Here is a 144179-nt window from a genome sequence, read left to right as displayed (position 1 = left end):
TTATAAAATACACAAAATGGAATATACTCATTAAAAGAAATGACATTTTTGTACCACTATCCAAAAAGCAATCGTAATTCAATTAATTTTTAATAACATTTAGTTTAATTTTTTTGGAAGATTTAAAAAACAACTCACTTTCTAAGTGAAGAGCATTGAAATGTACTAGCAGACGATAATTTTGGGAAAATCTTATAGTGTTGTAGGTGGAATCATACAACAAAAGTGAGTTATTTTTTTAAATTTGATTTTCAGTATTGTTTAACCACATCAATAGGTTACACTGAGGAACAAAATTATTTTTCCACAAGGAAAAGAATATATAATCTAATAATAATACTTTTCCATGCTAATTTTCTGACTTTTTCAAGAACTCAAAAATTGCTTCCTTGATTTTAGCGTCACTAACAAAGAAATTTTTCTTTTAAATAATGAAATTCAGCACCATTTTTATCCATTGACTTGGAGTAGAGGTAAAAGAATCATTTTTGAGTTAACTAGTGGGGGATATCCGGACATTTATTTGCTAGACATCCAGATTTCATTGCTTCATGCTTTGGCCATTCCTTCCTGATATAATAATTTGTCTTGTCTCTACTATCCCATTCGCACAAAAAGCAATAAAATTTAGCAATAAAACACATTATTGGACTCAACAGAATTTTCATAATGTCAAATGTTTCTTTCATGTTAGTTACATAAGCTAATAGCACATAAGGAAATCTGTTGCCATTTCACAAAAGAACAGCCTTTAACTAATTTCTGAAAAATCTATGAACAATCTCCATTCTGTAGAGTTATGTTTATGATGAAGTGTATCCATGACAGCACAAAAAAAGTATGATTCTTCGTGAAAGAAACACACTTTCATAACTGAAGTTATAAATAATTTACTTCACATACGTAAGTTATAATAACTTACTACACTTTCATAAGTATGGTGAAGATTCTAACCTTTCAAAGCTGGGCTTGTTTTTTTGACACGGTTTAAATTCCAAGTAAGGATGTTTAATTTACCTTAAGTTATCAGATCAGGTTCACAAGAAGAAAATTCTGTTTCAAAAGTAGTATCATCTCCATCCTTATCTTTGTATTTCAGTGCCTACCTCACATTCCAGTTCATCTTCTAAATTTAAATGTGTTGGAGGAAACAGTGCATGTAAGTCCTCACGATGAGGCATTGGCCTATAGCAGATGTAAATTCAGGTACTGCACTGTGTGCTTTGGTTTATTTATTATTTATTCCTTTTATACAAAAATAACAGTCCAACAAATGGCCTTTTGTTTCAGGCCACACCATCAGTATGGCAAAAATCATATGCCAATTGTTGTCTGACAGACATTTCATAAAGGTTAAATGCTAGATGTGAGAGGCGCTGTCCTTATCTTGATCCCCAACTTTACAGCCAAAATACAGCTCATAACATTGTTTAACCAGTGGAGTCAAAATTTGTCATTGTTCATTAAGTGTCAAATCCCCATATACTTAACAGAAGTTATCCAGATCATTTATGCACTTCCTCAGCATATTTATTTACTCACATAATACATTTGACACAGCAACTATAAATCACAAAACAGAATAAAACCACAGTATTTGCATACTCTTTAAAACATTTAAATACTTCTGTGTTAATTGTATGACTTAGAAGATTGTTGTTCTACACTGATAAGTCAGAACCAACAGTAAATAAATTCAATGTATATTTGTACTTCACCCTCTGCTAGAAATTATTTAAAATATTCTTTTATGTACATAAATTATCCCTAAAAATATATAGAATTCTGCAAAAGCAATACATCAAAAATTTAGGACACAAAAATTGGGTGATGGAAAATTCTGACTGCGGTTGCATTAGAAACACAATAAAATGTTCATATGCCAAAAATTGTGTTTATTAATGTGATATCAGTAGAATGTAGTATAACTTTTATTTTTGTAAGTATAATCTAATTCTATCATGTATAAATAAAATATATTGTTTTTATTTGTTAATTTTTTATGGTAAAAGATTAGTTTCATAAATTATTTGTGTTCGGCATTAGGATTGATTGTTACTGAGTAAAAAAATCTTTAAACGTGTAATTAAGATGTCTCGTAAAGAATAGAAATGTATAGTTTTTGAAATTATTATTTTTTATTACTTTTGACATTTTACGTTAAATAATAGACTTTCATAAATTTCAATCTATTCTACAACCTTGACTTTAAATAGATCAATTATGGTATTTCCAAGTTTAATTAACTGAAACATTTCAATAATTCATGGATTTTGTTTAGCTTATTATTTTCATAATAAGCACTTCTTCATTAATATAAGAAAAACTTATAATATGTAAACTAAAACTTGTTTACTATAAATAAGCTATTTATTTATTTATTTATTTATTCATAATAGTTTGCTAGTTTATAATTTTATAATCTAATTTTATTTGTTATGGTGTGTCAAAACATTCATTCACCTACTTTAAATGTAAATCATGGATTTAACGATTAAATATTAAAGTTCATAGAATATTTTATTCTGTCCTCCATCCATCCAGTATGTTTTTTGATCAAGGTCTCTTAGTAGAATCTGGTCTCTTTCAGTACAATCAATACAATGTAATAGTTAATTTTTTTTATTCTGCAATTTGAAAAAATGTATATATAAAAATTATTAATTTTTAAATTATCTATATTCATATTTCTTAAATTGTATTATTATGCAGATGAACCTTTTTATTACTAAATAAATGGTATGTATACATCAGTGGCGTACACAGAATTTTGTTAAGGGGAGGATTCATTATTAAAATTGTTCACAATTAACATCGGTATTTTAAATTTTGTGTGATTTTATTATCATTATTATTATATCAAGTTTAAATATATTTATTTTACAATGTTTGTTCAAACACATTCATAAATATCCTAATAAAATCTTCTATAATGTATTTTTTTTTTCACAACCTTAGGCTACATATTTTTTTAATAACTTTTAATATCCATTTCATTTTGTATAATAAAAATGCTTGTGCCTGTGCCAAATGCCACTATTACACTTAGGCTATATAATAATCATATATTTTAGACAACGGTTTATATTTGTATACAACGGTAAGACACTTTACGTAACATATAAAATCCATGGAAGCAATCAAATATAATGAAATAAATTTAATTAAACACATCTATGGAACTGGCACTGATGAATCCACATTCTGTGAAGGAAGGAATTTGAATAAAGAATTGTCTCAATAAACAGTTGTCGAGAAGATTCAAATCAGTACTCTACTAGAGTGTATTATTGTTTTGAAAAATAATTATTTAAAAAGAGTGCTGGTAGTTAATATAGTATTTATAATGTAAGTAACCTACGGTATATTATGTTTCTACATTTGGAAATTCCAGCATTCACAATACAATGTCCAAACAATGTTTCTTTTTCATTAGTTCATTTAACACATCTTCTGCAGTTGGAGTGTAGTTTCTATGTATGTTGAGGAATACTAATCTATTCAAACTTGTATTTCTAGTAGAATTAAAGAAACATGTTTTGAGACTGCGTAATGTTGAGAAACATTTCAGTTGTACATGTGTACTCTGGGAGTACAACTAGTATTTCTAACAAAGTGAATATATCTGGCATTATGTTGGCGTTATGTTGTTAATGAAGTATTGTATTATAACAGTAGTTGTGAAGAAGTGAATGTTTTCCACCTCCATATGAATTAATATATTAATAAAAAATATTTTTTTATTTTTTGTTATTTTTCAGCCTAACATTAATTTACTATTGGACTGAATGGAATATACATTGACCATTTTTCAGATTAAATAAATAGAATACATTTTGTTTAGTTTTTTCTACTTTAAAAAATGTTTATAATGGACTAATGGTTGAATTTATATTATAAATATATATTATTATGTTAAAGCCTTTATTTTTAATGTAATTTTTAAAACTCACTACATCAGAAGAAACATCTAATTTAAATGACATTTTAGACATTTAGATATTTATCAAAATGTGAGGTCGAAATAACGATGGCATTGCAATTATTTGTGATTACTTGTGAAAGTAATACTTATTTGTGAAAGTGTTCTTTTGTACTATCATGTATTAAGAAATACTACATGTAGTAAAAAAAACAAACATGTGGCAGTTTTACAGCGGTAAACTTAATGTTCTAGCTTTGCACACTTGTTTTATAAAGCATATAGCAGCTATCCTTAATCTCAGGGATATTTATCAGTTCATCCCAGATAGAAGACCGTTCAAAAATAACCTCACATTCCTTAAAGGGTGCCATATATATTATTTTATCATGATAATATTAATGTTATTTTGCAATTGAAATTTTGAATATTTTAAAACATACCTGTATATTTCATCAACAAAAATTTGTTAATTTATCACAACTCTTTCCATAACTAATTTCTAACGATTATAACAAAAAACAGTATCATTTTTTAATAGTATATGATAAATGATTTTAAATAAGTTTTATAGTTTTAATTAATAATTTACAAATGTTTCTGAGCTTTATAGCTTTATACAATGAACAGAGTCGAGTTTAATATTTTTTTTAAATTAACTTCACAACAATGAAAAATCATTACCAGTGTTTTCAATGAGCTCAAGCATGATTATAAGTGAAAAATAATTCAGGTAATTCCATTATTGGGTGATAAGTAAAAGTAAAATTTTAACAGCAGAGAGTGCGCCTCATTTCACAGCATTACTTTCAGCTTATGCTTAGCAAATGGATTTTTCAATAATTTAATTAGTATTTTAATGCAACAACTGATTTAAGGTTTACTTATGTTAACAGTTATTTCAATTAACCATAATCTTTTTTTTTTTTTTTTTTGTTGATCATCAGTGAAACAAATTGCCTTTGTCATTATTCTTTTCATATATATATATTTTTTTATTGTATTCAGTAAATTATCAATTTATTGCAATACTCACCGATATTCAAAGACAGACAAAACAAAGTGTTGGTACACTAAGGGTATAGGTAGCTTCATCTTCAATCAAGCAAGGGAAAGAAAGAAGATTATAAACAAAACTACAAAATATTGGCTTTAAAATTTAGCTCTACAGTAAATTCATAATAAGTTTCTGTTAAATATTTCAATATTTAGCCATTTTCTCTCCATAACTAAAACAGTTTTCCAGCAGGATAACCAGTTTAATAATTTTCTTGACATTATTCATTCAGGAACCAAAAAGAATTACATAGAATTACATTTTAGAATTACAATTAAAAAGAATTACATTTTAGCTAAAGTGTTTCAAGCAATAAATATTGAAGGAAATATTGAACACAATTTTGTTGAAATTTAAAGTGGTTCTTCTCTTCTCCCAAGTAAGATTTTTACATGAGAACCTCATCATGTATTTTTCATATTTTAATAAAACAATTAATGAAACTTTTTTTGGAACTTCAATTGGTTTGTTCTGGATAATAAATATATTCTGGTACTTTGTTTCACCTGTACATATAATCATCCAAATGATATTTGTTGATTGTACACTAGACCAACCCGGTCTAGTGGCAACTACTCCACGCTGTCGACTGTCGCCTTACACCATTCTACTACGCTGGCTTTGTGATCTAGTGGTAACTTTCAGGCTATTTTTCCGCATTCATTATATTTCTTCATTTATTTATCTCCGTTACCTTTGTATTTTTCTTTAATTTTTTTTTGTCACGTATGTTTTTCTTTCTAAAAGTGTTAATTTGCTATTTGCTACTTATTTTCTCTCTACTTTTCTGGGATTTTACCACTCTCCTTTAAATGCTATCATCCTTTAATTGCAGTATCTTTCTTAATATTACTTTTTTAAATACTCACCAATTCATATTTTTCCTGTTTTTATCTTTTGATTTTGTTATTAGTACTGAATTGCATTACTGTCTACAGTCATGGTAATTGCAAAAGGTAAATATCCTTTGTCAGTGTAATTTTTATCTTTAACTTTTTTTATGTTTTTATAAAGATAATTTTTTTTTTCTTTATAAAAAAACGTTTATATATTCTTTTATATTCTTGAATGGTTTTGATAAATGGTAATTTAACATAAAATTTATAATTTCCATTTTTAGTTTTTATAATTTTCAAATGAAGTCAGTGATGTAGATTAAATAACAAAAAAAAAAAGTAACACATTATCTTAGGAAATAATTATGGAAGAACGTTTCATCGCAAAAAGTAACTGCTTCTGAGAATACAAATAGGTCTTTAATGAAAACTACTGTATGGTTTACGGATGTCAAATGTATGAAATTCATAAAGGGGGAGAGAGTAAATGATTTTAAAATTTTAACTGTTGATGTTAAATTAATGAGGCACTTAAAATTATAAAAAGAAGGAGTACTAATACGCTGCAAGGAAGTATTAGTACTCCGCAAGGAGTATTAGTACTCCTAATAAGTATAGGAGTACTAATACTTATAGTACTCCTATAAGTATTAGGAGTACTTATAGGAGTACTCCTATTAGAGTACTATACTCTAATCCAGTTGCCTGGATTGTTGTAGAAGGGTGCCGGGAAAAGGTCTAAGTGAGCATGCACTTTTGAAGCTATTACTCGTTCTAAAAGTATTGGGTCAAGTAAATTCAGTGCAATTGCTTATCGGTCTGTCAGACATTATAAAATCAAATTCGGGTGTTGTGTAGTTGTGTTTCCATTGCTAGTGTTGTGTTTTGACCGTCACACGTTTTGTATTTATGGTTAATTTTACGTACCGGTATTATTTTTTTTAATTTTTGTTTTATAATTACGCAACTTTAAGTTAGTTGTAATAAGTATGATTGAAAAAGTTTCTAATGTTCAAAAACAATTCTTAGTTCTCTGAAAGAGAATTAATTTCTCACGTCAAAGATTGTTGCAAGCAAGAGAAAAAAATTCAACAGGCTGAGGATTCCACTAATTAAAGCGACCAAACGAGCAGCAAGATACTGTAATATCACGAAAACCTGTGACTGCTATAAAAAAAGAAGAAGTTCTTGCTGGTAAATGTGAATCGCTAACAACCCCTGGGAAAAAGAAGAAGCCGTCTTCATTACCGTAACGCAGAGATAGTTTTGATCGGGAAGTTATTTGAAATACCGAAGATTTCTATGTCCGACAAAGAGGTAGTCCCGACAATCTCAAAACTTCTTCCGGTCTTAAAAGAGCGATTTAAATGGAAAAGAACCAGTATCAGGAAAATTTTAACCGAAATGGGCTTAAAGGGAAGGAAGACCTGCGCTTCGAAACTTAAGGTGTTAGTGGAAAAACAAGACATAATTCAAGTTAGAACGAAGCAAAGAAAAATATCTTTTTTCGACGAAACTTGGACTAATACAGATTTAATTTTCAAAAATGTTGGGAAAGTAAAAACGTCAGAAACACTTGAAACTACCAGTGCCTCCAACAGACTTGTCAATGTTCACATCGGGTCTTTTGAGGGGTTTGTTAAAGGTACAGAATTTATATTTCAAGCAGGTTGTGCATTTGATGATTACCACGGGCAAATTAATGCTGCAAAGTTCAAGTAGGATAAAAAGGAAAAGTAATCCCAAATTTGGAACAAGGAAGTGTTATCACTAGGGACAACAGACCGTACTATGTAAGCTAAGTACACAAAGTGCCGGTTAGGTCTTATTTAAAAGACTACTCGGGGCAAAATGGGGTTCGTTGTGATGAGAAACAGGCAAGTTGATCTATTTCAGTTTGATGAATCGACATATGTGACAAACAGTTCTTACTTCTTTTAGATGTGAATAGAATGGAATAGGGACAGATTAATCGAAGAAAATATGTTGTTTTGCAAATCGATGTTTTTTGATGTTTTTTTTATGTTTTTTTATGAAGCTACTACTAAAAACTGTAATGTAGATTGGACAAAATGACAGTATGTAGTTGGTGCAAAGGTGATAACAAGAAAGAACAGTGGATCTCTGAAAAAAATTAAAAGATCGTCTTATACCAAGGGCGGGATGGACGCACTACTTTCACAAACGTGCTCTTGCCACAATATATACCGGGAAAATCTCAAATAAATTCGTTGTCAAGCTGTAAAAATGGTTGTTAATTTTATTAAAAGTCGACCATAGGCTGTCAAAATGCGCGAAAACTAAAAATCTCTTCTTTTCCATGTAGAAGTCAGATGGTTATCGCGGGGGAAAGAGTTTAACCCGGTTATTGCAATTAATAATATTTTTCCAGGATAAAAATTTCCATTCTCAATGTTTTTACAGAAGAATATATGTTGCTGTTGGCTTACTTAGTTGATGTATTTTCGCATTTAAACGACTTGAATGATGTAAATTTACAAGTAAGTAATAAAAACATTTTATTAATGTCAGACAAAGTTCATGCTTTCATTAAGAAGCACGATATCTGGATTATTCGCCTTCAAAGTAAACATTTTGATGAAGACACTCTTATCCACCACACTTTGGATAGCATGAAAATGCATCTGCGTGAGCTAAAAATTCAGTCAGCCGAGTATTTTCCGGATGATAAAAATGATTTCTCGAAGACGGGTACTGACTCCATTTAGTGAAAACATTCTAGCAGCTGCTAAGTTACCAGTTGTAAGTCACGACCAGCTCATCGAAATGTCTGCCGATAAAACGTATCATCTGAAGATTTAGATTTTCATCCAGTTTTAGGTCGATTTTCCTGAGATAGTTGTGTTGAAAATTATTCCAACGATTAAATTATATATGTAACATAAGCATTTAAACTCGGTTCAAAGTAATTTTACTAAAATATGATTATATACACACAGCTGTGTTTGGTACAGATTCTAGAACCTATCATATCCAGATCGACGGATTGTACCAATAACAGCAATGATTAACTTGAAATCGCGTACTGTTTATAACTTCTTATTCGTAACTCTATCGTCATTATACATTCCCGTCTAGATAAGCTTATAAAAAAGCTACAGCTCTAGAAGGCAAAGTATTGTAATCGGTCCAATTTGGACGTATGCGGTTTTCACAGAATCTTGAAGCGTTATACGTCCAAATTGGACCGATTACAATACTTTGCCTTCTAGAGCTGTAGCTTTTTTATAAGCTTATCTAGACGGGAATGTATAATGACGATAGAGTTACGAATAAGAAGTTATAAACAGTACGCGATTTCAAGTTAATCATTGCTGTTATTGGTACAATCCGTCGATCTGGATATGATAGGTTCTAGAATCTGTACCAAACACAGCTGTGTGTATATAATCATATTTTAGTAAAATTACTTTGAACCGAGTTTAAATGCTTATGTTACATATATAATTTAATCGTTGGAATAATTTTCAACACAACTATCTCAGGAAAATCGACCTAAAACTGGATGAAAATCTAAATCTTCAGATGAGTCTTGAAGCGTTGACGTCTATAAAACCCAAAAAACCGGATGGAAATTTTCCGGATGTTAATGTTCGTGTATAAGTGTGTGTGTTCGATGTTGGCCTTTAAACTACCTTATATCTCTAGAACTACTGGACCGATTTTGGCCAAACTTTGTCATATTACTTCTATATATGAGGCATTGGTGCTATTAAATTCTCAACTTTGGTCAAGATCGGGGGGGTGGGTCTGTAGAGCAGTCACCCTCAGTATCTCGAGATTTCGTCTAATTAAGGTCATATTATTCTTAGGCTCGTTAACAATAAAATAAATAAATTTAAAAGTAACTAAGAAGATCTAAAATTTATTAAAGGTATCATCAATATTATAATAATATTATCAACAATACCGTTTTGAATTTAATAACAAATAATATAAAAAAAAAAAAAAAATACCTTACCTCCACTATCAGCAATTCAGAAATATTTTTAATAAGTGTCAGATATATATTTACAGGATTTTGAGAGTAATGTAGTAGATGGCATCACTCATACACGTAAAGTTTTAATATGGTCACTATATTGTTGGTGATATTCTCATTATTTAAAACCTTTTCTTTCTTTGTCTGTTTAGCCTCCGGAACCACTGTAAGGTATTTCTTCAGAGGATGAATGAGGATGATATGTATGAATGTAATAAGTGTAGTCTTGTACAGAGATCGACTATTACTGAGATGTGTGGTTAATTGAAATCCAACCACCAAAGAACATCAGTATCAGTATCCATGATCTAGTATTCAAATCCATATAAAAGATTCGTATAAGTTATATATAACCTGATAATAAATAATGAAAATGTAATAATATTAAACGGATTAAATTCATTTAATGATAATTTAAAAATAAATAATAATAGAATGTTAAATTATTCAGAAGTCAATATTAAAATAAACAAGGACAACCAAATTGAAACAGTTTACAAATACACTAATTATATCAATGAAAATATATTAATGAAACTTACAATAAAAATATATTAAACCAACATACAAACCTAATAACTACATAATAAAATATTTAAAAAACAAAACTAATAATAATAATATTAACAATTATTTAGAATTTATAAATTAAATTAATGATTGTGATATTTATACAGGAAAAACAAGTAGATTTCTTGAACATTATAGAAATTACAAAAATTAATAAATTAGGTTTATCTAATATGGCAGATCATGTAATAAACATCCTATTTCTGTTACCAAATTTAGAAATATTTTAATTAATAAAAATGACATTTAGAAATCAACTCCTCGACTGTAAAGCATATCCTGGAGCAGACATTGATGGCGACCATAATTTAGTGATAATGTAGATTGGGGCTTAAAAACCTGAAGAAATGATGTCAGATGAATTTGTGGAATTAAATACAAAGTTACACAAATCTGTGACTACATATTACTAGCAAGCATAAAAGAAACATGAGTGTACAAATAAAATCAAGTAAATTTCCAAAAGTCAACAATTTTTTTTTTAATTTAACAAAAATTAAAATTTTTTAAAAAAGCCAACAATTTACTTACTAAAATATAAACAAATGAAATATAATTTTATATATTTTATTAAAAAGGAGTCAAACAAATGAATCATTGTCATCCAAGTCATCACTACTGAAATCCCATATAGAATATTTCTAAATGCATGTAAAGGAAAATGTGATTTACAAAATTGTTCGTCAGTAAGCCAGTTAATGGTGTAAATTTTTAAATTGGATACACTAAAGGTTACCCTTTGTTATTACATCAGATGTAGAATATGAAAAAACTCATAAAAACATAATACTTAAGAAAATACAATCAAAATTAATCCATTCAACAAAGTTCTACACTGGGCAAATGAGATCTAGCTTCAAGCAATGATAAAAAGAGTTAATAATTGGCAACTACCTCACAGAAATAAATTACAAAATACTCATATATTATGAACATGTAGCATGTCTTAACCACTACACTTTTTATTAAAAATTACTAATGATTCAATGTAAAATTACATTTCTCTTCTAGAAGATCTTTTGAGGTTAAATTATGAAGCTCTTTCATCAGTAGTGTCATTGGCATCTTCATTGATGAATAATTAGTATGTACTGCATAATTATTTTAACAAGATCTGGAAGAACAAGTTCCACAGTAATTTGAAAGAAATTCATTAAAAAAGAAAAACATTAAAAAAAGGTGTTTCGATGTACAAACTACTCTATATCCTAAATATAAGGGAGAAAACTGTAAAGTAATAGCATAGTTTTTTGTAGAATTAATAAATGACTTTAAGAAAAACAATTAGCTAATAGTGAAAAAAACATTTTGATGTAAGAAAAAAAATTAGTGATAAAGTTGAATTTATTAATAGTTTTGAGCTAAAAATATTTAGTTATAGTGCAAAGCAACTGCTATGAACTTTGTTTTCATGGTAGACAACCAATCGTTAAACTGAGAAACACTAATAAAAGACATTTGTTTGCACACTGTTTCAAACTAATTTTGAGCACAAGCTGTATAAATAAAAAAACAATCACAAGAGGAGTGGTACCACAAGGCAATTTCACTTAACTATTCGTTAACATTTAAATGATAAATTTACCCTTTAACCCTTAATGATACCCCTTTATAAAATAATATAATCAGAAAAAGTATTTTCTGAAAAATTACTTTCTAAGATATGAGTAATTAACATCTAATTAGTAATTTTCATTAACTAAAAGTCAATCTTGAGATTGTCAAATACAAACTGAATAATTTTGAGCAAAAATGGAAGAATACAAAATTTTTTTTTCTAAAAATCTGTATTTAGGGATAGCGACCCTTAAGATGGGTCACTTATCCTACTTTTCTAAGTGTATTCCTTCATCACTAGAGGGTCTATTAGCACTGAAGGTTACACCACATCCAAAATGAACTACACAGAAAATGCATCGGAACTAATATACTTAACAACACCTCTAACCACACATTATCCACATTGACATTTGCAAGGCCAAATCCACATAATTTTATTATACATACTGAACACAGTATGAGTACCAAACTTGAGACAAAAAATTTTTTTCAGTATTTTTTTTTTTTTCAGTAAAATTTAAAATAAAAAACAGATGCAGTACACATTACAAAAACTCCAATTACAAAAACTCCAATGAGTAGAAATTTGCAAAAATCATCAGAAAGAAATTAAAATTTACTACACTAATTTTATAAATTTTATTAAATCGCGCATAAAATAAAAACATTAATGCAAATTAATAGTTTTACATTATATTATAACGTAATATTGTAATTTTGCAGTACTGCAATGAACATTTCACCATGTGCATGGTTTAATTTTAATGACAAAGTTTGTGTTAATTTTAATATTTTTATTTTAATGTGCAATTTTATAAAATGAATTCAATCATGAATAAGTATGTGAGATCCTGTGAAAGTACTATCATAATAAAATTATGGTAAAAAGTGTCTTATCACAGTATTATGTATTACTTGGTTTATGGTAGTACAATTTAAAATACAACCAAAATATATTTTATTTTATTTTGTTATAATGGATTTTCATCAAGCTTCATCCCATCAATTAAATTGAATTATTATTATGTTTAATAAAATAAAAAAACTTGTGATGGTCAGTCAATAATCAAAATATAAGATTTTTTTTTTTCTAAAAAAAAGGGTAATCTGCACTTGCTTTAATGCTGATCATTGTTTACAAGCTGAAAGATCACAATCATTTTAAACAAAGGATCGATGTAGAATCGCCTAACTAGTCCGTGGTGATAAGATAAGCACATGTTCTTTTTCATGTGACTGCACTGGATATAAGTCATTAACATCATTATATCATAATTCATACTCCATCAATTAATATATTTCCACCAAAGTATACTTCCATATTTCTTTGCAGAAGTTAATTTTATAATTAATTTAATACAGGCCTAAATTTATGTATTTATATAAATCAATTAAAAATCCGGTAAAACCAAAGATCAATAAAAGATCAAATAAAGCAAAGCTTTATTTGAATATTATTTTAATAATATTAAATAGTGTATTTTTAAAATTGTCTAGTGAAGATGTAAGCAATCCAGATAGCTGGACATCCAGAAAATCTGCATTTAGATAATTGGTGTATGCTATTTTCTTAAGCATGTTAGTTGTCTTCTAATACACACATAATCAGTTAATAAAACATCTGGCAGATATTAATGACTACCCACCTCTGCGCACTTACAAACAGAATGGTACATAAAATATAGAACAAAATCAAAACACTTGGTGACATTAAATACATAACATTTGAATCAGCCATCAAACTTGACATTTTTCAGGAAAGAAGGTTACTGTGCTGTTTTCAAAATAATGTAACAAGATCATACAGTATACTAACGGTAAACACACTGACAAAAACAGCAACCCAGAAGTGTGTAACTAAAATACAATGACCACTTGATACTAGCTGGTTAGACTGAATGCACACTTACCCACTGATATAAGAAACTTAATTCAAATTTTGAAAATTATGTCATAAAAATAGGACAAAAATAAAAAGACCAATTACTTTAATAGGCATAGTTTACAAATAACACTTAAAATGTAAGATATTAACCAACTTGAATAGTATAAAATACACAAACACAAAATTTGACAAGATTGAATTAAAGTACAGTAACTGCACTGAAGAATGTGTTGCTAATTGTTTGTATACATCTGTTTGATGTTTACAAAGTACCGGAACTTTGAACATGACTTTTGTAATAATTTTAAATGTTATGTTTCATTATACTTGTTTGGACAAGCTACATAAAATAAAATTATGCATAGCTCGTATTTGCCAAAAGAAAATTGGACTTATTTTTTACAGAATGAAATGAGAATTATATAGCCATATTTAAAAACTGCAAAATGCATTATCATAAATTTATATACAACAGTTCTATTTATACAATTACAGTATAGGTAAATTTGTTACCTTTAATATTTCCTTGAGATACACAAAGTATATAATAACAACATACACAAAATATATAATAATAACTTACACAAAGTATATAATAATAACTTACACAACAATGATACAAAGTATAATAACCTTATTTAATGGACGATTACCTTATTATTTAACAGAAGAATTATTGTTCAATGAAAAACATTAATATCTTAATATTCACTTACGCAGAATTGTAATCTGGACTAACGTAATAGAAAGTTTAACAGACAATTACTGTAGGATGAAAAACATTAATACTTTGCTGTTAACTTGCACAGAATGTAATCTCACAATCATGAATTTTATATTTGTCGACATGAATTCCTTTGATTTTTATGAAGCATACAATTATAAATAAGAAAAATCACAAACATAATATTTACAGAATTTTTGACATACAACTTAGATTCACGTATTATAACAACAGAATATTACAAAGATTCATACGGATTATAACATGACAGAATATTAGCAGAGTTCACACAATAAAGATTCATGAATATTAAAACATAACGTAAGATACTTCAGAATTAATTGAAACATACAATTTTTTAACAACAAAACTTAATTTTAGAGAGAACGTAACAAGAGAGTTTTTACACTGTGTAGTGTCTTATAATAAGATTGAAGTGTAATGAGAAGAACATGGTTTAAATATGTGAAAAGAAAACAATACAACAATCAATGAATGAAAACATCAGCTGAGCATATATAAATATATATATGTTGTTAATGTTGAAATGCTGTTAAATTTTAGATGAAAATAAGTTAAATATCAAGTTGAATTAAAACTACTTTATGCATTGGCGTAAACAATACTGTTCAATAAAATATTACAATTTACAATGAATCATTCATGGCTTCCACTATTTGCAATGATGTCTGAAGTACAAAAAAACAAAAAAATCTTGAATCTCACAATTGCAAAACATGTTGATAACAACCACAACTGACATTCATATGCAACTCTTCTAATCACCTCATGCAACATGAACTTTCAGCATTTAATTCCATGCCAAAAGACTACATAACAATTTTCTTTAAAAAAATACTATCTAGATTAACCATACAAATTAAAATCATCATTAGATGTTGATCAACAAAGGATGCAACTCTCCTCCTCTCCTTACACAATGGATGCAATAATGTAACAGCTGAAGCAACTAGATAGAACAGAACACACAATGAACAAATTTAAGAATAAAAAATGAAGTAAATACAAATTCATAATATTCAGTTACATTAACAACAAAAATGAAAAAAAATAAATGAAAATTCAGCAGGTTTCATTATAGCATGCAGAACCACAAAAAAGTAACAGTAAAACATTCACACAAATAATTCAGTAAATTTTATACATCTTTGGTATACAAACTAGCCTGCTCTTGCTAAAACCAAGCTCTATATAGGACATACAAAGTACTGGTTTTCATAGCAATACAAAGAACATATAAAATTATTTCACTCCACTACAGAAACTACTTTATTGAAACAACTTGCATGTGAACAACAAGAAAATCTTAAATATAAACAACAAAGGATACAATAAAAAATAATTAAATATGAACAAACATAATTTAAACATGTGCTGTTTCTATATAAATAGAAAAAAGGTGGAATTAACCATCAGATTGTATATAGATGATTTTCTGTAAAATTATTTGTCTAAAAGCATTTCCTAATATTTTATAGTTTTTAGTCTACAGGCTTTGATAAAACACTGAAAATTACAAATTGATGATGTGGGATCCCAAGAAAATATTATTGTAGGTGTAAGATATGAGATTTACGTGGTTTATTTTAATAACCTGGAATTTGTTTACATAGCTTGAATGATAATACATAAAATTACAAATAAATTACTTTATTTTTCTACATGGTTTCCATCAACAAAAATACATTTTCTCTACTGGATAGATAGCTTCCTGACACCCTCATCAAAAAAACAAAATTGCTGGCCTAACAACCAATTGTGCACATAATGTTCGACTATGGCATTGTCTTTGAATCTTTCCCCAAGTAAAGTGTCTTTCAACAAACCAAACATGTGGAAATCACAACGTGACATGTACAGTATCTGTTCCAATAAATTATTGCAAGTTTTTTGCAATTCTGAGCTGCTGTATATGGCAATAAGTTGTGGAGGAGGACATTGTGAATCAGTTGTCGGCATCTTTTTTTGCGATAAGCAGCCCTTACGTTATCTAACAACTGGCAGTTGTATGCCACATTTATCATCCTTTTTTCATGCAGGAAATCATCACCTGAGTCCCAAAACACAAATGCCAGAACTTTTCCAGCTGACAAAATTTCTTGGTCTTGATCGGAGCTCCCTCCCCACTCTTTCCCACCACTTAATACTTATTTTCTTGCTTTGTGGGATGTAGTGGAACACTCAAATTTCGTAGCAGGTCATAATGTGGTTCAAAATTGCCTCTCCTTCTTCCTCAAAGCTATTCAAAAGCCACTCACATATGTCCAAACATTTCTTTGTAGCTCAGTGAGAAGATGTGGAAGCCACCTCGCCTACACATTTTTGTTACAAAGTGCTACAACCAAGAGTTGCCCATCTCTGATGCAATTTCAGCGGCGGTCTCCTTCCACAAGATCACGAACGGCCTGAATGTTTTCATTATTGATGCTGGTCCGCGGACGACGTTCGTGACTTCGGTGGATCACGGCCACTTAGGTCAAATTTTTTGACCTAATCAAACGTTTGAGTTTGATTAGGGAATATCTCCGAACTATGCCTCGAGTCGAGTTGAAATTTTAGAGGATTTGAGATCTTCGTTGTGAGAAATCGTATTATAATTCGTTGAGCAACGGATGACGTTATCTCCTACTGAGTCAGTCTGCTCCGTCGTGAGAACGTGACAATAGCTGGCCGGTTGCTCCTTTCGATACACATCCAACTACCCGCAGCGCCCTCACATTCACTGCTCTTCCTCGGTCCTCGCGGCAAAATTCCGCCTTATATTTTAATGACCCTCGTGTCTTAAATTCAGATTTATAATCTGGTGGCTAACAAAGATCGTTGCAGATGATGGCAATGACTGAAAATTATAACTGCAAACGAGCATTTTTGTGGTTAATCTATCATTTATTTTATTTTAGCATAGCTTACTTGTATGTATTATACTCGAATCTAATGAGGAGGATGATTTGGATGAAATTATAAAAAAATTTCCTTGCCGGAAATTGTATCTGTGGCTCGCTCTAGAAGCCACCATTGCTAATTGGTCAGATAGCCAGTAATTTTTTATTTATTTAAGATGTTTCCTGACTTTTTTAAATGAGCGCTGCTAACAATGCTACTCTATAGAAGAGTATACGGAAATTTAGCTCAAATGGCTTTTATAAGAAAATGTACCATTTAACAGAAATATTAATTTTTAAATGTTCTCACACTTTATCACGATATTCTACGAATAGACAAACTATCCACCAGTGACAACCTACTTATTTTTCTACTGAAAATTATAAAATCACGAACTAATATAAAGAACTTACCTGCTTTTAGAAAAGTAAATGAAATGAAATAAATGTATATATATATATATATATATATATATGTGTGTGTATTAAATAGTTTATAGACGATACTTAAGTAATTTATTTAAATGCGGAGATAGTTTTTAAAGTGGGGTAAACTTTATGATTTTCCGATTGTAAATTAAATGTTGACTTATTTTGAAACGACTACTTAATTCTTTAGATTCAAATATTTTATGTAGATAAATTATAAACATTTTTAAATGTGCATTTCAACAAATCTAAATATAATATTATAAACTAACTATGCGTTGACCTTGCATCTTTTCGTTCAGTTGGTATTGAAGGCAATAGGGATTGCGTATTGAGGTGTTTTTGTTAGCATAATTAGGTGTTTAAATTTTTTGAATAATTATGAAACTCTGTGTTGGCTAAATAATTTTGTGCGTTGTTTTTAATTGTTTGAACTATTTTAAAATTTTCTTTTTGATTTCGGAGAATCATGTTTCAAGGCAAGTATTTATTTGAATTACTCCGTCCGTTACCTCGGAATTTGTATGGTTACAGTTTTGATGTTAAAAATAAGATTTATAGTAATTAATTGTGAAAACATGTGCTATACATGTTTAAGAAATATTTTGGTACTTTTAAGTGATTTTCTTCGTTCAGAAATATTGTATTTAGAATTTTAGGTTAGGTTTTTAAATCGTTCAAAACACGATGGGTTTTGCAATTTTCGTTGCACGATATTTCATTAACTGTTTTGAAACGTTTAAATTACTATTATAGTTAACTGTTTGTATTTTACTATTAACAGTTATCATTGTGAAAATTGATATGCGAAAGTGGTGCTCATTGCATAACATTGGCATCGTCACTACTTTTTTAACTAATGAATTTTGATGTAAGCTGTTAATATGTTATAGAAATGTATTTAAATAGTAACTTTTCCATTTATTTATAGGAATGATTAAGGAAATGAATGTAGTAAATAAATATTTTATTCAACTGATAAATAATAATAAATGATCGTCATACTAGGAATGGGGCATTGAATAAAGTAACTTATCCCAGAATTTATCTAGATTGAACAAGGAAAACAGTAAAACCTTATCAGTGCAACATCAGAAAATACATATAAACAACATTTTGTTAAAAGGCCCTTATTAATGTTTTAAAATATTACATTCCTGAAAGAATAGTAATGAAGTGAAGGAACTGAGTAAAATAATTTTTGTTGAAATATTTAGTGGAAAAAAGAAGAGACTGTAGAAGTTATTTATGGAAGTCATTTGAGCACATATTTATTTGTACACATTAATAAAGATGCAGAAAAGCAAATTCTTTTTTTATTAATTAATATATTTTTAGTTATGTTTTCCCAGTGTAAATGTTGCAATCTGTTCAACTAGTAAATAAGCAATCTCCAATGACTGAATGAGATGAGGATGATATGTATGACATGTAAATGGGGTAGTCTTGTACAGACTCAGACCAACCATTCCTTAGATGTGTAGTTAATTGAGCCCCAACCACTATAATACACCAGTATCCACAGTCTGGTATTCAAAGCCATCAGTAGAGAAATATTTGTTTTTTAGTTTTGTGCTGAGTTGCGTGGAAATAATTCTGTTGTCTGGTTTGGTAGAAGTAGTTTTTCTTTTAATAAGCTACATCTTTACTTTAAAAAATTGTATTTTTTCTATTTCTAAAAGAAGTAAAATTTTGGAATTTTATAAGTTTTTTGCTTGAATTGTTTTTTTTAAAAATAAATTAAAAATATCTTAGCTGAATGTTTAATTTTAATTATTTATTGAACATTATTTCTTACAATTAAAGTACAAAATAATATTGATTCTGAGTGATTATTTAAGTTGAGATTTGATGATAAAATATTATCCATAAAGTGTTTCATTATTGATGACCATTATTTTGTATGTATAAGAGATAATGTCATAACTGCTAGTTAAAACATTATCATAATTTGTTCAAAAATAAATAAAAGATCATTTAAAATGTTAGTGATCGGGTAAACATTAGCCAGTCTCTGTAATGCAGGTATTCATTGGCTGAATTTTTGTTGTCCCTGCTGCATTGGCACACAGAACATGCCCAATGACATGTGCATTCAAATTTATTTTTAATATCCTGGAAAAAACCAACTCATATTTAGACAACTCAAAACACAGCCATTAAATTGTGAAACTACAGTACCCAGCTTTAATAAAAAATCAAATTTAGGGCTATTATGGTTACAGATTTTAAACCTAAATGATAATAAGAAGTTATTAAAATTAAATTTTTTATGACAGGTTATATATCAGTATTAAACAAAATTGATAGGCTGATATTTATTTTAGAAAAGCATTTGATATTATCTATAATAAAATGTTTATTATTTGAAAGATGAAATGAAGCAGGTATATTAACCTGCTTAATTTCATCTTTAAATAGTAAGCAGGTTTAAAAAAATATTTATTAAATAATAAACACCTATGCTACATTATTACTGTCACAATACTACAAATTTTGATACATTTTAATCTCATTAAAGGAAACATATGATTCCATTGTTTAATCATCTGTAAATTCTGTTTATCCTTCTTTACAAAAAATGAAGAAGAAACCAAATATGAACATTAAAAATAATTAAGTGAAATTCTTATAGACAGAAGATATACAATTTCATATGAATTCTGTATCTTGCGCTACTTGTAACAAATAGTTGTACTTGTTTAATATATTTATGTATGTTGTGAATTTTTTTTTTTTTTATTTATGTATGTTTGATTTTTAAGTATAACTTAAATTTATACAGACATTAAATCAAATATTAAAAATGACTTGCTGAGTTAATTTTGACATGATTTTATGGCTTTTTTAATCCGCTGATCATCATACATCTGATTTCCCAGCAAGATTTTGCATGTTATTATTAGTTGATCCTTCAAAATATTTTCATTGTAATCTAATGTTTATATGTTGTCAAGGCAGTACAATTTATTCTAGAATAAAATATTAATATTTTGTATTTCATTTATCAGTATTCATACTAAAATTTGTTAGTACATTAATAATATATCTGTTTATTTAATTTGAAGCAGTACTTTAAAAAAATAAATTTATACATATATATATATATATATATTATATAGACATAGTATTTAAAATTAAATGAGAGCTGTACCCAAACTAGACAATGAAAGTTTTATGCAAAAAATTCTTTAAAAGGCATTAATCAGCAGTGCCATTTTGATTTAAATTAAAAAAAAAAAAAAGTCATGCTTATTATGATATAAAACTTTTCGTTCTTGATATATTTATTGCAGAAATTATGCTGAATTTTTATTTAATTAAATTCAAGTTATACATGTAGTCACAATATGATCTAAGCAGATTATATAAGTGTGAAGTGGTGTGGGTTGTAAGATGCCTACATAAATAAATATCTAGTGGCAAGAAATCCCAGAGTCCTTAGACCACAGAAAATACATGGTTATCAAAAAATTCATGTTACTCCACGGTCAAATTGGCAGTGTGGCATAATGGTGTTATAGTAAGAACCATCTTACCAAAATTTTCATTTCAATTTAAAGCAAAGGTATGCAATTTGTAATTTTTGAAGCACTTTCTGCAATTAATATTTTTAAACTAAATATATATTTTTTAAACTCTCCCTCATATATATATATATATATATATATATATATATATATATATATATATATATATATATATATATATATATATATATATATATATGACCCATCTACATCATCCATCAGTAGACCTAAGTATGAATTGTGCTGTAAAAAAAATTCTCAACTATATTCTCCTTCAAGTTTAGCATTCTTATATCAATATTTCCTCATTTTCTTATCAGATTTTTTTTAGAATAATTTCTAATACCATTCAAGCTATCAAACAAAATTTCACAGTTCTAATTGTTCATAAGATGTAAACAACATACCTGCATGTTAAAAAAATGTTCAAACCATTTTTAATTAGTTAAAAAAATTAAAAAAAGTTTTTTTTTCAAATTTAAAAATTACTTATAAGGCACTAGAAGATATCAAGAAATTGTCTATTTTTACCAGTGGTTGTACTGTGTACCAATAATCAGTAGAGTAAAAAGATTAAAATAAAAAGGTTTAATTTAAAAAAGAAAAATACAATCTTCCTATAACAAATAACTTGGTTTATAAAAAAAAAGTTTACGTATATTGATTCTAAAAATTAAAACAAAACTTTACTGATTACAGAAATATTTCATAATTTATATTTATAATTGAGAATAGTGTATGAACTTTTGATTATTTTTTTTTTATAGGAAGTGGATTTGGAGCTGCATCTACCAGAACACCTTTTGGACAGACTAGTACATTTGGCAAACCAGCAAGTTCATTCACAGCTCCAGCATTTGGTTCAACTGGTTCTTCTTTATTTGGTCAGACGACCCAACCTCAGACAAGTAGTTTATTTGGAAATACAGCTCCTGCACCTGCTTTTGGACAGCCACAGACTATGCAACCATCATTTGGTATGATTTAATATGTGTAATAATAATTTCCATCAAAAAACATAAAAGAACATAAATAAAACTAGGAAAGAATTGGATTAGTTAGTTTGTATAAAGGAAAATTTTATTATTACGTAATACAAAGTGTATTAATTGTAGTCTTTACTTTCATACAAAGAAAAACAAATTTGTTGTTCTTTATTAAAGTTACTGTAATTATAATTGTGAACTAATCTTTTTTACATAATTACTCAAAAGATCTCTTCTGTATTGCAAAGCCATTTGCTTAGATTCCTTCAGAATTTTGATAATTATTAAGTACTTTAACCAAGATCCTTGGTTCACAGATCTACTTTTATAAAAGAAATTAAAGTAGCCTGTTTTCCTGCAAGAAAATGACTGAATCTGTTTTGTGCTTTCCTTAAAGCATATACATGTATTATGTCCTCATATAATACAATACTGCAATTTGGAGTGAATCAAGAAGAGAAAAGTGCATGTTTGCACATGATCAACTTTCTGAGATTATATTTTAATTGTGAGCTCATTGTATTTGTCTCTCCTTCCATGATTGTTTTTCATAGACTGATTTTTATAAGATTTCAGATTTTCCAAGATTCTATATAAACATTTTATCATTTCTCTTCAATTATGAAATATAAACTTTGAAATTGAAAATCTATTAAATTGAAGTGAGCATGATATTTAAACATTTTCATTCTTTTATGCCATTTTTTTTAAATCCTGTTTTTTGTTTTCCCATATTGCTTCTGCATCCTTCAGTATTCTCAAAGCAAAATCATGTAACAATTTTGCTCTTATAATTGGAGAAGAGTAAGCTGATGTTTAATTTTATCATTTAGACTATCTAGGAAAGATGACTAATATTGTCAAATTATCATTTTAACTTTCTCCATATGGTCATTGAAGATGAGCAAATAGTCAATGAAGATGATTTGGTCATAAGCATCCAGAAAGAGTGACCATCAGCTTTCCTGTTGATAGAATGGTTTTCTCCTTTTTTTTGGAGCAAGTATCCTTGACTGTAACCCACTGTTTTGTTATATTTAGTTTCAGATTGTAGCGATGTATCAGTTTCAACTGTTATGAAACTAACTGTATTTATCGAGCTTTTTGGATTTAGTCTCCTGTATAGGTTTGCTATTCAGAAAATATTTATCATCAATCTCAATACTTTGTTGAGTGAAGTAGGCAACAATAGATGTATGAGTGTATCTCATTGAAACTTTGAGTGTGCTCCTAATGTGGAAAACTAAAAATGGCATCAACAATGTACTGTTAGCACCTTTCCCAACTTTGGACAGTCTTATAAAACATACCTAGCATGAGTAACAATTTTGAGACACAAAATTGTTTGTTACTTTCACAACAATTTACTGTGTAGTATGACACATCACACATAACTGTCATTAGATAAAGTGGGATCTCATACAACAGAAGTGTATATTTTTTTAAAATCCATTTAAATAAAACTAGTTATTCGCTAAAAATATGTTAAGCTGATTAATCAAATCACATTACAAGTATGTGTCTCATATACCGCTCTCTAATTGTCATGATTTTGTAAATCCAAAGATGTGTAGTTAGTTCTTAAATTAAAATCTGTAAATCTTCAACTTCAGATATTTAGTGACTGTTTGACAAATTGGATAGATGATCCAACCTATACATACAATTGTTAAAGAACATGTTATAAGACAATAAATGCTGATTTAGTTTAATAGGGAAACTTTAGTTATTATTGCTTTAAAACAATTGTTAAAAGATAATTTAACTAATTTACATGTTTATTATATACTCTAAAAAATAAAATAATTGACTAGAAAAAATGCTACACTGCTATGATAGTATTCATGGTTTTAAGGCACAATAAGAATTTAGAAAAACACATTTGAAAAGTGGATTGATTGCACTCACTGGTAAGTTGATTTTCTTAATCAACACTTACCATGTGATTCTTTTTCTATCTTCATTATTAGAATGCATATTTTTAGCTGCATATCCAGCAACTGGAACTACTAGCTTGTTTGGCAATCAACAAAATGCAGCTGGCACTGGTACTAGTGGTTTCCCTGGCCAGACTGGTACCACTAGTGTTTTTGGACAGCCACAAGCTCAAGTATCAAATGCACAAACTTCATCCATTTTTGGACAGACAACTGCCACACCAAGCACTGGTTTATTTGGCTCATCTTCTGGTAATTCATAGTATTTTGAGCTTAATTTTTTACAAATAAGCTGGTTTCTGGTTGCTTATGGAAAATAAGTTACTGCAGCTGCTACTGAAACATTGTCAACAGATGCTTCTATTTTAAATAAAATATGTTTATTGTATTTTATTCGAAAGATTCAGTATATTTCAAACTGTTTTTTAACAGAATCAAAAAGATTTTAAAAAACCTTTTTGATTGCTCACCAGAGGAAACTGTTTTAAAACAACTCTCACAGTTTGTAAAATGCATGGGTTTATATCATCAGCTAGTATTGATAATTTTATAAATATTCCTACAGCATTATTGCCGTATAATTATAACTTCTTTTTATAATAAATATAATGTTTTGTAATGAAAAATGAATTATAAACATGTTTGTACTACCTACCTAAACATGTTTAAACCTACCTTTATAGGTTATTGAAATAACTTAGTGGAAATATGGATGAAATAATTAAGATATGATGTATGAAGGAAGATTGTAATTGCACACTGATAGCACAATTTTTGTAATTGCACACTGATAGGTAGACCTAGTATGTTGAAACAAATGGAACAAACTGGTGATAAGCTTTAGAAATAAGGTTTTTGTAATACCTCACTACCATTGTTAGTTATCAAGGTACTGCAACTAGAGTAAATACATGTATATCTTTGAATACATACTTCTTCTCTGGTTGTTAACAATGAAAATTAGAGATGTTAAGGAATAATCTTAATAAGTTCTGCTTTAACTTGCAAAATTTTTACAGAAATGATTTAAATGCTTGCTGAAGCATATGCAGTGTCTTTGTATGGTTAAATTGCTTCTGTCAACAGAAGGAAATATCAAATAAATTCATGGTACAATTTGTGAAGATTGTCATTATTTGAGAAATTTCTTAGTAAATTAGATATCTGCCTAGAATCCTGTTGAATCTTTTGTTGATCAACAATGTTGAATACATTAGCTTTAATAAAGAACCGTGCGACAGTCCTGTTATGACCGAAAAGCTTATGAAAAATTAGCCGTGGTCAGGGGGCTGTGCCTCCTAGACCCTCAACACATTCGTATCCTCATGTTTGTGAGTATAGGTATTTTTTGTGAGTATAAGATTTTTTTAGCTACTACTCCACTTATCAATCTGCAACTTATGGAACCAAAAGTGCATCTCTATAGACATTTTTAAGGAGAACATTCTTCAATTTTTTTAAAAATCTGTACTCAATAGAGTTTGAGCAATAAATTTTTATGGTTTACAGCCTTAATATTGGGTGTGCAAAGGTCGTAAAAACGTCAAAAATTCGTAAAAATTGAGATTTATCATTGTTCTGAATCTCATTTTTATGTTTCATTTAAGTATACCTATGCATACTTAAATGTTTTTTTTTTTGTATACCTATGGGGTCCTTAATTTTGTGTTTCAAAGAAATCAACTCATTTTATATATATTGCACTGCTGAAATTTTACATTTCAATAAATGTAACTCACTTTATAATCATCAATTTATATATGTATATCGAAGGTAGTTCCTAACAATTTTGTTACTGCTAGTTCCAATTATTGGGATATCCATTTAACATTGCTCTAATATATTAGAAATATATTAGATTATATTATTATAAAGAATGATAGCTAGTTGCCTTTGAACCTGATTATTCTAATGTTGCTGTATTGTAGCTTATTCTGTGAACATTTTTTTTTTATTGGTACAAATGAACCATTTGAGTGAAAAATTATTTCATATTAAAGATTGAAGTTTTTTTAGAGTAATATTACAATAAAATTTAAACTTTCTATTTTTAAGTGCATTTGGCTCAACAGCTGGTGGTGGAACCACTGTTAAATTGACACCAGTAATTGGTACAGATACTATGGTAAAGAATCGTGTTACACAAACTGGAAGAACTTCGTCTTGAAGATTATGTAGCAAATCGAAAAGGCCCTCAACAGGTTATTTTACTGTTTACTTTTATTTTTATTAAACATTAGTTTTATTATACTTTGTTAGTCCTTGATTTGATAAATATTATTTGAACTACCTAAGGTGTAATGAAACTATCCTAATTCAGATGTTTCTTAATTGTACTTTTATTGAAAAATTACCTTGTATCTAAAAATATTGCTCAGCAGAATATTAAGTTTGGTACTATTCTAATACTAACAAGCCCAGAATTGCTAGGCTTGTTGTTAGTAACAGAATATTTACATATTATAGGGAAGTAAATATTTTGTAAGTAGTTTGACCAAAATATGGTTTTTCTGCAGGTTACTGACTACATTGCGCAATGGTTAACTACCTGAAAACAGAATCAGTTGTAAAAAGGAATCATATATGGCCTTGATGAGCTTTTATAAGCCCAATATTTAACTGAATCAAATTTAACAGCATTCTGCTTGATTTGACAGTTATATTCCATCTCTGTTATATGTAGACGTTTGCATAATTGGCTTAATGTAATTAAAACATTAATCTAATAGTTTTTTGAATCTAGAATGAATGAATGTTTTGAAGTCGGAAATCTGTTATAAGGATGTAATTGGCATAGTCATATTAGGATATATAGCTCTTAATTTTCTTTTTGAATAGGAGGTTAGAAATTAAGTCGTACTAAATAAATTTAAAATCTGATTTATAAGAAATGGGATTTTAGAAAATTAGAAGGAAGAAATATTTTGGACAACCTCTGAAAGAAGGATCAAAAGAAAGAATTAAATATTCTGTAAACAACTTGGATAAATTATTTTCATGGGGTATTTACTCATACTAAAAGGAAAAAATTTGAATGATGAACGAAAACATTTAAGACTACACTTAATACATTTTTCTTTTATCTGAAAAAATGTATCTCATTCCGATAACAATTAATATTTTATTTTATTTTTATATTAATTTTTTGCAACGTTAAATTATAACTGTTATAAATGTCAGAGTTTGAATTAAAATTTTTTTAGAAAACTAAGTTTTCTAACTATATACAACTATAGTAGTGAAAATTTGGATGTGATAGTAACTCATGAGGAGAGGAATGATAGTGACTACGGTTGTAAAACTAGAAAAGATGACGAAGAAAACATAACACTTATTATTACAGAACAAAATTCCATTGACGGTTTTGAAAACTTAGTTTAACAATGACACTCCTGTTGCCAATGAACGCCTACAGATTTACCTTCTAATATTTTATGGGCATCAGTACTGTCAAACGTGAAAAATATCCCGTTTACTTTCATTACTATGGTTAAATTTTACTTTTTTATTTTTATATGTAATCTGTTTGTAATTGTATGTATCTATAATTTTTATGTATTTTTGTTTTGTTTTGCGTAATTGTATTCTGTAGTTTTTCCTGCATAGTAATTATACTAAAAATAAAAGTGATTGTTTTATGTGTAAATAGGTCATAATAACAAATAAAAATGTAAACAAGCTTTGACTACTCATAATAATAATAATAAGCAGAAATACAGTAATAATAAAGAATAAGTTGTATCACCAACCAAGAACTATTGAACGACTGATACATGTTTGACCACCGGCACCTTACATACATTGTCAGTCACCAGCCCACAGATGCATCGTATTCATTTCGTTTTGTTTTAACCAAGCAAATATTTTTTTTTTTACGTAAACACTACAAGTAAATAAATTATGACAGTCAGTTTGGATTTTTTTAGGATTTCAAAATATTCAAACTGGTACTGAAAGTGTTAATTCTATAATTGCATTAAAATAAATGTTTTATTTCATCCTCACTCTTAAAATCATTTCGTTATTACATAATTTACACCAGTGCTGCTATCTATTGCAGTTTTTAAGATTTCTTATCTCAATATTCTGTACTAGGTGGTTTATTTAATAGAATCTAAATATAATTTAACAATACTGTATAATATGAATCATACAAGGATGAATTTCAGTAAAGTAATAATATATGTATATAACTTTTTTAATATTAAACCAATTCATCAACATATTGACCTGTGTTAAAATTTAATATTATATGAAATAAAAACCACCAAAACACAGTAATTAGATTAGCTAAATTCACCATATTAATTTCCAATAACTAGTTTTTGCAGTGTCCTGCATCTTATACTGGTGTTCAATTCTGTTTCTATTACATAAAACAGTCTTTTAATTGTTCCTTCATTTTATTTGAAAATTTTAAGTAATTTTATGAGCGTGTAAATAAATTTTGGTGTCCAGTACTGGAGTCTAATATTTATATTTATTAATAAAATATCACTACTGTTACAAGTCATTTTCTGTGAAACATCGTATTCTGCTATTTGCAACGTAGTCATTTCTCCACTTGTTGCTCCAAACAAGTGAAAGTTTCAACACTTAATTTTTATCAAGCTACAAACTACATACATCTATTGTCCATAATTTGAATTTAATTATTTATGTAACATATTCGTATGTTTATGACACTACATCTTTTTTTATTAAAATATTTTAAAACTGTATGTAAAAAAAAAATCCATTGGTGTAAGACAGCAATAAATGTTTACCAGTTTACAAATAGATGACTTACTGTTTGTTTGAAGAAACTGATTAAATTTTATTAGTACAGTATTTCCAAACTTCATTATCTAATGAACAGAATTATACTACATACTTTTAAATTTTAAAATAAAGATTACTATAAAGTATATAAACTATAAATATAGATAAAGTATTATTATACATAAGATGCAAAAGAAATGACATTTATTTTGACTTATGAGATCATCTTGAATAATTGTAAATGTTATTTTTCCCTCTTATGTAATACTTTATATTTGTACATCTGATTGCAATCTAGTAAAAACAAAGCCTTTTTCAAGTTTTTATTCAGTGTTTTATAAAACTTCAGGACTATTTGTGTAGTGTACAAATAGTATTCTTCAGTTGGCATTTAGTATTTCAAAAGCAAACTAACGCAGTTAATTATTTGTTTACTGCTCTTAATCAGATCTAAACATGATCTGATAAATAAATTTTTACTTAACCCAGGAAGTTCCTGTGGCTGCATGTTCTTTGTTATTGCATATAATGTAGATTTGTTTCAAAGAAAAATTGAATTACCAATGGCTATCATTTGAAATTTTTTAGAAAGAAACCCATAAGAATGGGTTATGGGATTACATGATAATAAAAAAACTAAGTGGTCCAAAAATAAGTCCAAATTGGTAAAAATCTCAGAACATATGTATTAGGTGTAAATAAAGACTGAGAAAATTAATAAACAAAGTTATAAGGAAATTATCCAAGAACGCTTTAAAATGAGTGGGATAGAGAACTAGAAGAAATTGACTTGAAATTGAAAGAGGACTGGCAAGATTTTATCAGAACTTTTGAGGTGAAATTATTCATACATTTTTTGTTAAATTTGTCATATATAAAACAGTGATACAATTAGATCGAATTAGGATGAGTTGTTAATAGGTTAAATCTTAATACAAGAAAAAAATGATTTTCCCTTTGTAATTTTACTACAGAAAAGGGAAAAGTATTTTATTTGAAGTACTTCAAATAAAATACATTTAAATAAAATAATTGATACATGCATTATTCAAGAAAGAATTGACAAAGAATTCTTTGTCAGTATAAAATAATTGTATAAAATAATACAAAGAGTATTTTATGTGTAACGAATTAAGTAACTTTTAATACAACTGTGAACCACTTTTAAGCAATGTACAGCACCTACATTTCCTAAGGTGAATACATTGAAGGTCATGAAAGGAATACAGCTTTAAAAATAGACCCACCTATATTTATCTCATATTTACTATAGGGAAAGTTGAGTGAAATGGGTTTTCATTCTTTTTCTACGTTGTGATGAATTTAGTACTCTGAATGTTAGATAGTGCTCAACCCATCAAATCTCCTTATCTGGTTATTATAAAAAATGTTTGCATAATAAATATTACAGTTAGAGAAAGAGTGTTTCAATTTAGTGTCTTGAATAATTTACATCAAATGTATTTGCTTTGCCTTTTTATTTTATATTCCTTTCTGTTGTGATTCAGTGTCCATTATGCTTTATACTTACAATAACATTTCTACTGATAAAAACAATACAGGTAATATGTTCAGCTTGAAATATTTTAATAGAGTATGTGATTTACAAATTTGAAATCATTTTGTTAAAAGTAGTAATATGGATGTCAACATTTTTTGGTTTGAAAGTTAAGGATTTGAATGCGTAATATAAACTACCTATTACAGAATATTGAGGTAAGGGCATAATCTTACCGTAATTTTATCATAAAAGCAATTTGCGGATCCCATATTCTCAGCCATAATTGAATTAAACTGAGTATTAAATAAAAATAAACTATGTTCATGGTGTAATGTTTGTTAGTGACTGTTTATAATGAAAGTTGTGTATTAATTTATTGATGCTGTTTTATAAGACTGTCTCCCTCTGATAGTTTATCAAATTTTGTTTTGGTTTATCAAGTTTTGGTTTATAAAAGTTTTGTTTTATATATTCTTTTTATTTTTGTGAAAAGTTCTACTGTCTGATTATTTTTGTTCTGTTAAATGTAGGGATTGCAAGCAACTGGTGGGTTATTTGGATCTACACCACAGCCTTCTTTGTTTGGATCTCCAACTACTACAAATCAGATATCAACTGGTACATCAGGAAGCATTTTTGAAGGTAGAAATGATCTTTTTTTTTACTATATTAACTTCTCTTATTGGTAAAATGTATAATTATCTTTGTTTCTGATGTACGTTGTGAGCTATTACCACATACTCATTTTTGTTTGCAATAAATAGAAGCACTAGTTACATATTATCTCTTAGCCCCGTAACTGCTAATACACTTCCAGCATCAATGTACTGATTCTTTTGAAATTTATTAGGATGCTAATAAAAAAATGTTTCTTTAATATATGTAGTCATAAGTAATAAGAATTACACCATTTACCACAGATAAAAATTCATTTTGATTGATAGCAATACTGAACCTACTAATTTCATACCTTTGTACTGAAAAAAAATGCATCTTTTAACACAAAATTGGGGATAATTAGTTATTAGTTTCTTGGTTTTTTAGTAGTGCAAAAGTAGTGCAAATAGAAAAAAGACCATTTAGAAAGAATATAAATTAATAAATTTTGTTGCCTTAAACAGAATTACTCACACCCTTACTATTGTGTAACAATACATGGAGAAAATTCTCTTTGGTAAGAATCATGCTAATTTAATTATGAGAAATTTTTATTTAAAAAATTAAAACTACAACTTTAACAATAAAAGTGCAGCATTTATTAAGACTACCCCAACTGTCGAAAAAAATGATGTAAACTAAAAATTACAGATACCAACAAATTTCAATCAATTCCACTCAAGGTGGCAGCGGTACCTGAGATTCCTCTTGTATAAGAAATTTAATACGACTAGTCAAGCAAGGGATACTACTATTATTTTACACAATTTTATTTGGTCTTAGGTATTAGCCCATCCACCATTAAATTGCAAACTTTTGGGTTATCACCCGATACAACCATTGTATTACTATTTATGTTTATTTATTTCATAAATATAATTAAACCAAACTTAACCTATACTCGCTAACCTAGACTAATGAACACAGTAATGATTTGAATAAATTCAGTAATTATTGCATTTTTCTCCCATCCTCCTAGGCCTAGATCCTCCTAGATGCTTAACTGCAGATTTAAGCGGCTATGGTGCCTAGGCCCTATGCGGCCCTAGGAGGTGCCTTTTCTCCAACCACTAAGGCAGAGCAACCAGGTCCAGCTATGCTGTCCCCAGCCACCCCACCCTGCAGCTGGGACTCTGTTTTTTGTGTCTTGCCTCCAATGAAGGCACCCACAAGGAGGCATGGCCACTGGGTTTCTATCTTTTATTGCTTAGGAGGTCGGGGGTCCTACTGGTTCATCACCACTACCCATCCAGGCAAGCCTGGATGAACAGATTCCATGAAGGATTGTCCTTCATTCTTCAGCACCCCACTGTTTTTTTCTCAATGTACCCATAATGATGTTTGCTATTACACCAAACTGCTTCTTATCCTTTAAAATTTTAAGTATGATAAATCATAGTGTCCCAACCATCAGTTCACGAAGACATTGCTCCTGAGTTCACCTATCACAGTAAAACACCATATGCTCAGGTGTATTATCACTTCCACAGTACAGGCATACTTCAACCCCAGCCAGTCAGAAACTGGGTGAGCCAGTAATTTAACCAATCCCTTCGTTGACTCTTGACAAGATGCTGGGTCAATTGCTGTAGGGGGACCATTTCTGCGACCACCATGATGATGGCTTTGGTGGAGACAGAATTATGTCTTTGCAACTCTTATGGCCATTCTTCTTTGAAGTCACTTCAACAGTCTCATTTTAAGGCCAACTTGAATACATAGCAGGATATGTAGTTAAAATTACTAAACTTCAGGAAATCCTGACACATTAAGGTATTGGAGAGATTTTGGATAAATAATTAAATATTAAGAAGTATAAATCCACCTTACCAACAAATTATTTTGAACTTCAAGATCTTTCAGTCCTTACATCATCGTCAGGAGATTAAAATATCGTAATAAAATAGTTAAAAAATAAAAATTTGACTGCTTAATTTTTTAACTATATTTTATTATATCTGCTAAGGTAAGGTTAGCTGGATTTATACTTTTTAATAAAATTTAATAATTTATTAATATATCAGCTGTAAATATGTTTGAGAAAGTGAACGTTAAATAACCTAGATGGTCAGAGATTACCACCAAAAGTTAGAATGTAATTCAATAGAAAATTAACATAACCATAAATATTTTTGTGGTTTACAAATGATAAAAAAACAATATTCCAGAAATACAGAATCATCATTTTCATTAAGTTAATCCTATTAATTTTTGAGTTTATTTGCGAGGGTATCTAACTATTATTATTATTTAATATTGTTTAATATTATTTCATACTGTGAAAAAAGAAATATCATGCTTTTTGACAATGTTAACACATGAAAGGGCTCATGGAGAAAATTTTCATATTAATAAACTGAATTATTATGCTAGTAAATCACTTGTAAATTTGACAACTAAATCTACTCATGTCAACAGTCTGGTAAGTATTAACAACATGGGAAAACACTAACCCTAAAACTTGTTTAGTATATCTCAAAGGCTATTAACATTTTTTTTTTTAACAGAAACAAATAACCATTTCATTTGTTTATTTTGCAGCAATGCTTCTCATGTTTTCAGCAATGCTTCACACTTTCGCGATGTTTTCTGGTGTTATGCTTAGTGATGGTCTTCCTGAATGCTCATGGTCATTGACTATCGTTCGTTCATCTTTGAATCATTTGTAACACAAAAAGTTTCACTTTTACTCATAGCATTGTCACCAAATGCTTCCACAAGCATGCGATGGGTTTCTGCATTAGTTTTTTTAACCATGAAGCAAAATTTGATGCTGGTTCTTTGCTCTTTAAATTATGCCATTTAGAACTTCACCGAAGCAGTAAAAGACCTTACTACAGAAGGGATCAACGATCATGCAAACTGATCAAACGTGGCAGAGGGTTCACGTAAACACCCTTGTCTAGAGCCAGCAGTTTCGCCTGAGGCAAAACTGAGAAAGTGTGGAGTTCAAGAAAATTGAAGGTGAGGCTAGAAAAAGCTTTTTTTAAGAATAGTAATGTTTCAAAACCTAAGTATCTGGTCACAAAGGAGGATGGTAATTTCTCGAGAGTGAATCCTTTTCTCATTGTTCGGGAGGTAACTAAATGCGCTGGAGGCCCTGTGAAAGAAATAAGAATAACCTTTACTGGACTTCATGTGGAGACTTTGAATGATCCACAGTCTCAGAAAATCCTAGGGCTCCAAAAGATAGGAGATTTTGCTGTACGCGTTGATCCCCACGGCACGCTCAACACTTCAAGTGGTGTTGTGGTCTGTCAGGATCTTCTTAACTGCACGGAGCAGAAAATTGTGGAAGAATTAGCACCGCAAGGAGTACTAGTGTCGGAGGTTGAACATGAGAAGGAATGGCGAAGTCCTACCTTCAGCCTCTCATGTACTTACTTTTAACCGGCCAACTTTGCCGGAGAAGATAAGAGCGGGCATACATCGATAAGACGTGCGAGCATTTGTCCCGCAACCAATGCGATGTTGCCAACGCTTTGGCCACATCGCTGTCAGGTGTGTGAGACCACAGATGTGCATGTGCGGTCGTGAAGTACATGAAGGAGAGCCATGTAAGGAGCCTCCTACTTGTATTAATTGCAAAGGACAGCATTCTTGTAGATCCAGGAACTGTCCTGTATATACAAAGATGAAGTAGCTGTGCAGGAAGTAAAAACCCTGCAAAAGGTCAGCTACTTTGAAGCAAAGAAGATTATAAATGCCCGCAGACCTAAAGCAACAACAACCTATGCTCAGGCTGCGGCTGCTGTTCCTGCTCCTGCTCCAGTTGCTGTTGATGAGAACGGCTACATTGGCTGGCTTAATTGAAAAGATAATTGAAAATAAAATGAAGCCTTTCAGCAGTAAAGAAGCTGTTAAGCCAAGAATAATTGTACAGCCTCCTGAAGATACATCTTCGAAAGGGAAATTTGCTCCTGTCCAAAAGAAAACGGGACGTTAATCCAGAAGTCGAACTAAGTTCGACTTGGTGAGATATTAGATGATCAGAAAAAAGTGATGGCTTCGCAGTCCATTATGGAGGCTCCCAAGCCTCCTGCAACTGAAGTGGCCTCTAAGCCTCAAAGGCCACCAAAAACCACACATGGCAGGGGGGGCGAGTGTCTTCCCCCCTTCCGCAGGCGGTGACTGTTGCTATCCCCGTGACGGGGGTCGGCCAGGTTGCCGCCTCTCAATCGGCGTTTGAAACCGGCGCCGATCCATGTCCGTCGTCGTCGGCGGCTCCTGTTGTCTCCGATTCGGAGACACGAAGCTATACGTGCGACATCATCTTTTTTTTCTCTTTTTTTCCATACTACGAACAGCTTCGTGTTAGCAGGTATGGGAAAAAAGAGAAAAAAAGGTTGGCCAAAGGGAAAACCTAGGCAATAATTTAATTTAAATTAAAATCAGCGGGTCGATAGTACAATGGAACATCAACGGATGTTTTTCAAACATCCATGAGCTCCAATGCTTGGTACATGATGTAGACCCGATTTGTATATGTCTGCAAGAAACGCATTTCAGCCGAAATGTAAATTTTAAATTAAAAGGATATGATATATTTCGGCGAGATCAACCGCCAAATGTAAGAGTTAGAGGTGGAGTAGCCATATTAACATCGACCAGAGCTACCACCGAAGCGGTTGTTCTAAATACAAACCTACACCCGGTCGCCATTAGAATGAAGCGTCCGCTTTAAATCACTGTCTGCAGCATATACCTGCCGAATTTTGATTGGAAGGAGGATGACATAGCACGATTAATTTCTGAGCTTCCCCCCACCTATTTTAATGGTGGGTGATTTTAATGTTCATAATTCTCTTTGGGGATCGGGTCGAGTAGATCCCCGTGGAAGAGAATTGGAAAGGTTCCTGATGAATTCTGAACTTATGCTTTTAAACGATAAGTCAGCAACCTTTTTCAATGCCAGAGATGGATCGACGTCCTGTATAGATCTTGCACTCATAATCGATAGCACTGAGGTACAGCTTCCATGTTTTAGACAATTTGCATGGAAGCGATCATTTCCCGGTGTAAATTGTAACTGATGTTACAAGAAAAATATATCCCATCTCTAAAAGATGGTTGTTTGAAAAGGCATATTGGACGAGCCTCACAGCTAGAACGATACTCCCTGAAACAACTGGAGTTATCGGGGACGATGTCGATGCTATAACAAATGCGATATCTGAGTTGGCATCGAGATTCATAACCTAAACGTCTGGGAAACTTACGAAACGACCCCTTCCATGGTGGAACGAAGAAATAAGTGAAGCTATTAAAAGAAAGAAAAGAGTGTATAACACCCTTAAGAAACGTCCTACCCTAGAAAATCTTATTGCCTTTAAAAAATACAGGGCGTATGCAAAATGTCTCATGATAGACTCGAAGAAACAAACGATCCTAGGAGCAATATGTTTCATCCATCGACAGAACCACTACTGCATCAGATGTTTGGATGAATGTGAAGGCTAATTTGTGGGCGTAAACATTTTGCACTCATAAGTAGCTTTCAAGATGAAGACGAAATTAAGGACACTCCAAACAATCGCAGATTTATTATCCAATCATTTTGAGAAGGCCAGCAAAACGGCTAACTACGAAGATGATTTTCGAATGAAAAAAGAAGAACTTAAAGGTCTACTAAATTTTAGAACTGAGTATAATAATTACTTATATATGTACCATGTACACAAGTCCGGAGGCTAGTCTGATGTCCGAAGCCGGAATAATGCCAGTACATTAGAGAAGAAAGATCCTTTTATTAAGATATGCAGCAAACGTATGGGCTTTTCCTGCCCATATAAATAATAAACTTTTCATAAATCATGCTATGGCTGCAGTATATGAACGTCGTCCTACCTATTCCAGACCAGCCGGAATTAGGTACCACGAATTAAGAAGAAAATACGAAATTGCTATTCCTGAGACACTAGCAATTAATACAAGAGAAATACCGCCATGGCTTTTGCCAGCGGTAAATACAAGGTTGAAGCTCTCTCAGGAAGAAATAAAATAGAAGCCAGCAGTGATCATCCAACCGTCAGTAACTATGAAGAACATATTAGAATTTATACTGACGGCTCTAAAACCGAACATGGTGTTGGATGCTCCATATATGTAAATGGAGAGGCCCACTATTGGAAACTGCCAGATATGGCCAGTGTTTATACGGCAGAACTTTCTGCCATTCAACAAGCTCTTTGCTACACAGAACACTATTGCGAAGAGAGAGTGCTAATATGTTCCGATTCTCTAAGTACACTTGTTGCAATTTGGAACAAAAACATTAAGGATGTCCTAATTTCAAACATCCTGTCCATTTTACACGTTTTAAAGCAATGAGGACAGCGATGCGTATTTGTATGGACTCCAGGGCATGCTGTTATTACAGGTAATGAGAGCGCAGACGAAGCTGCCAGAAAGGCAATAGTCTGTGATGATTTGGATGTATTTCCTGTAAGAGTGGCAGATGTTAAAAACTGTCTAACGAACATAGTAAGAAACAAGTGGAATACTGATTGGAGGAGTTTAAATACAAAAAAAACTGTGAAAACTAAAGCGACTTTAAGTTGACTCGCCGTGAACAAGTAGCTGTGACCAGACTTAGAATCGGTCACACGCGATAAACAAATTCATATTTGTTAACCAGCGAAGAGAGGTCAATGTGTGCAGTGTTTGTAATAAAACACTGACAATCAAGCATCTAATAAAAGAGTGTAAAATAAGTACCTCAGAAAGAGGTTCAGTCCAAGAAATGACATTACTGCCGATCTGGATAATGGAAATGAAGAAAAGATACTTGCTTATTTACACGCCAGTGGACTTCTTAGAAATCTATAAAAGTGAACAAAAAATTTAAAGCTGTGTTAAAGAGTCTCTAAGAGGTAGTTTATTTGTATATGGGAGTCTCGAAGCGTGGCACGTATAGTGACGGGAGGTAGCCCTCTTGCATAGGCCACCCTGGCTAGTCTGCACTTGAGAGCAGTGAGTCGGGGTGTGTCCAATGATGGCATGGGGGACCCTCAAAAGTGGACTGAAGGCGCGAGGCTATGGGTAAGCACAATGGATGCCTGTAGCCTATTAATAAGGAGGAGTCAACTGCCACGGAACCCTGGTGCGACTGATATACTGCTCAACGGCGGTTCTGGTCGCCCCGAGAGTGCTTAAACAAACTAATAAACGAGACAGGTAGAAGAAGGAAATGGTTTTGTATAGACATATATTTTTATTTTCGTGTTCATTGAGTATTTCATCTCATTTTTTTATATCGGGGCCCTTTACACCCCGTAAGTGTTGTGTTTGTCCCTTTCTTTTGTGTCTTAATGTTTTGTGCAGCTTGTGCTTTTAAATAAAATGTAAGGGCCCTTTACACCATTACATATGACGATCCTGATGGTGATACTAATTTCTTTCTAAGACTGTGACGAGGGCTAATGACCTTAGTAGTCGATGCCCGTAAAAAAAAGAAAAAAAAAAAAAATAATGCCCTGAGGTAGGTAATCCCCACGTCCAGAACACAACATCTACGTTCCACATCCAGGGTGGCAACAGCTGTACTTATGTACAATACACATAGCTGGCTAACGGGGTTCCGAGTAAATACCTTTGTTATGCTTTTTTACGTTTGACCTGTTTCCAACTTCAGGTCACTAAACGGACTGGATTTTTCGGCTACCTGCAGGAAATGGAATATTAAAGATTTTGGAAATGGACTCATACCACTTTTAGAGCTGGCGGTGTGGCGGCTAGAGTCAATGTTATTGCAGATGTAACGGAGACCCTTCCGTTGTCCACATGCTCCCTGCGATGGCAAGCATGTAACAATGGTGCCCATGTATGTCGGTGCATGGGAGCTCTGAAAGCTTCGGTGAGTAGGAGCCCGGAGTCAGTGCAGAGATTGTGCATCCGCTCTCAGCCAGGACATAGGCCGGTTCCACCGGAGTACCGGATCGGACCTCCAAGGTTAGTAGCCAAGGAGTGGGGATGTACCCCGGCAGCTAGCCTTGCTACAGAAGGGATAAACAAAATGAACATACTTGAACAACAACCTAACGTGGCAAAGGGTGCACATTAACACTCTTGTTTAGAAACCTCCGATTCGCCACAAGCGAAGAGGAAAAAGAGCAAGGAGTCAAATAAAATCAAGAGAGATGCCGACAAAATCAGTAGGGAAATGAGAAAGTCGTTGTTTGGAAACATTGCTCCCAAACCAAGATTTTTTATTATTACAAAGGAGAATGGAAACTTTCAAAATTTTGGAACCAGTTAAAAGTAAAGTCAGGAAACCTTTTGTTGACTGTAAAGTTTATAGCCAAATTTCTGCTTGGTTATTGGATAGATTCATATAATATGAGTATGTTTTTATTTACTGTAAACACATTTCTGTTGAAAAGGTGGTATTTCATAAACTGGTTAATTATTATATAAAGATAATAAGTTTATATTAAGCACATTTATATATATAAATTATATTGAATTAAAAATATTAAAATTGCTAGTAAAACTGAATTATAGCATACACAAAGTAGTAGTAATACGTATATGTATTTTTAATTAGTTATGGCCGAAAACATTTCATAAATATTTTTTTAATTTATTTTTTAAGCAGTTGAATTAATGTGTAACTTATTTTCACTAGGCTCAGCACAACGAAGTAGTGGTCCATTTGCGAATGTATACCAAGTCTCAAATGCACTTGACACAACAGGTAACACTGGATTTGGGGTCTGGCATTGTAGCTCAACCAAATCAGTTTTGTATTTATATAGTTATGTATCTATTTTTAAACAACTTAATGATTGTTAATGTGTTATAATAATTAATCATCTGAGTTGTGGGCAAGATCAATTTTTTTGTAGTCTTTTCCTCTGTATGCAAATTCTAACTAATTATGTAATATTAACTTATTCAGCCACTCCACAAAGTGAGGTACAGTAGTGTATTAACATTGACGTGTTAAAGGAAATTTTAAATATAAAGTTTTAAATTTAATTTTTTTTTTGCCATGAACAAATATTTGTTTGACAAATTCTAATGTGTAAATGTAAAAAAAGAAAAAAAAAATTACTGAAGAAGTGCACTTGCACATGCACTTTAATGAAAAAAAGTAAAGTAAGAAGAATGTTCTTTAATTCTGTACTTTGTGGAGTGGCTGAATAAGTTCATATTATATAATTAGCTAAATGATGTTATATGTAATATATATTTTTATATGAACAGAATTAATTAATATGATCACTAAATAAGAAAATATTAAAGGAAGACTTTTGTGCTGTATTTATTAAAGTATACTCATAAAAATATATTACATATATAATAAGTATTTGTGTTTTAGTAAAGATACATTATCTGTTATCATTGTTGCCATCTGATAAAGTTGATAATGATTTTAACCCTAGAAATAATACATTAACACTGAACTGGAACATGATTTTAGAATAAAAATACACAATTACAAAATTCTGTAAAAATAATTTTTTTTAATCCCAAAATGCAAGTTCCCACTCTTAAACTCGTATCTGTGTAGACTATATACTTATTACTTATACACTTATATTTTTGTGTCTAAATAATTTTTATACCATTCAAAACCAAAGAAATCCATATTTCTACCGTATTTATATATAAAACCATATTTCTGAATATGGTCTTGTTGACCATATTTAGAAATATTAATTTATTCTAAAATTTATAAACAGTAATTTTTTTCTAAACATGTTTATTTTCAATAGAGATTTGAGTGTTGATGGGATATGTTTGAAGCCTTATTATTAATGTGTCACTTATTTTAAAATAAGTGACGTTTATTATTTATAAACCTTTGTAAAAAAGATGTCTACAAGATTTCAAAGATTAATTCTTCTTTTTTGAATAGTAAAGATAGTTGAAAATTTTAAAATACAAAAGAGTGTGAAATATGTGAATTTTGCCTGTAAATGCTGTTTTGCTAAATCCCTTTGATATTGTATTTGATTGCAAGCAGTATAAAATGTTCATATACGAATTGATAATGTAATCGTGAATTCTCCATTGATTATTAGTTAAGTCTGCTAGTTAGTTTATTCTGCATGATTATTAGTTAATTAGATAATTAAATAATTATTAGAATCATTAATGAGAAAATTGTGTTTGCAAAACAGTGCGAAATATGTGAATTTTGCCTGTAAATGCTGCATGATATGTAACTTTTTCTCTAAAATAGAGTAAAAATGAGTAGAGTAAAAAGATGGTTGAAATAGAAGTAAAAATACAAGTTTCACGTGTAAGTTTAGGAAGGACAATAGAATCATAAGTAATACATCAGTTTATGTTCCTGATTCTTTTGAGGGCTCTAAATAGATCAATAAATATACTATTTGGTGATATGACAATTTGATTTGTAACAACAGGTTTAATGCAATTTTTTAAATTAAATTTAATTTAATTTAAATTTCATAAATTTAGTAAAATTTAAGAGGAGCAGAGAACATTCAATTTCATATTTTAAGGGGCCAAAAAATAACTGGAAGTAAGTGTGGTTGTGGTATGCAAACTAGAATAAGTATGTGATATACTTGTAGGTGTCACCATAATTATTCTTAAGCATTTACCTGCATAGTGTCGCTAAATATTAATGTCAGCAATTTTTAATGAAAAATTGAAAACAAGATATTTCTATAAAATTTATTGTACGAAGTAAAACATTCACGCTATTTGATTGTTAGCCTAAGTTTGAGAGAAGAATTTCAAAATTTCAGACTCTTTCTAAAGTAACATTAGAGATATGAGTTTGTCCTGCAAACAGATAGATGCCGGATTTGATCAAATAATGAAACCCATGTTGATTTGTTTATGTTAAAGGAATTGTGCGTTAAAAATGTGTTTGCTCTAGTCAAACTGTGAACAGATAATTTTGTTAAGAGTTGAAACGATTACATCATAGTGTGTGTGTGTGTGTGTGTGTGTGTGTGAAGGATATTATCAAAGATTTGGTAGCAGTGATTAGATTATTAACCACAACACCCTCTCCTTATACGAACTTGAGTTTGTTGAAGTTTTTTCTATTAAAAAACAATCCCTCATCCTTGTTTACCCAACCTCATGCCGTGATTTGTCTTTATTACTACCTCATAAAATGCCAGATGTAAGTGAAAACATTTCACTGTTGTCAGTAAAGTGAAAAAGAAAATGTTGAAGTTCTTGAACTACTCCTACACTGAAGAATTACAAAAAAGTTCTATCATGGGGGGAAAACATCTTCTGTTGAAAATTAAAATAAGAGTACAGTATAGTTAAGAAGCTTTAATTTAAGTTGTATAAAATCTTAAAAATATTTTTTTTAAATTTTAAATTGCTTTATTTTTATTATTCATTTTATAAGGTTTGTAGTAATAGATAAAAGAAGAGGTTGGTGTTCTACACTCTTCAGTGCTGTAATTTAACCCTAAAGTAAATTTACTAATGTAAGATGTAATGAAAAAAGGTAATTCCAGTTTTAATTAGATAGATACGAGGAGGTATATTCTTAATTAGGGTGGTCAGTTTTAAATTTTCATAAACTATAAATATATGCAATGTAACCAGATGGCGATTTCAGAGGTGACAATTACTTCAAGTAATTGTCAGATGTTAGTAACAGTAGTTTAGTCATTTTGTTGTTTATATTCATCCATTTATAATGAGTGCTACAATTTGTGATCCCCCAAGGGTAAAGTTCTAGGAGTAATCCAATTTTTGATTGGAAAAAACAGTTTTGCAATTGAAATTCAAATCCACATTTATAAAGTTTATGGGCTGAATATTATAAGTGACGCTAAAGTAAGACGGTGGTACTGTACATTTGGAGAATGGCAAACGTACATTAATGATGAACATAATCGTTGGCAGTCAGTGATAACAGATAATTTGATTAAAAAATTTGAGAACTCAATGCAATGGTAGAATTCATCTCCTTCTAGTCTAAAAAAGTTCAAATAAGAATCTTCAGAAAAGAAGCTTATTGCTACCATTTTAGGAAAAAAGTGTCTTATAAAAAATCTTAAATAAAATCCCGCAGGATTTTGTTTTTGATAATTCTGCTTCTTCTACTCATCCAAGGATGTTCTCACCACCATAATCTCTTTCTTCTGGACAGAAGTATGTTGAATAATCTTAATTGTCAATTAGTTTAATATTTTTTTAACATATAAATGTTTAACTCTACTTGACCATTTTCCAGTTACCAAAACTGAAAAACCATGATTTTTTTTACTATTTTATTATTGGTTAAAAATATTTGTTTACATTCTACAGTTCAGTAAGGTAAAGTTCACAAATTTTTACTATTGATAAGTGGGAGAAATTGTGTAAGTAGTCACAACAGAATGCCATCCGTTGTAGTGTTGACTGTTTTTTGTCAGTTTTGTAGATGTTGTCAGTAGACCTGTGGTTTTTAATTGAATGCATTTTTTGTTGGAACATAAGTTTCATGAAGCTGATAAATATAATGAAGCATTGGTTACATATAACATATAATGTAACAGCACTATGCAGAAATTAAATTTAGTGAGAGACCATTTTAATTGAACAAATAGTTACTGGATATCTTAACTGCTAAATAATACACATAAGCTAACATAGCAGCATGAAATCAATGTCTTGATTACCTAAAAAATAAAATAATTTAACAAATATTAAAGCTTTGGCTTTACAAAAGAATATCGTTTCAAGAATTGCAAGAGACTAATGTCTAATTTGAATTATTGATTTTATGATAAAAATTTTGAAGGTGTGTTAGATTTCACAGACTTAGCTAATATAGTTTGATCTTCTAGAATATTTGTCTGGTCATCAGAAAATCCACATGGTGTGCAGGAAGAAAAAATTTGCAAACTAATGCTATTAGTTAACGGAGTAATGTTCTAAATGCTTTGAATTCATTTTTTTTTACTGTATTTCTGATAACTAGCATCCAAAAGCAGTTGTTTGTGCTCCTGTAATAAAAAATTGTTTTTTAATCAACTAATTTAGGTATTTTTCATTTTTATTAGTGGTAATAATATGTTGTGTACCAAGATAACAGCCAAATGTTTTGTTTTTTTTAACACTGCAGAAGAACAACAAAGAGAGGCTTATACAATGTAATGTTACAGAAGAATTTTGATAAAATACAAGATGAAGAGGTATTGCAAAAATTAAAGTTCAGAATCTTATAAAAGAAACTAGGTTGGTGGGCCACTTGTTAAGCCAATCCAAGCTGTTGGTTAATTTGGTTAGAAAAGAGAATTTTAGTTTTGAGAAAAAGTACAAAAAGAGTATAAAATATGGGGAAATTTGATTAAGTTAAGAGGTTTGCACAAAATAGAAAGGAATGTAAGAAAATTAGATCAAAGCAGTCATTTAACTAATAAAAGAAGAAAATATAACAACCAAAAGTTTTATTTTTACTCTTTGAATGAGTTATTTTACATTAGTAATTCAGTTTACCAAAATTCCATTTGACTTCAAGCATTTTGGCTATTTTGCCATCTTCAGGAAGAATTTATAATTAAAGTATATAAAAATGTAAAATTCATATAATAAAATTAAATAATTAAGAATTGATTAAATACTAACAATTGTCATTTTGTAATGTTGAAATCATAACTACGTCCATTTTAAGTATCACAATTGTTATACTATTATAAGACAGATGTAGTAATTTTAACATTACAAAATGACAGTCAATTGTTACGTATTTAATTTTATTATTTTTATTTTATAAATTAATTTATAATTTATTTTTTTTTTTAATTAAATTAAATTATTTTATTTTTTAAATTCCTGCTGAAGATAACAGAATAGCTGAAAGCACTTGAAGTCAAATGGAATTTTGGTATGCTGTTCTTAAAATGATGTATAATAGTTAGTTTATCAACTGTGCCATGTTCAAAAAACTTACTTCTGCTAATGTCTGTTACAAAAGATTTGCACAGTTACTTAGCAAAAAATATTTTCAAATGTTTTGAAAACTTGGATTTATCAGAATACTATCAAATATAATTGACAGCAGTTACCTTGCTAGTTTGGATAATTTTTTTTACATTTAATTTCTTGTAAGATGAAACTGCCAGCTTATTTGAAAGATATGGATATTATCTATAATAAAATGTAGATTTGTATTTTTTATATCTCGTTGTAAACACTTAGACAGACTCTATTATTGCATTATGGAAGTATTATCATTATTATAAGGAAAACAAAATAAAAAATTAACTCTTATTATTCTTTCTCTGTACAATAACATTTTTATACATACATATAAAATATAATTATACAAAATTATTTTACATATAATTTTTTTTAATTATATTAAAATCTAGATTTTTATTTTTAATGTCTCATTGTAAGCACTTAGATGGACTCTATTATTGCATTGTGCAAGTATTATCATAATATTCTTTATCTGTACATATATCATCTTTATATGTACAAAATATTATATTATTTTTCGTTTCACCTGAGTTCCGAATATATTGGATCAATCATTATTTTTTTGTGTTATGTGCCTTTCTTTTAGTCCAGTATTGTTTCATTCTTTTCAATCTTATGTTCCTTTCTTTGTCTGGGAATTAATCTAACTTTTGTTTTTGGCAAGGAACTTTGTTTTCTTGTACTTCTCGGTTTTGTATTAGAGCATGCTTTCTGTTATTTGGTTATTAAATCTACTTTTGTTTGCTTGAACCAGTCTGGTTTGGTTTTTTTTTTGTTATGGAAATAATCAAAGAATTGTTTAGTCAGTCCTTTTGCTCTCATTCTGAGGATTCCATAGAATTTGATTCTTCTTTTTCTCATTGATAATTTTTGTGTTTTTTTTTGGATAGTTGTATTTTTGATATGGATTAGTTTTCTGTTTTGGAATTTTGGGCCTAGGATTTTTCATAATTTTCCTTTCTTTGATTAAGTGTATTTCAATTGGGCCATAGTTGGTGATGGATAATCCATATCTAAGGTTATTTATTTGTTCTTAAATATGTGTCATTGAAATTTGTATTGACTGATTTCAGTTATTGATAGATTATAATGAAACATTAATGTGATTAAATTACAAAAATGGAATTAAATGATTTTCTAAACTTTGTACGATATCAACGAACATAACCTAACATTCTCTTCTCTTGCTGACTGTCTCATTACAATTAGACAGAAGTTAAACTAAATTAGGCTGTAGTCAATAATTGTATACAATAACTGATTAATACGATAATATATATTACACTTTTACAGTAATGAATTAAAACACTTTTGGTGAGGTATTGTGCAACTTACAAGGAATATAACTCGCGTAAAGGCTTTGTATTTACACTAAATTTAAAAACTATGGTAGAGAGACACTTCTTGTTTATTTTGTTTTTTTCTTGTTTATTGATGAGTTAAACAATGACCGTAATAACATGTGCCAAGACTTTTGAATATCCATCAACTTTCTAAATAATTACCAGATTTTACGTTACAGAGTAGGATGTGGAGACTGTTAAGCAATCCACTTTGTAAGTTGTTGACTAGAAATGTTAGAACAGATAAAGAATACAGTATATAAAAAAGCCAGTGTTACATTTACTCAGTCTTTACAACGTTTGAAAAGTTGTGTTAAAACAAGGGAAACAAAATTGGGGGGGGGGGTTTATGTTCTCTTACATGATTGTGAAACATTGGAGGGTAACTAAAGCAAACTCCAAAAACATAAAGAAATGGCATTTATTCATTTTTTTAACACAGTTAGTAGCTCCTCATTAAAATTTTTGTTATAAAAAATCTACAGTAATGGTAGGCTTTACTCATTTTTTGCAGGAGAAAATTTGTCTTTAATCCTATTTTGTGCTGCTATAGATGTGCATAGTTATTGATTTTGTTATGCGTCTGACCTTTTGTTTTAATTACTATTATTTCTTTACTTAAATTGATACTAGGCCTACTTGTTAATCTTAGTCTTTATTTAAAACATTTAAAGTGTTCCTCTAAGATTTTATAATATTTGTTCTATTAGTTTTATAACCCAGGTGTAGCTTAGTTGAATAAATCATGTTTAGCAAGCAAGACATTGAAAAAATAAAGAAAATGGTAATTGTAATATAGGTAAAATATAAATATTATAAAATTAAATCTGATGAAAAAATACTAATTATATCATAAAAAATAGTAGTTAATTTAAAATTAAAATCCAGTTATTTTATAACTAAAACAGTAGTGTCTTCTAAGCGAGTGGATTTTACTATCCTAATCAATTTTATTAGAGACAGTAATCTCATTATTTTCATGAATTTTATGTCTTGAAGTATTTTTCTGTTGTAATTTCAACCAATTAATTTCTAACCAATACAAAAACAAGTTTATGATTTATGGAATCAAGAATGAAGATGGAACAATTGTATACCTTCTGTCTATAAGAATCTCACTTAATTATTTTTAATGTTCATGTTTAGTTTCTTCTTTTTTTGTAAAGAAAGATAAACAGAATTTACAGATTATTAAATAATGGAATCATATGTTTCCTTTAATGAGATTAAAACTTATCAAAATTTGTAGTAGTGTGACAATAATAATGTAGGCTAGTGGTTTATTATTTAATAAATATTCACTTAATCGTGCTTTATTTCATTTTTATTTCGATATTTAAAGTTAATAAGAAATAGATAAATTCATGAAATAAGTAATTTGTTCATAGTTTTTTGTTTGATTGTGATTTAAAAATTAACACACTTTTAGTAAACAGCATAGTCAGCTTTTTTATACAGTTTTGTCAAATATCTTGCCCACAACTCAGATGATTAATTATTATAACACATTAACAATCATTAAGTTGTTTAATAATAGATACATAACTATATAAATACAAAACTGATTTGGTTGAGCTACAATGCCAGACCCCAAATCCAGTGTTGCCTGTTGATGTGTCAAGTGCGTTGAGGTTTGTGAAATAAACGTGTTTGATTCATCAACCCATATAACCAGGTCTTTTGCTAATAAAAAATTGCTTGTTCCTTCTGCTATTTCCTTTTTAAATTTCTTGAGGATTCCATCCATAGTTATTATAAACAAAAGTGGAGATATCACACTTCCTTGACTCAATTCATTCTACATCTCAAACCAATCTGACTTTGTCAGTCTTGTCCTAATGCAGCTTTTGCTCCTGTCCTACGTAACTTTAATCATTTCTGCTTTTATCCACGTTTCTTTCTTCTATCTGCTACACAACTACTCAATCCACAATATCATATGCCTTTACTATGTCTAGCGATCCATTAATAATTTTTTATTATCACACTTCTTACTTACTTGTCTCTAGTGCAGCTACCATATCTGAATCAATTTCTTCCTCTTCCAACCCCCCTCAGTCTTCTTATATGGTTTTTGAATATCCTTTCAAACAGCTTTGCCATGTGTGGAAGTTGTAATGCCTCTGCAATTACTACACATCTAGTTCCATTTTTTAAATTTGGGGATTATTAATCCAGTCACCTGGAAAATCACCATCATTTTCCATATACTTCTGAAACAGTATCTCCATCATTACGTAACATCCTTCTTCTGTCCTCACTCCTTTCACCCCTGTCCTGTCCTTTTTCTCCCTTCTTTCTTCCTATCAATTTGGGTTTAGGAGTTCACTAAAATCTTTCTTTATTTCTTTCTTTCGCATGTCCTAGATTGTTGTCGATAAACTTACTGACTAATAAACTTGACAACAACAGCATTTTCTTATTCGCTTCTGACTCCCTTTCCAGCTCTTCTGTGAACACTTTCTAATATTTGTTCTTTCGGCTTAGAACTTTCTTAGATTCTCGTTTGCTTCCCTAAATTTTTCTTCTTTTTAAGTGTCATCCTTACCAACATCATTCTACCACTGTGTTTCTTTTCCCACTGGTTCTACCATATAACCTACATTGCATTCTTGAAGAACTCCCTCTCTTCCTTCACCTCTTTTATTTCTCTAATAAGCATTTCTTTATCCTGTCTTCAAACTCTTCCCTTATCTTGATTTATTTCAACTTCCAAACTTTAATTTTTCTTCACACTGGGAATTATCCCAAATCTAAACTTAGCCATTTCCAATCTATAATCTCCTCCAACCACTATATCTTCACTCACCACCTCACATCCATCAATTCCCTTCTTATCTCTCTCGTTCCAGTAACACGTAGTCTGTTAACAAATTTTGTTCTCTCTCCCCATCCATACCTTGTAATCTTTCTATTCTTATCAAACCACGAGTTATCCACTAAGAAGTTATTATGTTCACAAAACTGTACCATTATTTTACCTTCCTCATTTCTTTCCTCCATATCTATGTGGTCCCAGTACCTCCTCTATTCCATTTTTCTTTTCCAACCTGCACATTAATGTCTTCTATTACTATTGTCTCCTTATCCTCTTTGCAGCTTTCTAGTTTGTCTAAGAACTGTCCTATATTTTCAACACATCCCACCTGTGGTGCGTACACTTGTTTGATATCCTGAGTCTTGCCTCCAAACCTTAGCCTAAATCTTATGATTCTATCATCTATTTCTGTTCTCTATGCCCTCCTTTATTACCTTACCAATTCCATTTTTTGCCTTTTGCCCATTACTCCAATAAAAAACATATCCTTCCTTAAGATCCTTTCTATCTTTTCCCTTCTATTTAGTCTCACTTAAAACCAAAATCCTCATTCTTTTTTCTTTTATACAATCTACCAGTTCCTATATGTACCCAGTAAGAGACATAATATTTTCTGTCCCTGTCAACTTATCATTTTCTCCTCTTTTCTTTGTATCCAGTAGCTCATTTTTCATGCTCTTGCTGGTACATTCAAGATGGCACATCACCTGTGGTTATTGCCCTAGTCTTTTCCTACCTACTTACTTTAATCTTCATTTTAGGCTCATATACTATGAGCTCACCACACTCAGGCATTTTAATCTACTGTCAGGTCCTTTTATTTATTGCCCCTAATTTACTATCCTTTTGTCACTGCACTTGAGGGGAAATGTTGGCTTATTTACTGGCGGTTAACATTTCCCGGTAAATTAGTTTATAAAATTGATGATAGTTCTGAGGTTATTCGGTGCAAATATACATTTGTCCACAGACGTTTTTTTCTGTAAATTATGTTAGTTTTATAAGAATAATTTTTTTGAAGTGATTATTATTACACGTTATACAGGTTTTAACACATCAGGAGGATTTGGCTCATCTGGTAGTTTGTTTGGCAAAACTGGTACAACTTCTACTGGATTTGGGAGTTCCACAAACACTGCTAATCAACCATCATTTGGATTCAACACCAGCAATACAACTAATAATCCTTATGGTGCAAATACTGCTCAACAAAAACCTTTTGGAGGTTGGTATATAAATTATTTTTTTATTGGTATTCTATTGATTGCACTGAATACAAGCCCAATTGTAATTCAGCAGTTAGCCTCTTCCAATCTCAAGCGGATAGTTAGCTGAATCCTGATGTTCAAATGTATCTTCAGCACCAGTATACAATTTCCTAGATTTAAACCAGGATTTTGTTGTCACAAAATTTTCCCTTGCATGGCATCTGTTAAACTTAATTAAACAGTTATAGTATGTTGTGGCCTACTGTGTAATGTATTAAAATAATGGAACATTAACATAATCTATTAATACTTCACCAACAGTCAGTTTTTATGAAATAAATTATTTCGATTGTGTTGTTTAAGTTTCAGACCATTAATTTTTCTATTGTTCATTTCATTTACCATAATGAAGTAAACAAATGAAATGGTGTTTTGTTTCTGTTTAGTCACCATTGTAATTGAACTGTAAAATAGGTAAAAGATAAAGTTTTAAAAAAATAAGGTAAATAGCCTTTGAGATATACTAAACAAGTTTTAGGGTTAGTGTTTTCCCATGTTACAGTTCCTGTAATGTATTACAGTAATCACTGTAATCACCATGTTACAGTACTATACTATGTTAGAGTACTATACTACACCATGTTACAGTGATACTATATGTAATCACTGTCAATATATTGACAGTGATTACATATAGTATCAGTAATCACTGATAATATATTGCAAGATATGTAGCAAGTGCAGCCTTTATGAAATAAAAATTATTTCATATTGGTTAGAAACTTTACATTGATAACATTTCACTCAATAAAACATTACTAATATTAAAATTCAATAATAATAATAATAATAATAATAATAATAATAATAATAATAATAATAAAAATATGTTTTTATAATTGCTTTAATGAAATTCAAAAAATTATTTATAAAAGTAAATTGTTCTAACTTAAAAGGAGACACAGAATCATCTTTGCAAATCATATAATAGGTATGACAAATTCATAAAAATAAATTGTTGAATATAAATTTTACTTATGGCACAAAAAACTAGAGTAATTAATTACTAGATTTGTTTTTATAATTAATTTCTAATTTAATAAACTTTCAATATTTCAGAAAAGGAGATGTTTGTGCAGTATCAGTCAGTATGCATTACCTAATGGATCGTTGTTAATACTTACCAGACTGTTGACATGAATAGATGTAGTTGTCAAAATTACAAATGATTTACTAGCATAATAATTCAGTTTACTAATATGAAATTTTTCGCCATGAGCCCTTTCATGTGTTAACATTGTCAAAAAGCATGATATTTCTTTTTTCACAGTATGAAATAATATTAAACAATATTTAATAATAATAATAGTTAGATACCCTCGCAAATAAACTCAAAAATTAATAGGAATAACTTAATGAAAATGATGATTCTGTATTTCTGGAATATTGTTTTTTTATCGTTTGTAAACCACAAAAATATTTATGGTTATGTTTAATTTTCTATTGTTACATTCTAATTTTTGGTGGTAATCTCTGACCATCTAGGTTATTTAACATTCATTTTCTCAAACATGTTTAATGCTTATATATTAATAAGTTATTAAATATTATTAAAAAGTATAAATCCACCTTACCAGCAGTTAATTATCATAATAAAATAGTTAAAAATTAAAAAATTTAGCATTCAAATTTTTATTTTTTAACTATTTTATGATATTTTAATCTACTGACAATGATGTAAGGACTGAAAGAGCTTGAAGTTCAAAATTAATTGTTAATAAGGTGGATTTATACTTTTTAATAATATTTAATTATTTATCCAAAATCTCTCCATACCTTAATGTGTCAGGATTTCCTGAAGTTTAGTAATTTTAACTACATATCCTGCTATGTATTCATGATTATAACATTATGATTGTCAAAAATAGCTTGAAGTTGGTCGTAAAATGAGACTGTTGAAGTAAGTGACTTCAAAGAAGAATGGCCATACGAGTTGCAAAGACATTTAATTCTGTCTCCACCAAAGCCATCATGGTGGTCGCTGGAGTGGTCCCCTACAACAACTGACCCGGCATCGTGTCAATGAAGGGATTGGCTAAATTACTGGCTTACTCTGTTCCTGACTGGCTGGGGATGAAGCATGCCCGTACTGTGGAAGTGATGATACACCTGAGCATATGGTGTTTCACTGTGATAGGTGAACTCAGGAGCAATGTCAGCGTGAACTGATGGTTGGGACACTATGATTGAGATCGTCATACTTAAAATTTTAAAGGATAAGAGACAGTTTGGTGTAATATGGGTACATTGAAGAAAAAAAGACTGGGGTGCTGAAGAATGAGGGTCAATCCTTCATGGAATCTCTGGTCATCCAGGCTTGCCTGGATGGGCGGTGGTGATGAACCAGTAGGACCCCGTCTAAGCAATAAAAGATAGAGACCCAGATTATAGACAAACAATCCATGATGTTTGTGCAATCGTACAAATGTCATATTTGTACGATTGCATCTTTTCCGTGCAATGCATCTTGTCGGACAATTTGAACATGAGACACATTGCTGCAAAATTCGTACCAAGACTGTTGAACAGCGACCAGAAACAAAATAGCGTAGTTGTAGCTGTCTGTAGTAAATTGAAAAATTCAGCAAGAGAGGACCCTAACTTCATCTCCAACATCATAACCGGTGATGAGACATGGTTGTACAGGTATGACTGAAACTAAGCAGCAGTCATCAAAGTGGAAGTCGCCACAGCCAAAATAAGCACGCCAAGTTCGCAGCAACGTGAAGTCCATGATGATTGTTTTTTTAGACATCTAAGGCATTATCCATAAGGAATTTGTTCCTCTTGGTCAAACTGTCAATTTCTTGCCTTCCAAAAAGATGGTAGTGATTCCCCACCCACCCTATTCGCCTGACCTTGCCCCGTGCGACTTTTTTCTCTTTCCAAAAATAAAATTCAATTGAAAGGCCGTCGTTTTAACACAATTGAGGAGATTCAGGAAGAAACGCAGAACATCCTTTGAACACTTACACCTGCAGACTTCCAAGGATGCATGGAATCATGGGGAAAACACTGGGATCACTGTATCAATGCCCAAGGGGATTACTTTGAAGGAGACAGTGGAAATTATAAGTTATGGTGAGCTATTTTATTATTTTTGTGGTAAAATTCCCCGAACTTTTGGGTAGCACCTTGTATTTCCGTAACCCAGAAATTATATACACACACCATAATTTACTTATACTTTCCATCCTCTCCCAACTCTTGCTTTTTTGCTTACTTACCTTATTATTTCATACATCATGCTTGATGTGTGGGATAAATGGAAATTTATCCTAAACATATCTATATCTAGCATTCTCTTAATTTTCACTTTGCTTCCACATGACAGTATCATCAACAAATACATGACAGTGGCAAAAGCTGTCACATTATTCTTGATTTAAACTTTCAGTATGTTGCCTTGACCATTTTTATTATTCCCATTCTTGCATCTCTTTATTTAACCCTTCATGTTAGTTATGACCTGCTACCAAATGACTTTGGTATATCAAGAAATACCATCACCAAAACATTTATTTCCTTTTTCTTTTCAATCAGCATATCATCATACAGTATGAAGGATTTATTAAATTTGTTATTTATTAACATATTTAAAATTAAAAATAAACCAGCTACACCTGGTTATATATTTGGACAGAATCAGACTACTTCTTCCACATTAGATAACTTATATAATTTTAGTGTGTACTTTCTGATTAACCTCAGATTTTTTTCTGTTTTGTATTATTTTCAAAAATTATTTTTTCACACTGTTTGTAGTCTTTTCCTCTGTATGTAAATTCTAACTAATTATGTAATATTAACTTATTCAGCCATAAATAAATTATTTTTTGCCATGAACAAATATTTGTTTGACAAATGTAAGAAAAGAAAAAAATTTTTTTAAAAATTACTGAAGATGGGCTTATGCTTGAATGCACTTTTCAAAAAAAATAAGGTAAGAAGAATGTTCTTTAATTCTGTACTTTGTGGAGTGGCTGAATAAGTTCATATTATATAATTAGCTAAATGATGTTGTATGTAATATATATTTTTATATGAACAGAATTAATTAATATGATCACCAAATAAGAAAATCTTCCTTTATTAAAAGAAGATTTTTGTGCTGTATTTATTAAAGTATACTCATAAAAATATATTACATATTTATTAAAGGATTTGTGTTATAGATACATTATTTACTGTAGTATCTGATAAAGTTGATAATGATTTAACCCTAGATAATCCTAGATTCCACTGAACTGGAACATGATTTTAATAAAAATACACAATTACAAAATTCTGTAAAAATAATTTTTTTATTCTTAATCCCAAAATGCAAATCCCACTCTTATGTAGATTATATACTTATTACTTATACACTTATATTTTTGTCTAAATAATTTTTATACCACTCAAAACCAAAGAAATCCATATTTCTAAATATTACATATTTAGAAATATGGTCTATAAATAGTAATTTTTTCCTAAACATGTTTGCTTTCTATTTTCAATAGAGATTATTGAGTGTTCATGGGATATGCCTTATTAATGCGTCACTTATTTTAAAATTGGAAAAAATATTGTTTATAAACCATTGTGAATGTCTACAAGATTTCAAAGATTAATTCTTTTGAATAGTAAAGAGAATTGAAAATTTAAAAATATAAAAATTGTTAAATAAATTATTAAATAAGATAAAAAGAATGTTATTGTCAAGTAATCAGCTTGGAATAGTAATATATAAGTAATATATAAGTGAATATGAGAGTAAGAAGTGTGTTGTGTATTGAATGAATACAAGAAGTACATTTGAATTACAAACCTTTTTCAAAAACATTACAACTTTATTATTTGATTGTAGAGTGAGTAAGTAATAAATGATTTGTTTGCCAGTAACAAGTGAATAAAAAAAGTTTTTCAAAAGTGGTGTAAAATACACTTCCCATTTCTTGGTATTAGATATTCCAAGAAAGGATTTATCAAGCAAATTGATCATAAGAAGAAAGAAGTAAAATATATTAAAAATAAGATTTCATAATTCCCTAATATATTTTACTTCTTTCTAGTTTACTTATAAACATTTGAAAATAATTTTTTTTTTGTTGTTTAGCAGAACCCAAAAATTGTATAAATGTAGCTATAAATTATATCTTATACAGATAAGATATTATCATATCAAAAATTAATACCCAGTGAAGAAGAGAATGATAGTGATTTTTATTTTTTTTTTTGTGAGGAGTGAGGAGTTTAAGAGCAAGTTGCATTGGAAACTGGAAACTCAGAAACAGTAACAGGGAAGTAGTATACCAAGGAATGCTTGTCTTATGTTGTCAAAGCGCTCATGAAGCTGTGTCCAACTCAATAATAAACACATGGTTTCTTCACCACAATAATGCCCCAGTGCAAATTCCAAAGTTTGCTCCAAATGTTTGGCCAGCACTGAAATAAAATGCTCCTTGTGATTCGTTGACTAGAAGGGCAGCATTTTACAAGCGATGATGACCTCAAGGGCTTGTGAGCAATGAGTGAGTGAGTGAGTGTTCAGATCTTAAAGAATTGTGCAGGTTATTATAAAAGTCATGTTGTAAAACTTTCCTAGTGCCCTTTAGTTTTACTATCAAAATTCTCATTTTTTTATTGAATATAAGGTCTGTTCAAAAACCGAACTTTTTTATTTACGCGTAAGTTTTGAAACGCTTACGGAGATGATGCTCTGGAATGTATGCAATGCTGCGAATGGTTTTCACAATTTAAAAGTGGTCTTCAGGCAATTGAAGATTACCCTGTACCAAGAAGGCCTTTGACTTCAACTGCTGATGACACACATTCAGAGAATCGGTGATCTGATGCATGCAAATCACCAATTGACTTTCAGAGAACTTGCAAAAAGGGTTAGCATCTTGATTGGATCATTCCATTGCATTTTGACTGATACATTGAACATGCAAAGTGTGTTCCTCGTTTGATGACTGAACAGCAGAAAGAACAAAGAGTGGACAATTTCTGCAACTCCTTGAACAAGCAGATGATGAAACATTCATGTAAAGGATCGTAATTAGAGACAAAAGATGGATTTATGGCTATGACATTGAGACATAGTTCAATCATAAAAAAATCGCACTTGAACATGTCGTTGTAGAGGAGGTTATGCAGATCACAATCTGCCAACCACACATCACTAAATATATTCATTGGCGTGTAATTAAAAACGTTCGGTTTTTTTTTTTGAACAGACCTCATGTAAATGTACCTTATCCAGCAGAACAAGATAGAAAACATGTGATATCACTGTTATTCACAATGTGATATCAAGCAGATCCATTATCACTTCTATTACATCATTTTTCTATTTTAAAATTCATATTTCCAGTAAAATACATTCATAAATTGTATCACTAATTGAAATTTTTTACCAGCTTGTTAGATCAACAGTTTTATCACTATAAAGGGCTTTTAGTTGATGATGATGATGAAAGTCACTCACTAGTGCTTGCTTTCCCTGCGGTTTAAAAATTCAAACACTGCACATTGTTTAAGACTTGATGTAGCAGCTGTGTGTGACCCCCATAACTATGGTGACTTGACAGAAAATGTGAGAGGATGTGGGTCAGTGAGTTTTGGAATGTTAGTAGTTAGGGGTATGAAAGACAAGATATGACAGCTTCTGTCGCTTATACAGCATAATTTTCTCCAGTGTGCTTTACATTTCAGCCACTTCTCATAATTGCATATAATACAATGTTAGTACACATTAACAGAAATCAAAATTCAAGTAATAATTTATCACTTACTTCTGCTAATTACACCTGTATCTTCTGATTGTGATTGTCTAACAATCAAAATTTGTATCTTGGCCAAACTGATTTTTAAACATTGTTTTTTCGCAGTTTTATTTTAATTATTGTAAAGTTGATAATTGCTCTAAGTAAATATAAAAAAAGTTTCCGTTTCTTGATGTTCAAGTTTTCATACTGATATCATTCCATACCTGATGTATTTCATTTCATTTTAATTGTAGTAAAAATAATTCTTTCAAGTAGTTCAGAATTTTAGTTCCAGATTTGGTGAATGAATAATTATAAAGTCAATTTGTAACTGTAACATAGTCATTCTGTAATAAAATGTATAGTTAATTTGTAATTTTGCTGAATATATAGTACAAATGCTATTAGCAAGTACATAATCAAAGAGTTATTCTAGCACACTAGGAATTGTTTGGTATGTCTAAAAGAGTGCTGTATCATTAAAATTATCCTATTCCTTTTGAATTCTTTTTGTTAATTTATACATGTAACTTAATAGTTTTTAATGGAATTTAATAGTAAATAAGAATATTTGTTGCATTTTATAACAGGAGTAAACACTGAATCCAATCAGTCCACAATCAGATGTCAAGGATGCACTCACTGACTCAAGTCCTGCCACCCTCAATATGGAGAAACTAGTAGATCAGAAATGTACCCAAACAATGATCACGGACAAGGTATAGTCAATTTCATGTAGGTTTACTTACATGAAATCTTGACTTCATGTCTTGTGAAATACCTTTTTTGTTGCATGTGTAAAGTCCCAGTAATAAATGTGCATTTCGAATATTAATTACTTGAAGTAAAAAAAGGTAATTATTTAGTTGAGGTGCCTTACCCTGAAATCACAAAAAACTTATCAAATCATTGTAAAATCCTTTGAAGTGTTGGAAAAGTAGATATTTGAATATTGATACACTCGATAATGCAGATTCTCACCTCCGGATAATGTAGAATTCTTTCTTATTCACTACACTACTTTCACTAAGTTTTCTTTATAGAATTTACAGTGTTCAGTAAGTAAATATGAAATAAGAATGAACTAAAATGGATGAAAAAATATCTGGTGGACCTGAAATGTATATTTAAAAATTGTGATTTACATTTATGACACTTGAATTCCTCTGTCGGTTGATAATACGAGACAATTTTTTTACAATCATGGCAGGCATTTTGCTTCGCAGACAATGTCCATTGTGTAATAACAAAATGAAGCTGAATGAAGATCGACACATATTCCATTGTAGAAAATGCCTTTGTATACTTAACAAACATAAGAAATATGAAAGTAAACAGTGTAAAGTAGCCATTTCGCAATATGCCAATACATGGTTAGCCACCGCTAGATTAGAATTACCTGTTATTTTACATTTCTTCATAATATGGTGTGTAATAAAGTCACCTTGGCAAGATATGTTGTGTAGTGAGCTAAATTTATCGTCTAGTACTGTAGTAAATTGGAGTAATTATTTTTGGGAAATTTGTTTTGAATATTTGAGTACTAATTCAAAAAGGTTGGAGGAGTAGGCAAAGTTGTAGAAATCGATGAAGCCAAAATCAGTAAACGAAAATATAATCACGGCAGAATTATAAGTGGAAATTGGATATTTGGTGGAATGCAATGAGACACAAAGTTTTCGTGGTTCCAGCACCAACACGTGATAAAGAAACTTTGCTCTGCATTATAAAGGACTATGCGCACCTAGGTACTACAGTTATTAGTGACTGCTAGAAATCTTATGATTGTTTACAAACAGGAGGCTTCCAACACTTAACTGGTGAATCATACATACAATTTTATACATCCAGACACTGGGACACATATGCAGACAATTGAACGTCAATGGAAGGAAATAAGAAGCAATGTGCCACGTTATGGAAATTCCAAACACCATTTCCATGGACATATAGTCAAATTTTTATTTAAAAAGAAGTATTGTGATTACAAAACACGATTTCACCATTTATGGCAAATTATAAGTGAGATACACATTGATTCGGCAAATCATGTGTGTGATGATTCTGCAGAAGTTTCATTGCAATCTGATTCAGATTGTTTATATGTTTAAATATAATGTTTCACTATGATATAAGTATGTTTTTTGTATCATTTTGTAATTTGTATTTGTGTATTTCCGTATCACTGTAAATTTTAACTAATTTTCTATTTTCCGACACCCAGAATACATTTATTAAATGAATAAATATTAATTTGAATGAATTTGATATGTTTTTTGTGATTTCAGGGTGAGGCACCTCAACTAAATAATTACCTAAACAAATTATCAATGAGTATATGATACCCTATTAAATTATCTCCATTTGTAATAATTTATTTACAACAGTAAAACGTAAACCGTTTTCTTTCACTTCTTTTCTCCTTCTTTAGCACCTCTATATACAAAAAATTCAAATAATAATGTGTGACAGCTTCACAGAACATCCACAGTTTTATGCCCCATCTGTGATGCTTTTTTTTTCCAACTGAGTGCCTCATCAACATACAGATTACTCTTTGGTATATAAGGAAATTTAGCCATTTGATTCATATGCTCAACCTATGGTTGAAACTGTGCACAATTGATTTCTTGTAGTTTATTTGATGTTTTTTTGTATGTACCGTATGAAAATGGTAAAAGCTGTAAATCTGTCATGACTAAACATCCATCCATCCAAAGGTATATACTGGCTGTCATATTTCCACCAATAACATTTATTGCAGGCTTTCTGTTGATCCCATATTTATCAAAACTGATATAAATGCTTTAATTTCAAACAGGGTAACTGGTATCCACCTTTTGGACCTACTACTTTCTTTTAAAAGATCCACATTTTCATTAATAAAGTTTTCAACATGTAAATTTGACATAGGTTTTCAATAGGGCAGTAGTAAAAAATAATCGAATATATTCAACAGGTTTTGTTGAGGGGAGGGCAATGCAACTCGTGGGTTTGAATATTTTCAAATCTTTAAAAACTCCAAACTGATTTTTTATACAATTTAATTTATTTATGTGTAGTAAGTATATTTTTAAAAAATTCACCTGGTTTAAAACAAAATCATGAGTCTGTGGGCTGGCAATTTGAGAAGTGTATGTACAGCGCCCAGTGGTTGAACATGTGACATCAGTCATTTCTGTTTAAGATTCTACAAATTTATTTATTATTTATTCAAATTTATTATTTATTCATTCTGTTCAAGATTCTACAAATTTATGAAAATCCTAATTACAAACAGATTACGTAGAAAAATAAAATAAATTGAACCATTCTAATGAAAGTAAATGTGATATATTTCAGATTTGGCGGTACTGATGCCCACAAAATATTAGACGGTAAATCTGTAGACTTATTTTTATTAGCAACAGGAGTCTGTTCATCATAGTTTTCCTCTTCAACTATGTGTCTAAAATCAATCGTCAGAATTTTGTTCTGTATAAGTGTCATGTTTTCTTCATTTTTCCAGTTTCATAATCATAGTCACTGTCATTTTCCCACCTATAGTATGTGACTCATACTATAGTATTAGTCACTATTACCATCAAAAATCTTCATCACTACTATTTTATACAAAAAAAACTTTTTAAATTCAAAGTCGGACATTACTTTTTTAACATTTAGTCCGTCCTTGCCTCTTTGATTATGAAGGTCCTGGTTTTTCATCATCTGCCACAAGTAATTAAAAAAAGGAAAAACAGAGACCAAGCACGAATTTACATTTCTGTCAGACACACCACTAGAATATAAAGAATGTGAATGAAGACAACTGCTACAACAACTTAGAACGTAATGACTGCACTCCCGCAGGCTGGGGAATGAACAGTAAGAAGCCACCACTTAAGTATCAATGGCACCGAACATCTTAAACTGAAAATTATATTTTATCCTATATCATCACCCTAGTTTACTTCTGTCCATGCAGTTTCATCTGATTCACTGGATGAATCGCTGCCGTGTATATGGTTGACTCTTGGGTCTAGGAGGTACTGAAGCGGTTAATGAAATATTTTCATATTCAGAATCATAATTCTTATGTCTTCTTTGATTGAAATTATCTGATGCTGATAGTTGATTGATGTCTGCATCAGAATTGTAGAAGATCAATAAACAAGTATATTTTAGTTCATATGATAAATCTATGGAAAATGCATTGTTCAAGGTCTGTTCAGAAAATAACCAAATTTTATTTTTTTAACCTTCATTATTAATTTTACAGATTATTTGTCCTCGTCCCCCTCAAATTACTTTCCTTCCCTCATTCATACATTTTTCCCAGCAGTGTTTTCACTTCACGAAGCGGCCCTGGATAGATTCATTTCAAATGGCCTTTAAGGTCCATGATGAAATTTGTTTCAATGTTAATAATAGTTTCAAAACTGCATTCTTAGAAAATGAACTGACAAAGCTGAGTGCAGGTGCATTGTTATTGTAAGGAACTAGGAGTTGTCTCGCCACAACTCTGGTCACATTTTGCTGAATTTTTCACGTAACCATTGTATAACGCACGGTTCATTGTTTCACCTTAGACAAAAATTGAAAATGCCTAATTCCATAAAATTGAAAAAAATGTTCAATTTTTTTCAATTGTCAAAGTGAGAGCATCACTTTGACATGCTTTCTTGGCTCGAGACTGACATGCTTTCTTGGGGCGTGGAGATCCTTTGCCATTCCATTGTAATGATTGAACTTTTGTCTCAAGGTTGTAGCCATAAACCTAGCTTTCATCTCCCATTATGATCCTTAGCATGAATGTTTCATTGTCATTGGCTTGTTCAAGAAGTTGCCAACAAACATCCACTCTTATGTTCTTTCTGCTGTTCGATCGTCAAACAAGGAACAAACTTTGCTGCAACTCTATGTATGTTCAATATTTCCAGTCGAAATGTCATGGCATAATCAAATTGAGATGCTAACCTCTTGTGCAAGTTCTCTGACAGTCAATCGGTGATTTGCGTGCACCAGATCATTGATTTTCTGAACGTGGGTATCATCAGTTGAAGTCAAGGGTCATCTTCAATTGACTGACTTCCAGTTTTAAATTGAGGAAACCACCGGTAACATTGCACACGACCCAGAGCATCATCTCTATAAGCTTGTTTCAAAAATTGAAATGTTTCTGTGAAAGTTTTCCCCAGTTTCACACAAAATTTTATCTTTTATCGTTGCTCCTGAAAATCACACATTACAAAAATCATTTAAACACATTGCACCCAAATAACAATAACATGAAAACCAAAACAACATATCAACAATCCAAGAACATGTAATTACAGAGGAGGTTATGCGGAACATATTGCTGCTAACCACACATCACTAATTATCTCCGTTGGCATGTAATTAAAAATGTTTGGTTATTTTCTGAATGGACCTGTATGTTTCATAAGTATCGATATACTCAACGTCCTGAAAACGGGATGTTAGTACTTTGTGCATAGAGACAGGTTCCAAAAACCAGACATTAGTACTGAAAGGGTTAGTGTAAGTATGAATTTAATAACTGAAGATGCAGGATCGTGGGAATATTGATTTTTGAAATTAATACAGTAAATTTAACTTATCTGTTTACTGTGTTTTAGTTGTTTATACTTCATTTAATATTAAATTTTATTAGCAGAGTGGTCAATTTGTTAATGAATTATTTGAATTTAAAAATAGATATGTGTGTATTAAATATACAGGGTCATTCACAGGAACCGGATGTTTTTGAAGTGGGTTGTACTTGGGCGTTCGCGGTGGGAGGGGCACGTGGCTGGTGTCTGACGTTTCCTTTGTTCATAGCATTTACATTTTAGTCGTTGAGATGGAGCCGTGGACGCTAGACCAACGCCTGTACGCGTATCTCACGTTTTGTGCGAAATGATTAATCCGTAACTGCTGTTCAGCGAGATTTCCACCGTCAGTTTAATATCCATCATAATCTAAGTGTCCCTTCTCGTAACACAATATTGCGATGGGTAAACAACCTTCGAACAAGTGGTTCAATATTGAAGAAAAAACCACCGGGTCCCCGACGAACTGCTAGCACTCCGGAGAACATCGAACGAGTAAGGGAAGCCATTGTCAGAAGCCCACGCCGCTCTAATCAGAGGCATTCAGCAGCGCTTCAAATGATCACAAGTACGTTAAGACGAATTCTGCATACAGACCTGCATTTTCATCCTTACAAGATAGCCGTCATGCAGCAGTTAAACGAGTAAGATTTCACGCAGCGATTACAATTTTGTAGACAAATGCTTTTGAAGAAAATGAAAATATGTTATTGTTAATGAGTGACGAAGCCCATTTTCATCTGAATGGCTTCGTCAACAAACAGAATTGCCGGTATTGGGCAGAAAGAAACCCACATCGGCTTCACGAGAGACCACTTCATAGCCCAAAGGTGACTCTCTGGTGTGCAATAGGAAAGGTCGGTGTTATTGGACCATATTTTTTTGAAGAAAAAAATATGATCGTTACATTGCGATTTTCATCCGTGAGTTACGAATCCGGGGAATCAATTTTCAAAATGTGTTGATTTCCAGCAGGATGGAGCTACAGCGAGGGCAACGATGGCTGTTCTCCGTAACTTGTTTGCGGGACGGATCGTTTCCAGATTCGGCGAGCCCCCACGGTCCCCCCACTTGAGTAGATTTTTTTCTGTGGGGGTTTATGAAATCGCATGTGTACGGCAATAAACCGCGTAGATTGGAGGACCTAAAGATCGCAATTCGTCATCACGTCACCCAGATTGATGTAGACATGCTGCATAGAATTGAGCCCTGTTACTGTGAAAGGCTACAACAATGTATCGCCCAAAATGGACAACACTTGCCGGACATAATTTTTCGTTCATGAGTAACAAATGCTTTGATTTAACAAGTGTTTCAGTACCAATAAAACTTTTTAAAGTAAATATTCAATTTATTATGATTATTTTAAAAACATCCGGTTCCCATGAATGACCCTGTACCACCTAGTACAGAATTTTGTGATAAGACAAAAAATCTTTAAAATGTTAAACCTAACCTTAAACCTCGAGTCAAGTGCTGCTATCTGATGCAGATTTTATAAGACCATCTTATTAAATTGAAATTTTGAGTGTATATATGCAATATTTTTCTAATATATTTAATTTTGTCATCTTTATTAATTTCACATATTTTTAAATTTCTGAATGTTCTCTCATTTTACCATATTAGATGAACCTAATTTACTATTTTTGTAATTTCTATAATGTTTTTTAAAACATCTATTTGAAACTGAAGGTGCATTCTATACACAAGTGATTCCAAATTACACTACAGTGTGTAAGAAGATGATTCTATAATTATTTTATTCCAAACCTAAAAAGTGTATTTTCCAGCAAAACACTTTAATTACCCCATTTTTCATAAAACCTAAGTGAGATAGAGATCTGAGACCACTTTTATTCAATTTTTACATTAAAAACCATAAACACCAAATTTATCCCTTGATTTTTCCCCTAAGAATTTTAGTATGGTTTATAATAATTTCACAGTATGGTTTATAATAATTTCACAGTATGGTTTATAATAATTTCACAGAAGAGTAAAAAAAACAGAGCTAAAAGATTTGCAAGCGGACTTCACTAACGAACCGAACTGAGTAAATATTAATTATTAAATTAAGTACCTCTCAGGTAATAACTTACGAATTTAAAAATATTTAGCCTTTTTATGTATCTTATCGCTAATAATTGGTGTTTCTCAGTCTCAGTCCAGTCATGTTAGCACAAAATAGAACAGTTACTCTTTATATAAAAAGCTTTCATTAAATTCTTTGTTATTTTTCCAATTGACATGTATGATGTAATGATATTTTCTCATGTCATAATATAATGATGTAATTAACATTTATAATGTAATTGACATTTTATGAGATGTAATCAAAAAAACCTGAAACTAGTAGATTGACTTATGAGAGTTTCAAGGACTAGTTCTTGAAAGCACCTGTTCTTTAGCTACGGGGCGTTCAACTTAGAAGCCACATCACTTAGTCTATAAATAATAGTTTGTCATATAATAATAATTTACAAAAGGTGTTGAAAATAATAAAATAACTTGTCAGAACATGTTCCTGGCTACTGTCTGTTTTACTGGCAGCCTGTCTGTTTTCCTGGATGGCATTGGTAATGTTAATGTTTGTCTTCAATTCTTGCAGGGTGTATGGATTCCTCTATAAACAATTGATTTTAAGTAACTCCACAGATAGTGGGTTACTTTCTGACTAGTCAAATCAGGAGAGCTTAGTGGCCACTATGGAGATGCCATATAGCATCTCCATAGTTGAGTGGCGCTGCTTGTTACAACCAGCAGTTACACTCTTACTCTCCAGTCCCTGACAACCAACATACCCCACCATGGTGAAACCTTGCTTCATCTGTGAAAACACTTGTTCTAAAATGCCAATGTTGCCTCTAATTAAGTTGTTGAACCATTGACATAGTGAAACCTTTTAGCATAATCAGCATTAGTTAGCTCATAGAAAACCTGCATTTAGCACAGATAACATTTTAGCATTCTCCTCACTGCATTGTAGGCTGAACCTAGTGAAATGTTGACTTAGTCTCTTCAAAGATGTATGAGGGGATCTTGTAACTGCTGTTTTAATGTCCTGTACAACATGTGTAGTTGAATTGATCTGTGTCTGGTCTACATCGAATCTATTTCACATTTTTTAAATAACTTCGGAATAATACTTTTCATTGGTGTTTTCTTTCCAGATTTTTCCTAAACAGGTGTTTTTTCCCAAACTCTCACTGACACATACATCTAAAATGGGTAACAGTTATGAACAACAACCTTTTTTTGAAGATTTTGAACAACCTTGTTCAAAACCCAATGCTCAACAGACTGGCAATACCAAAATATGCAGGCAACCTCCCCACTCTAGTTCCAGTCATACCAACATGTCCACATTACTTTAATTATCTCGCAGCAGTATATGCATTTTAACAAAAAAGTATGCATTTAGTTTAAACTACTTGGTGATGGGGGCCTCTTTAAGTAGAGCACTCAGTATATCAATTACCTTCTGCAACGCCCACTTAATTGTTTTTTGATTAATGACCCATCAGCTTGAAATTAATCATGAGTAAGAAAATCATCTCTGAGTCAAACTTTGTAAACACAAGAGTACACTACAATTATTATGCTGTTAGAGATGAAAACAAGTTTTGTTTCCTTGTCATCAATATTCTGATGTCTCAGAGTGTTACAATTGAAATTAATTGAGCCTTTCAGAGACAAAATCATGGACCACAACGCTATGCTGAAACCAACAAAAAGGAAACAAAGAACTTGTTCTCAGGCTTACTCCTAACCTGCCTTGTAGTTTGTTTTTGAGAGATTCAAATACGGCGTGGCTCATTGCTTCATAAGTCAAGGCAGAGAACTTTGATGTGGATTTCACAAGTGGTCATAAAGATTTATTTAACACAGATTTTGAGTGTATTATGTTCATAATTCCATGATTCATGACACTCATCATTGCATAAGTAAATATTCATTAATCAACCACCAAATAGAATTATGAATTAAAATAATCACAATCACGAAACAAGGAATATATTTGATTCTTAATCATCTTCAACCATGAATTTTAATACATATTTTATCATCGGTTCAACAAAGGATATTAGGAGGTGTAATAATATGGATAAATGTAATTCATTTCTTTTATTTTATTTAATAATTAAACTTTTAATTATGCTTCCTTTTAGGAAAAACTCTGTGCCCTTGTTTTTTTCTATTACATCTTAGAAGCATTTTAGGGTCTACATTGCATGCTGTAATGTGATCTTATTTTTTTTCAACTAATATTTTGATTAGTACTGTAAATAATATTGTAAAGGTTCATTGAATATACTGCTTGGCTGTGAATAACTGTTTTATGTTTTCTTATTCTTAAGAAATGAGTATTTGTGTATGTGTGATTGTTTTGATTGAATTATAAGATTTTAAGACATCTAATAGCTTAATTATTTCTTTATATATTTAAGGTTACTGGGAAAACAGATGAGTTACTGAAGCCTACCAGTCCTTGATAACCACCGAGAACTTAATCAGAAAAGATCATCTGTTCAAAGATTTCCAACCTGGCCCTTCTTGAGAGCTGTTATTGGTTGATTGTTCATGACCATTTAGGGTTCAGAAAGGTTTCTGTACGTTGGGTACCACACATCTTAACAGAACATCATAAAAAATCCAAATGGGATCTGCCTTGGAATTTTTTAATGTGCTAGCAGAAAAAGGTAATGAGTTCCTTAATTCAATTGTTACCAGTGATAAAACATGGATTTCATGTTACATGCCAGAAGTAAAACGGCAGTCAAGTGAATGGCGTCATCCTTTAATCACCAACCAGAACAACAAAGGCCACAACCATTTGGATGCAGTCAATCCTTCAGCCACAACTGATGGACACACTCTTTTGGGATTGGTTTGGCATACTGCTGATTGATTTCATGCAGAAACCTACTGCGAAGATACAGCACACCATTCAAAATCGACGTCATGGGTGGCTGATTGACGGCATTGTCCTCTGCACGATAATGCACGTCCACATGTTGCAGGTTTGACACGTGATTTACTGAGAAATTTCGATGGGAAATTACGATCACACACCATATAGTCTGGACTTCACTCCTTCTGAACTTATAAATGCTGTTAATCAATGGATTAATAAAGTGTAAACTTTTTTACCATGAAATGATCTTTACCATTAGAGATAACCTCAATTTGCAGAAAAGAAAAGATAGTTTTTTCATTCAGAAAAAACCTATGCTCATATTTTACATATGCTCATATTTTTAAGCTTTTTTATTTAATAAGTGGTTCAAGAAATAAATATTCATTTTTTTTTTACTAATCTATGCTTGTATATGACAACTTCTAACATCCTCACCAACTCCTATCTCATACTTTGAAAAAATAAAGCTAAAAAATACTTTGATGTTCTACAATTAAATCTTCTCTGTGGGCTGAATAAACCTTTATTTCTATCAACCGTGTTGAAGATATATCTATTAAAAGCATTTGAACTAAGGTGTCACTGTTTATTTTAAATGATGAAACAACAGTTATTTAAGATTTTCTTTTATTTGTGATATTTGAAATAATTTCTTTATATTTTGTAGAAATCATTGTTTGATGGTTTGGAAGAAGAAAATAATGGTAGTAACTGGCAAACAAAAGCAAGTCCAAAGCATTTAGTTCTTAAACCAAAACCATCCACTGGAAATATTGGCAGTATTAGACGATTAACAAATGCTACAAATAATGATGAAGAAGAATCTAGTGTGATGCAGTTAAACTCAACTGTGTTTAATGATTCAAATACCAAAGAAAACAGAGTAAGTATAAATGTTGTTCCTTGACCTATAACTTGACCTATAAGTCATGTAAACCATTTTAGAAATATCAAATTCAAATCAGTTTTTATATAAAATATTATAACTCTAAACTACGTGTATGATAGTCTTAATGTTCACTATACTAATAATTAAAGAAACTATTTCAATAGTTTTTTGTAAAGCGGGCCCTAGAGATGCATATCAGCATAGTAAGTGTAACAAATACTTCCATTTATTGTTTAATAATATATAATTATATAACCTTCAAATTTATAATTACCACTGAATGAGCTGAAAATTTCAGCTCGTAGGCACTAAAAAAAAATTACTGAAGTAAAAATACAAGTTTCACGTGTGTGTAACACAACAGGTTTAATGCAATTTTTTAAATTAAATTTAATTTAAATTTCCATAAATTTAGTAAAATTTAGAGTAGCAGATAACATTCATTCAATTTCTTATTTTAAGGGGCCAAAAAATAACTGGAAGTAAGTCTGGTTGTGGTATACAAACTAGAATAAGTATGTGATATACTTGTAGATGTCACCATAATTATTCCTAAGCATTTACCTGCATAGTGTCGCTAAATATATGTCGGCAATTTTTAATGAAAAATTGAAAACAAGATATTTCTATAAAATTTATTGTACGAAGTAAAACATTCACGCTATTTGATTGTTAGCCTAAGTTTGAGAGAAGAATTTCAAAATTTCAGACTCTTTCTAAAGTAACAGAGATATGAGTTTGTCCTGCAAACAAATAAATGGCAGATTTGATCAAATAATGAAACCAGTGTTGATTTGTTTATGTTAAAGGAATCACGCGTTAAAAATGTTTGCTTCTAGTCAAACTGTGAACAGATAATTTTGAAAGAGTTGAAACGATTACATGATAGTGTGTGTATGAAGAAAATTATCAAAAATTTGGTAGCAGTGATTAGATTATTAACCACAACACCCTCTGCTTATATGAACTTGAGTTTGTTGCAGTTTTTTTCTGTTAAAAAACAATCCCTCATCCTTGTTTACCTAACCTCATGCCATGATTTGTCTTTATTACTACCTCATAAAATATAAGTGAAAACATTTCTCTGTTGTCAGTAAAGTGAAAAAGAAAATGTTGAAGTTCTTGAACTACTCCTACACTGAAGAATTATAAAAAGTTCTATCATGGGGGGAAAACATCTTCCGTTGAAAGTTAAAATAAGAGGACAGTATAGTTAAGAAGCTTTAATTTAAGTCGTATAAAATCTTACAAATATTTTTTTTTAATTTTAAATCGCTTTATTTTTATTATTCATTTTATAAGGTTTGTAGTAATAGATAAAAGAAGAGGTTGGTGTTCTACAATCTTCAGTGCTGTAATTTAACCCTAAGTAAATTTACTAATGTAAGATGTAATGAAAAAAGGTAATTCCAGTTTTGATTAGATAGATACGAGGAGGTATATTCTTAATTAGAGTGGTCAGTTTTAAATTTTCAAAAACTATAAATATATGCAGTGTAACCAGATGGCGCTTTCAGAGGTCAATTACTTCAAGTAATTGTCAGATGTTAGTAACAATAGTTTAGTTATTTTGTTGTTTATATTCATCCATTTATAATGAGTGCTACAATTTGTGATCCCCCAAGGGTGAAGTACTAATAGTAATCCAATTTTTGATTGGAAAAAACAGTTTTGCAATTGAAATTCAAATCCACATTTATAAAGTTTAGGGGCTGAATATTATAAGTGATGCTAAAGTAAGACAGTGTTACTGTAATTTGGAGAATGGCAAACATACATTAATGATAAACATAATCAATCATTGACCGTCAGTGATAACAGATAATTTGATTGAAAAATTTGAGATCCCAATGCAATGGTGGAATTCATCTCCTACTAGTCCAAAGAAGTTCAAATAAGAATCTTCGGAAAAGAACCTTATTGCTTCTATTTTAGGACAAAAACAGCATCTTCTAAAAAATCTGTCAAACTGTGAACAGATAATTTTGTTAAGAGTTGAAACGATTGCATCATAGTGTGTGTGTTAAGGATATTATCAAAGATTAGGTAGCAGTGATTAGATTATTAACCACAACACCCTCTCCTTGCATGAACTTGAGTTTGTTGCAGTTTTTTCTGTTAAAAAACAATCCTTCATCCTTGTTTGCCCAACCTCATGCCATGATTTATTACTACCTCATAAAATGCCAAATGTAAGTGAAAACATTTCACTGTTGTCAGTAAAGTGAAAAAGAAAATGTTGAAGTTCTTGAACTACTTCTACACTGAAGAATTATAAAAAATTAATTTTTATAACTTATTAAAATAAGAAAGTTACAGTATAGTTAAGAAGCTTAAAAGAATATTAAGTCGTATAAAATCTTACAAATATTTTTTTTTTTTAAATTTTAAATCGCTTATTTTTATTATTCATTTTATAAGGTTTGTAGGAATAGATAAAAGAAGAGGTTGGTGTTAGTAACTGTCAGATGTTGAAGTTCTAGGAGTAATCCAATTTTTGATGATCGTTGGCCATCAGTGGTAACAGATAATTTGATTGAAAAAATTTGAGAAATCAATGCAGTGGTGGAATTCATCTACTAGTCCAAAGCAGTTCAAATAAGAATCTTCAGAAAAGAAGCTTATTGCTACCATTTTAGGACAAAAACAGTGTCTTTAAAAAATCTTAGAAGAGTAATAAAAAAGAAGTGACATGGGATGCTATCCCGCAGGATTTTGTTTTTGCATGACAATGCCCAGCCAAAAGTTGAATATCAATCAGTGAGGCTATTGGAATAGGGTGGTCATCCATCTTATAGCCCTGACGTAGTTCCCAGTGATTTTCTTTTTTGTCATTTTAAACAGTAGTAAACATGCCATCATACATAACAGCAATTGCTTCTCGGATCTTTGCCTTCAGTTCTTCCGTTGTAGCAGGTTTACTGTGGAACACTTTGCTTTTAAGGTGACCCCACAAAAAGTAATCACAAGCTGAGAGATCAGGCGATCTGGGAGGCCATCTAATGTCACCATTTTGTGAAATGATACATTGTCCAAACAATCGGCGTACAGCTGCCATCGATATTCGTGCAGTATGTGACGTTGCTCCTCCGTCTTGTTGAAACCAGGCTGTGTTAAGAATCGGTGGAATCTCTTTTGTTGTTCCACCACAAAGGTTTCAAGCATGGCTATGTAACGAGCCGACGTCACTGTAATAGCAAAATAAATAAATAAACCGTTGTCATCCTCAAAAAAATAAGGGCCTATAACACCGTAAGATGATGAAGCACACCACACGGTCACTTTCTGGCTGTGCAACGGACGCTGGTGTAGCTGCGTAGGATTTTCTTGTGCCCAGTATCTGAAATTTTGCTTGTTAACAAATCTTCTGAGGTGGAAATGTGCTTCGTCTGACATCCACAATTCATGAACAAACTCTTTGTTATCATTTATCTTATGAAGCATTGCATTACAGAATATTGCTCGTACAACTGCATCGTTCGGTTTCAGTTACTGGACGATCTGCAACTTGTATGGATGGTATTGCAAGTCCTTCACTAACATTCTTCTGAGAGACGACGGATGTGATTGACCGATGTGGACTTCATGTGACAGAATCTTGTAAAGCTTGAACATTCTTTGGTGTACGGACGGTTCGCTCACGGCCTGGAGGTTTCTTTTCATTGCCGAACCAGTTTCCTCAAAATTAGATGTTTTAATTGCATGTGCTGATGGAACACGGTCGGGCCGTCCCAGATTATGTTTTTGTAAAACACTTTGATAGCAAATGCACGTTGCGCTCCACTCCAAGGATCCATGACAACTAAATGGCAGGTTAGGTTAGAGAGGCTGGCGCCACTTATTATTGGTAGCCCACAGCTACAACACAACTTTCAAAATTTCCTGTGTCTTTGAATCACTCTGTAGAATGTTAAATTATTCAGTAGTCAATATTAAAATAAACAAGGACAACCAGTATATAGAAAACCTACATCTAATAATATAACAATTCAGATCACCCTTGGTCTCATAAAATTAACACAGAAACAAATATGATTAATAGAGCAATCAAATAAAAACATAATAACAAAAGTTAAATAATGAAATAAACATCATAAAACATAGCGGTTGAAAATAAATATGATACTACTTTAATTAATAATATTTATAAATAACAACTATCAGAACACAATAAAAAAATAACTGCATTACAACCAATACAAAGCAAGACACAAAAGAGTGAAAAAATATACAGAAAGTATTTATACACTAATTTGATGAAAATATTAATGAAACTTACAATAAAAATATATTTAAACCAACATAAAAAACCTAATAACTACATAATAAAATATTTAAAAAACAAAACTAATAATAATAATATTATATTTAGAAGAAAAGGAAAATGTTGAGAAGGAAATTCTTAAATCAGCAGAAGTGAACAAAGAGAATTGGTAGGAAACCTTGGATATCGAAGGATACGTTGCAGCTGATGGATGAACATGGAAAAAGTATAAGTATGAAAAGAATGCTAGTGATGAAGAAGGTAAAAGGAACTATCAACAATTAAGAAATACTGAAATACTATTAACGGGAAGTGCAATAGCGAAAGAAGAGTGGATTAAAGAAAAGTGTTCAGAAGTGGAAAGAGAAATGATAATTGGTAAAATAGACAGACCATACAGGAAATGACATAATAAAAGATAGTAAATGATTTATAATATGAAAGAAAAGGTTGATAAGGTAGGTGTAATAAATTGAGTTTTATGGAGGAAATGAATTAGAAACTGATGTTGTAGAGCAAGAAGTCGAAGAGGATGAAAAGGTAGATACAATATTGAGATTTAATAGGTCATAAAAGATTTGAATGACAGAAAGGCTCCTGGGATAGACAGGACCACCTGAAGAATTATTGCGCAGTACAGGTAAGGAAGCGATAGATAGATTATACAAACTCTTGTGTAATATTTATGAAGAAGGGAAAGTTCCATCAGAGTGTTATTTATGAAAGAAAGCAGGAGCAGATAAATATGAAGAATACAAAACAATTAAGTTAACTACAAACACATCAAAAATCTTAAAACTAAAAACCTTCCGAGCACGCAAATAAATTACAGTTAGCCCTTTTTGTTCTCTATATAACTGTTTTTTTTTAATTTTAATGTCTGCATCTGAGGTGATTTTAATGTTTAATGTTTTACTGCATTGGCATTACGGTATAAAAGCAGAAAGTAATTTCACAAGGAAGTGCTTACATCAAGGTAATGAAATAAAAAGCACACAAAACTAGTAAATAATGAACAATTAATGTTAATATTCTAAGTAGACATTCCATTTTATATAGAATATACACAAACACCACACAAATAAAAAATTAATAGCCACAAGACTAAAAAAAAATGCAATGATAAAGTTATTGTCTTACCACGGAATAAACAAATTTTGCACATTCTATAATTAAATAAATCAAATTACACAAATCTGTGACTACATATTACTAACATACACTTGGAAAAAGCCAGGCGATACTGCAAGGTATCAGATAGATTATATCATGGTTAAGCAAAGATTTAGAAATCAACTCGTTGACTGCAAAACCTACCCTGGAGCAGACATTGATAGCAACCTGAAGAAAAGGTGTCAGATGAATCGGTGGAATTTAGTTGAGGAGGTAAAGGAAGAGGTAAATTTAGAGGAAGAGGAGGTAAAGAAGATTTTTGAGGAGGACATCACAAGAGGTCTGAGTAAAAAAGATAAGGTAGAAAATGTAGAAGAAGAATGGGGGAATGTTAAAAAGGAAATTCTTAAATCAGCAGAAGCAAACGTAGGCGGAATAAAGAGAACTGGTAGAAAACCTTGGGTTTCAGACGATATATTGCAGCTGATGGTTGAACATAGAAAATATAAGAATGCTAGTGATGAAGAAAGTAAAAGGAACTATCGGCAATTAAGAAATGCTATAAACAGGAAGTGCAAACTGGTGAAAGAAGAGTGGATTAAAGAAAAGTGTTTTCTGGAAAGAGAAATGAACATTGGTAAAATAGACGTAGCATACAGGAAAGTTAAGGAAAATTTTGGGGTACATAAATTAAAATCTAACAATGTGTTAAACAAAGATGGTACACCAATATATAATACAAAAGGTAAAGTCGATAGATGGGTGGAATATATTGAAGAGTTATACATAGAAAATGGTTTTATAGAGGAAGGATGAAATGGGAGAAACAATACTGAGATCTGAATTTAAAAGAGCATTAAAAGATTTAAATGGCAGAAAGGCTCCTGGAATAGACGGAATGACGGAATACCTGTAGAATTACTGCGCAGTGCAGGTGAGGAAGCGATTGATCGATTACACAAACTGGTGTGTAATATTTATGAAAAAGGGGAATTCCGTCAAGACTTCAAAAAAAGTATTATAGTAATGATACCAAAGAAAGCAGGGGCAGATAAATGTGAAGAATACAGAACAATTAGTTTAACTAGTCATGCATCAAAAATCTTAACTAGAATTAAGTGTTAGGAGAAGACCAATTTGGTTTCAGGAAAAGTATAGGGACAAGGGAAGCAATTTTAGGCCTCAGATTAATAGTAGAAGGAAGATTAAAGAAAAACAAACCAACATACTTGGCGTTTATAGACCTAGAAAAGGCATTCGATAACGTAGACTGGAATAAAAATGTTCAGCATTTTAACAAAATTAGGGTTCAAATACAGAGATAGAAGAACAATTGCTAACATGTACAGGAACCAAACAGCAACAGTAACAACATAAGAAAGAAGCCGTAATAAGAAAGGGAGTCCGACAAGGATGTTCCCTGTCTCACTTACTTTTTAATCTTTACATGGAACTACCAGTTAATGATGTTAAAGAACAATTTAGATTTGGAGTAACAGTACAAGGTGAAAAGATAAAGATGCTACATGCAAGAACTATCGCATGAAAATAAACCAAAACAAAAGTAATGAAATGTAGTAGAAATAAATATGGACCACTGAATGTGAAAATAGGAGGAGAAAAGATTATGGAGGTAGAAGAGTTTTGTTATTTGGGAAGTAGAATTACTAAAGATGGACGAAGCAGGAGCGATATAAAATGCCGAATAGCACAAGCTATTCGGCTGCCCTTACTTCAGAATTTTTATATATACATAATTTTCAACATGCCATCTAGTGGAAGTAATCAAAAAGGACCTTCAATTGTGAAACGTTCCCAAAACATTTTTTTATGATTGTTGGGTATGAGCCAGTGACGTATTTTCATCTGATGCTTTTCTAACATATGGAACCCTTTGTCCCTGAACAATAAAAGTTTACTTTTCTCACTAATAACCAATCCTGTGATGGAGTAGTTTTTCTTTTACAGCTACATATACCTTTCCTTTCAGATGAAAATGAATCAGTTTCTTTAAATTATTTTATTAATATAGTAGTCACTTTCTCTAGTCCATCACATACTTGAAAGCTCTTTGTCATGTTATACTGGCATGCTCAGAAAGGGAAGTAATTTTTTAATACTTTTGTTGGAGTTGTATCTGTTATTATATATTCAAGACACGCAGAACAAAAAATACAAAAATAGGATTTTGTAATAAAAAATTATATGAACGTTTTCACTATTTATAAAATGAGGATTGCTAAATAATTGAAATAAAATAATCTCACATTACACAGATAACTTAAAGAATGGGTGTGGTCAAGCAGTGTAGCCTTAACATAGAAATAAACAAAACAATTTTCTGTGTTAGGATTAATTTGCACGTTACTGTAAGGTTATTCCTTTTTAACATTTTAATCTATTTGTTAAATCAAAATAATTTAATAATTATGTAAGCAATCTTGCATTAATGTTATATATCTTCTTAAGTTGTAATGTAATGATAGTAATTTATTTCAGTAATAGGATTTTGATTTAATGCTGAAATATTGTTAATTACACCTTTGGCAGTTAATTTTGATCCTTGGCATTTTTATTTTCTTTTTTTAAATCTTTTTTCAGTAAATTTGGATCAATAATTTTGCTTTATATTATGATGTAAATGTTCTGTATATTAATCCTCACTTAAAACAGGCACATTTTTTTCATTAGATTGTATCTTTTGTTAATATTCATAGAATTCTACAAGCATATGCAGTATAATAAATGATAATTAAAATTAGATTATGTATATGAAATAAATTTATTAAAAGTAAACACCGAACAAATAAAGAAAAAAATAAATGTGTTTATAAGTACTTTAATGATCTGACATGTCAGATTAAAAAATATTCCACATTTTATTGAGAGATTAATTTAATTACAAAAAAAAACAAAAAACAAAAAACTCTGATGTGGACACCACATGACTTCCTTGTATGCCTATTAAATATAAGAATTTTTTTTTAAAATTCTATTTATTTATTTCATTAATATGAGGGTAAGTCAATTATTATCCGCAATGTAGTTATAGATTTTATTGCAATACAAATAGGAAACTTACTTGTACATCATTTTTCAACATAGTCCCTTTGCATTTAAATGCACTTGGTCCAACGTTGCACAAGGTTCCTGATGCGCTCATAAAAGAAGGTTTTCGGTTGAGCTGTGAGCCAGGAACGCACCGCTTCTTTCACTGTTTTGTTTGAGGTCAAAGTGGCCGTTCACACTTTGAGTGGACCAAATAAGTGGTAGTCAGAAGGGGTAAGATCAGGACTATATGGAGGATGAGCCAGTAGTTCAAAGTTGAGTTTCTGGAGTGTTACAGAAGTGTGGGCGGGCATTGTCGTGCAACAACACCTTTCGACAGCAGTTCTCGGCGTTTGGTTCAAATTGCAGGCTTCAGCTTGGCAGTAAGCATCTAACTGTAATCCGCACTGTTTATTGTCATCCCCCTTTCCTCATAATGTTCCAGTACTGGGCCTTGTGAGTCCCAAAACATTACTCTCTAGCTTGTAATGATGGATCCATGTTTCGTCACCTGTGATGATTCTGTCTAAGAAGATGTCCTGTTTGTTATCATAGCGATCCAAATGTTTTTGGCAGATGTCCAAGCGCATTTGTTTATGCGACTGTGCGAGTTGTTTTGGGACCATCTTGCTCAGACTATGAAACCCAAGTCTGTTACGGATGATTTCGTAAGCAGAACCGTGACTAATTTGCAGACGATGTGCCACTTCATCAATAGTTACTTGTCTGTCTAAGAAAACCATGTCACGCGCACGCGCACGCTTAATGTTTTCCTCATTTGTGGCGGTAAACAGTTGTCCGGCTCCTTGTCATGCATAATACTTGTGCAACCATTTTTGAATTTTTCAATCCATTCGTAGACACTCCATTGCGGCAACACACTGTTCCCGTACTGTACTGAAAGTTTTAGATGAATTTCGACCCCTGATACATCTTCTGACCACAAAAACCGGATCACTGAACTCTTCTTTGGTGCAAACAGAAAGTGAAGCAGCCATGGTTAACGGCAGGGCAGCGATAATGAAACTAACCTAGCAGCATCAAACCTGCACAGACATAACAATTAAAACACGCATGCGTCGCCTACGCAACACGGCAGTACTATCAACATAAACAAAAATATAACTAAATTGCGGATAATAATTGACTTACCCTTGTATTTTCTGATAATTTTTCATATTTTTTATTGTTATTGAATTATTTATCGTATATTTTTTTTTTACAATCGAAAGTTAATTATTAATAAATCAATATATTTAAATTACAAAAAAAAAATTTAAAAGAAAGAGATGAAATCTGATTCGAACCGATATGCTCTTTTTAGATCCAAATATTTCATTAATTAAAATTTTATTTGGCTATAACTCTGGAACCAATGAAAATAAGTACCACTTATGATATATTGTTGAAAAGCTCTCAGTGAGGGCTTATTGCATCAGTTAAGAAACAATAAAAAATCCAAACAAATATGGATTTTGGGGTTTTTTGGTTGAGTCGATTGCAATCAAAAGGGCAGGTGCACAATTAGATGTTCAACAGTCATAAATCAAAAATTTCAACTTCCTACAGCTAATCGTTTTTGAGTCATGCAAGATACATGTATATATAGATGTCACCCCAAAACTAGTCAAAATGGATTCAGGGATGGTCAAAATGGATATTTCCGTTGAGATCTGAAAACTGAAATTTTTCACGATCACAATACTTCCTTTACTTTGTACAAGGAAGTAATTACAAATTGTTTGACATTACTAACGGCCATGAGAAGATTTGCTGAACTGGTTTAAGATTGGAGGCAGTGATTATTGCCAACATTCACAAATACAATAGAACTTCTCGGTAATGATGTGTCATGGGAGACTGGGAAAATTTCCTTATAAAGAAACATGCAATATACAAAGTACTTTGAACATTACATATCTAGTATCAGGTATCCATAAACCATAGTACATTAAACTTGTAAAATTTGATTTTTTAATTGAACTTCACAGTATTAATAATAAATGTCTAAAATTTGCATATTTTAGAAAATGACAACTTTTCTATTTTAATTATTCGTATTAATTTTATTTATCGTTATTATTCATTAAAAAAAAGATCGAGTATTTTAGTTTGAATTTTATTAAAAATTGATTTGTTTTCAATAAAAGATTCTGATTTGTTTATTTAAAGAAAGATTTCTTCCGGCCACTTTCTTGCTATTGTATTCCAGCACATATTAATAAAAAGGTATTTTGTAAACTGCTAGTGCATATCCAGGACATCACATTCTTCTCCTTTTTTTCATCTTCATTTTCACTAGCACAAAACTGCAGGATATCACTTACAATTTCACTACCAGTGGGATATTCAGCAATCCCAACTTCATTGTCAATATCAATGTATTCCTGTAATGTTACATATTCAGTCAGACAACTCATGTCATTTATTTTATTCCAACTTTTGCTCAGCGCGTGTGCAATTTCTTTTGTTTGAATATATTGGTAAAACCAGCCTTACTAAAACATTGCACGATTGTTTTGGAATTAATGTCATTTACTCGTGCTTTTGATACTTCTGCAATACAACCTTTCATTGTAATTTTATTGTTTCCTTTGTAAGGGTTATTATCAGTTACACTGAGCACTTTCAACACTACTTGTTTTTGATAGTGAACCTTCAAGTTCTTCTTAACGCCCTGATTCATAAGTTGAAGTTTTAAGATCATATTCGATGATAGGTACACAATTTTAACTGAATTCATTTTTCCTAAAATCTATCATGGGTAATCAGAGCACTTGTCAAGGAAAAGTAACACCTTTCTCTTTTGTTTCGTCATGTTGTGATCAAACTTCCACAGCCATTTACAATAAATATTTCAAGTCATCCACGCTTTCATATTAAAATTGTAACTCACTTCTAATGAGTTGACACCCTGAAAAAGCATGGTTTTTTATTTTTTCTAATTAACAAAATCATACATTTTTCTGTACCAGTCATATTAGCACATTAACATGAGAGACACACTTTCTTTAGTGTTTTTTCCTCCAAAACATTTATTTAAAGCAAGAGTCTTTATTGACAGACACTTAAAAATTAATGCTGTTTCATCTGCATTAAAAGCATTATTATTTTCATACTGATGTATAAGAGATTTACTAAAACATTTTCTCTCCAAGATGAACAGTCGACTTCATGTACATCAGCACTTACGCCAAGTGCCGTTGTCACTTTCTTAGAAATTCCAGGTCTGTTTTTATATTTCTCCAACCAACCTGTGCTTGCAACAAAATCTTCAATAACCCATAGTTTTTGCAAACTATAGTGCTTTTTCTTTTATTGTAACACGTGACAGGAATATTTTTTTCACGAACCACTATAAAACATTTTGTCTTTGTTGACATTTGAATTCACGTATTGCCATAAATACATGAATTCTTTAATAACTCTTTTAATTCAATAAAACATTCTTCAGACTGATTTTTAATTATTTCACGATTTGAAAAATTGTCGATAATGATCTGGCTGCAATTCCCTAACGTAAGGAAGCATCTTTCTTTTTACTACTTTTATCAACATATTCTATAATTTTTATTTTATCTGAATAGATAAAGTTTTACACTTTTACATTCTGATATTCTGTTTGTATAAACAACCATAGACAGATTAAGTATACAAACTAAAAAAAAAAAAAATCTAAGGACAGCTTGTCTGTTAAGAAATTCACAAACTCTTACACACTGAGATTAAAGACGCACTACAGGAAATGCTAACTGCAGCAATAAAACAAACATGGGCTGTCTTACAATAAGTCACATTGCCGTTGTCAAGGTCACAGCATTACTGTATTCTTATTGCAGTTTCATTATAATAAAAGCTGGCTGTGTAAAACTACTTCACATAAAATAAAAATTAGAAAAAAATTTGTTATATAGAAATCATTTGTTTGTTGTAAGGAAGTAACTGCACACAGAAAATTCCCTTAAAAGTCAAGGTTTCGGGGAAAATTTTGTACTATAGAGAAATTCATAAAAGAGAAGTTCCTTGTATAGAAGTTTGTCTGTACTTTTAAAAAATTATGTGATGGAGTATTACATTATCATCCAGCACACCTGCTCAAGGGTTAAAATTGAGAATGAAAACTTACTTTAATATTACAGTAGTGTGAAATTTTTCTGTTGCAGGGATTAAATTTTAATAAATTGCACGCAATGATTCCTTTAAAAGAAGAAAATGATCCTTTAAGTTTAGATTCAAATGAGAACTGTGAAGGTTTGATGCTTATAAAAAAGGAAGAACAAGGTCAAATTAAACAGGAAGAGTCGGTAAAGATGTTTATTTGTTATATTTAAAAATACATAACGTGCTTGTTTGTTTTTAGTTTAACTTACTGGTGTTATAATTAGAATTGTTTGCTTAATTCATACTCAGATTACCCCTGTTTTTATCTAAACATTTTCAGGTAATGATTTTAATCTTACATTCCTGTTTGTCTTCTTTAACTAGTTCATTCCTAACATTATCTTATATATAGATTTTTTTGTATAGAATATCTTATCCTTTCTTTTTTAAGATGTCATTTACCATGTTTCATTATCCTTTAGCAAAGGTGTTTCATAAATGCATATAAAAATAAGATGTAAGATAAAGGAAAGAAAGTTATTTTTTCCTGTGATTGTTAAGTACAGAATATTTAACAAAAAACATCACTGGGAGGCCATAAGATCTGGTTTGGGATCTTATGTTCTGTCTCTCGTTCTCTCTTCTCCCATTCTTGGTATCCTCCAGCATTCCAATCCATCTTCTTCCCCTTCCTAGTTTACCCTTCGATTCCCTTCGATACCCTTCCTTTCGATTATCGTTTTTAGTAGGCAGTCTCTTCAAAAGATATGTCTCAGCCAAGACGTTTATCTCTTTCTTGTGTTGTTAACTTCCTCGATCCATGATAATACATCTTCATTCCTTATTCTATCAGTCCACCTCACCCTCAACATTCTCCTTCATAACCACATTTCAAAACTATTTAAATATCTTTCTTCTTTTTTCTTAATAGTCCATACTCACTGCCATACAGCACCACACTCCAATTGTAACACTTAGCAAACTTCTTCCTTAATTTAATCTGTATCATTTTTGCTGTTAACAGTCGCTTAACTTTTTCAAATGTAGCTTTACCCATCGCTGGCCTACTTTTAATTTCTTCAATACAACTTCCATCCCATTTTACCAAGCTTCCGAAGTATTTAAAGATTTTACTTGTTCTATATTCTTCTCTTCCAGCACTATGTCAACTGAACCTTCTCTTTTGCTCATTCTTGCACTTGTTCCCAAATCAGTCCTAGACGGTATTATATCATAGCCCGTTGCTTTCTTTTCGCTTAGATCCTTTATTGCTTTTTTTAGTTTGTTTTTAGTATTTTTGGCCCTCTTTGCTCCTCCTCACATTCCCACTCCTCTTCAATCACCAGTCCTGACTGATTATCATTAACGTAGTTTAGGTCAAACAGCCGTGTTCTACTCTACACATGATGTCATCCTTCCATTCTTATTTATTACGCCCTGTTTGCTTATTCTCTTTCATTTTCAGTTAATCTCCTTAATTCATTGTTAATTTTCCTGTATTGTTTTTTCCCTTCTTTAGAAGTAAATATTCTTCGATTGTCTGCATTCATCTTATCCAACGTGTCCTGCGTAATCCACCAGTCCTTCCTTGCATTTCTCTCACTTCTTGCAATGCTTTCAGTATCGAATCTTTAATGGTGTTCTGTTCTCCTGATACTTCTTCATTTGTTCTTGTTTTTCTCAGATTCTCTTCCAGATTTCGTGTATACGCTTCAGAGTCATCAGTCTTTAGTCTACTTAATCTCATTTCTTCATCAATTTGGGTTCTCCAATATGCTTTAGTCTAGTTCTAACATCTGCTACTAATAGATTATGATCTGTTTCAGTGTCTGCTCCACAAAATGTTTTTGCCATCTTTATGCTGTTCTTGAATCTTTGTTTGACCAAGATGAAATCTGTCTGTCACCAGGAGCCTTCCATGTATGTAATCTTCCTCATTGATTTTTAAACCAGGTGTTAGCAATCCATAGATCGAACTCTTCATAAAATGCTATTAGTTTTCCCCTCCTTCATTCAATTCACCAAGCCCATTATCTCCAACTATATTTTCTTTCCTTCCCTGTCCTACCACACTGTTCCAATCTCCCATCATTATTGTTGTTAGGTAAAGTTAACAAAAAACACACAGCTAGTATTTGCCAAAAGAAATTGGACTTTATTGAAAGTGTAACAAATGAACTTATGTTATAATCATAACCTTAAAACATAAAAGGAAATTATGAAATTAACATAACTTAATAATACTTAACATATCAGCTGAATCAACAAATGAATAATTTTGTTAAATGCAAAAATACATGAATAAACATTTTTTAAATACACAATGTAACAGAGCCTGAAAATAAGAGAACATAAAACACCTTAATTTCAAATTAGATACTTAAAACATAACATCAATAGAAAGTGGAACTGGAAAACAGTTGCACTACTAACATATACTGTACTATGAAGATTAGCAATGAACAGATTTCATTAGCTTAGAAAACATTAATTATAATATAATCACATTAAAATAAGTAATAATATAAATGGAGTTTATTTTGATAGATAAGCATTCTTGAAAATACAAAAATCACAAAGTCCTAAAACATACCAGCACATCAGGAGTAATTTGCTTTAGGTTAATTTACGAGAAGTATTATGAATACAGTGCATAAGTAGCAAAGAATTAAACTCGGCGATCAGCAAGTTACACAAATAAATTATAGAGTTAATTTTTTTTTTTTTTTTGTCTTCAGTCATTTGACTGGTTTGATGCAGCTCTCCAAGATTCCCTATCTAGTGCTAGTCGTTTCATTTCAGTATACCTCCTACATCCTACATCCCCAACAATTTGTTTTACATACTCCAAACGTGGCCTGCCTACACAATTTTTCCCTTCTACCTGTCCTTCCAATATTAAAGCGACTATTCCAGGATGCCTTAGTATGTGGCCTATAAGTCTGTCTCTTCTTTTAACTATATTTTTCCAAATGCTTCTTTCTTCATCTATTTGCCGCAATACCTCTTCATTTGTCACTTTAACCACCCATCTGATTTTTAACATTCTCCTGTAGCACCACATTTCAAAAGCTTCTAATATTTTCTTCTCAGATACTCCGATTGTCCAAGTTTCACTTCCATATAAAGCGACACTCCAAACATACACTTTCAACAATCTTTTCCTGATATTTAAATTAATTTTTGATGTAAACAAATTATATTTCTTACTGAAGGCTCGTTTAGCTTGTGCTATTCGGCATTTTATATCGCTCCTGCTTCGTCCATCTTTAGTAATTTTATTTCCCAAATAACAAAATTCTTCTACCTCCATAATCTTTTCTCCTCCTATTTTCACATTCAGTGGTCCATCTTTGTTATTTCTACTACATTTCATTACTTTTGTTTTGTTCTTGTTTATTTTCATGCGATAGTTCTTGCGTAGGACTTCATCTATGCCGTTCATTGTTTCTTCTAAATCCTTTTTACTCTCGGCTAGAATTACTATATCATCAGCAAATCGTAGCATCTTTATCTTTTCACCTTGTACTGTTACTCCGAATCTAAATTGTTCTTTAACATCATTAACTGCTAGTTCCATGTAAAGATTAAAAAGTAACGGAGATAGGGAACATCCTTGTCGGACTCCCTTTCTTATTAGGGCTTCTTTCTTATGTTCTTCAATTGTTATTGTTGCTGTTTGGTTCCTGTACATGTTAGCAATTGTTCTTCTATCTCTGTATTTGAACCCTAATTTTGTTAAAATGCTGAACATTTTTATTCCAGTCTACGTTATCGAATGCCTTTTCTAGGTCTATAAACCCCAAGTATGTTGGTTTGTTTTTCTTTAATCTTCCTTCTACTATTAATCTGAGACCTAAAATTGCTTCCCTTGTCCCTATACTTTTCCTGAAACCAAATTGGTCTTCTCCTAACACTTCTTCCACTCTCCTCTCAATTCTTCTGTATAAAATTCTAGTTAAGATTTTTGATGCATGACTAGTTAAACTAATTGTTCTATATTCTTCACATTTATCTGCCCCTGCTTTCTTTGGTATCATAACTATAACACTTTTTTTGAAGTCTGACGGAAATTCCCCTTTTTCATAAATATTACACACCAGTTTATATAATCTATCAATCGCTTCCTCACCTGCACTGCGCAGTAATTCTACAGGTATTCCGTCTATTCCAGGAGCCTTTCTGCCATTTAAATCTTTTAATGCTCTCTTAAATTCAGATCTCAGTATTGTTTCTCCCATTTCATCCTCCTCAACTTCCTCTTCTTCCTCTATAACACCATTTTCTAATTCATTTCCTCTGTATAACTCTTCAATATATTCCACCCATCTATCGACTTTACCTTTCGTATTATATATTGGTGTACCATCTTTGTTTAACACATTATTAGATTTTAATTTATGTACCCCAAAATTTTCCTTAACTTTCCTGTATGCTCCGTCTATTTTACCAATGTTCATTTCTCTTTCCACTTCTGAACACTTTTCTTTAATCCACTCTTCTTTCGCCAGTTTGCACTTCCTATTTATAGCATTTCTTAATTGCCGATAGTTCCTTTTACTTTCTTCATCATTAGCATTCTTATATTTTCTACGTTCGTCCATCAGCTGCAATATATCGTCTGAAACCCAAGGTTTTCTACCAGTTCTCTTTATTCCGCCTAAGTTTGCTTCTGCTGATTTAAGAATTTCCTTTTTAACATTCTCCCATTCTTCTTCTACATTTTCTACCTTATCTTTTTTACTCAGACCTCTTGCGATGTCCTCCTCAAAAATCTTCTTTACCTCCTCTTCCTCAAGCTTCTCTAAATTCCACCGATTCATCTGACAACTTTTCTTCAGGTTTTTAAACCCCAATCTACATTTCATTATCACCAAATTATGGTCGCTATCATTGTCTGCTCCAGGGTAAGTTTTGCAGTCAACGAGTTGATTTCTAAATCTTTAGTAACCATGATATAATCTATCTGATACCTTGCAGTATCGCCTGGCTTTTTCCAAGTGTATATCCTTCTATTATGATTTTTAAATTGGGTGTTGGCAATTACTAAATTATACTTAGTGCAAAACTCTATAAGTCGGTCCCCTCTTTCATTCCTTTTGCCCAGCCCGTATTCACCCACTATATTTCCTTCCTTGCCTTTTCCAATGCTTGCATTCCAATCTCCAACTATTATTAAATTTTCATCTCCTTTTAGAGTTAATTACAATAACAAATCGTAATAATTAAACATGTAAAATAGGTAAGCCACCTATCATGAATGCATTTAAGTGAATAAATGGTTTTCTTTTAACCAAACTTGAAATCGTAAGGCATAAGGTATGATGAACTGAATGTTCCACTAATTTCAATGATAAAATCACTGTTTAACGTAATAATGAAAATTGAACTTGCCTGTAGCACACAAATAATATCAAGAGACGAACTCGTGAATGCAGATACATGAATACATACAGTAATCCTGGGCGTAGTCCGCACTGGTGTATCAGGAATACAGAGGTGTGATGTGGTTTAGTGGTAGAATAATGCGTAGAATCTCAGATGTGTAGTAACGAGTTTTGAGATTCTGCTTGGATGAGAATATTATCACAAAGTTTGCAGGAGAATATGGTCATAGGCGACGACTGTATTGGAGGAATGTTGGATCTACTCTGCTGAAAAGATGGCGTGAAAGAAAAAGGGGGGAACCAGATCCAGGTAGTGGACAGGAGAGAGTGTGTGTAAAAAACAAGAGATGTGTGCATGTATTAGTATGGGAACGAAAGAATAACGGGTGTATGAAAAGGGTAGTCAAAAATAATTCGATAGAAGAATGGATGCGGTCACTAAGGATGACGGAGGGAGGGTCGAACACGAGAACAAATAATAAAACAGGTTCAAATGACAAGCCCAAAAATACGAAACAAAGTGAAATTTAACATTCCTGTAACAAAACAACGGGACCCACCCTAGGTTGGAATTCATTGAAAATAACGGAAACTTTACGCTAAACGGCGTAAACAATTGTTCTTATATATCCTTTTCCATTACTTCGTATATTTGTTCTGTTTGTTCACATATCTGGTCTACTTCTTCCAGTGCGTCCATTATTGACAAGTAGACCTGTATTATCAGGGGGCTACTGGTTCTGTTCGCTAGGACAGAACTTGCGAACAGAAGGATCCTAGCGAATCGCTAGGAACCTTTCGCTGACTGGTATTACTTTCTATTGCTTTCCTGTATATCATTCTTGTACCTCTTTCCTTGTATTCTCCTCCCTTAAAAATAATTTTATAGTCTCCTGATACAAATTCTCCTTCTTCCCATCATACTTCACTCAGGTCTAACAGATCTATACTTCTCCATCTCCACCTTTACATTTTCCAATTTCCCTTTCCTATTCATTGTCCTTATATTCCATTTCCCATCCTTAATTTTGATATTCTCTTTCTTCTATCATTTCTCTTTCCTGTACCATTATATGTCTCTCCGAGGATAGTACCTAACCAGAGATCCGATTGTGGGAGTATTACTCCGACAATTTCTTCTCAGGAACTCCCATACTTAGAGCGTAATCCAATGGGTCTAGGGATACCACAAAGGTCTTTAGTGTGGTGATTGCCTTCCGCATCCTATGCCGTTGAAATTTTGGTTACATCTGCCTTTAGGAATGGCTTCCCATTCCAAGACCAAGAGGGTGCACTGTCTTCTATCGCTTTACCACCCACCATAGAGGCTGTTGGCATTTGTAGAAGGGATCTTCTTATCCCAGTAGTTGCTCAGTCCCAGCCTTCATTAGCCACTTATACATACTACAATAAGCAGTATGTGTAATCGTTGCCCCAATTAAATCAAGTAATCAGGTTATTTAAATATATCAATTATCCACTTTTTTTAATAGGATTGTTCAACAAAGATTTGTTTTCGTTTCGTTTTATCCTTTCTGCAAAATGTTCATCTTATTATAAATGTTATGAAATTTTTTTTTTATTTGGTGTGAATATAATATATATTTTTTTTATTTTAGGATCTTGCTGATGAGATAATTGACGATTCAGTTTTAGAAAATATTGAGGAAAATATTCAAATTACAAAATATATGACAGTCAAGTATAAAAATAACCTTTTACATAATCACCTATATAAAATATTTAATGAAATTGACAGTGCTAGTAATGATGGATTTAATGATAAAACATTAGTATTTCAACATGATACAAAAATTAATAATAAAGATGTAAGTGGTAGATTAATAAACAAAATATTAATGATGCTAAGAAATATACGTGTAATCATTGTGAAAAAACATTCAAGACAAAATATAGACTGAAGTATAACAGTGATATTCATATAGGAAAAAAATGTTACTACTGTACTGTATGTCAAAAATCATTTTATCGGAGAGGTAATTTAAACAGACACTTTTCTACTCATATCAATGGAAAAAGATTTAAATGTAACGCTTGTGAAAAATCTTTTTACAATAATTATAATTTGAAGAAACATTCTAATTCATTCAGGGAAGAATTTTACATGTAATATTTGTTTAAAATCTTTTTGTAATAGTAGTAATTTGAGAAAACATCTTACAATTCATAACGGAGAGAAAAAGTTCTTGTGTAATATTTGCCTGAAATCTTTTAATCAGAAGGGAGTATTAATTATACATCTCTCCACTCATACTCATGAGAAAACGTACTCTTGTAATATTTGCCTTAAATCTTTTAGTCAGAGTAATATATTAAAAAACCATCTATCTACTCATTACGTTGAGAAAAACTTTTCATGTAATATTTGCCTGAAATCTTTTAATCGCTGTAATACTTTGAAGAGACACCTAGCTATTCATACTGGCGAGAAAAAATTCGTATGTAATTTTTGTGAAATGTCTTTTATGGAGAATTATCAATTATCAATTACAAAGACATCTTTCTGTTCATACCGGTCAGAAAAAATTTATGTGTGATTTTTGTTGTAAGTCTTTTAATAGAAAAGATAGATTTTTAAAAAATATTAATTTTCATAAAGAAGAAACATATTCTGTAAAATTGTTGTCATAAGATTTTTTTATATATATATATATAATTCATCCAAGATTAAGATATGATGTACAGTCTAAAATTAGTTTATATATTTTTATTTCAAATAAATTTTTATAAGAAATTTGTGTTTTATTTACGTATAAGTAATTAATTTTGTTCATAAGAATTATTTATTTAGTGTATTTCTACTCTCAGTTAATAAACACAAATTCTTTTGAAAAAGTAGCTGTAGGCCAAGAAATAAATTACTTGTTGACTTTATTTAACCCAGTTCTTCCATTGCTAACCCACCGAGTTGGTCTAGTGGTGAACACGTCATCCCAAATCAGCTGATTTGGAAGTCGAGAGTTCCAGCGTTCAAGTCCTAGTAAAGCCAGTTATTTTTACTCGGATTTGAATACTAGATCGTGGATATGAAGCCAGTTATTTTTACACGGATTTGAATACTAGATCATTCTTTGGTGGTTGGGTTTCAATTAACCGCACACCTCAGGAATGGTCGAACTGAGACTGTACAAGACAACACTTCATTTACATTCATACATATAATCCTCATTCAGCCTCTGAAGTATTATCTGAACGGTAATTACCAGAGGCTAAACAAGAAAAAGAAAGTCTTAAAAGTTCTTCCATTGCTGGAAGTTCTCTTTTGATAAGGTTGTCAATTGAGCTGTCACATTCTAATTTTGTTCTCTCAGCCCTCAAATTGGGACACTTTCATAGGACTGGGGAAGAATTACAAATCATATTTGGAAAGTAAGGAGCCCAGAAAACCTGTACAATTCTTTGCTTGGCGTAGAAACCATGAATTGTAGACAAAGAATGGACAAGAGCATTGTCATGATGTGGCAACCACAAGTCCAAGTCAATTCAGAACCATCTCTCTCAACAGAAAGTTTGTCATACAAACTCAGTGAAGGTATGAGATGCGAATAGTTTATACCTGAATCGACAAAAAGTTAGTTTAGTGTATTTACATTAATACTAACATTACTGTAAACGTTATTATTTTTATCAATAATTTCTTTTAATTTTTTCCACATTTTGTAGCTATTGTTTTTATAGTTATTAAGTTTATTATGATAATAATTTTGTTTAGAGACGGAGATTAGTTTTTTTAGAAGCTTATTATAATTGTTATATTTATTTTTTTATTGTATATTAAATGGTTTTTTTTTAAACGGTTGCTCATTTTGTTTCTGACTTTAATGGAGCAGATGATACCATTAGTGATCCAAGATTTTAATTTTCTTTTTTTTATGCGAGATGTGTGATATAACAATCAGAGTACGAATATGATACAATAATATATTCAAAATGGAATCTGTTAATTTATCTATATCTTAAGTTATCATTATTATATTTAAAATTACAATCTCTTGAGAAAGAGATTTCAGTAACATGTCATAGTTAATTTTGGATACAGTGGCATTATGTTTTCCAATCAAACCAGTATTATACTAGGCATCGAAAGGTATATGAAAGGAAACAGTATAACGATCAGTAATATTAGTTCTTAACACATTGCTAAGACAGTTTTTAAATTGATTGTTAGTATTCTTAAAGAATACATGATATAGACATGAACGGGAACTTGTAGTCTTTTTTAAGACTGCATTTAAATAGGAACAATACCCTTGCGAGTTAAGAATAAAAATTTAATCATGAGATGTATAGTTGAAGGCATCTATGTTAATATTGATATCACTTATGGTCAAATTGTATTTATCTTTTTATATTAGATTCAACAAATTATCTAGACTTTCTAAGAAAATTTCAACATTACTATTAGGAGAACAATAATTTTAATTATAAGGTTATTTAGCTTTAAATTCAAACATAAGGCATTACGCTCTAGTTTATTTATAGAGATAGCATCAATTTCAACATAATTCTTCTCAAACATCATGCACACACCATTGCATTTGTTTTGATAAGAACATTTTCTGAAAGATTTATAACTATCGAAAGTATAATTAAATAGATCATCACTAATTCAAGTCTCTGAAAGTACTATTGTATCATAATTTATTTTAAAGTTTTCTAAATGATGAACCAGTTAATCAAAATTTTTTTTATATTACAAATATTCATGTATAAAATATTTAACATTTTTATATTGCAGTTACCATCCTCCTTAACCATATCTATAGAACATTCAAAAAAAATTATCTATTACACCAGTATTTTATACATCAGAATCTATTATATTATATACGGAATATATATTCATCATAAGAAAAAAAGGAAGAAGTACTTACCTGTATTTGTTAGAGATTATAATTTTTTCAAATTCGCACTATTAGTCAGTCTTGAAGTCACGTCATAACAAATATATTTTCTTCTGTTGTTTATCCATGTAAATTTATAATCATTGTACTTAGCAAAAATTTTAAAGTTTGATTAGAGATTTTTGTAATACGGTGAGAAGTTTTCATTGATGGTTATTGGACCATCAGGCAAGTTCCTGTTTATGTGTTAAGTAGTTAGTTAATTATTTAGGAGAGGTTGATTCAGTAGTATTTTTCAATTGTTTTTGTAGATTTTTATACTTGTTGAAACAATTACATTTTGTTAGTCTACTTTTAAATCTGACAATTATAGGCATGATGGCATTCTTATTCACTGGAATTCTGTGAACAGTATTGGTGTTTAGATGTTGATTATTATGTTTATTAACCGATTTAGCAATATCTTCCATTACGCAGCACACATCCTCATTTGGGCTAACAGGAATCCCATGAATTTTCAAATCGTTAAGTGTTGTGTACTGTCATGGGTTTACGACCTGAAGTTCTATTTCATTAATTTTACTTTTCAGAAAGATTAATTTTCTTTGTTTATATTCTTATAAGCTTATAACACACTAAATTATTAATAATAGGAGTAAAATCATCAATTTTTTCTGAGAACATTTCTCAAAATGACGTAGTTCTCTAATATTGTTGTTAGTGCTTTTCAACACATCTTTAATATCTACTAATTGATATGAGATCAGTGATTTGATTTCTTGGAGTACTTATTTTTCCAAATCCTAAGGTTTAGAGTCAGAGAAACATTTCGGGGTAGGATATTTTTAACTTTACAGTCTACATTTCCATGTTTAAATGTAATTTGTGTAAGCCTTTTTAAAGTAAATTCTGTTATTTCCATTCAATATAATAGTTTAGTTGATGCAAAGGGCATTTAAGCAGTTTTTAATCAGCACTTCTATATTACTGGTTTCAATCAGTTCAGTTATACAGGGTACAATCAGCGCTTAATTGATATTACAGGGTTTCTTGAAGCAACCACAAAACTCCGACATGATTAATAAAAGAAGATAAAAATTTGCGATAGTTATTTGGAAATAACTGGTAAGGAGTAGAAGTATATAGCTGCTATAACTGTTTGGTAATCTTATCGTCAAACGCAACAAGCGATCGCTCTGCACAACAGTATACTGAATTAAATAGATATACTAAGTTATTTTATACGATTTATATCTTAAACTGGTCATTTTTATGTGATTTAAATTTTTTTATTAATATTAAAAAAAAACCTTTACCATTTAACTGCTTTATCATTTCTCATTGGTTGTATGCCTGGCAAGGTATTAACTACCTCAATGACATGGTTAGTAGTGGAAATAGTTAAATTAATTATTTATAACTAATTAACCTGTGGCTGGTTTTCAGCATAACTAATTCTGAATAATATCATCATATTTGCCCATCTTTATTGATATGTAATTTGTATTTTGATTTGTAACCAGAACCAGCTTTTAATAGCCTTTAAAAGACTAAACAAGAAATGTTATTAAAATTTACCTCCAAAATATAAACAAAGGTGTATTTGTTTACCAGCCAAAGAGATGCATGTAGCTTCCAGGTGCAAATGTCAATTGATTTTATGTTTCAACCAGTATAATACCAGTGTCATATTTTTCATTTAATATTATCCAAATTTAGTTAAAGTCTTGTTTGAACAAATTAATTTTGTGAAATTATTAGTAGGTAATCTAAAATTTATCCCATTAAGAATATTTGTTTTGGACATAGTTTTATTAAATGGTTTTGCTTAAATGCAATATTTAAAATATTAACATTCCAAAATTAAATGTATTAGATGATAAATGTCTTAATGGGAGTAAATTAAATAGAGGTTAAAAAAATTTACTAATTTAATCCTTAATTCTAAACATGCTTTATTTAAAATGATTAGCGAGCTGTACAACTGTAAAGAATGACCAGAACCTCTTGACACTGACCCTCAACACCAGGAGAGTGACTTTTGAGGAAAAATTTATATTTTTTTTCATATTTCTATCTCTTAATTGGTTTCATTTTTAAAATATAAACTGTATTTAGTGACGTAATATGAAAAACATTAGAGCTGAGTCTATAATTTTATATAATTACCGTATAATAAATGTTAATATATCTGATAATTTTAAAATGAACAAATTATTTTTCACAAATTTTTAATTTTCCGGTATCCATAACATTTGCTGCATTCTTCTGCTTATGAGAAATTTTACTATATTTATTTACCATAATATGGTTATCCTTGGCAAAATTCTTGCATCACTTTCAATCAAGCTTCAGCCGCTAGCATTCCTCTTCTGGTTAACCTTCTGCTCTATTCCAACTGTACTTGTTATCAACTGAAATAAATATTCTTATTTTTCTAGATAAAACCAAAAATAGTTAATTCTGATGAATTAAATTACATATAAACAACATAATTCTGAGTTATACTTAAGGACTGAAAAATGATTAAAATAAATTATAGGTTCTCAGAGCGAATAACGTTTTTGTAAAAAAAAAGTTTTTTCGTGCTATCAGTCCCTCATGTTAAAGGAAACAAAAAACCGCCAACTAAATTTCATTTATGTAGCTGCAGATTATTGTAGGCAGCTATTTAAACATGGTAAATAATTTATTTTTAACATCTTTTTAACGGGTTTGATTGTTTATTTTGAATGGAAAATTATTACATTTTATGGTATACCTTTTAAAAATTTACTGCAAATTAATCATTAAGATGTAAAGACAACTACTGAGTTAGGAGCTCAAAACTCATAGAAGAATAATTGTTGTGTTCAGCCTATGATTGATTTTATTTTTTACATTTAAATGAATAAGAATTTGGATCTTATTTTACAGAAAATGAATGCATCCATAAACAATTCATTGATTGATGAAGATTCATTGTAGTTAAAACAGAATTAAAAAAAAGCGTACCTGAAGAAACAGATTGTTTATTTTTACGAATTAATGAGGAGCCAGAATTTGATTGTGTAAGTAAAAGATATATAGTTTTCTAATGTAATATAATTTTTTTAACATCAGCACACACGCAGAGTATTTATTGTCAATCCCCCCCTGTTTTTCATATCTATTTTTACAGATGTTATTTAATAAAAAATAACTTATTTAGAAAAAACTCATATCTATACAATTTGTGAATATCTTGCAATGAATAGGCGTAATGTTTAGGATCAGAGTTATAACTTTTCTTCAAAATAACAACTTTAATAAAAGTCAGATTGAGCCTCCATGACGTGTGCATGGTTATATCCAGAACAAATAGGAGAAATTGTTTCAGTGAACTGAATCTAAACAATATTCACAGCTTCATTTATCATCAAATCACACCTCACTAGATCATATTTAGAGTTGTAACTGAGGACCTAGTACCACTCTCCTTTGACAATCAATCACGAAAGGTCTTTTAAGGAAAACTCCATCGGTTGAACCAAGCCACACCAGAGTTTAGAGAAGGCAGCATTTGGATTTGCTGGGCTGCCACGTAAAAGATAACATGCGATCAGAAGCATTGGAATGCCCCAACATTATGCATGTGAACAAGAAAAATACAAAGCCCAAAATCAAAGCAAAGCAAATCACTTACATTTCCACACACAATGTAAAGTTGCTCGTGCAGACTGATAAACTAAAAATAATAACTCGTTTAATGGACTAACAAAATTCTCATCATGGGTCTGCAAAAAATAAACACCAATTAGGACTCCATGGAATCTGAAGGATGTAGGCTCCTGCAAAGGTATATCTGGGAAGAAAGAGATGAAAAATGTCCCACAGTTTGTAACAATCTTTTTAGTCAGCCTCTAATAATAAAAAACTACATACCAGAATTCAAATCACAATCTCCAAGACTCAACACTCACCCTAAAAGTATGTAATTAAATCTGCTCTATAATAAATGCCCATCCACCCGCTAGTAATAAAAATAACTCTTCAAATGAACATAAAGAAACAGAAAAGTTCTGGAATCCACTCTATCTGACTACAAATATCCCCAAAAAGCTTTTTAAACAGTTAATTGGAGACTTAAGTGTTCAACTAGGCAGAGAAAGAAGATATCACAACATCATCGGAAAATAGCCCACTGAAAAGAAAACAAACAAAAATGAACAGAGACTTGTCCTATACAGAAACCACTACCTAATCTCAAAATCCATATATTTCAAGAGGAAACCTAAAAAATTCAAAACCTGGAAACGCCCCGACTATACTAAAGGAGAATGGCAACTAGACCATGTGTTGATGGAAAGACACCACCACAAGGAAATCTACACCGCAAAAGTCCTCCAAGAAGTATACACAGGCTCAGATCACTATGTAGTCAAAATTAAAATTAAATTTACTCCCCAAAGAAAGTGACAAAACAAGTCCCTAAAACTAAAAGTAAAATGGATCCTATCCAACTAGTCAAGAGTGAAAATAACCAAAAAGCAGGCGATAAAATAACAATCGCCGATAAACTCAAAGATCTAGTCAATAACCTTAAACAAACTGTAGAATTAGCCCCAATAAAATCCCGTAAAAACATCAGTAATGGAACAGCGAATCTGACAAAACAGTGGAGAAAAGACATCAAGCGTGGCTATTTCACCAATCCCAAAAATCAGAAACACCTTCCAAAATATAGTAAAACAAAGAAAAGAAACTTCACTTCACTTGAACCCTAAGGAGAATAAAAAGGCAACACCATAAAGACAAACTGAAGTCAATAGAAGAAAAATTCAATAAAACACACTCGAGATTAGTACAAAATCTTCAAAAATCAGCCCCAAAAATACGAACTTCCTTTCTTTATAAATTATGAAAATGTTTAACTGGCCCATAACAATAAAGATAACATGGAAATGCTAGCTAAATATTTTAACAAACTCCTAATTTGTGAATTACCAACAGAACTTCTAAACTTCAACACCAACACCACCAGAAAACATCAACCCTCCCACAATAAAAGAAGTCTACCAAGCACTGGGTGAAATGAAAAATTACAAAGCAGCAGGAGAAGATCAGACTTTTTTAGAGATCTAGAAACATGCAGGAGATCAGCAAAAATTGCCCTTAATCAACAGCTTGTCAACATGTGGATCAAAGAAGAACACTGGACGACAGCCCTCATCCATCCACTGCACAAAAAAGGCGACAAAATAGACCCTAACAATTACAATGGAATCTCTCTAGTAGACACAACATACAAAATTCTTTCAAAAATCATCCTCAACAGGATTAGTTCACAACTCAAGAAAGAACTAGGAGGATACCAGGGAGGTTTCAGACCTTGGAGGAGCTGTCCAGACCAGATCATGAGTCTCAAGCTAATAATGAATTGCAACAGGGAAAGAAACAGAAACATGGTGATAACATTAGTAGATTTCAAGAAAGCTTATGACTACATATACAGCGAATCCCTACTAAAAATTCTAAGATACCTCAGATTACATACCAAATTATAATAAACATGATAAAATTGATCCTTGCAAACTCTAAGGTCAAATTCAGAGGCAAGCTCTAGTAACAATTTGAGATCAAAACCGGAGGACTGTACCCAGGCGATGGGCTCTCATTGGTATTATTCATCTGTGCTTTAGAAATAGTAATAAGAAAATGCCTCAAAAAAGTCCCCAAAAGTAAAAATAAGCCAAAAAATCAAAACAAATTGCCTTGGTTTCGCCGATGACTTGGTACTGATAGCCAACGAAATCATCAAAGCTAAATCAGAGATATTAGAACTTAAAAACATTGTAAATAAAATTGTCCTCAAACTGTCATTTGAAAAGACAGAAATTATGCCCCAGATACCAACATGATTAAAAGAAATAAACATAAACAGTAATAAAATGTAAATAGTAACCCAATTTAAATAAGAGAAATAATAACAAACAACCTTAACAAAAAAACCTCAATCTAAATAAGAATAAACAAATTAGCTGAAGCTCAAAAATTAACCTGATACACTTACAATAAAAAATGACTATCAATAAATACAAAAATATAACACTCCAACACAGTTATAAAGCCAGAAGCCTTTTATGCAGCAGAAACACTTCCAACTGAATTAGCAATCAAAGACAGACTTCGGAAAATTGGAAGAACCTGCATTAATAACAAGTACCAGAAAGATGGGCAGTGATGGATTGTGCCTAACAAAGTCGTGTACAAAGAGTTAGAACCCATCATAAATACCATACGTAAGAGGAGACTAGGATTCTTTAGACTTATCATGAGGCTGCAGTGTTCAAGACTCATAAAACAGGTAGTTCAGTACAATCTCAACTCGAAAAACAGAATGCAGATGGAGAAATAAGCGAGGATCTGAAGGAAATCGACCTTACACCAGAAGACACTACAGATAAGATAAAATTCATCAAGAACAAAAACACTTGCTTCACACTCACAAGAGAAAAACTCAGAATGTGAACATTTTCAACAGTAGAACGGGCACAAAGATCAAAACATATGAAAAAGTACTGAGAGAACTGCAAGGTCCAAATAGTCCCATCGCATAATGGACAACAACTTGGATAACAGACTAAAGTGATCCTATGCGGTCATAAAAATTAATAATAATAATAAATAAGTCTTCTTTTTTTCTTAATCACTTCATGTACATGATTTGGCATTGATTCACCTAGGATACTACACATTTTTCTGATTTGTTCTTCATGAAACCATATTGATATTTTTGCTTTAATGAGGTCAGTTTTTGTGATAAAATCCATTTTTTGACTATTGCCCAAAAATTTTCAATTGGGTTTTAGTGTGGGGAGTTGCCTGGCTATGGGAAGAATGAAAAATTTTTCCATTTTTTAGCAGTTGACATGGCGCCAAATCTTGTTGGAATACTTTGTTACCTTGTGGGAATTTGTTTTGAAGTTGTACCCTTTCCTTCAGAATCTTAATATGTCCAAAATTTTCATAATGCCATTTTTTAGAAGTAATCAGCCAAGGCCCTCAAAATGAAACAATCCCTAAAAATATTTTTATCTGATTGTTGGGCATGAGCTAGATCTATTTTCATCTGATGCTTTTCTAACATATGGAACCCTTCACCCCTGAACATAAAAATTTGACTCGAAAAACGTAACATTTTTTTTTAGTCTCCTTTGATCCAGTTGGCATGTGCTATGGCCCACAAGAGCCTTTTTTACTGGATGTTGTTGGTGTTAAAAGCTGTGTTTATATGGCCAATGAGCTTTCCCTTTCAGCTGCAAGAAGTCAGCATCCAACAATTGTCACATGTAAATCTGCTTCACTGGCTTTAAAGTCTTAAGTTCACAACAGATAATTTTGGATGAAGTTTACTTTTCTCACTAATCCTGTGATGGAGTAGTTTTCCTTTGAGATGAAAAGGAACCAATTTCTTTAAATTATTTTAAAATAGAATTCACTTTCTCTAGTTCAACACCATACTCAGAAGCTGTTTTTCGTGTTATACTGGCATGCTTAGAAAGAGAAATAATTTTTTAATACTTTAGTTGCAATTATGTCATTATTATATATTTAAGACATACAGAATAAAAAATTCAAAACTATGATTTTGTAATAAAAAATAATATTAACTTTCATAAAACACTATTTACAAAATGAAAATTGCTAAACAACTGAAGAACAAAAAATCTCATGTTACACAGACAACTTGAAGAATCAGTGTGGTGTAACCAAACAGCAATGTAGCCACAACATAGAAATAAACAAAAATTCCCTGTGTTCAGATTATTTTGAATTTACTGTAAGTTTATCACACTTTTAAATTTTCATCCATTTCTTAAATCAAAATAAAAACTTAATAATTCTTTAAGCAGCATTGCATTAATGTGATATATCTTCTTAAGATGTAGTGTAATGAGTAATTTACTTCAGTAATAGGATTTTGATTTAATGCAGAAATATTGTTAATTACATCTTTGGCAGTTTTATTTCTACATTCCTTTTAATAGCCTCCTTAATTTTATCTAGCCACCTTTTCTATGATTTCCTCCCATTTACCTTCAGTTTAACCTGGTTGTTAGGTCTTTCTTATCCCATTTCCTATGAGCACCCTAATTTCTGCATTTCTTATACAGTTTCCCCCATCGGTCTTGTTTACAATATCACTAAGAAAATTTTCTTAACTTGTTATATTTACTTTTGTCCTGCCTTTTAGGAACCTACATCTCTACACCTCATCAGAAACTTCATGAAATATACACCTTCTGTAAGAGTTCTCTACATCTACTTAGTAGTTCTTTTCATACTATTTTCTTTCTCATAAAAATTTACTCCCCTCTCCTGTATTTTTTCTATCTCCATCAATCTTCCTTTCTTATATCAGCTCTTATCCTAGCTATTTAAAATATTAATTACTATTTCAAGAATTCATCATTTTTCTTTCTTTTGTGGTTACCGCATAGGCTTCCTTTTTCTTACTTTCATTTCCAAAAAAAAATCTGAAAATAATGGTTGAAAAGAAGGTCCTGTAATGCATAAACAAGATTCATTTACATATTTATTCATGTGAAAAAAAATTAACTTTTAACAGTTCCCTTGTGTGGTTGGAAAATTCTTTTGGTATGATTTTATTTTTTTAATCATCACATTATCAGAAATAATAATTGTAATCAAAACTGTTTTTAAATAACTTTTATGCGAACTGTAGAAGTATTACTGACTACAATCTATTTCATTTTTTATTTAAATTAATAAGTAATAAAGATGAGAAATGAATTAGAAAATATAAAGATGTTAAAAAGACAAATTTAATTGTGATTTTATTACTGTAAGTGTTACAAGTACTTACGATTTGATACTTTTATCCTCATTAATTTTCTAAATCTGCCATTTTTAAGAGCAATCAATCCAAACTTTTCTGTGAACAACAATTTGTTTTACTATGTATGCCTCTGGTGTCTGATAGTGGTGATTCCAAAACCTAAAAGTATCAATCAAAGTGCCAAAATACAATTTAACAAAATATTACATGATATTCTTTGGGTATTTTCTTGGATTCTTGGAAATTTTCCACTTGCAGTGAAACAACAAATGTGTTTATTTTAGCTGTAAAAATCAAGTTATATTCAAAAGTTGAATAATGATCAGTAATATTTATTTAACTAAGGGGTAAACTTAAAAACCTTTTTTGTAATTTGGAAGTTTTTATAATAGATTTATTTTAAGGTTTTTATTTCAGACTTATTTAATACCCACTTTTAAATACTGGTGTATGTACCTTTATACACATTCTTACTAAATTTTTTTCTGACATTTATTTTTTAACAATAAAAAAGAGAAGAGAAATGCTAATCTTTTTTTTAATCCCCCCAAGATAATTTATCCAGTTACTTAAATATTTCTGTATTATTGTAAAATATATTGCTGATAAATTTTAACCGGTGTTATTAAATCTCTATTTTAAATAAAACAGCAAGTAAATAAAATTGTGTTATTATCTTATTAATTAAAGACTTAATATATCTGAACATTGTAATTAAAAATATATTTGGATGTTATTTAGTTGAGTTTGAATAGATTGCTTTATAATTTTTATTTATTCTGAAATAAACTCCAGCTAAAAAAGTTAAAATTAAAGATATTCATAAAAGGAGGAATATTTTTCTATTTCAATTTTTTCATATACAGAGCGCAGTTTATGCATACACTTGAATTATGGAATTTTTTTTAGTTTTCATTTTAAGATTTGTTGTAATTAATTAAAATACTTTTACTGAAATTTTTTTTAAATATAGCATCCTTATGTAAAATTACTAGAAATGAAATAAAAATATGTTTCCTAAGTAGGCAATTATTAACTATTTAAGGTATTAATTGAATTGTTAATATTGTCAATTATTTTTCATAAATCATTACAAATAATAAAACAGACACAATCTAAATTTTATTAATGAATAAAAGTTACATTAAATCTAATACTGATGTGAGAATGTACACCTTGATATTAATTTCCGCTGCATTTACTCCTGAAGCGGTAATTAATTTTAAAAGTATTTTTTTCAACTCTTGACTTACCATACAATACTACAATGTACAAATTTCAGTGCAATTTGATGTTTTATTTGTGCATTTTGCAGATGTTCATTTTTAACCTAAGTAAACTGTATATTATATTATATTGTTATATTATTGCAAACTTCTTTTTTTCTTAAAATAAAATGATTACTTTAATGACTGATTTAACAAATTTAAATATTTATTCATAAAATGGAGGGTTATAAGTTTTTTTTTTTAATTTTGTAAAGGTGGTTGCTGATTCAGATGAAGAATTTGGTGACTATCTTCCAAGAAGACGACTAAGAAACAGTGCTAGACGAGTTCATCATTTGAGGCCTGATCCTAGTCATGAGTTATCAGAATCTGATGATGATTGGAATTTAGCTGCAAGATCCAGCATAAGACATCTTCAGCGATTAATACCTCGTACTAGGCAAAGTCAGCGTATTATTGCTCTAGTAAATTCTAATAATTTTCAAAATGAGGTGAGTAATATTTTTATTTACATTATTAGCAGTATGTGACTGTTATGCTTTTAGACTTAAAAATAAATAATTTTAGACTTACAATAAATCACATCATTGATATTGCAAATTACAGGACTTCAAGAAAACAAAGGTCATTTGTAAAAATGTAATAGAATTGTACGTTTAAAAAGCTTATGGTAATAAAAACTTATTTAAACCTCTATACATTTTTTTATGGATGTTTTAACACTTTTCAACCAAATTTTTTAAGTAGTACTTGAGTAGAACACAGAATAATATAGACAATAACAGAATTTTTAGAGCCAAGTCCTATCTGTTCTTAAAATTGTTTTGTAATTTTTTGAGCAGACATTGTATCAAAAATTTTTGTATAAACATATCAAAAGCAAGCTCTTAAGAAATTACAATTGCAAAGAGAGTTAGAACAGACTATCTTGTTTCCATATAATAAAAATAAACTATTTATATAAACGATCAGTATATGCTGGCAGAATCAAGTGTGTAAAAAGTAATTGTAATGAAATTTCCTTTATTTTCAATTAGGACCAAATAAGTGTTCAATTTTGGGAAATTATAATCTTGTCCGAGAGGCGAATTTAACAAATTCCGTATATTTAATATAGTGAAAGTTCAACTCTGAAAGTAGCAAGTATAGAATTCCATTTTCCTAACTCAATAGACATTGGATTTTTTATGAAAACAATTTAAATTGTAAATTGTTTTCATGAAACAGTCGTAATTTTGAATTCAAAAGATAATTGATTTCAGTTATACTAATGTAAAAAGATATAAGGTATTGATGGGTGATTTGTATTATATTATTCATTTTTTATTTTAGTCCTCGGCAAATGATGTTGATTTTAATGAAGATGATAGTGAAGAAGAAACAAATTCTGCTGTTACAACTACACAAAAAGGTAATCAAAAGAAAACAGGGACACCAAGCAGTCGCAGGAAACCTAGACCGAAGAGAAGAAGGAAAAGAAAAAACTGTAGATTTAAAATTAAATTAATAACGACTGATGAAGGTGTTATTGAAGTGAATTTGCCTAGAAAACGGAAGAAAAGATACAGGAAGAGAAAGGTAAGATTTCTTTATTGGAGAAAAATTTAAAGTTTTCTTATTAAATTATTTATTTCAAACTTTGGTATAAATGTGGTGGTGTGCTATAACAAAAAAAATTGTTTTCAAGTTTTCTAAATGTGACGTTTCTGTTCCACCAGTTATAAGGAATTAATGGAAAATGTAATCACCAATATCCAGACATCTTTCTTTATCTGTTTAGCTTCCAGAACCACCGTAAGGTATTACTTCAGAGGATGAATGAGGATGATATGTACGAATGTAATTGTAGTCTTGTACAGTCTCAGGTCCACCACTCCTGAGGTTAATTGAAACCCAACCGCCAAAGAACATCGGTATCCACAATCTAATATTCAAATCCATATAAAAGTAACTGTCTTTACTAGGCTTTGAACCTTAGAACTCTCGACTTCTAAATCATCTGATTTGCGATGACAAGTTAATCGCTAGACCAGCCCAGTGGGCAATATCCAGACACCTGAATCTAGATTTTCATAAACAAGATGCGAAAGGAATTGTTCACTAATTTAATTAAAAATAATTAATTTCTAGTGTAGTATGTAAAAATAATAAGTTTTAAAATAATAGTTATAAATTTTTGCAACCATTTTAGCCATTTCAATCATATCTCAGCTATTTATCAACCAATTTTAACAAATGAGTTCACTTTATTAATGATAAATGGCTTATTATTTTATCTAATAAAGATAATTTGATAAAAATATTAGTAGACTGAATAGTTATAGTTCTATATTAATATTTCCAGACCTGGTAATTACTAACTAATTTTAATGGCTGCCATTTTGGAATGTTTCATTTATTTGGAAGATGTTGTTGGGTACATGTAAATTTCATTAAAATTTCTATATAAGAATAGAATACCATTTTGTATTGTCTTGATAAACAAAATTTCTCATTAGTTTAATCAAAACTCTCCTTTCCTTCATTACGATTTTGCTATCCCATCTATAATTAAACACTTAATCATAAGATTGTTCCCCCATTTAATGTAACAAATTACTTTATTTCACATTTACCAAGAACTCAGTTGGGAATTTTTTTATGGATGTCAATTGAAACAAGTATTCATTTTTTTTTTTTAATATTAAGTAAGACTTCTAATAAATTTTTGTCCGTCCAAATACGTTTTAACTGGAACACCAGTAAACCAGGGGAGTTGTAATAACACTTTTTATACATAATTTTCTTCAATTCAACTTTGTAACATGTATGAGTAAATAGCTCATTGCCTTGTTTTACAGTGTTATTTATTTCACTGTAAAACATTTTGGAGGTAAGGTTCTTTGTTGACGTGAATGTTTTCTCCTGTAAGCCACCACATGAACTAATTCTGATTTCATTTTTTACTTCATAAAGGAATTTGCTGTGGTAGCCTCTTTAATTCTTCTTTTTTTTTTTCATTTAACTTCTTTGAAGATATTTTTTAAACAAAATATATCACTTACAAGGGTGATTACAAGATACTTTTTAAGTTGAACAAATTCATGAAAAATTATATATTTTTTCATTTTTTCTCAAGATTGCTAATATGAATTATAATGAGATGATATCACACTAATATCTTTCTTATATTGAATGTATTTTTATTCTCATGTAGAAATTTGAACTAATAATTCGGGTTAAAAAAATTCAATCTTTCAAGAGTCTTACTTCATGCTCTGTTGCGATCTCTTTGTCTAGTTGCTTTTCATTTTTATTATTTTTATCCAATCACAGAATTCTTACATTTGTATCTTTTTTAAGTATGTTCTAAGATACAAGCCAATTAATTGTTTGTTATTAGCTATGTTTTTAATTTACTGCAGAGCTCTATTTTTAAGGAAGAATTTTGTAGCGCAAATTTTTTTTTATATTAAATATAAAGTTTACTTTATTCTTTTCTAATATCAGGTATGGTTTGAAATTACACAGTTTTGTTTAGATAGCATAACAATCTTATTAGATTAAAGAGGTAAATTAACTGAATCAAGGTTTGTTTTGGGAAACTTAATAATCACATCAGTGTTGATTTTCACTTTTAATAACGGTATTTTTAGTTGTACTCATTTATCCATAATTTTTATAAACTAATTTTTTTTTAGATGTCTGTATTACAAATCTCAAAAAAACATTGGTTAAAACAATAAATAATTGCTTTATATTAAAGTAGTGTGATATTTATGAGAGAATTATAATAAAGATGTTAAAGTCAGCATTAAAAATTGAAATCTTCATCATATATTTGCAGTTGTTTATTCATTTGTTCAAGTACCTATTAACTTTTAAATGTTATATTTTCTATAGATATATTTATATTTTCTTTTTCTTTTTTGTAGAAAACAAGACAAGGTGCTGGACATCCAAGAGTACTTCAGAAAAAACTGTCAAGGAACGTCTTGCAAAGAAATTAGGGATTATGTGCAATAATCGTAAAGGATCATGCAGTTTTACTGGTTCCAGCCAGAATGAATCACAAACTTTATCACAGCCACAGTTATCTCATAGTTCATTCAGCCAAGCGATTCCAACTTTAGATTTGTTTGGCAGTCACAATCGACTTGATGATTTTTCTGGGTATGTTGTAATTGTGTTATGCTCTTAGGTCAGCTCTTAATGACAGTAGTAAAATCTCATTCAGATCCTTCTTAACTTTTCTGCCATTTCTCATTTTCATAATCCCCCTCTTTGTTAAGACAGTGTGTCCATTACATCACACATACTCTGATAGATTTCTTCCACTTATGTTCCATCACATTAAGTAACTTTTGTTTTGTTAACTTTTCAAATTTGTACGATCTTTTAAATTATTTGATTTAGGTAAAGTTCTTTAAAATATATTTTAGCAAGAAGTCTGTTTGGAAATCAATGAAAGTTAAATTTTTTCATTAAAAAAGAGCTAAAATAACAATAAATAGTGTAATTTGATTTTTTTTAATGGAGATGTTTATAAGATCTTAATGATTACAGAAAAAAATCAGAATCCTTGAAATTTTTAAGCTATCACAATTGGTAATTTGGTAGGTCATTTTTGGTTATTTTGGGAAGCAGCACCCTGAGAAGTGTGTACAGACACAATTATCGTAGTGAAAGAGCATTTAGTTTTCTGCCAGATCTGGAAGTTTAACCCAAATTATCATCCTTCAGTTGATGCAGCAATACTCCCTGGTGGTGGTCCTGTTTTTTCCAGTTAGTTTGTGACCACCACACCACAAGAAAAAAAAAAACTTAGCCATGAATTTTCCTGCTCGTGGGGAACTTAATTTGCTTCCTTTGGTGCACTTTTAGTTGTTTCATATTGTGTTTTGTCTCTGGTGTGTAATAATAGTGAAACTATGTTTAAATGTACTACTGTAAAATGTTGAAAAAACTCTGCAGATTTGTGTTTTTATATAAGTCCAAACCCTACGAGTAGTATTCTATCAAATGCATTTTTGTTTAACTGTTAAAAAAGACACAGTACCTGTCAAGCAGAAAGCTTCTGTATATCCTAAATATTATGTAAAATGTAGCAGACGGGGTCTATCAAGATGTTTGCAATGTCTGCAAGTTCATGTACTTTTAGTTGGTAATCATTTAATATATCATTATGAATTTTTGTAATGATTTTGTTGGTAGTTGGGACTTTTTGGCATCCTGAGCATTCGTCATCTTTGTTTAAATTTAGCCATCCACTTTTTTACTATTGAAAATAAAGGAGGTGAATCCTTTAAAATAGAATCTATCTGTTTTTGTATGTTTGTCAGGACCTTATTAAACTAATGTATTCCCTAACGGCTCAAACTTCAATTTTATCCATTTTTCAGGAAAGTCAAAACTAGCTGTACTCGCCACAAATGTGTGACTAAACACACATGTCCCAGCAGGGCATCTAAAGGATCGTACTTTACAAATATGGAGGTCATTTGGTCATACTTGCACCATCTTTGGGTCAGGCCAAGAACTTTCAGAACATTCCTTCTAACTTACCATTAATATCTGGTATTATTTTTTCATTTGTTAAAATCCTTTTACACAGCATACGAGGTCTGTATATAAAGTAATGAGACTAGTTTTTTTTTACTGCCAAAATGACAACACTGTAAAGTTACTAGTAACATATGGTTATATGAACAGCTGATTTATATTTTGTATTAATACTTAAGTCTATTGTTGCCACGTGAGACATAAACAAAACTTTTCATGAAATGAGTTTTTGTTGTGCGTTAAAACAAAAATGAGTGATACTAATTATAAGCAAAATTGTCCAATCAAGTTTTATGTTAAACCCTGTGAGAATGCTACTGAAACTTATTTAAACTTATTAAATTGAAAAAGTCATATGGAGATGACACTCTGTCACCAGCCCAAGTTTTTAGTTGGTTTTAAGCATTTTCAGATGGCCGGGAATCATTTGTGGACGATCCATACTTTGGAAGATCATAAACGTCAAAAAGTGATGACAGTGTTGAGCGAATTAGAGACTTTTGGAGTATTTGTCTACAGGACAGACTGTAAATCAATATGTTTACCAATAAATTCTTGACAGACTGGAAAATAGTTGCCCACGTGAGACCAGCCATCAAAGACAACTGGATGTTGCATTATGATAATGCAACTTGTCACACTGCAGTCTCAGTTAATGAGTTTTTGGCAAAGGAAAACATTCCTGTAGTTCCTCAACCACCTTATTCACCTGACTTGAATCGCGCTGTGACTTTTTCCTATTCCAGACTTTTAAAAAATACCTCAAAGGACACCATTTTGGAACAGTAAAGAACATTAAAAAAATGTAACCGAACATCTGAAGGAAATTCCGGTTTCTGAGTTCCAACACTGCTATGAAGAGTGGGAAAGCCGTTTGAAGCATTGCATAGCTTCCCAAGGGAACTATTTCAAAGGTGATAGAATGCATGTATAATTGGATTGTAAATAAAAAGTTTTTCTGAACCGGTCTCATGACCCGAATACCTGTTGCTAAATTTCATTGGTGTATTGTAATCAGGTATTTTAAGAATGTGAAGAAAATCACTTATAGAATTTCAAAATTTTATTTAATTATTTTACTGTGGAAATAATTTCAAATTTTAAGTTATACAAACTGTTGTCTTTTGATGATTCTTTATTTTATAGAATACATTTTGTCTAATTATTGAATGTATTACTTGCACTCTGTTCAAATGACAATTTATAAACTAGGAATTTTAAAATATGCTTAAATTTTGAGGCATCATTAAAAGATTATATATTAATTTATTTAGATTAAATTTTTTGTAGTCCATTTCTTTCCTCTGTACATTAAATAACTATATATAATAAAAAGTAATATTTTTTCAGCCCCCGCAAAACAGAATTAGAGAACACTCTTACCTTTACTTTTTTATATTCATCAAAACGTTTTCAGGGCCAAGCCCATATTCAATGATATGTATATTTTTTTAATAAACTTTTCCTTGTCTACGTTTACACATTAATTTTAGCTTTTTACATTTTATTTTGTAAACATTGTTTGTTAATAATAAAATGTAAAACATTTAAAAAATTTCAGAACAAATATTTGTTCAGTCAAGAGAATGAAAAAGTATTGCACTAACTATTAATTTGTTACCTAAATAAACTATAAATAAATAGGAATAGGGATAAATTAATAGTTATTGCAATACTTTTTCATACTCTTGATTGAACAAATGTGTTGTGAAATATTTAAAATGTTTTAAATTTTATTAACAAACAATTTTTACAAAATAAAATGTAAAAAGCTAAAATTAATGTGTAAATCTAGACAAGGAAAAGATCATTGAAGATGGGCTTGGACCAAAAACCATTTTGATATACATAAAAAAGTAAAGGAAAGCATGTTCTCTAATCCTGTACTTTGCAGAGGTTGAAAAAAAAAATATTTATATATTATTTTTTTATGACCGCATAGGATCACTTAAGTCAATCCAGTATCCAAGTCTCTTCGTTGGGACTGTTTGGGCTTTGTGGTCCTCCCAGTACTTTTTCTTATGTTCCGATCTTTGTGCCTTTTCTTGCTCATGTTGTGAGTTTTTTCTTATAAGTGTGAAGTGATTGTTTTTTTCTTGACTTTATTGTTTAATTTTATCTTATCTTGTGGGGTCTTCTGGTATAAGGCTAATAATTTTCCTTCAGATCCTCTCTTATTTCTCTGATCAATCTGCATCCTGTTTTTGAGTCGAGATTGTACTGTACTAGCTGTTTCAGAAGTCTTGACTCTTGCAACCTCATGATACATCCAAAGAATCCTTGTCTCCTCTTACCCCATGGTATCAGTGTTGAGTTTTAATTCTTTGTATGCAATTTTGTTTGGTACAGTCCTTCATTGCTTATCTTTCTGGCACTTTTTATTAATGCAGGTTCTTCAGATTCTTTTGATTTTCTGGAGTCTAATCTATCTTTGATTGTTTGTTTAGGTGGAAGAGTGTTTTTGCTGCATAAGTGACTTCTGGTTTTATAATTGTGTATTAGTGTCTTATTTTTGTATTTATTGATAAGCATTTTTTATTGTAAGTATACCAGGTTAATTTTTGAACTTTGGCTAGTTTGTTTCTTCTTATTGGATCGATTTTTTTTAATTTGTATTGTTTGTTATTATTTCTCCGAGGTATTTAAATTGGGTTACTATTTTGATTTTATTACCATTTATGTTTACTTTTAATCATGTTGGTTTTTGGGGCATAATCCCTGTCTTTCAAATGATATTTTGAGCCCAATTTTATTCGCAGTGTTTTGAAGTTTTACTGTCTGTGATCTGGCTTCATTGATGTCTTTTGCTAGCAGTGCCAAGTCGTCGGAGAAACCAAGACAGTTTATTTTGATTTTTCAGCCTGTTTTTACTTGTGAGGGACATTTTTTGAGTCATTCTTTCATTATGATTTCTAGAGTGCAGTTGAATAATAGTGGTGTGTGTGTGTCACACAAAGAAACAGAAACTTTCAGATCCCGTTCTACTGGTGAATATATTAAAAAAAGTTCATATAAACACAGGTCTGGAAACGCTTTGTTTTCAAGTTACGGCTAGTGAAAGCATTCGCCCATATTTCAGCTTTTCCAATAAAAATAAACTTTAATTTTTGGGGCTTAAATTGAGGAGTAAAGTTTGTGGTTTCTTATATAATTTGAGCTGGGAAATAGGATAAAGTAAGTCCCAGATCTGTAACTCCAGTAATTTTTAAGATAACAGACATAAAGCAAAATTCAGTGTCGAAAGATGAAGTTTTTTTTTGTAGGTTTGTAGTACAATAACATTAAATGACTAATAAGTGCAGACAGAACATGTAGTATCAAAATCTGTACAGTATTAAATTCTAAGACAATTAATATAAACGTAGCCAATAAAAAGTAAGTAAAAACTTTTAAAATAGGTTTTTTATTGAAGGAAAACAGATGAAAAATTCTCTATCTAATAAACATTCTTTTTAAAAACAAAAAATGAAAACTTTTTCTTCAATGTATCAGTATTTACGAATGAAAGAGTCACTTCCAACGTGATTGTTTTCTGTTGAATGCCAGTTAAATCATCATGTTACTGATGAACATCATGTGATTCAGCATAGCCCAGACACTAGTACCAGGTAAACTTCATTTCGCACTGGTTTGTCAAAAAACAAGTGTGGTAATCCTCAAAATTTACGGCCAACAGATCACACCCCCACCCCGCTCACCAGTAGTTAAACTTCTTTCATTGACTTGTAGACAACGCCGATAAGGTAAATTCAATTTTATTTACTGATGAAGCCGCTTTTACGAGAAACAGTCTTCAGTTCTAAAAATATCATTTATGGACAATTTTTGTAACAATTACTGTAATTGAGGATTGTTATTCTGTTACTGTTTATCATTTCATGTATTTAATTTTTTGTTTTCCTATATAAAGAATAATGTTTATTAGGTACAGAAAGAATAACACTATTTTCTATTTTTCCTGTGTTTTGCTTCAACAAAAAACAAATTTTCAAACATTTTTATTTACTTTTTATTGGTTGTATTTACATTAATTTTTTCAGAATTAAATTTTCTACAGCTTTTGTAAATAAATCTTTCACATTTATTAGTCATTTAACAAAGTTATTTGTATTACAGACCTAAAAAAAACTTAGTTTTTCGTCACCAAATTTCATGTTTTATGTCGGATATCTTAAAAAAAAACTACTTGATTTTGCGACTTGTTTTATCCTATTTCCCAGCTTAAATTACATAAGAAACCATCAGCTTTACTCCTTAATTTGGGCTAATTACAGTAGAGCTTTTTTTTTATTAAAATAGCTAAAATCTGGGCGAAATCTTTCACTAACCGTAACTCAAAAACAAAGCATTTTCAGATACATGTTTATGTGAACTTTTTTCATTATTTTTACCAGTAAAACATGTCCTGACACAGGGTGTCAGTGGGACACCCTCGTGTATGTGTGTGTATTTTTCCTTTTTTTTGTCTTCGGTGATTTGACTGGTTTTATGCAGCTCTCCAAGATTACCTATCTAAATGAAATGTAAATTGGGGTTTGAAAACCAGAAGAAAAAGTGTCAGATGAACCGGTGGAATTTAGAGAAGCTTGAGGAAGAGTAGGTAAAGAAGATTTTTTAATAGGACATCGCAAGAGGTTTGATTAAAAAAGATAAGTTAGAAAATATAGAAGAAGGTTATAAATAAAGGAAATTCTTAAATTTCCTTTATTTAAGTTTGTTTCAACAGAAACAAACTTATATACTCAAATCTTGCAATAGTGAAGCATTGCTGGGTCAGCTAGTATAAAATAATAGAAAAAATTATTAATGTATATGATAAAAAAATATATATATATACCTACTAGTTACCGGAAATTAATATGGGAAATTTAACTTAATTACTGTGTTTTGGTGGTTTATATTTCATATAATAGTAAATTTTATTAACACAATGGTCAATATGTTAATGAGTTATTTGAAATTTCAAAAATACAACTGCTGAAGAAAATGAATTATTTATATTGTCAATGTATGTTAATGTTATTTATTGTCAAAGTATGATTTCATTTTAGTGTAAAAAATGTCATCACCCATATGAATTAGGCCCAGACATATAATAATTTTAAGTTCAGATAACTGGAAAGCACGTTATTTTTAAATAACAGTTTATAATATTAATGCATTAAAATAATTCTCATAATATGTCTAGAAGCCCAAAAATTTAATTCAACTTCTAATGTTTGTAAATGTGATTTATGAAAAAAAAATCAATGTGTATCTGTAATTTAAAAAAATAAATTAAAATTAAGTACTATCTGCTGTTCATACTATCTTATTATTTGTTATAAAATAAAAGTATTTCCATTTAAACGAAAATAATGAGAATATGTGGAACATATTGTGACCATCCATCCAGAAAATGTGTTATATTCATTTGATGGTTTTATAAATATTTTTTTGCAAGAAAAGTAAGATTGCAGAAATGTTTTGAGTCTGGTAAGCAGTACTGCTTGAACTACACCACATCATTACTGCTTGTATTACAACTGTTATATAATTTTTTTCTGGTGTTCTCAGAGAAACTGCAGAACTCCTTTATTCACTTACAAGTTCAAAATGAATGACTTGCCTAAGATCTTTCATTCCTTTTAACATTTTATCTTAATTTCTGTATTTCAGATGTTCTGATGAAGATGATTTGTCTATCGGTGGAAGCAGTGAAATAGGACAAGTATTAACACAGCGTAACCACCGAACAACTATATCAAGTAATTTACGTACAATGAGTCGTAAGAAAGCGGTTGCTCTATTGTCACATTCTCAACTACAAGCTAGTTCAGGAACTGCAAAAAAAAGACCTGTCGATAAACCAGCCACTTCTACAAAACCTGCTGGCAGTAGTTTACTTGACAGTATTTTAGATAGCCAGACAAAGTGGCATTCAAAAAACGCTGAAATAATTCATAATCATACAGATGGTTCTGTATCTGCTAAAGTTACAGAGAAAAGGGTCAATGTTAATAAAGAAAATGGTAACTGTAAAACCACTAAGACTCCATTATATCCTGGTAGTAGTAATCCATATGGCAGTAGATTTTCAAGTTATGATTATCAGTCAAGAGATAGAAATATTAGCAGTGGAAGACCGACTGACATGCATTCAAGTAATCCATCATCTTCATTTCCTTCATCTAATCTATCTTCATTTCCTTCAAATAGAGCAGGATTTACTTCTAATTATGGTATTGGTATATCTCCATTTACATGTGCAGCACCAATAAGATTTCGTATGAATTTACCACCTCGACGCCCTAATATACATACAAATCCTGTCGTCCCTCCTTTGAGACAACCTCCTTTTTCTGATCCACAGTTATTTACTCAAGAACCATCACCATCAAATTCACCAAATGAAGAAGAAGAGGTTGATATATATAGCGATATAGAACCGGAGAGAACAACCGACAATGATGGTGAAGAAGGTGGTGAGAAAAGTTATGGTACGTTAGAGCCACCACCAGAACCTCCAGCATTATTAATGGGTCTTGAACAAGATGATATTGATGAAGAACACGATGAAGGTGGCCTTGTTATTGATGATCAGCCTTTGCCACCACAACAGCCACCTCTAATTCCACCACCACCTGCAGAAGAATATGATCCTGCAGAACCGTGTGAAGACTCAAACTCATCAGACGGTAAGAAATTTTTTTATTTTAATTTGCTATTTTTGTATGCACATTCAGTTATCAGTTTGAAAATGGGTTGGGTGATGGTCTGTGTCTTAATTGTATGAATTCAACCGTAAACTAGGAACTAAGTCAGATCGGAAGGTATTTGATTAAAAAGATAGTTTAACTATTCCTAATATTGCTATCTGTTTTTAACCTTTCCATACATGCAAACATTGTCCTTCCTGTGGGACTTATTCCCAGTCTGCTGTACTTATTAATTATATTTTTCCATTATTCCTATGTTTGAATAAATTTTCTTTCAATTTTAAGTATAATAAATTTTATAAAAATCAGAATGGCAAGAAAAGCGATCATGTAAGTCTACATCAACTTAAAATGATAAGGTTCTGCATTGCCATTAATTTTATTAGACCTGCAGTTTCAAAATGTAGTTTGAAAAACTGCAATTACAGTATTTAAAACATTAAATAATATTAACTGATTTTTTTGTTTGATGATATGAACTTGATTTGTTACTCTTTTGTCACACTTATAATAAAATATTAATCGTTTGGTAGTAGATGTATATACAAAACTTATTAAAAAATTATACAGAAAATGCACCATAAAAACATTATTTAGGACATCCATACTAGAATTTGCACTTAAAATATTTGCTCTTTTTAAGAGCTATGGTCTTTTGAAATATAACAGTAAAATGTTGCTAGTTGATGTCATCTGCTAGAATATTGTACTCTGCAGTACACAGACTAATGCCAAAGCAGTGTGTGTTGATTAACATACTAAATGTTAAATTCATAGTGATTAATATTGTATTATACATTTGTTTGTATATAAATTGTACTTACATTTTTGTATAAAAAGTGTAGAAAGGTTAAGTATAAATAAACTAGTATAAGAGTCCATTAGCAATTTACTCCAAATGGACCAATGCTTGTTTATATCATCTATTTAAAAGGAAACTTAATAAATGCCTAATAAAAACACATCATACAGGTCCAAATCATTATCCAAGGTTTATTTGGGTAATTTGTTGTGTTTGAATTATGGTGCTTTTCTGTAAATAGGGCAGGTACAAAATTTGACTTATATTTAAGCAAGAATTTTCTAAAATAAATTTATTGCGTAGATTAAATGATAATTTGATACTGAAATAAAAAATTGAGTTTTCTAATAAACTTGAAAAATACATTTATTTTTAATTTTTTTCTTGAAATGAAGAAACTGAAAGAGCTTGTTGATCTATTCTTCTTTCTTGTATTGTAATTTAAATCCCAACATGACAATCTGTGAACATATCAGTACAAAATTACCAGTTAAGTTCTTTTGCACTGTCATACAATTGTGTATCTTCTTCAGATAGAAAAGTACACATATTAGCAGAATCACTTGGGGATGAAACCTTCAAATTGAGACTACTTTTTATCTAAATGCTTGAATAATATATTAATCTGTCCAATTTACATTGATTTAAGGGAGAAATGTGTGTGTATTTGAATTTATTCTTATTGAATATTTGTAAATATGACTTGACAAAATATTTTAGGTTTTCAATAGTTTTATTGCTATAGTTATTATGGTAATATTGTAGTACACCCATTTTTATGAGTTGACTTGAAGCAAATTATTTTACATAAACAAGAAATTTTTTTTTTTAAGACTACTACAAAATGTCAAGGGTTAAAAGGTTTTCAGCAGTTTTGAGATTTAAATGTAGTACACTGTACATTATTCTTTTTACTTTAAAATCATTGTTGTTATTTGATTTAAGTCCCCTTTAACAATATTTTTTAATATATTGTTTTTCATACTACAAATATGAAAATATGTAAATTGTAAATAGGTAATATTACCAAATATGTTGAAAAATTGAAAGGATTCATTTAATTGTTTAATTAAAAATCCTATTAATTTTCATATAGCTACATCACTTGACTTTTTTTTTCAGGATTTGATGAGAAAAGTCATCCAAACTATGGAATGTATCCAACTGTTGGTCCATTACCAGATTCTATGTTATCTTCTAAGCCTATTCATTCTGATCGTGATGATGATGATGAAGATGAAGATGAAAATGATGCCGATTGTCCTAATTTTTCTATGTATTCAGCTGCAAGCATGAATATTGCTCATAAAAATGATGAAATGCAATTAAAGAAACTTAAAATAAATGATGATGAAGAAGAAGAGGATATTTCATTACCTTCTGTTGATGAAAAGTATAAAAATAATGATGAAATGATGTACCATTACCCCCTGAAGATGTTAATGATAAGAAAGATATCGATGAAGTGAAGGAAACTGAAAAGTTATCAAAACATAAAGTAAGTGATGAAGATTTTGATGATGATGATGATTATGATGATGACGACGACGACGACGACGATGATGCTGATGCTGATTCTGATTGTAACAAAGATAAAAATGAAAAAGATGAATGGATGATAGTAAAGATTCTAATGAAAATGAAGGTAACGCAAATGATTCAAGAATAAAGGATGATACTGAAAATACTTCAGATATTCCTATTCCAGAAGATTTGAAAGAAGAAGATATTCCTATACCTGCCCGATATTAATAATGAAAACATTCCAATATCTGAAAATAATGATAATAATGAAAAAGATGTTGATATTGATATCAATGAAGAAAAAGAAAATGATACTGGAAATGTTAAGAATAAGAAAAATAATGAAAATGTTAATGATAATTCTGTTGATTTTAAAAGTTCTGTTTCAGTCGATAAGTTAGAACAAATGAAATTTAAAAATGTTGTAAGATCCAATGGAAATAAAGATATCGATGGTGAAGATGAATGTAGTACACAAGATGTTCTTGATCTTGCTATCGGATCTGAAGGAAATCTTCAAGATAATTTAGCTAATGATGAAAATGAAGAACCAAGTATAAGTATACATATGGAAAATCCTGAAGAACTTGAAGAGGGAATTGATAAAATGCCTGATGCTGGTGAAAAACCTGATGGACTCGTTGATATAACAGATGAGGAGATGAGTGTGTATGATGGACAAGATAACTCTGATAATTTAGAAAACCTATCTGATAACGATAAAGAAAATGAATTGAATGATAGCCAAAAAGATATCGATATGTTTGATTCGGATGATAATAGCCTTGTTGGTGGTGCAACATCTGCCGTATCAGCCGGTTCATTAAATAATTCTGATAATCAGCCAATATCTACTCTTCCGGGGTTGGAAGGACTTGAGACAGAAACCATATCAGAATCAAAAGATGTAAATTTTGACGAGTTACCTCATGGTAATCAAAATGAAGAACAAGGTATTCAGAATGAAGAATATTCATCTTCAAAAAGAAAAAAGAAAAAAAAGACTAGGAAAACTGCTTGCATGAGTGAAACAGAAGATACCAATGGAAAGTGTCAGTTGGACATGTTAGAATTTGAAGAAGGCGAAATTATTGAAGACAAACCCAAACAGTCGTCAAAAAAAGATAAAAAATCTAAAGGAAAACACGAAAAGGATGTTGATAAAGAAGAGGCTACTGTTCCTCATGCAGTTACTGCTACAACCCAAGTTAATAAAGAAGTAGCAGTAGTAGCAGATAAAAAGCAAAAAAAGAAGAAAGAGAAAAAGGATTCATTAAAAGATAAAAGTGCAGTTGGAAACAGTACAAATAAAAGTAAAGATTCTAAAATTAAAGAAAAGACTGTGAAGACTGGAGAAGCTGATGAAAATATTGCTTGGAAAAAGCCATCAAAAAGTACAAAGGAAAGGAATTACAGGGATGGAAAGGAAAAAGAGAAAGATGATAAAAAACAGGAGCCTGCCAAAAAGGAAAAGAAAAGTAAAGAAAAGAGAAAAGAACTTGAACGTTAGGATGTTCGAAGGTTAATAAGTGAAAAGCCAAAACGACCACGGAAAGATGAATTTGGACGTGATTTATCACCTTCCAAATCACGTTCATTGACCCCACCTCGCTATAGAAATAGATCTCCCCTTAGAGTAAGAAATAGAAGTAAGAGTCGTTCTTGGAGATCTAGAAGCAGATCTAGAGGAAGGATACGAAGAAGTAGATCAAGAGGTAGATTTAGATCTCGTTCTAGAGAAAGAGGGAGAAGTAGGTCTCGTGATAGAATTAGAAGAAGTAGATCAAGAAATAGACGATCAAGATCCAAAGATAGACGTAGGTCGAAATCCAAAGACAAAACGGCTACTAAAGCAAAAAAAAGGAACAGAACTGTCAGCAGGACTAGAAGAAGAACTAAAAGTCATTCACCATTAAGACCTAGTCGTAGGCAATCAAGGTCTTACAGTTAGTCATGGAGTCCATCCTGGTCAGGGTCTTCAATGTCACGATCTAGATCGGCTTACCCTCGAACCGGTAGAACACGTTCTTTATCTCGTTCATTATCAAGGTCATGGTCACGAGGACGTGAAGGGCATGAATCGCTTGTTGATGTAGGTCATAAAAATACTAGAAAAAATTTAACCGTTATAGTTACTAATAAAGATGCTGTGAGAAAAAAGGATAAGAAAAAAACTACAAAAAAAAAAAGGATGACAAAAGGAAAAGGAGACGAGGACAGTCTCCAGCACCATCCAAAGAAGTGTTTACTTCTGGTGATAACATACTAGTTAGTGTGAATTTTAAATCAAATAGAGGTACTGCTGAAATTGTCCCAGCAACAACTCCTGTATTAAGAGAAAGTTCTAAAAGGAAACGAGATGATGTTGATCCTGTTTCTGGTAAAAGAAAAAAAGATAAAAGTTCTAAAGAAAATGTCCTAGTAAGAAACAAATCTGCTCAAAAAGGTTTGGTCAACAAAAGTACTAGATTAACTAAATTAAATGAGGCTATGAAAAATGCAAAACCAGTTGCTATTATAGATTTAGACATGTCTCCTTTCAGAGAACAAACACCTTCACCAAAAGAAGTTATTATATTAAGCGAAAGTGGAGAAGAAAACGACAAACAGCAAAAAGAAATGGAAAAACAGTTAGAAAGGTTAGGTGAAGGTATGAGTTCTAGTTGTTTGTCATTAGATACAGATCATCAACAAAACACATCGGTTTCACATTCAGAATCACCATCAACCCACAGTTTTATGATGACTAGTACTGGACCAAAAACACCTCCTGAACCTCATGTAAGGTTTTCTATTGTATCAAATAAACCACAGTTACGTGTTTTAGCTAATCCTTTAATGGAATGCGATGAAGAATTACGTCGCGATGAAGCGACTGAAACTGACATGGATGAAGTAATGCATAAAGGTCCAAATACACCACCTGAACCTCCTCCTGATCTTAATACACCTGCTTCACCACCTACTACACCTTATGACCCGTTTGATCCAACAAAATCTAGATCGCCTAGTCCTCAGCCACCTAGCGATTCTGGTCTTCAGGTTAATAGTTCTAGAGAAGATAAATCTGTAGAAAGTTCTTCAAATTTACAAGGTGAAATAATGGATGATGGTCATGGAACAAGGATATTGGAACATAGAACGTTAACACCGCCGGTTGATTCTGATGAATTAAAGAAAACTCCAGAACCATTAAAGGTACTGTCGACTCCTAAATTGGATCAAAGTGGTGTAGAAGTATCTCCAAAACATCAGTCACCAGCATCAGTTGGTGTTGAGCCGACTAAAAGCGCTGATGATTCTTTATTAAAACCGTTTCAAAAATTACTAAGTACGGCGAACAAAATAGATGTTCCTGTACATAAATCACCAGACAAATTAATTTTAACTGTTGGAAATATGGTACAGCAGCAGATAAACAAAATAAATCAAACTCCTTCAAAACAGTTAGGTGTAATTAAGAAACCGGCTAACCTTGTACCGGTTTATACACCGTCTATGACATTAAATTCAAGTAAATCAATTAGAACGCAACAAAATTGTGCTACTGGTGATCAAGTAGATGATGTTTTAGATTTAGATGCGGGTTCACCTTATTCACCAGGTTCTAGAGAGGGAGATGACCTTTTTGATCCTCCACCTATGACGCCACCTCGACCATCAAAACAGCAGCCTCCACTTTCCTCTGCTTCAAAACCATCACAGCCGAAGACAACTGCTGTGGCGCCTTCGACGCAAAATAAATTTGATTTGCTTTTTTCATCATCACCCATGAAATTACCTGCTAGGCATGGTAAACACCACAGTGGGAAAGCTAACAAGAAACGAGGTGCAAAAGGAAAAGGGAAAGGTTAGTATTATCTAATATTACACTGAGTTTTTTTTTATGCCACTGATCATAAAAATATTACTATTATTTTTATTTATTTTTTTTTTTTACATGCACCAACTCTAATTTCTTAATCAGATAGATTAATTTCACATGTTTTTCTAAAATTCAAAATGTACACTACAGATTGAACTGCAGTACTAGCACTAGCACTTGCATTAAATAACTAATATTAGTTATTATTCTGCATTTGCTTGCTTGTTGTGCTTTATCGACAAACTTAAGTTTGGTTTGACAGTTTCAATTAGAAATGTATGTAATCAGTGACAAACTAGTAGATTTTAACATGCATATTTCTAGATTCACACTGAGCTTTTATATTATGCTAGTATATGTTGATGTAAATTTGCTAATATGATTCGTTTTCCTAACAAAAAAATCTAACTAGGACATTCATCCAAAAATTTGGACATTGTTTATAATAATTTGTGTGCTGTTTTCCAGAATAGTACATAGCTTATTTTCAGTGTACAACATAATAGCAGTATTTATTTATTTACAAAATCTATCCATACAATAAGGTACTGGTAGAAAGGAGGTTGGTGTTAAACTGGATGAAGATCAATTGAAAATTTTGGATGAGCTTCCCAGTTCAGCTGTTGAGATGCAGGTGAAGGATAAGGTAACATTTTATAATCCCCCATATGTGTGTACCACCTTTCTTTCCTTTTTTGTATTTTGATATTAATTTTTTAAATTCTGAGAAATAAATTTTGCTTTAAAACAAAAGCTTTTTAAATTATATAATTTGGAATATGAAGTTTTTTTTAATAACAATAAATGATTAGTGGATATAGAAGTCAGAATTCATTACAGTTGTTTATTGTTTACATCTATTTATTAGTAGTTTAGTACTCTTCTTACTATCTTCTTTTATATATGAATTACCCAGTTATCAATATTTGCCAATTATTTATTGTCATTCTATTTAGCTGCATTGTAAATTTTATCATTGAAAATCCGTAAGCACTTACCATCTCAGATTTTTTTTAGTCTCCTGCTGTATTAATTTTTTTTTTTTTTGCAAGGTTAGAATTTTGTTCAACATATATACATAACTTAAAGACAGGAGACATATAGAGTAATATTTTAAATCAGAACAAGTAATAGCATTATTTACAAAATAACATTAAAGTTTGTATGGAGTGGTAATATCTACTCATATGCCAATTAACAAACTAACTTTAAGAATTAAAACTTTAACAGGAGAAACTTATATAAGTCATATGTAAGTTTGACTTCCTGTTAGTATTTATAAGAGAACAAACATTTGTATTCCTTATATTTGGGTCTGTTGAAGTTTGCAACTATACGTATTGGGCAATAATAGTTGGGGAAGTCTGGATTATTGAATTCTTTTTTGTTAAATCACTATAAATGTAGAACATGTTAATTTTCAAGAATTTTAAATGATAAAGCCTTCATTATAATAGTATTTTACTTAATCTGGCCCGTTCTGTAATTACGAAAAACACTGGATCTGTCTCCTTATAATTATCTTAATAGGCATATCTAAAATGTAAATCCCTTGACAAGTGACGATATTAAATCTAGATTGTTTTCGATTAGAAAATATGAATGTAGTGTTTATTTTTGTTAAATTGATGATTAAACTCATTAATAGGGTTATTTTGAATCGACATGTCAAATTAATCATTAATTTTGTAAAAATATTTATTTCTTTTGAATTAACTGATTTTGTGCGTGGCTGAATCATCAGGGTCCTAGACATCTTTGTAATTTGTTATACCAGTAGATCACTGGGCGTATGTCTGAACCCGACAACAGAACAGCGACCAGAAGAATTTATCAAGGGAGCTTACTGAAGTGTTGAAAAGAACTGGTTTGGCACTGTTCCATTGTTGTCTTCTAATTAGTAACACATCCTGGCCGACAATTTGGGAATGTAAAAAGCTACACATACCTAACTAAACAAGTGGTACGGTTGTTTGCAGGCCCCTTTTGTAAAGCTACAAAAAATATCTAGATGTTTTACATACATTGATCATTCAGTTGTTATTGAACTACTGTTACGCTGCAGATTTATCTCCATTAATAATTCACTAAAATTTTAGTCTGTAGTTATTTTAAAAATTAATAGAAAGTCATGAATAAATTTAACTATTTATTCTTTTGAGTTTTCTTTAAAAACAGTTCCAAATCTTCTTTACCCTCTTGATTATCAACATCTGCTCTAAATTTTAGAACACAGTCGCAGTCTAAAATCATCTTAATGCTTGGGTGGAAGAAATCGGAAAGTAGGGGATGCAGATAAGCATAGAGAAATAAAAATGTAGAAGAGACAGCCTGCAAATACAAAAACTAGTGGAAATTGTTACAAAAATTTTAGTTGTTAGAAAATCCAAGAATTGGAAGATAGGTCAGAAAATTAGTAATAAATTACATATGGCAAGAGATTTTATCCACATATAAAATTTAAATATAGCATAAGTAAGAGCCAGTGAAATGTGTACTCAACATTAAAGTTATTTATTATGCCTCTGAATTAACATATATTTCAGACTCTACAAGAAGAAAATATAATAAAGTACAGATGCGTGAATTGAAATGTTTGAAAAACTTAGAAAAAATATTATGAAGAGATGAACTTGCTGTGATGAGAGGAGGATCTCTAGGATGTAGAATACTACAGGGAAGTTTTGTGGATGGTTTGGAGATTTACAAAGAAATCGGCAAATGAAAATATTAAATTAAAATATATAAATGTAATATTTTCAAGAAAATGTCCCAGAAAAATATGATTAAATTGTGTGATGAAGACCTGAAAAAAATAACAAAAGTAGAGAAAGTTTGTAAGAGGAGTTAATTGGTAGGTAAGAATGTGTTGTGTGAGCTGATAATTTGATAAAGGGAAAGGGGAAGCTGACATCAACAAGTCTTCTTGTTTCTCTTTTTTTTGTATTGTAATTCTGGTTCACCAGTGTCTTAACTGTTTGAACTATTAGAAAATATATAAAAAAAAAGAAAATGTGCCTGAAAATATATATTCTATTTCTTAATATATAGCCCTAACTGTAAAAATGTTGGAGCAAAATTATAATAAAACATTTATCTGCTTAATTGATTAGTCTTAATTGAAATTAAATCTGAAAAATTGTTATATTTTCATTTCAATTTGTTATGTAAAGATTAACTAATGTATTAATAACCGGCTTTAAATTCAGATTCTGCTAAGAGTAACTGATAAAAATGATTAAAGAACACATAGTAATATTATGTACACAATCTGTATGCTTAACTTATCTAAAAATATTTCTCTAATAAGCAGTGAAATTTCATTTCTTTTATTTCCATTATTTTTTAATTACTTGTACAATAATGGAAGTGTTGTGATGCGAAACATTTCAGTTTTCATATTTCAACAGAGATATTCATTTTGACTGGTTACAGCGTGTGATGTCTGTATGTATGTGCATATGTATGTTGCATAACTCAAAAACGATTGCCATAGGATGTTGAAATTTTGGAGTTAGCGCTGTTGTAACATGTAGTTATACACCTCCCTTTTTTACTACAATTGAATATAAAATAAAAATTTTAATTAATAAAATATTTGGATCTTAAAGGGAAGGCAGCAGAGCAGATCGGTTCAAATCAGACATCATCTCCTTTTGTTTTTTTTTTAACTTTTTTACTTGTCTTTTTTTTAATTTAAATATATTGATTTAATAATTATTAACCTGTGATTGTAAAAAAAATTACAGTAAGTAATTAAATTATAATAAAAAAAAAAAATGGCGAAATAAAATTTTATTTAAAAATGTGTAAATGAAATTTAATAGGCATTACAGATGTGTATATGTAATATTTGCTGAAACATCTGATAATTTAATATTAATTGCGGATCGTATTATTTTTGGATTTTTTTAGCAAATTCTTAAAAAAATTGTATATTTATTTTTTAAACATCATTTTATTATTTGACAGAAAAATAAAATACATTTTTGAATTGTATTCAATTTAAAGTGATTGTTGAACTTTTTCTTCACTTGTGCATAATATGCACACGATTTCTGGTGTGTTGTATAAATAAAAGTTAATAATAATTAAACTATGCCGTTTAGTGAACTCCTGTATACTGGTTACAAATATTAATTTTGACTTTACAGCATAGAATAATCAGTTTTTATTATTAGATTATTTGGTAAATAATTTATTTATATAGTAATCGAAGGAGTTTTACTCTAACCTAATATTTCAGGTAAGATTGTTGAATTAATAATTTTATAAATATTTGATGTTAATAAAAACTAATATTTTAGCAATTGTGTAACCATCCACTTTTATTTAAGAATTGGAGGATCATATCTCACTTGCAAATGAAATAAGTTTAAATGAAGTGCAACAAATATGTTGTATATGTATATAATTTAATAGATCTACAAGGAAGTTATGTGGTGCCACATCAGATTTTTTATTATACCAAATATATTATTAGATAATAGTTGAAAAGATTTTCATACAAGCTATTTATAAAGGATTTAGTGATATTTGCACTTGTTTTAATTGATTTCTTGTTTGTGTGCAGTTTTTGAAAAAGTTAAACCGACAAGAACGTGTTGTTGAAGAAGTTAAACTGGTATTAAAGCCTCATTATGCCAAGAAGCATATTACAAAAGAAGATTATAAAGAAATATTAAGAAGAGCTGTACCCAAGGTACATTTTTTTGAAAGTTTATTTTCAATTTTAATTTTTTAAATTCAAAGATGTGAGCATTGTATTGTAGTATAGTCACCACTCTGTTGATTTATTTCTGTATAATATTTCTCCCAGTCTTTTGTATGGCTGCAATACATAAATCAGAAGTGTAGAGGCAAAGTTAGTTGCTTTTTGAGAATAATTATGTTTCACTATCCAGTCCCTGTGGTGTATAAAGTAAAGGAATCAATTGTTGGGCTGAGTATTATCTACATCTTTGTAGGCTTGTCATGCTGATATTTACCATAAATTTATTTCAACAAAGAAGGTAATAAGAAACCAATGCGCTTTTATCTTTTCCTACTATATAGAGTATACTTATAAATACTGTTATATGTATGGCTTAGCAAATTCATAAATACACAAACTATTGATTACTTATGAGCACTTCTTGTGGACCAAAACAGTTTTTTGCCCAAACAAACAAAAAACAGAAATAAGAAGTTTTTCTTTCATCCATTCGGCTGGTTTGATGCACTTGTACATTGAGTTCTTCGTACTTATTCTATGCCACCCTTTATACAGGTTTTCTCATAAAGAAACTGAGACACTTTCAGGACATGTTCTACTGGTAAAAATAATGAAAAAAGTTCATATAAGCATAGGTCTAGAATAGCTTGTTTTCAAGTAATGGCTAGCAAAAGATTTCACCCAGATTTTTTTCAGCTCTTGAAGCCCTACTGTAATTTTTAGGACCCAAATCAAGGAGTAAGGTTAGTGGTTTCTTATAATTTGAGCTCGTTAGGATTATAAAGGTCCCATATTTGTAACCCCAGTAGTTTTTGTGTTATCTAACATAAAACACAATTGAAAAACAATTTTTTTTTATGTTTGTAGTAAATTAACTTTGTTAAAGTCCAATAAATGCGGAAGATTTAGTAACAAAACTTGTAAATAAAACCTTTTAAAAATTGAATTTTTATTGAAGCAAAATCGACAGAAAATCATGTTATTCTTTCTGTACCTAATAAACATTCCTTTTCTTTAAAAAAAAAGAAGATAATTACAGAAAATAATTTACACTGGCAAACTAATTAATTATGTAAAAAAGTTAAATTGAAATGTATATCTTGAAATATTTTTAAAAATTTTATTGTACATGTCATAAATTATCATATAGATAAAGGAAGTATAGTGTTATCAATATCATAATGTAAAAATGCAAATGTCGCCAGTGGATATAGGCTGGCACTGTTCAGTACTGGGTATAGTGAGGCCCTGACGGCCTTTGCCCTTTGGGTCACATATTTAACATGTTCTCCTAAGGTAAGCCGTTTATCCAGGACTACTCCCAAACTGTTTTCCCAAAGGGAATTTTCTCTCCTGAGATTTCCAGCTCCCTGGCTGGAGGACGTGTCTTGTATGTGAACATCACTGCCACCGATTTTTCACCATTGACCTTGATTCTCCACATATCAAGCCACAGCTCTACTAGATCCAATTACCTTTGGAGTCTCTTGATCGCTTAATCTACACTTCTGGATTCATAATAATATGCCTTGTTGTCTGTGTATAGAACTGTTTTGACTCCTTCCGACAGTGGCATATCATTGATGTAGGTCATGTACAAGAACAAGACTCCAGTGGCTATGTCTCTGGTGGAGGAGATTGTTATCCGTACACGTACAACAAATTGTTGGTCTAGTAAATAAGACCATATCAATCTGATATAGTGACAGGGAATTATCGTATGCGTGAGTTTATATAGCAAGCCACTATGCCAAACTTTTTCAAAGGTTTTAGCCACATCTAGAAAAACGGTTGCAGTTACCGCTTTTCTATTTAGGCCCCCAACAAGACTGTCTATTATTTTAATCAGTTGTACGGACGGTTGTCGAGTGGCCCTCCCTGAACCAAAATGCCATACTTTTTTCCCAAATGTCGCCTAAGTCTCTCCAGAAATACCTTTTGAATAGCTTTGACAACACTGGTAATATGGAAATCGGCCTGTAATTCTGGGGAAAGAGCAGACTTTTCCCAGGTTTGGGTAGGCATACCACCTTTGCAGTTTTCCAGCAATTCGGAAAATATCCAACGTACAAAATTAATGTGAATATTGTGGATATTGTTGCTGTAAGAGCGGATGGAACATTCTGGAATGCACGTTCACTGATCCCATCAACACCTGGAGCCTTGGACATTGGCTTACAGGTCACTTTCTCAACCGGTTGTTCATGGACCATTCATGGTCCGCAGAAAAATTTTTGTATTTCGTGAACTTCTTTATATTTATTACATAATTTTACAACCTTTAAATGCATTACTACTCATTTTTTTAATTGCAATAATAATGCACACAACTGAGAAAAAAGCTGAACACTGCTTACTGTACAACTGCAAGGTTAGAGTACTCTTGAACTTTTTAAGTAATTAGTCTGTGAATTACTAATTTTGTATGTAAATTTTGTGTGGTCTGCAATACAACCTTAAAATTTTTATTGGTCCATAGTATCAGTTGTGTTGAGAAACACTGTTCTAGACAACACTGATAAGGTAAATTCAATTTTATTTACTGATGAAGCCACTTTTACAAGAAACAGAGTCTTTATTTGTAAAAATAATCATTTAAGGAGTGAAGTCAATTCACATGGTACTGTGGAAATTCATTTCCAACTCTGATTTTACATTAATGTTTTGTCGTGTAGCATTATTATAACAAAATTCTGGGACCATTTGTTTTCAATGAAAACCTTACGGGAGATGCATACATTCATTTCTCAAAAAATAATTTGCCGGCTCTTTTTGAGGATATACCTTTACAAACTAGATGAGAAATGATTTTCCAACACAATTGTGCAATGCCTAATTTTTCTGTAGCATCTAGAAGTTACTTGATTGCTAATATCTTAAACTGAAGTGGATGCGGTATGGGCAATTAATTGCTCCACCATGTTGCCAACTTAACACCACTCGATTACTTCGTTTGGGGCTATATGATAACGATAGTAATCAACAAAAATTTAATACTAGAGCAGAGTTACTTATAAAATACAAAATGCTATTGAATTTATAGAAAATGATTTTGAGACGATATGGAAGGCCACCAGAAATATTTTACGTCAGGCAGAGTCCTGTATAGATAACGAAGGAAAGTAGGGAATTTCAAACAATTACTGTAATTGAGGTTTGTTATTCTGTTACCATGATACATTCCATGTATTTTATTTTTTCATGTTGCTATATTAGGAATAATGTTTGTTAGGTACAGAAAGAGTAATACGATTTTCTGTCTTAGTTTTTGTCCGTTTTGCTTCAGTAAAAAAAAAAAAAAATCTTTTAAGTTTTTATTTACTTTTTATTGGTTGTATTTACATTAATTTTCTCACTAAATTCTAAAGATAATTCAGAAATTCTCACTAAATGTAGCAACAGAACTCCTAAACATCAACCCCCTCATGTGGTTGATATTTTTCGGATGTGACAACAGCACCACCGAAAAACATCAACCCCCTCACAAATCTACCAAGCACTGGGTGAGATGAAAAATTACAAAGCGGCAAGAGATATGTCATATGTGCATTAAGTCCAGAAAAAATCGCCTTTCATTAACATCTTGTCAAAATCTGGATCAAAGAAGATCTACCAGAACATTGGATGACATCCCTTATCCACCGCTACACAAAGAAGTGAACAAAGCAGATCCTAACAACTACAGGGGAATCTCACTCCTACACACAACATATAAAATTCTTTCAAAAATTATTCTCAATTATTGAGACGAGTCTCAAGCTAATAATGGATTACAACAGAAAAAGAAGCAGAGACATGGTGGTAATGTTTGTAGACTTCAAGAAAGTGTGTGATTGCAACCACTTGTCCCATAGAGCAAGACGCCCTCCATGTAACGGTTTTAGTTGCCATGCCATCCCCTCCATACCTAGCCCTTATGGGCTTTACCATAGGTCATCTTCAGTACCTCAGCAATGACATCTTTCAGTCAAGCCTCAGGCAGGATGCCACTGATGCCAATTCCATTGGTGTACTAATAACATAAACTCCAAGCAAAACACATCTTGCCAAGTCTCAATAAGACAATGACTTTCCAAGAACAAAGGAACTCAACTTTACCTACCCGAAAGGTAAAAATGAGTTTAACACACAATGAATCATAAAATGCATCACAAAAAAATCAAAACATAACAATAATAATTATAAGTAATGTAACATAACATAACCAACAAGAAACAAAAAAAAAATCTTTAACCGAGCAACAAAATAGCAATAAAGCCAAACTTAAACACGAAGAAGGAAAGTCCAAGAGAACATCACACCCCTTCAGCAATCCTTTCTTTCTCCAAATATGCAATAAAAGTTTCCCAAATCACCCATTCGGAGCCTGGCTTTTCCAATTAACAGATAATTGGGATCCACAGAGAATCCTACTAAAAATCTAAGATGATTCGGACTACATCCCAAATTAATAAATATAATTATTCTTACGAACAGTAAACCAAAAGTGAAATTCAGAGGTAAACTCTCAGAACCATTTTAGATCAAAAGAGGAATGTGCCAAGGCGATGGGCTGACACTGCTGTTATTCAACTGCGCTCTACAAATGGTAATGAGGAATGACTCAAAAAGTGCCCCCAAAAGTAAAAATAGGCCAAAAAATCAAAACAAACTCGGTTTCACCAACGATCCTCACTGCTGGTAAGGTAATCTACATCAACAAAGCTAAATCACAGATATTAGAACTTCAAAACATTGCAAATAAAATTCGCCGCAAAATATCACTCGAAAAGACAGAAACTAGCCCCAAAAACCAACACAATTAGAAGAAGTAAACTTAAACGGTAAATCAAAATAGTAACCCAATTTATATACCTCGAGAAATATTAACTAACAAACTAAACGAAAAAATTTCAATCCAAATAAGAACAAACAAACTAGCTGAAGCACAAAAATTAACCTGGTACACATACAATAAAAAATGCCTCTTGATAAATGTAAAAATGTTACACTACCACAGAGTTATAAAACCAGAAGCTACTTATGCAGGAAAAACACTCTTCTACCTGAATGAACAATCAAAGACTCTGAGACTCTTGAAAATCAAAAGAATTGGAAGAACCTTCACGAACAAAAAGTACCAGAAAGATGGGCAATGGTGGATTGTGCCCAACAAAGTTTTGTACAAAGAGTTAGAACCAATCACTGATACTATGTGTAAGAGGAAATTAGGATTTTTTGGACATATCATGAAGATGCAAGATTGAGACTTCTGAAGCAGCTGGTACAGTACAATCTTGGCTTGAAAACCCCCAAATCAGAATGCAGCTGGATCAGAGAAATAAGAGAGAATTTGAAGGAAATTGACTTTACACCAGAAGACACCACAGATAAAATAAAATTAAACAAGAAAATCAAGAACAAAAACACTCGCTTCACACTCATAAGAAGAAATCTCAACACCAGAAAGGGCGTGGAAATCAGAATGTATAAAAAAGTACTGGGAGGATCACAAGGCTGTGTAACAGTCCCTTCGAATAAACTTTCATAATGGACTGACTAATGTGATCACTTCTCAGACCACTTTAATGTCAGCAATGAATGTATACCCTTTACATACTGAGCATACTTTTCAAGATAAATTCTGTGTTTTAAATTTTACATTTTAAAACGATTAGATACAACTCTGGTTTTGCATAAAATTTCATAAATCTGTCTATTCAGCAATTTGACATAAGATGTATATTGCAAACTTTCTTGCTCCCTAAAAATTAGTTATGCTATTAGATGTAGTAGGTTATTTTACCAACATATTTTTATTGTTGTTTGTTCGTAAGCATCCATATTCAGTTTTGAGTGTATGTATGTATTAATGAATTTGTAGTTAACCATCATATATACTGCATCATAGCAGTATATAATAATTATTATCAGTAATACTAATAATATAAAAGTATTCACTTACCGCTTGTGTTTGTAATATTTAACATTTGTGCTTTCTTGATGAACACCGCTTCCTCAGACGTAAAAATAAAAATAAATTTAAAGAGACTTGTTTTCTTTTAATTAGTTTGCAAACTGGTAAAGGAGGGAAATGTTTATTAATCGTAGTCAAATTCACAGTTCAATCAATCAGAATAATTTCTATTGATCATAGTCAGAAACTATAACAGTCTCGCTGTAACTAGTCTAAGATAGCAGTATGTAATAAAAATTTCCTTCCATTACCCTTATACAACCTAATCAAAAAGAGACAACATCCTCTTCGAATTTGTACATCTGATCAAGCAGTGTGCATCACAAAAGCACTAATGTTAAATATTATAAAAACAAGAAGTAAGTAAATATTTTAATTTTATTATTATTTATAATCGTGTGTTTTTAGTCGATAATCAACTTGACCACCCCAAGTACAGAATTACAAAGGAAATGAAATGAAAAGGAAAGGAAACACTTAACTTTTTTTTTCTTTATTCCAATAGCACTTTTGCAGGATCCCACATCATCAGTTGTATATAAATTTAAACATTACAAATTGTTTTTAGAATAAAAATTAAAAGATTAAAATTACTATCATATATACAAAATATGATCTTAATTAAATAAAATAAGTACATATGATAAATATAATTAACGTCAATTAAGAATTTTACACTGGTAACATTGGCTGGCCAGGTTACACGGTATATATTTTAATTTGTAATTGACTTAATATTTTGTATATATGATCGTAATTTTAAAAAAATTTGTTATGTAATTTTATTTATATACAATTGATGATGCAGGATCCCATGAAAGTGCTATTGGATTAAAGAAAAAAAATATATGGTAAGTGTCATTTTATTTACTTTGTAATTCTGTACTTGGGTTGTCAAATGTGTTTTTGATTATTTTAAACAAATATAGTTATATGTGTATATGTAATGTATATATTTATATATATATAGAAGGGGCTGTAACAGTCCCTTCAAAGAGACTTTCATCATGGACTGACTAATGTGATCACTTCTCAGACCACTTTAGTGTCAGCAATGAATGTATACCCTTTACATATATATATATATATATATATATATATATATATTTAAATTTGTTAAATAAACCACCTAGTACTGAATATTGAAACATGTGTTACCTTAATTTTTCTTGATTGAAATAATTTTATAATTGCATTACAAAAATACTAAAACAATGAAAATTGGCTCTTATTTACACAAGTATATTGCTATCCGTTGCAGTTCTTTAAGACAATCTGCCTTAAATACTGATGGTTTATCAAATTGAAATTTCATTTGTATTTGTGTTAATATCAGAAATAGAATGTTTGTTGTTTATTAGTTGGTTTGCTGTAATGGATATAAACCTAATTTATTTGTAATTTTTATATTGCATTTCCACATACGAATAAATAATGTAGTATTGGCTGATTATCATGTATTAATGTTTAATTTTCAGATGGAGAAATGTAAAGATGACTTCTTAATACTATGATTTACTCTAAAGATGTGGTATATATATACATGCAGCTTTTATTCAAAATGTATTTTTTTTTTTTGTATATGTGACATCACTTTCTCATTTTGTTTATTAATGCGAGTAGTAGCTTCAGAAGTTCAGTGACAACATTCATTGGTGTCTGGTATCATTTTCCTGGTGCCTAACAGAGAACTATAGACATTACATTGTATCATATGAGTACTTCTTGATCAGCATAGATTGTTGTTATGCTGGTAACATTTCTGAAACAATATCTTGACAAGTATAATTCTTCAGATCATTGTGGAAAACTAGCTCCTATTTCAAAACCTAATCCTACCACCTCCTTAAAATATTTTCTTTATTTACGAGGAGCGTTCAGGTCAATCTAGGACTGTTAATTTTTAATAAATGTAGGACACACTTGTGATAGTAAGAAATACTTTTATTTCTCATTGTAATCTCCTGCTACATTTATATATTAATCCCAGCGTTTCACTAGCGCTTGGATACCCATAGTATAGACAGATTTGTCGTTATGTCAAAACCAAGACTGGACTGACTGCTTCACTTCATCGTTGCTGTTGAAATACTGGCCTCCCAGAACAATTTCAAGTACCCAAATAGGTGAAAATCACTGGGAGCAAGGTCCAGACTGTAAGGGGTGTGTGGCAGTAACACCCAGCCAAGATCTTGTAGCACGCATATTGTGTGCGGTAGGCTGTGTGTGTTCGGGCATTGTTCTGCAGAAACAGAATATCTTAGTAATCACACCAGGCCACTTTTTTTTTTAGAGCGACTTCAGATTGTCCTTAATGATATTATTTACAGTTGTGACAGATACATTTATTGCTTCTGCGATTGCTGACAAGTTATTCATCGATTATTAAGGATTAGTTCTTCCGCTTGATGAATGTTCATGGGAATGACTACAGTAGACTCTGAACTGCCTCGACCGGGATCATCACTCGCTGATGTATGGCCTTCTTTAAAATGTTTGCACCTCTCAAATTTTTTACTGTGACTAAGAGTCAAATCATGGAAGGAATAAGAAGTCGGGAATAAATCTCAGTGGGCTTTATGTGCCTTCATTCACGAGAAATTTTATTACAATTCGCTGTTCCAGATATCCATTCACTACATTGGACGCCATGTTCTTTATGACTGACTGTTGTCGTTGTTTAACAATAATTCGTGCCAGTACACCGTGCATTAGTAGCCAACACTTGTATCAAGTGTACAACCAATAGAGTGCACAGGAATCTCCATTTATGCTCTAGTATAACAAAAATCCCGGATTGATGTGAACATCCACCTTAAGTATGTTCATCTTTTTGTGTCTTGTAATGGTAGATGAGCACCATTTATATGAACTGCGAATCGGTATATACTATAGCTCTCATGGACCCTTGTGCCACTCAAGCTTCCATTTTTTTAATACTGTCATTTATATTCTTAGATAATATTAATGCTCATTAACAATTTATTTATTTTTTAGAACAAATTCAACTTAGTTTGTCGTTTAATGATAGACATACTAACATGGATTACACATGTATGTTGGAGTTAGAATAAGTATGTAACATGACCGGTTCATTAGCGCTGTCAACTTGAGAAAAGATTTCTCAGATCTTTTAAAAACTATTATTATTTTATTACTTATTACAATGTGAAAACTGTTTTTAACAGATTTGTCATAACAAGTCTGGTGAGATTAATCCGATGAAAATACAATGCCGTATTGAGGCTTATGTGAAGAAATTTCGTAAGATGGGAGCTGGTAAGAAAAAGCCTGCTGCTGTGACTCAAAATGCAGTGCCTGCTAGTAAACCTAAAGTGTAAGTAAAGTTTGCTTTATAATTAGTGAACTTACAATTAATTATATTTTATTAGATAATGAGTCATCATACTTAAAAGTTTGGCTTGTTAGATAGATCCCCATCTGTATAGCTGAATCTCCATTCTGTGATTTTAGCAATTTCTTTCATTTAATATTTTCTGTCTTTTCAAATCATCAACCACATTTCTGAACCCTAATATGCCTTTTGGTATTACCTGTACCTTTGATATTGTACTAGTACAAGGTTTTACAATGTTTACAAACATTGTGATCTGTGAACATAAAAGGTTACAGTTCTGTTGAACTTTATTTTTGCTCTACAAAGAAGCTGTTACCAAACAAGGCAAAGAATGGTACATTATTTACACCTATTTGTACAAGCAAGACCGTGATCTATAGATTTATTTTTAAATTATGAAAGGTTTACTGTATTATTCCACATTGTCAGCGGTAGAATAATCACATTTTTCTAAAATCTGATTCTTTAATCGGATCAACTGCAGGTGCTAGAGTTCAATTAATGTCACATAAAGTTAAAAATTTAAATGTTTCTTGAAATCCTAACATATTAAACAAGTTTTCTTACAGAGACTATGTCCGTTCTTTGTAAGTACATTTCTTTTACATTTTGTTATTATGTAATTTTTATATTTTCTTTAATAACACAAGCCTGCAAAATTTGGGTTGTGGAATGTTTTTTAACTTTTGATAATCGATTCCTATGTATTTTTTAGTGCTGAATCTGAAAATAACCTTAATTTTTTCCATCACGTCAGGATTTTTCGCAAATTCAAAATTTGTAAAAAATTGAAAAATGTTATATAACAAAGACAAATCATTTTCTCTTTTAATAAACGAATATAATATATTCACCTTTTTGGCTTATACTATGCATTCTTATAGCTAAGTAGTTAAGTGGCCTGAAGAGGATGAGCAGGGGGGAGTTTGGGTTGAAGATGACAAGATGGGAAAGCTTGGCCAACAGCTTGTGACAAGACTTAACAAGATTAACATATTAACAGCTATCTGCACCATTCATGCACCGTGCAACTACTATCAGTGCTGTTTCAACCGTCAGCATGCATATATAAAATTTTTTCCATCCTCTGATCAAACATGTTTTTGTCAATGGAAAATGAATTTTCAGGCCATAAAGCAAGCTTTCCGTTTTCAAAATGGCTTTAAGACGCTGCAAAAATTCTACAGATTCTTTATGTTACATTTGTGGTGAATTAATGGTGGAAAGGCAAAAAAGAAATATAACAACTTTCTTTCGACAAGTGTACCTCGTGTATTTCAGAGTGAAAATTGGAGATAAAGACAAAATTTGGGCACAACACATTATGTATACTACACATGTGTTGAAAGACTTAGACAATGGTCAAAGGGTAAACAAGAAGAGTTCCAGTGGTGGTCAAACAAAAGTATTGTTACTTTTGTTTGACTGATTTTCACAATTTCAATTTGAAGAATCATGAATCCAAATATGCCATCTGCTTTATACCCGGTTCCTCATGGTTCAGACGTACCAGTGCCAATTCCCCCAGAAAATTTACCTGAAACAGACGGTTCCACAAATGATTTAAATGAAGATAACATCAAAGAGGAGTACGAAGTTGGAGGTAACTGCACCAGAGCTTTATTCGCAATCTGAACTAAGAGATTTGGTTTGAGACTTAACATCTGACCAAAGAAAATTCAGAATTGTTTGGTATGAGGCTTAAAGAGAAGAACCTTGTAGCAGTTGGTAGTACCTGTTGGAAATTCTGTCCTGTGAAAAGAGGGTTACAATAATTTGGAATTTTTTCTCTATAAAATTAAATATGACAATCGTAAGTGTATTTCGTGCGGTAATCTCAAAATTATATCGCTGCTCCTAATACAGCAAGGAGTATACAAAGTTTCCTTTTTTTGTGTGAATGGTGGTAGCAGAGACAGAGAAAACCATCAGATAAGGAAAGATTGGGCAAAAAAAAACTTCATTAGAATGCGGAACCAAAAATGTGCTTCGAAAAGCTTTTGTAGATCCAAGTTAAGTTCTCCTTCCACCTTTGCATATCAAGTTAGGCTTGATGAAGCATGTGTCAAAGTCTTAACCAAAAGAAGGTAAATGTTTTAAAAATTCCAGTCTTATGAAGCACCAAATTTAAAAGAGGGTGTTTTTACTGGTCCTTGCATTAGAAAACTTCTCAAAAATGGTAACTTTCAGAAACAAGTGGAATTTGCAGAAAAAGAAAAGCCCAGTTAGCCTTTTAAAGACGTAGTAACCAAGTTTCTGGGTGATAAGAAGGACCCAAATTTCAAATCATTCATCGTGAACATGCTGCAGAAGTTCAAAAATTTAGGCTATTCCACGAGCTTGAAGGTTCACTTCCTAAATTTACATGTGGACTATTTTCCTGAAAATCTGGGTGCCGTTAGTGAAAAGACAGGTAAGAGATTTCATCAGGACGTGAAAGAAATGGAAAGAAGATATCAAGGAAAATGAACTACTACGATGATGGAAGAATATTGCTGGATGTTACACCAAGATGAACCCTATAGAGAACATAGAAGGAAAACCGCAAAGCACCAGATTGCAAGCCCTCCAAAGAAACTTCGATACATGAAATAAAATTATTGTATTTTACAAGGTGAAGAATGGGAGTGGTTACCAAAGGCATGACATACCTCATAAAAATTAATTAAATAGATAAAAATAAATTAATTTAAAAATGCTGTATAATGGAAATTAGGCTTATTTTGTGGCAATTTTCAATAGAAATTAAGGGTCAATGACCCCCTACCTGAGGATACCACTCAATTGTTTATTTGTAAGAATGCCGTGGTATTAGCCAAAAAAGTGTATATATTATATTAGTTTATTAAAAAAAAAGTGTATATCTATTTTACTGTATCACATCTTTGCAATTTTGTTTATTTTCAGATTCAACGCTAAAAAAAAATATGTAAGTTAATTATCAAAAACCAAAAAACAACCATCATCACAGGCTTGTGTAATGTTTATATTTTTTAATTTAATAGTTTTGTTTTTTTATTATTTTACATAGGCAGAAAACAATGTGGAATTGAACTGCATACTCGTAAATTTTTATGTTGGAAGGTAAGTGGTTGTACAGCACAGCATGGTTGTTTTTAGTTTAATTTTTTTTTTTACATAATAGGAAAGTAAAAGGATGTGAAATAATATGTTAGTAGCTAAATCATTAGTTTCCATAAATCACAAACTTTAAAATCGTTAAAAGCCATAGTTTTCTATTAAATTGGTTACTACTACTCTTACTTATTGACTAAACTTTAGTAATTAGAACTCAAATTACAACAAAAATAAAGGGAAAAACTTTAATTATTTTATGTTACTTTTAACTATTTTTATCGTGATAAAATTTGTTTATTATAATTAGTTGAAGATGGCTGATATAACAGTTGTATGCACATTACACTGCTGTAGGAACCATAATAACAAAGTTTTAGATTCGCCTATACAGTTCAGTATTTAATTTTTTTTTTTGCCACTTATTCTTAAATAAAGTGTTAACATCAAATGGTAGATTTAGCAAGTAGTCTCATGGGTTGTACGACCATGACTATAAATATACAAAATATATGTGAAACATAATAATATGCGAGATAAAACCCTAAATAAATCCTAAAAGTATATATAATCGAACCAAACCTAACCTTCGCTTGCTAATCAAGGATAGTGAGCAAAGCGAGCATTGGTTAAGTTAACCTCATACACAAAATTTATATATTTTAATTTTATTTTGTATATTTATAGCGGTAGGTGGTGGTGGTGTAATATAGCCCATGATACCCTTGCCAAGTCTATCTTTCAACACAATATTGGCTTTTGTTGTCAGTTTTTATTTATAAAAATGGGATTATTTTCAATTATTGTAATAAGGATAGTTGATATCTGGTATATTGAGAGCTTGAATTGCAAAGAGTGTCAAAAGGAAATAAGAAAAATTTGTTCTAATCATAATGTGGAAGTCTTTCAAGTTGAATAATAATGATGTAATTATTAGATATAGTTTATATCATTCCTTCTTTAGAACTTGTAACAAAACTCCACTGCTATTACTGAAATGGCAGTGATGCAGGATTCCGCGAAAGTCAACTATTGGTATTAGTATATTTTAGGTTTTTCAATTGTGACTGAGGATGCAGGATCCTGCAAAAGTATTTGCACATTAAAATTATGGTAAGATATTTTTTACCTCTATATTCTGTACTAGATTGTTTACATTAATACAAAGTAATAATAAGAATCGTGTTATAAATTTTGCCAGAAGTAATTTATCTAACGTAAATAGCACTTGGAAACTTAGATACTTGAGCTACTAAAACTCAAAACTTATAGAATTTGTGAAAGAAAACAGGTTTTAAGAGATCAAATTTTTTTTCAGAGATAAATCACTTTTTCTGAAAAAACGCAAAACATAGATTCATTTTATTATCATCAGCGAAATATCATGTTATCAACTAACAAACCGATGGTGATAAGTATTCTAAACTTGTAGTAAGCTAATGCAATGTAACTTTTTTGTTTTCTTTATTAAATGTGTTTTTTTAAAAATAATACATTCTTCATTATGAATTTGCCTTACTATCTTGAAACAAACGACAGTTTTCAGATTTCCCCTTCACAAAATTTGCTTCTTAAACTCACAAATTTATCTCCAGATTTTAACAGCAGGTTAGTTTTTGGCTGTTAAGTTACACCACAAGTCATGGGACAATGATTTTAGCATTCTTTTAAGTTAGGTTATGCATGGCAACTAACACAAATATGACTGGAGTAATGTTGCCTATACATGACTGCCAATACAGACTCTGTATGCAATTCTCTGCCAAAGCTGAAACAAATCTTATAAAAACGTACGTTGTAGAACTGATACAAATTATGTTCTATAAATTAGAAAAGCTGCTTTGACACCATACTTAAATGTACCATAAAGAGAGCTATTTGATTACAAATGTCTGTTCATGTCTAATGCAAAAAAATGAGTATGAAATAAAATTCCATACGAATTTTATTTGGAATTTTATGTCATGTAGTTGCGGCATATCAATCACATAAAGGCATTCACTGAGTTAATGCTTGTCTATGAATATATAGAGTAAGTGTAATTTTTTTAATATGTTATACAATAGTTTGTTAAATTAACCTTTTTGCACTCTTTTTTAATGATGTTTCATTTCAGATAGGAGGCACATAGAAAGGAAGAATTTGTAGACGTTATGTTAAATCTTGGATTCTCATGTATATTTGTGTCAAATAAATAAATTACTCGATGAGCATAAGTTGTAATTGTTTTATCTGTGTGTACAAAACTGCATTTTGTATATTAACAGCAATTTTTTTTTAACTAAGAATATGATCTACAAAAATATTAGTTACATAAATTTAATTAGAAATAAATATTATTAGATTTTTAAAAACATTATCTTTCATTTTTTATTTTTAAATGATTTAGTGTTGTAAAATTTCAACATTTTTTAAAATGATTAATGGAAATATTTATTGTATTTTAGTGTAAGTTTATTTAAATCAAAGCCAAAACAATACCGATTGATTTTAATGTTGCCCTCGCTTGCACATATATTTAAAAAATAATCTTTAATTCAAAAATTTTAAAGCGCAGTTTAATTTTTATTTTAATAAACTTGTTTTATAGCTTTTTACCTAATTTTATTTACTGAACTTATGACAAAAACATTGTGTTCAAATTTTAATGAAAAGTTAAAAAGCATTTTTCCATATGTTGATGTTAATCAGCAGTTGTATTTAGTTGTCTGATTTTTAGAGAATAACAATAAATTAAAAAATTAAATAAAAATATAAATATCTATTCATTTATATGAAACCTGGAAGCTGATAGGAATTCTCCCTCTGTTGCTTCCCTTATACATTATGTGATTTTAAAAAAAAACTTTTCATAAAGAAAATTAAGTGCAGACCTCCTAAAATAAACAATAAAATTCCAAAATAATTATATAAATATAAAATCAACCAAAATAATGGCCATCATGAAAAACACAGTGGCAAAACTACAAATAAAAATAATAGACTGCACTCAGAGATCCCCCCTCCCCCTCCCCCCCTCGGTATCACACTCTTGACATATAGATAATAATGTATTTGTTAATTTCCATGAATTAGAAAAATATAATGACCCCCATTTTTTATAATTTGCTATTAGATTAGATGATACATATCACTATAATTAAGTTAGTAATAGCTGCTTGGTATCATTGAAAATTCCAGACTCTAGGTTAGGAGGGAATAAAAGCTGAAATAATAACTGAATTTAAACCTTTTATAAAGTAAGATAATAAATATTCTCTAATAATTTTATTAATTTACTTATTCTTTTAAATAAGAATTTTTTAATTTTGCATTATTTGATTTATCCTATGCGCCTGCCTAAACCATCTTAATTGTTATTTTCACAGAACTTTTTGGATGATTCTTATTATTTACTGTTGATATGATGTTGTTTCTCATGTCAATAAGGTGAAATTCCCTTTAATTTCTTCAACAAAATAACTAGAAATTACTACTGTGCTTATCTAAGTTGAATGCTTCAAATTCAATTTTTTCCAGGAAAATGAATTCTATGTAACATAGTTTGTAAACTTTTTTTTTACCTTTCTGTATCTAAATTTTATACAACAAATAATCTGATCAACAAATAAATATTTTCTATTATAAATTATATAATTTCTATTTGCATGTAATCTGCACTTTGGACATACAGTGATTTTTATTTTCTGATAAAGAAATATCTTATTCTGATTGTTACATTATACAGATCACATCATGAATGACCATTTGGTTCTTCATTCAAAGACATTATATCCATGTAATATATGTATTTTAAAAGCATAAATCTGGTAGATTTTCTCACTGATTATCTGATTGTATGCAGCAAGCTTCTCCTTCTACGCCTATGTGCTTTAGCATATTCTGCACAAAATTTTCTGTCCAAAACTCTTTAAAGGACATCAAACACTTTAAATTCCATGGTGGATTATCTCTGGCGATTCATCCTTAGTTTTTGAGGTCTTGTGGAAAAATTTTGATTTGTAAGGTTTAAGGTATCGCCATAAAAACATAAAAAACACAGGGATTGGCTGAGAGTTCTTGGGACTAAGTTCTCAGGGAGTATCACCAAAATGGGAAATAAGATTTTCAGGGACCTAACATTCGGCTTTTCAGCAATATCAACTTATGTTGACCTTGATTTATCTAGTAGTGTAGCTCTTAGTTCCATTATTTTGATGTATTTATTCAAAGATTTTCATTTCTTTAAATTGAAGTTGTATAAATGCTGAGGTAGTGTAAGTATATTGTACTATATTTTGGATGAATATGGTAGATTTTCTTGGCTCTGCTGTGAGTTTTTTGACTAGTATCAATAATTTTGTTTGTTTTCACACCACTAATATAAAATTTGGTTTTAGTTTTTTTGTGGCTCAAAACTTTTCTGCGTAAATCTAGACAGTTATTCTTTATCTAGATCACTCAGCTCTTGGGTGGTCGCTGTTTTGGAAGGTCAAGCTTTCTAAGTTCGTAAAATAGTGAACACTAGGCGTGGTAATTTGAGAGCCCAAGCACATTTTTAATTAGAATCGAGGACCATATCAATTTTAGCTCCATATCAATTTTTTCAGAAGTTCTTGTGTTTTGATCTGGTATGTTAATTACCCAAAACCGTGAGCCTGCAGGATGAAATCTTTCAGTTCTTTGATGAGTTTAGACTTTGTATGTACTAAGGGAGTTAAAACATACTTTAAATTATCTAATTAGTACTATTGGGTAATCCACTGATCCATATGAATATAGCTACAAATAACTTCCATAAATGGGCTTTACTTCCCATCACTTTTTGACGGTCTTCATCAATTTCGTTTCAATAAAGAATGTGTTCATCAACGAACCGGTATTAAGTTCAATTTTTGCTTTTTCATTCATTCACAGCCTTATTATTCTTATTATCTCCAAGAACCAGATTATCTGATTAAATATTCCTGGTTCTGTATAATTATTAGATTCTAATATCTCATGACGTGAATGTTTCATGTTCTTACATACAGTTTTACCCACGAAACTGCAAACAGCTTGGGAAATTGTTTGAATTTCTTTCTGTGTAAAGACTTTACAATGTTATTCAATCCTGACAATTTTTTGGACATGTGGGATACACTGTTCACATGGATCAAAACATTTTCAAACCGGTTCCACAATTCTCCCTTTGCACATATACTCAAGAAATCTGTATGTGCAGACGTCTATGAAACTACATGGTAATTTTCCTAACACCAGTCTTTATAAATACACTTAAAATAAAAATTGATTAAAATAATTATATTTTATGCTATTAGATTATAGGGTACAGTACTGTTAGATAATTTATTGTACTGAATAAAGTCTTTTTGACTATAATTAATTGTGAATAAAGTAGAACCCTGTTATAATGTGGTTGCAAAAGACAGAAAATCTATATTATTGAAAAATTGCATTACTGAAGAAGTTCATGGTAAGAAATAGTACTTTTTCAGGAATTGATCGCTGTAAAATATTGAAGGACCATTGCCATTTAATTTTTTTTTGTACAATTCAACTTTTCTATATTTTAATGAAATTTTTTCTTCCAGTGACTGTTTCTATTAATCTATTTTCTTAGTCTCCCTAATATGTACCAAAAGAAAAATTTTAATAAATTTTGTTGGAAATGTAACATCCTATAATTTACTGGGATACAAAAGTATCAAGATGGAGATGAAGCCCTAGAAAAAATTTAAGAGAAAATATTTTTTTACATTTAATTTGCAATTAAGAATTAGTCAAATAGTTAAAAAATATTCAACACGGTAACTATAAATAATTGTTATCTAACTGTAAAATGTTAAAAATAATATTTAATATTTAATTTTACTAAAAGATTGAAGCGCTTAATCTTAAAAATGGTAAAATTGTCAACTATTTTCCTCGTTATTCCAAAAATACTCTGATAATTCAAAAGTTATTTAATGCTATATTTAGTGTAAAAAAAACTTGTTTATGATGACTTCATGACTTGTAATCTGATGGACAAGTGATGTCCAGATAATGTTAGACCAGAATACTGCTTTTTGTCCAGGTGCAGTTAGACAGATAATGTAGTGCCTTTGTAGTTCTGCCGTTCCCTTTTTACTAACAATATAATGCAGTATTCAACGTGCTAGTTTTATAGTTATAATACTACGCACTGTGCACAATAAAAGCCTGCCCGCACTCGTTTTAGTTAATAAACAAAAGGCAATATGTAATTCACTGAATCTGAGGGAGAAGGTTATATCATAAAAAGTTTTAAAGATTTTATAAAAATAATTTCCTCTAATTTTTAAAATCTGATTAAAGAGCTAGAGGTTTGTTATAAAATTTTCATTTCAAATTTATTATTTAACCCAAAAGTGATAAATCTCTGTTAAGCAGTAATTAATAAGTTTTAAACAAAAAAAATATATTTCTAATATATATATATGTGTATATATATATCTAATTACAAAATAAAACTTGTTCAACCGCTCCACAATTACAGAAATAAAGAACACTCTTACCATACTTTTCTCTTTTTGTCAAAGTGCTTTCAGGCCTAAACCTATCTTCAGTAATGTTTTTAAAATTTTTGTTTTTCTCTTCGCATTTATATAAGTTAAGATTTTTAAATAAAAATGTTAACTTATCAAAAATGTAAATGTGAAAAGAGAAAAAAAAGTTTTGTAAAAATATTACTGAAGGTGGGCTTAGGCTGTAAGCACTTTGATGGAAAGAGAAAAGTAGGTAAGTGTTCTTTATTTCTGTTCTTGTGTAGCGGCTGAATAAGTTTATATTTTGTAATTAGCTAGGATTTACAAACACAAGAAATATGGACTACAAAAAATTTAATTTAAAGAAATGTTTTTATATAAATAAATAATTTTACTTTGTTTAGAATTAGTATTTATTAAAAAAATAATTTCAATATTATTTGTGTAAAAAAAGAAAGTGTTTAGATTTATGTTAAAAGTTGAAAGTATTAAAAATACATTTCATAATTAATTTACAGGAATTTAGTACAGTTAATAAGTTAATTTAAATGTAAGAAACATTCTGTTATT

General features: G+C 30.7%; 2 protein-coding genes and 1 pseudogene across 2 annotated transcripts; all 3 read left to right on the top strand.

The window, feature by feature from the left end:
• The first annotated feature begins 26522 nt into the window (after window positions 1–26522).
• Window positions 26523–101975, top strand: LOC142320505 (uncharacterized). The gene is made up of 9 exons (XM_075358368.1): window positions 26523–26543; window positions 31135–31246; window positions 39888–39956; window positions 50385–50564; window positions 68539–68754; window positions 81349–81489; window positions 88293–88502; window positions 94455–94588; window positions 101843–101975. Exons 3-8 carry the CDS (start codon window positions 39921–39923, stop codon window positions 94503–94505), a joined length of 834 nt encoding a protein of 277 aa, XP_075214483.1. The 5' UTR covers window positions 26523–26543; window positions 31135–31246; window positions 39888–39920; the 3' UTR covers window positions 94506–94588; window positions 101843–101975.
• A 1053-nt stretch (window positions 101976–103028) lies between these two features.
• LOC142320504 (uncharacterized) lies at window positions 103029–116098 on the top strand. The gene is made up of 4 exons (XM_075358366.1): window positions 103029–103166; window positions 105503–105740; window positions 112788–113806; window positions 115752–116098. Exons 2-4 carry the CDS (start codon window positions 105583–105585, stop codon window positions 116096–116098), a joined length of 1524 nt encoding a protein of 507 aa, XP_075214481.1. The 5' UTR covers window positions 103029–103166; window positions 105503–105582.
• A 461-nt stretch (window positions 116099–116559) lies between these two features.
• LOC142320503 (uncharacterized) lies at window positions 116560–143353 on the top strand (annotated as a pseudogene).
• Window positions 143354–144179: the final 826 nt, after the last annotated feature.

Source organism: Lycorma delicatula, chromosome 2 (assembly GCF_047948215.1).
Source record: "Lycorma delicatula isolate Av1 chromosome 2, ASM4794821v1, whole genome shotgun sequence".
Taxonomy (NCBI): domain Eukaryota; kingdom Metazoa; phylum Arthropoda; class Insecta; order Hemiptera; family Fulgoridae; genus Lycorma; species Lycorma delicatula.
The sequence above is the reverse complement of the archived record's forward strand: the minus strand, read 5'-3'. Positions and strand labels throughout refer to the sequence as shown.

Coding starts and splice junctions, on each gene's coding strand:
- LOC142320505 (XM_075358368.1), top strand. CDS start 39,921: ATGTATACCAAGTCTCAAATGCACTTGACACAACAG. Junction 39,957..50,384: donor AAATGCACTTGACACAACAG/GTAACACTGGAT, acceptor CACGTTATACAG/GTTTTAACACATCAGGAGGA. Junction 88,503..94,454: donor CAAAAATTAATAATAAAGAT/GTAAGTGGTAGA, acceptor CTTATTTTACAG/AAAATGAATGCATCCATAAA.
- LOC142320504 (XM_075358366.1), top strand. CDS start 105,583: ATGTGCAATAATCGTAAAGGATCATGCAGTTTTACTGGTTCCAGCCAG. Junction 105,741..112,787: donor CGACTTGATGATTTTTCTGG/GTATGTTGTAAT, acceptor TCTGTATTTCAG/ATGTTCTGATGAAGATGATT. Junction 113,807..115,751: donor AGACTCAAACTCATCAGACG/GTAAGAAATTTT, acceptor TTTTTTTTTCAG/GATTTGATGAGAAAAGTCAT.